The sequence below is a fragment of the Eupeodes corollae genome, chromosome 1 (assembly GCF_945859685.1).
Source record: "Eupeodes corollae chromosome 1, idEupCoro1.1, whole genome shotgun sequence".
NCBI lineage: Eukaryota > Metazoa > Arthropoda > Insecta > Diptera > Syrphidae > Eupeodes > Eupeodes corollae.
Window position 1 is genome coordinate 303,716,912 of NC_079147.1, and position 144,179 is coordinate 303,861,090.

Genomic DNA, 144,179 nt, shown 5'->3' on the forward strand with positions numbered 1-144,179 from the left:
TTTGTTGTGATCCTATCCTTCGCCAATACAAACGAATTGGATGGTTTGCCCACTCGAGAGCACGCCACGTATAATTGTCCGTGTGAAAAACATGAAGTACTCAAATGTAAGCCGGACACAGACATCTATTGCTTTGAGACTTATTGATAGTCATTGCAAATCCCAAATCTAATAACATATTCTCACCTCGGAATTTGCAATTTAGAATAATGGCTTTTTTAATTACTAAACGCGTCTCGTTGCATAACCGTGGTGGGTTCAAATTACAAAGCAAAATTACCGGATGTCCAACCTTCATTTGTAAATTATGCCTGGTAAATCGATTGAGTTCAAAAACTCGTTTTAATAATTAACAGCTTCGATAGCATCACAAACTGTATCAATAGATTTGTATGGCACCAAGTCTCCTGATAACAAATGTTGTATCTTGAGATTTAATTCGTTAACATCCTAATTTGTTGCTGCTAAAATTGTTCTTTTTGCCGGCCACTCATGATTTGTATATTGTCTGTGTACATTGAGAAATATCTGTACTTACTTTTCCGTCGCCTATATCTAACAGTTGTTTTGGGAATGTTTCAGCGGATGGATCTTGAAACATTTGAACAAGCATATTTACTTTGAGTTGTAAGTTCTCAACATAACGACACAGTGGGGATCATTTTAAGCACGCGTTTATCTCATCAGCGTACGTTGAAGAAGAAATAATGGAAAGAGTTTGTCTGAAATCACCTGAAAGAGTACCTGTTATTGTTTTTATATCTTTCAATGATCTCAAGCGAATGTTTGTGCATAGTGCATTCATCATAGATGATAATTTTACACTGTTTCATTCCTGTGGCCATGGATGATTGTTTTTTACATTGCACACCAAATATTTAGTGGCAGTTTAATTACTGAATGAGCTATTCTACCTGCATAGTTGCCGCAATACCAGAAGATGCAACAGCCAATGCGATACCATTATTTGATCGTATTTTAGCAAGAATTAGTGAAATAAGGAATGTTTTGTCAGTTTCACCTGGTGCATAACAATAAAAAAGAGTCCACCTTGTCCTGCCGAAACTGCGGGAATGATGTGGTCAAAAATGGTTCTTCGTGCTTCATTCATTAAAGATCGTCAATAGCAATCAATGCTTCATTGTACATAGCGTCACTGAATACTATCGTAAGATCGTTGCACCGTGTACGATGTTGATGCAATTAAACAATAGCACTTAAAGTCCGTTCACGCGATTCGATATTATTCGACAGTAGCCCAGACGAAAAATGCCGCACTATTTATCAAAATATCGAATCGTCTGAACCCACTGTCTACAAGTACATTCCACGATGAGCCGAATCAGTTTTTTTACCGTACGACCGAAAACGATTTGCAGAGACAAAAAAACGGTTCTATTGAGGGAGCCTTTGAGTTACGATAAAAGATTAAAGAGAAAATTGTACTCAAATCTATCTAGCATAATGGGAGCAAATAAGCTTGAGCGTCTCAAAAACGATGTTGAAAAATTGTATACATTGAAAAATGTAAGGACGGGGTCTAAAATTATAAAATATGTTCTTTTCGAATCATAATTTCTTTTTATTATTTCCTGATACTTTAATTAAATTAAAAACGACACGTTATATTTTTTTCAATCGGTGATAACTTTTTCATTGTTACCTCTAAGAAATATTTAAATAATATTTTCAGGGATAAGCCAAATCTGTCACGTACAGGCTTTCAAACAAAAATTTAAGTCCGAAAAACTTTAACAATTTTTCTGAGTATTTTTAGTAAGAGCACTGTCGATAAAATAGTTTTAAAATTACCGAATACAATAAAAACATAAGTTTTTCTGACATAAAATCAATATTAAAGTTAAGTAATCTTTTGTTTATTAACAATTTAAACTGATAAAAATTTTAAATTTTTTTAAGTTAATCCAAATTCTTTAAAAAGGCTATATTGTTTTAAAAAAAAAAAGGATCCTTTTTCTATGTTATGCATAAGCTGATAAATGTTGTTCAGCAGTTTTTAATTTATTAATTTGATGAAAATTGGTTCATAATGCTTTATGATCAGAATGTTTTACCAAAATAATGGTTCTATTCGTTAGAGGTCTTGGGTTCAATCCCCGCCTGTGCCATCTAAAGTTTGTTTTCACGGGCACTGCCTCTTGCGAGGAATAGGCCCTAGTTCTCTACGGACTGCTGCCCCACCCAATTTTAATAATGATTACATTCCACAGTGGTTCCAGTTGTATGGAGAGGCGGTCATAGATTGATAGAATCTGAACCACTGCACCGATTTCAATGAAATTTTCAGGGTCGGTAAACTATTGCATAAGAAATCATCAGGCAAAATATCCGCCCACTAACACGCCCACTTATTCAAATCTTCAAATAATAAAAACTCGTGTAGGTAGGAAAATCATATTATTTTTTTTTATAAACGTCGGGGTATAACTCATCTCTTTAAATTGCTTCAAATGAAAAAAAAATATAAATATATAACGGTAGAATCTACAGGAAAGTGATATACCATTTTTGAAAACCTAAAGTCTGTCTTTTTATATTGTTTTCAAATCAATGTTTTTTTTGTTATCAAAAGTTTTTGAAAAAAAAAATATTTCTATTCTAATTTTCTCTTTCTTGTTTTTGAACGAGTTACTTGCTTCCAATATATTTTAAACCGCTTGCACAGTAAAAAAAATCCGATTTTGCAAGTGATCAATTTGAATGTTTTCAGCGTCCGGTAAGGACAACGTCAAGGCCTCATACACCTTACGATTCATCTCAGCCTCATTTTTAATAATTTTCAAAGACAGCCACATATCCAGAACCCCCAGTTTAAAAGAACACTTCAGACAAGCACCTTTCAAACAAAAAAAAAATATGAAATATGCTGCAGTTAGAAGGAGAATGCAGAGTCAATCGCAGCACATCGCAGCTAGACGCAGCTAGATGTTGTTGTTTTTGGAACTACATATATATACGAATATTTTGGTATATGATTCATGCATGACTTTTCATGACTTTGTTATTAAAAGTCTCGTTGAACTGGGGAAAAAGACACAAAAACAAATTTTGGGCTTTCTTTGTGGGAATTTTCTCCTGGTATGAAATAATCAAAATAATAAAACATACTTTATAAACATAGCACATACCTTCAGTTTGAATATCCATTACTAACAAATATTCAAAAAAAAACTATTCTTAACAATATAGGACTTTAAAGCTTATTGCAAAAAGAGCACTTGCTATGACAACGATATTTGTCTAGTATGTCCCACTTCGGAAGCACAGAATGAAAAGTTCTGTTTGTGGATTTGATTTTTTTTTGTGTAATCAGGTGGCATGGCTATTTGTAAATACTATAGGGAAATATGAGTTAATAATAACAACATCAAACTTTTACCCTATGACCTACTACGGTCCCACTGTGCATTCGAGCGACCAGGCTGCGTCCAATATTCGGTCGACGAAAGCGTCTAGCAGGTTGGAAAATTCGGTTAACCAAGCATCGGTTTTGTGCCATCCTCCTTAGAGATATCGTACAGTGCGCACTAAAGAAGCTAACCTCTTATCTTTATAATAAAGCATAATTCTTGGCCATAGAATTACATTATAAGTGTTTTATTTCTTCTTGGAATAAAAACATTTTTAAAAAATACCCTTTACTAAACAACATTATTTGAATGTAACTAATTTTGTATACATTTACAAAAACTTTACACAAAAGAAAAACAAGTGTCGATATATCAGTATACAATAGATTTTTCTTACTTTTTTAACTAAACTGAGCCAAATTTGATATAGGTATATAGAATTTTGAAATTTGTATTAGTTCAAATTTATGATGGATATGATTGTGAGGTTGTATGAGAGTATTTGCCTTGTTGGCAAACTGTTGAACCGATTTTTAACAACAAGACAGCTTTGTAGTTGTATTCTTCCAAAGACTAAAATAGTATTTTTCTTAAAAATTCAATTAAAATAGAAAAGAAAATATTAAAAATATTGCCTATAATTTGGACCAATTTTAATCAATCTTTTCGATTTAAATTTTCCAAAAGCATACATGATAGAATAAACATTCCAAAAGAACTTTAATCATAACAAATACGCTAAAACTTTTTGACTTGAACTTACTTTTTGAATAATTTAGAAAAGTTTGTATGCTTCGAACGAACTTCAACTAAAACCTTTATTTTCAAAGTATCTCTTGGCCAACAAATCAATAAGAAAAACATGATTCGAATTTGATTTGGTTTGATTTGATTTGACAAATTGAAAATCAATTTTGTCAACACACACAACACCAATACAAGAAATATTAAACATACACACATGAAAGATTATTAACTCCAATTGCCATAAACTTTGATGCACATTCTCGCTAAAAATAAAAAACTACATTTTCCTAGAATTTAATTTTTATTAAGTGTGTATTGTTAGCCAAAGCCACACACAAAACACATTTAAGTACATATGAAAAAAAGTTAAGGTATGTGTACATTAGGGTGGGTTAAAATTCTTTATTTTTAATTTGCAATTCTTAATTTAAACGAAAAATTTTAAATTAAAAAAAAAAAAAACAGATTTTAGCTTTGCTAAACTTTTTTTTAAATCAGATTTTATATTACAAACTTTTTAGTTATTATTTATTTGGTTTAGATTTTAAACCCATGCACTAAAATACTATTGGCTAAGTGGGACCTGATTTTATGGCAAAACGGCTCACGTGTTTCGAAAACTGCAACGAGTGTTTTTTTTATAGAAGTGTAGAATTTTAAGTTGGCAACACTAATTAAACTAGCTGCCATTTTGTCAGTTGTCAAGTAATTTTTTTAAAATTTGGTTTGTCATTTTAGCTAGTGAATATTTATTTCCGAAATACGATGGGCTTCAGTTTTGGGTGAATGGATACGTCAATAAGGAAAGGATTAAGGAAAATAGTCAAATGTATGTTGTAACACCATTATGGCTGAATCACAAGCACGCTTCAGCTTCGGCTTCGTCTGCGCTACGGTGGGCCTGCTTCGAGGTTGCTTTGAATGACATTTCTATTATTTCATCCCTCCAAAGAGCAAATAATAATTTGTTTGTTGACATTTGTTTGCAGCTGTTGAGCTGTCAGACAAACCAAATGTTCAGATACTAGAGATTCCGTTTGGAGACACGTTACGTACATTACGTTCTCTTCCTTACGATTGTCAAACGAAACGTGAGGTCTTAGCTCCATTGTGATATCATGCATTGAATTCCAATGGATGAACTCGTAAACGTCAGGTGAAGCCAAAGCTAAAGCGTGTTTGTGATTCAGCCATTACATCCACAAAAACTGACTACTAAGTCTGTTTAAAACTTCTTTAAAGACCAGAACGTTACATGATTACTGATAAAATTGATTACTTAAATTTTAGTAAACTTTGTAAGGATTTTGTTATACTCAATAAATTTCTATACACATCTTATATTTTAAATATCGAGTGTAGTATCAAAACAAATTGCAAATCGTTTTGGTCGTTGATTAACTTAAAAAGAAAGTCTGTTGGAATCCCTTATTCTATGTTGTTAAGGGGATGAAGTCTTCGGACATAAATGCAACATTCAAATTGTTTGCTGACTTTTTCCAATATCTTGGTTCAATCCAATTAAGTAATTTTATCTGCGATAAACTCACTAAATTTAAACGGTAATTCCAGTCAATATAGCATACACAATGTTGAGATTAACTTTATTGCCCATTACGCATTATCTTCAATACATATTTTTCAAAAGGGCAGCTTCTTAAATGAGTGGAAAATTTCGTACCTTGTGCCCATTCATAAGTCGTGTGTTAAAAAATAGTATTGAAAACTATAGAGATATTTGTTAACTCTCTGCAATTCCCAAGTCATTTGAAAGCTTAGTGAAAAACAAACTTGATTTTCTTACGCTTGAGTTTTTGGCTGCAGAATAGCACAAGTAGATCTACTTTGAAAAATTTAACTTATTTCACATCATATGTCACAAATACCATGAAAGAAAGGATCTCAAATCGTTGCCGTTTGTACGGATTTCAGTAAGGCTTTGATTCAGTGAACCTCCTAACACTAATAAAAAGGTTGAAATATTTGAGTTTCGGTCAGAAATGCTTCTTTGGTTATCTTCATATCTTAATGATAGAATTCAACAAGTTCAGATAAATAATATATGCTCTAAGGAAATTTTATGTCCGTCAGGTGTTCCCCAAGGAAGCCATGTTGGTCTACTCCTTTTCATTATTTGTATTGATGATATTATTTCAGTGATTAATTACTTCGATTGTCTGATGTATCCAGATTAACACAAACTGCTTTTTAAAGTAAAAGTTGTTAAGACTGTCAGAAAGTTCAATCCGACTTCTATAGTTTTTAATATTGGTGTCAATATTTAAGCTCAATATTAAAAAAATGTAATGTGATCTTTTTCAAGGAAAACTAATTGCTTATTATTACAACTGAATCTAAACCTATTAATCGAGTATCAAGGATTAACAATTTAGGCGTAATACTTGACTCTGCCCTTTCTTTTAAATTTCATTTCGATTACTTGATTTCTAAAACTAATTCCTTGATAGGATGCATTAAGCGAAATGCTAAGGATTTAAGAGTTCCATACGTTCATTTATCATTATATAAATATCTCTTGCTAGATCGATTCTTGAACATGCAGGTGTTATTTGGAGCCCCGACTATAAAGATCAGTCCGACCGATTTAAAAGACAGTTCACTGAATACGCATTCCAACAAATGCGTTGGATCTTTTGTCCAGAATATAAGGCTAGGTGCCAATTACTTGGCGTAAGATCCCTGGAATGCCGTCGAAAAGTTCATAGCTCATTAGAAATTCACTCTAGTATAACACAAAGGGTCCATCACTTCTTGTACTAATTCTTAAGTTCTTACTAGAATACATATTTCAAAGAGCACATAATACTAGATACGGCTCTAATGAGAGTTTATCCAGGTCCATTGCTTATTTAGTTGAAGTGTCGTTAAGTATTAATTTTGTATGTCTTCCCCGTGAAAAATTCAAACAAGAAATCTTATATTTATTACAATTGTAACTTTTTAGTTGTTAGCTGTAAAAATTCAGCTATAACTAAAAATAAGTAAGTACAAAATAACAGCGAGGAATTTATCTTACACGTCTTACCAGTAATAATATTCATTTAAGTAGTTATTTATTTGTTATCTAATTGTTTTTATTATAACAATATTACAAACAAAATATGAGATATAGGGCATTAACACTTAAGCTATAAACTTTAAAATTATACGTTATCATTTGTCTCAAAAGTACAGACTATTTACGTAAGATAAGTTCAAAATTTCTTTAGACAATTTTTTTTAATATTTGTTTTATTAAAAAAAATTGTAGGCCAAGGATGGCTTCCTTGTGGAACACCAAAACAAAAACTTCGTAGTTTTACGAATTTTTGTCTATAGATAAGATAAAGTTCAACCATTTAAAAATCATTCCATAAATACCAAAATACTTTAATTTTGAGATTAAATTTTTGTAACATATTTGGCCCATTAGCTGATACTGTTCTTAAATGTGTGTCGCAACCAAGTACATTTTAGATTTTAGGTGCAACGTAATTTATTTTGGGTGTCAGAAAATATTTTAGAACGCATCCAACTTCGTTTCATTACAAAATGCCAAAAGACGTCAATGCTTACCTCTGTACATACATGACTCTTCAAAACCCTAATAAAATGTGAAATAGCTTCATGGGCAAGAGCTGAATATATGCAACATGAAAGGGACAATAAATGTGTTAGAAAAATAAAATATTATAGAATGTAATTAAAAAAAAGACTCAATAAAATTAAATAAAACCAAATGACTTTCCAAAACGGGAAATTGAATGTGATTTTTTGATTTGTGGAAAGAATACAAAATAGTTTTCAAATATTTATTAACGATATGGTGGACAAAACAGAGGAAATAAGGTGCCAGTTATAAACGGTGATTTTTTAAGAGCTTGAGAACTTTTAAAAAAAAAAAAACGCATAAAATTCGCAAAATCTCATCGATTCTTTATTTGAAACGTAAGATTGGTCCATGACATTTACTTTTTGAAGATAATTTCATTTAAATGTTGACCCCGGTTGCGTCTTAGGTGGTCCATTCGGAAAGTCCAATTTTGGGTAACTTTTTCGAGCATTTCGGCCGGAATAGCCCGAATTTCTTCGGAAATGTTGTCTTCCGAAGCTAGAATAGTTGCTGGCTTATTTGTGTAGACTTTAGACTTGACGTAGCCCCACAAAAAATAGTCTAAAGGCGTCAAATCGCATGATCTTGGTGGCCAACTTACCGGTCCATTCCTTGAGATGAATTGTTCTCCGAAGTTTTCCTTCAAAATGGCCATAGAATCGCGAGCTGTGTGGCATGTAGCGCCATCTTGTTGAAACCAGATGTCAACCAAGTTCAGTTCTTCCATTTTTGGCAACAAAAAGTTTGTTAGCATTGAACAATAGCGATCGCCATTCACCGTAACGTTGCGTCCAACAGCATCTTTGAAAAAATACGGTCCAATGATTCCACCAGCGTACAAACCACACTAAACAGTGCATTTTTCGGGATGCATGGGCAGTTCTTGAACGGCTTCTGGTTGCTCTTCACTCCAAATGCGGCAATTTTGCATGGGCAGTTCTTGAACGGCTTCTGGTTGCTCTTCACTCCAAATGCGGCAATTTTGCTTATTTACGTAGCCATTGAACCAGAAATGAGCCTCATCGCTGAACAAAATTTGTCGATAAAAAAGCGGATTTTCTGCCAACTGATTTTGGTAATAAAATTCAATGATTTGCAAGCGTTGCTCGTTAGTAAGTCTATTCATGATGAAATGTCAAAGCATACTGAGCATCTTTCTCTTTGACACCATGTCTGAAATCCCGCATGATCTGTCAAATACTAATGCATGAAAATCCTAACCTCAAAAAAATCACCCTTTAGCTATCATTGGTTTTCATCATTGAAAACAAACATTTGAATTTTTTTGACAGGTCGTTTATAGCTATTTATTAAAAATGTCTGTCATTGAAAAAACTTTTCTGATTGAAAAGTTTATTGACAGAAACCTGTCATTGAAATTGTGTGAAACAAGAACACAAATCAGTGGAACGAATCGTTTCACTTTTGAACATAAAAGTTCAGGAAAATGAAATTTCGTCCGAAAAATAGAAAAATACATTTTCACAAAATTCTTTGTGTGATTTCCGATTGATCAGTATATAATTTTCATTTCTAATCAAAGGGAAACACCGTCAAATATTGATTCAAAAATGTTTCCGGATCGATTTCAATTATAGCTATAACTGGCTCCTAACCCAGATTTTACATCAAATGAAAATCGGATGATTTTAGAATGTGCAGACAAGTTGCTTCAACTCTAAAATTACGGACCAATTTTTGCAGCTATCTGCAAGATTCAATACGAGACCCAAAAAGATGAAGCTTTTCAAAAACAATACTGAAACTATTGATTTTTGTTGCAAGAATATTGTATCACACCTGTTATATAGCCGTTATCGATTTGTCATATTTTTGGTTAGGCGAAGTCTTTTGTAAAAGGCTAGTTGATCGAAGCCAAAAAAAATTGTTATTTCTTAACGTAAATTTGACGAAAAGCTTTAACTTTGATCAATTCGAGAAACTCAACATATATCAAGTCCAAATTCATTTTTTTTAGTTTTACTTTAATGTCATTCAAAAATAAGATTTGTGATAAAAATTTATTGAAATGTCATCAAAGTACATAACCTTATGAATTTCATAAGTGCAACTTAATGACTTTTGTTCTACTATTTGTTCCCCATAAAATAAGTTCCACTTATGACGAACTTTAAGTTCCGTGCAAACGATTAAGTAGGACATACACAGTTACTTATGTGCATATGGAGAACTTAAATAGTTATGACTAGTATCAGCAAACGGACCTCAATCAATTTAATTTTGTGTCTCTATTTATACAAATATGACCCACCCTGATGTGTACATCGTAGTACATGCAATTATTGTGCAGTGAAATATGGAATTGTTTCTTCCTAGCACGCCTCTGGCTTACTACCAAAAGAAAAAAGCTGTCATCATTTTATCGTCCCGCGTCCGTCCTTGTCATCGTCGTCTATGTCATTATGTTTGGGGAGCGTTCAAACTCCGCTGAAAAAAAATAATAGTGACAGAAAGTGCGCCACCGACCACAATTTATACAATAACAGAACAAGAGGCGACATCCAGTTCCAGCAGAGATCCGTCAGGATACCCCACGATGACGACGAAGTCCGACACCGACACCGACTCCAACGACAAATGTAATGTTTTAATTTTTGTTTCTTTTTTATTCCCTCTCATTTTCAGTATTCTTTTAAATTTTTCACTTCAACTTCATCATTCCCTTTTCCAATTCCATTTCCATTACCATTTCTACCTGTGAGCTCAGGAGGACAGAATTTGCCATCATCATCGACTGACAGGTGGATTCGTACCGAACTGACCAGGTGCTCAGGTGAGTTAATGGCGGTGGACCGTGCGGCAAGCGGAGTGACTCGTGCGGTGGACCGTGTAGTCACACCGTCACCTTTTTTCCATTCTTCCATTTCTTTTGTTCATTTTACGTTATGGAGGTGGAAATGGTATTACATTTTTTTCCTCTTTGCTCTTTGGTAGAACCGTCCGCGTTGTGTCGTCGTCGTCCGTCTTCGGTATCGTCGTCGTTGTCGTAGCAGCAGGAACCAGGAAGGAAGGGGACATTTTACTTTGGTAGAATCAACCAGCGGCCGCGGATATTTACCCTCTGCTGATGGTGCTCTCCCTTCCGCCGAGCCCCGCTGCGAGCTCGGAGTAATGGAGCTACGCTGTTGATGGTACCTTTCCGTCAGTCAACCACTCTTTAGGGGAAGGTTACACTATACGGACTACAAATTTACCCATGTGTGGCGGCAGAAGTCATTGTATTGGTGGTAATGGTAGCAGGAATCGAACAATACAACGGTTATTTGTTTTTGCTTTTTTTAAGGGCTTGGTTGGTGGAATATATTTTGGCCGTTTGGTTGGTTGGCTAAAGGCTGATGTTGGGAAATAATATTGGTGGAAGAGGAAGTGGCACGGTTCGGTTTGTTGGTGGAAGAAGAAAAAAGGACTCACCGCGCGACGACGTTGTGTAGTTCAGCAAATAATTTTTAGTTAGTCATTCGTAGTCAAGGATACAGTGCGTGTCGCCGTAGTAACCTCGAGGATAACAACAAACTAATTCCTGTTCTTTTGTTTTTTTCTGTTTTATTTTTGTACTCAGATTGGTTATATCCTTGGTTATATAGTGTCTTAAAAAGTAAAGTGTTTATTCTAGCAACGAGAAGCTTACTGATTACAACCAAAGGACGAAAAACCAAACCACTTACTTGCTCATAACTCTCAAACTGAGTGCAGAAATCTAAATATACAGTTTTCTATTATTCATGGTGTTATTTCATTTGCTTTACCTTTGTTGTTGTTATAGTCCTTGTTGTTGTTAGTGTTGGTGGTGCATTTAAGTTTGTGAATATCCTTTGACGATAGTAGTGTGATATCATCAAGCACTATAACTATGCTCCCAAAGGAGAAAACACCGTCCGAATCAGAGTGAAATACTTTTGATTTTAGTTATCGACGTGAGCTTAAAGGATTAACATGGGTCTTCCATAAGGACGAAACACAAAAAAGACACGCAAAATATAAAATATTACACACTATTTAAACAAGGTGTTAATATAAGAAATAGCTATGATCTTGTTGATGGGATCAACCTCTCACATCAGTAAAAGGTTTTGAAGTGAATTTCTCAATTCAAGAGCAACTTTGTCCAAGTTTAAGTTCGAATATTAATCGGAGTTCTTTTTTTTAAATTTATAATTCAAAAAATAAAACACCGAAACGAAAAAGGAGCTGTTTTTTGAAAATTATTTCTGCTTCTATAAAAAAAGGTAAGTTTTGATAAAGAATTAGCTTTATCTTGATTTAAAAAATAAAACAAGACTTACTTTGAGCCTTTGGTGAACCTTGGCACTGGGAGAATTCACAGTTGTATATTTTTTGAAATTCTGTGGATCTTTTTGTGCCAAAGCTTAACGAAGGAAACATAGAATCTCCATATTTGTCTTATTCGAATTTTTAGTTAATAAATTAAGCTTGATTTTTTGACTTATTTCACGATACCACTTTGGAAATATTCAAGCTTACGTTCTCATTCTATGTTTTTGGGATGTTTAATTTTCTTTAGCCGTGTAAACCCACACGTCGTGTAAGCCCACGGCAGATTTTGAAATACTTATTTTTATTTTACAGATTATTTCTTAGATTAAAATTCTGTACAATCTGCCTCTTACCAAAGACTAATAAGGGAAGACTCACCGAAAGTGTTGTCTCACGGTCTTATTAAATCATTTTTGAATCGTTAGTCTCATTGTTTTCATAGATAGATTACAAATTTCTGAATCGTTAGTCTCATCGTTTTATTATAAAGCAGTTAGGGACCAGTAATAGCTATCATTGATACCGATCCTGAAAAATTTTTGAATCGACGTTTGACGGTGTTTCCCTTTGATTAGAAATACAAATTATATACCGCTCGATCGGAAATCACACAAAGGATTTTTTTAAGAAAAAAAAGTTTAGGTGCAAATTTATTTTCTCTTAAAATTCATTTTCATGAACAGCTGATACTTTCGTTCAGCTGATTTGTCTTCTAGTTTCACACAATTCCAATGACAAATTTCTGTCAGTAAACATTTGTCGGTGGTTTTCAATCATGAAATTATTTTCATTGACAGAAATTTTTAATGATAGCTATAAACGACCTGCCAAAAAAATACCAATGTTTGTTTTCAATGATGAAATTTTGAACAAATTTTTTTACTGATCGATTCAAAATCATTCAAACTTATTTTTCTTTCAGAAAAATAAAGTTTAATTGGATCATAACATTTTTTTCCCAAAAAAATAATTTTGTATTTTTCTGACTGAAATTAATTGATTCTATTTTATCAAATAATGAAATGAATCGTTCCACTAATCTTTGTTTCAATTTTAAACAATTCCAAAGACAAATTTGTGACAGATGACACTAATGATCGCTATAAACGAGCTGTCAAAAAATAAGATTTCTATCTTTTTGGGGAGTTGGAACTTAATACGATTTGCAGAACTCTTTCATTCTTTCACGAATTGTTCTGAATTGAATAAATGCCCTTGTCGAACATATAATTTCTGAATCGTTAGTGTCATCGTTTTCTTAGAACGCAGTTATAGCTATCATTGAAATGCATCCGATAAAATGTATACATTTTCTTTTTGATTAAAAACACAAAAACGATTCGAAATCACTCAAAGAATTGGATCATTATTTTTTTTACCAAAAATTAATTTTCTATTTTTCTGGCGGAAATTTATTGTTTCTATTTTATCAAATAATGAAATGAATCGTTCCCCTAATCTTTGTTTCAATTTTAAACAATTTCAAAGACAGATTTGTGACAGATGACACTAAGGATCACTTTAAACGAGCTGTCAAAAAAAAAAATTCTATCTTTTTGGGGAATTGGAACTTAATACGATTTTCGGAACTCTTTCATTCTTTCACGGAATTCTTCTGAATTGAATAAACTACCCTTGGCAAACAAGCCTTGAACTTGTATAAACATTAAAGGCATGAACTTGCTTAAAAAATTAAAAAATTTCAAAACATAGAAATAAAACTTGGAATTGATAAACTATACATTTGATACAAAAATAAGGACTAATTTTATTTTAAAAGTTGTAGTTTTCGAGCGCATATTTAATGTCAAAATGTATGCCTCTAAGAGTTTTTAAGTTTTTTCAACAGATCTTTAGTCAGTATTTTATTGATTTTGTATGTTTTCAGTTATTTACATGAAATATGTTCTTGAAAACAGCATTTAATTCAGTGGTTCGATGTGTGATTGGATATTGTAAGCTTTGCAACCAGCCTTGATTGGTTGAAAAACAGTTTAATTTTATAGATCAGAGGTTTCACCTTACTAAACCACTAATAAAATATTAAATCACCAAGTTTACACCTTCCGTGAAAAACCAAAGCCAATTTCAAAATACTTCTTTGTAAAAGTTACCAAAAAAACCAAACAGAACAATATCTACTTTAAAAGATTAAATTATTCTGTATTCAAATATTCTCTAAATTTTTCCATTATATCAGGTTTTAAAATATGGCTCATTAAAAATTTTAAAACAGCCAAAACCGGTGTTTTTTAAACTAAGATAAAACAAATCTTTCTCTTTACAATACCATTTAAATCATTTTTGTAAATCAATTATGTAAAGTTTCTGAAAATTCTTATTAGTTTTGAGAGTTTAAGAAAAACATGTTAAGCAGTAACTTTTAGTGCTGATTTAGAATCGATAGCAATTATCTGCTTAAATTAAAAAAACTACCGATTATAACATTACTTTTAACTATCTAAACATACATTTCAAAAATTTGCGGTGATAAGCTTTTTTTCACGACGGTTTCTTTAAAAAAATAAAAATAAATTTCAAATTTTGTGGCCTTTTTTTACCAAAAACCTTTCCAGTATTTCTCTTCTATGTAATGGCGTTTTTCTTTTTTAGTTCAGTGCAGAGCTCTAACTGTCAAAAAAATAATTGTGTTTCTTTTTTAGCTCTGTTCGTTCAGAGCTTGAAATTCGTGTTTCTATTTTAGTTCTGAACATGTTTATTCAGAGCGCGCTCTGTGAGATCAGAATAAAATAACAGAGTAAACGGAGTAAAATGCTGAACACAAACAATTTGATATTTGAAAGCCGGGAAATAAAAGAAATTAAAAAAAATCATCGTCGAAACTATAAAAATGGCGGAAGAGGATAGTCAATTTAGTGCAGAAGGAAAGATAATTTAGCAAAACAATAATTGCATATAACATTTTTATGAATCAAATGGACCAACGCTATGACTGTTTTTTAATTAATTTGATAAAAGCAAATTTTGAACGCCTTCAAACAGACGACTCTACTCAGAACTCTACTCTGAAGGCCCAACTATAATAGACTTAACCGAAAGTAAGCAAATGTCAAAACCGAACGAAAAGTTATGAAAAGTTATCGTCAAAACAAAAAGTAACCATAATGGATTCAAGTAACTTAAGTAAATTTGACATTTGCTTAAGCTCGAGCCATTTATTGGATCCTTCCATTAAGCTGGCTTAAGCTCGGTTAAGTCAATTATAGTTGGGCCTTGAGACAGGTGAAAGCTCACAACTTAAGTAGATTTTTCGAAAATATTATCAAAAACTATAAATATTTTAACTGAATATTGAAGAAAGGAAAGAAAGAAAGGGATATTTAGATTTGGAAAATCATCACGAATTGTATTGAAAAAAGCTACTTCCTGATAATTTCAAAAAGTCTTATATATGTGTTCTTGTTTTTGTTGAATTTTAAAAAGAAATAACTTAAAAACCTGACGGAATAGAGTGATGGAGTTGGATTCGAATTATGAATCCACAAAAACTGAGAGGTGCAATTTGATTCGTAGTTAATTAACATAATCAACTTAAAGCCCTCAAATGAACAAATCTTTATGAAAACAGTTAATTCAAATATTTTAAGGTTCACAACTTTGAAAGTTCAAAGATTTAAGTCGTACCTACCAACATAGTATTCTGTTTAGCAAAAAAAGGAAGTAGTGATATAAAAATGTCACTCATACGTGGCATAAACCCGATTAACCTTTCATAAAACTTTCTGGGGGTAGGTGCCTCCTACTAATTTGTTTATGACAAATATAAAATATTTTCAGTGCACTTGTACTTGAGTTAATAATTTTTATATGAATTCCAAATTGTTCAACCCCTCTTGGTCTCCTCATACACTTACCATATTTCTTAACGATGTATTTATGTACATGTGTACATATATATGTATATGTAAGTAATTAATCTTTTATTAAAAATCTCGCCCCGACTTGTCGTTCAATCACGGTTCATTCCCCCACCCCTCCTCACCCTTTCTCTTTCACTTCCCCCAAAAAACACCGTCAAACAAACAAACAAACAAACAAACATACAAAACAAATTTATATTCAACAGCAAATTAACTCCCCATTTGAATGGAATAATCAGTACAAAAAAGAAAGGTCCTTCGAAAATGTTTTGGGGCATTACCCCGCAACCATTTATTTTATTTCTCTTTTTTGTTGTACCTAAGTAATTTAATGTATGCAAGTAGCAAGTCGGCTTGGCTTTGAGTTCGGAATGTTGTGGCAATCCTGGCTGCCTAGCTGCCTAGCTGCTGATGATGATGATGAAAGTGATTGTGTACGAGTGTTTGAAAAAGGAAAAAAAGGACTCACATCGCAGAATGCGGTGCTGCAGATAGGACAACTGCGATAAGAGTGTAATAAAAAATTGCACTTCTATGTGCAGGATTCGAAGGGAATACAATATTTCGTATCCCATTTTGAATCTATGAGGAGGGAAAAAACACTACACCCGCCATCCACTGCCGTCATTGTAGGTTTTGCGGGTATATGGCCACTTGCCATGCAACAAACAGGATATAGACAAAATAAAGGATAGCATGCCGATTCGAGGTGAGAGAGAGGGTGAAGTTTTTTACGGACAGTTACCGCATCAGGAAATTCTCGAAATTAAAGGTTGGGTTTGGCCGCGGTGTTTTCAACTTGATTGTGGGCGTTAGGACTGTTCGTCGAGGCAAAGAACTACACCAGTAAAGGGTGTATCATTATAGTTTGCCCTTTTTCCTATAACGTTTTCCTCTTTTTTTTAACTTATTTTGGTTTTTCATGTAGGTCGGTCTTTAAATGCAATTTATAAAATTTCACCACAAAACATCATCAAAAACGAATATACCAACATTTATGACTATGCTCGGTGTTCGTCCTGAAAGGAAAGGCGGCAGAAGACGGTCGCTAGGTATGAGTGACGACACATACTGATGTTATAGGGTACCAGGACATAACCCAGCACCAAAGGAAAGAAGGTGTTTTCCTTTCGTTTTGATACAAATGGCTTGACGTACGTTTTTGTTATGGCGCATATTGTGCACATAGGTGGACGGAATCGGTGGGAAGAAGCGATACCATGCAAAGTTAAAGTTTTATTTAGATCAGAAAATGACGTGAATTGTAAACAATAGAAACAAAAACTGAAACAGAAGCAGAAAACAGATTTGATTAAGTGGGTAGATAGGTTTTAGATTACATTTTGAATTGGAGTTGTACATAAATTGCCTACGTAAAGACTTTATAATACAGTATAGCTCGCTGCAGGAAAAAAAGGTGATTGATCGATACGCTCTAGGGCTGTTCGTTTAGTTTTGAAGTTGGACTTATGTTTCGTTGGGTAAAGTAAATGATTTTCTAGTTTGATTTTGTATGATTATTGACAATTATGAAAGGAAAAGGTTGTTAAACATAAGGGGACTGAGGTTTTGAAGAGTTTTTGATTACTTACCTTATATGAAAAATATGCACAGACTTGGCAGATATCTTTATTTATTTATTGGTTCATTTAGGCCATAATTAGTCCTATAAAGAGGAGGATAAATTAATACATTTATGTTGCGAAAAACTCGTGATGGAACATGCAATGGAATAAGTGAAAGCAAAATCACAAGAATTTATTCTGTTATCAATAATATCCTTAATAAAAAAAACACTTTGGACTTGTCTCCGACATTTAAGCGGTTTTATTGCAATAAGAGCGCACCTTGATTTGTAATCTAGTAAAGGCCCAACCCAGTTAAGTATTCGAAGTGCATAACGGGTGAATTTTTTCTGAACTCTTTCTATTCTCAAAATATTATTTTCATAATAAGGAGAACAGACGACACAACATTATTCTAAAACAGATAGAACAATAGACATAAATAAGGTCTTCAAATTATAGGGATCCTCCTTTGTAGTTCCGCTTCATGAAACCTAAAAGTGAATTACCTTTAGATACATTGTAAAGACCTAAGTCAATCTTTGAATCAAAAATCACCCCAAAATCATTTTCTTCAATTACCCTTAGAATACTAACATCATAGAATTTATATTCAAAGTCAATAAGGGATGAAGACTTTGATACACTAAAAATTAAGAAAATTGTTTATATCCAGCTGCATTAATAAGCAATCTTCAAGTGAAGATGTTGCTGTGAAAACTTTCACATCATCGGCGTGCATCAAGCAGTTACAAAATTTAAAAACAGAAGATCAATCATTTATAAAGATTATAAAAAGAAGTGGACCAAAATGACTGCCTTGTGGAAGACCCGACACAATCATCTATTTTAAAAGCTTGTTTTCTATCAGAAAGGTATGAATCTAACCACTGCAAAAATGAGCCATTTAATCCTAACATCTTAAGGTTTTGTAGGAGAAGACCATGATGTACGCTGTCAAAGACTTTAACAAAATCAGTATACAGGACATCAACTTGTCTACCCTTTTCAACATAATAATAACAATAATTTCCAAATAGACTTAAATTAGTACACGTTGATCTACCCTTTACAAAACCATGTTGATTTTGCGACAAGAAATTCTTGACAGCAAAATAAAGTCTTTGGGTGACCAGTTTTTGAAAAAGTTTGGGAATAACTGAAAGTTTTGATATTTGTCTATAGTTCTTCACTAAGTGCTTAAGACCACTCTTATAAATGAGATCTATATAAGATATTTTTCATTCATTAAGAAAAACACAAGTTTTTAAAGATTTATTAAAAATAAGGGTTAAAACACTACAAAGTGAATACGAACATTTTGACAAAAGAATAGAAGAAATCATATCAAAGACAGGTTTTTTTAATCTTTTTTTGAGGAAAAGATGAACAATTTCTTTTAGAGTTCAGAAATATCAAAAAAGATTTCGAGTTATGTTTTATATTTGATTGATGAAGCTTAAACGACTTTTTCTTAGCTAAGGTAGGAACAAATCGTTCAATGCCTTCATCAACAAAACTTTTTAAACTTGTAAACATATCATCTAGAGATTTGCCTTCCAATAAATCCTTCCAGTTGAAAGTATTTTAAAAATTATTTAATTTCGTGAACTCTGCCTTTGCAAATTTTTTTTTATTTTTCGAGAGGAGCAGAAGCATAATTGTAATTTTCAAAAGAGAGAGAAATAGCCTTATGATGAATAGAGTTATTTAAAAGAGGAAAATCAGAAATTTTTAAGGAATACTTTAAATCATTGTTAATAAAAACTAAATCCAATATTCTATTTAAACTGTTCTTAACATTATTAATTTGAAACAGACCCATAGAAGAAAATGAATCAACTACTAACATCTGACATCTCTTTTTTGGACAAGAAAGACCACTATTCGAGATAATTAATGGCTACTTGTCATAATAAATAAGACAACTTTTTTTTACAAATTATTACTTTGATGGTATTTAAAATTTGGGTTCTCAAGACATTATGACATTTTACAATATCTCAACATTTAATGTATTGAATGGAGTCTTAATGCACCCATTTACTCGATGTGCTACGTTATATTACGTTAAAAAAAAAAAAAAGCGCCCTGTTATTCGAAACAGTACGAGGCGTATTGATTTAAAAAAAAAAAGGGTTTAACGCGTGATTTTAATTAACAGGGCAATTAGAGTTAGTAAAACGGATAAAGGCTTCCCATTAATAAAAACAAAATGGTTGTGGTAAAATGACACACCTAAAAATTCTGTCATTTAAAGTTTTGTATATGGACATCAATCAATCATCAATATTCACCTCTTAAATCTCAAGTTAGGTCAGCATTAAGTGGATTAACTAAAGCTTATTACAATTTAATTTTGCATAAAGTTGAAGGCTGGTTATCCAATAATTCCAAATGCTTTAAAACTCTATTAATATTTAGGGTTTTTCAATAAGGGAGGGTAGATTTCGTGGCATTTGCTGTGTGGCACGTAGCACCGTCCTCCTGGAACCACATGTCGTTTAGGTCCATAAGAAATAATTTTCCATCGTTATGTAGCACTCGCTATTAACGGTGACCGCCTCACTAACTTCGTTTTCAAAAAATTACGGACTAATTACGCCGCCGCACCTGGCCCAAAGTCCACACCAGACGGTAACTTTTTGAGAATGCATTATCAACTGGTGAACCTCGCGTCTTCCCATATACGGCAATTTTGTTTGTTAACAAAGCCATTCATCCAAAAATGCACCAAAAATTGGGGTCCTCTTGCAAACGATTTGAAGCCCAGTCAGCGAACAAACCGCGTTATCTATGTTCATAAGCTTTGAGCTCCTGGGTCAATAAGATCTTGTACGGGTGTAGGCCCAAGTCCGTAAAATTCGCCAAGTTGAAGTTGAAGGGCGATGTTCTCGACTGATCTTACGTTTCTTGATCGAACGGGTGTTGGCTGATTGTTTACTGAACCGGTCGCCACCAAACTTTAAAATGATTTTAAAGTTTTATCATTTGAACGTGCTGTTTAATCCTGCAACTTTTAATGATGGTTTGGCATAAACGGCTGAATAATGAACAAAAGATTTGACAGATGTCAAAGATGGGCGCTACAGGACACCAAACTCTACCATCGCCAAAAAAACATTATTAATTTTTACTTTTTCGCTTATATTTTTAAATTCAAAGCAATTTTGACACATCGAATGGTTATTTCTTTGATTAGACGTCACCTAAGTGTACTGGACAAGAAGATCTTCCATTCCAATATTAGCAGATTGTTCACAAATTAAATTAACCAATTTTCTATTGACCATGTAAGCGCTCAATTTTATTTGTCAAAGGTGACAAAAAACAATTGGCAGCCAATATTCAGCAAAATTTCTATCAAAAAATTAAACGACTTTTTGCAATAGTTTGAACTCGTCTTAACATGCAATTCAAAAAAATCACATGCTTTTCAATTGGCAGAAGGTTTTTAAGTAAAAAAAAACAACAAACGTTTAAGAGATTTTAAAAGAATTTAAAAATAAGGAGACTCTGCTTGTAAAATAACAAGAAAGACGTTATACACAAAAAAAAAAGCTGACAAGGACTGGGCACATGAACACACTTTACAATTTATCTAGAAGATCGAGACCAGACGATACTACCTAATTAAACGGTCTAACCAGGCGTTGTTGACGCCATTTATTGAGCAATCCAACGAATGTAAAGCCAAATGGTCAAACATCCGTAAAAATTTCAATTTGTACCTTGACAAAATGCTACAGAAAATCCGGCCAGGGGACGAACGACAGTGTCTCAATTTCCTGGAATTTCTTTAAGCCGATGTTGTGTTCAGAAAAAAACTAATTGCTTTCCAAGGATTACGAATGTTAAGTTTTCTAAAGTCTTTCAATCGTGTAAACACACAATTTTTAATTGTTGGCAATTGTCAGTCAATGTGCAACGAAAAATTGTTTTAATATTTAAATAAAATCTTATAACATAATTGAATGCTATCGGAAGACTTTTGACAGTTCAGCCAATATTGGAAGAATTTACAATCGTGTATTCTTAGCTTTAGGATCAATTTTATTTTAATAATGACATCTTGCACAGAGCTTCCTACTTCACTATTTGACGACATTCGCTATCGAAAGACTTTTGACAGTAAAGTCAATATTGGCAGAACTTCCAATAGTGTATACTTTGCTTTAAGAGTAATTTTGTTTTATTAATGACATCTTGCACATGTTTTACACTTCGCTATTTGACGTTTATTAAATTGACTGTAGGGGTATAAGTGTAACGAAGGAATAGATCATAGACCAAATATACATTTTTTTTCCAAGAGTTTGACATGGCAAGTGGATTAATAAATCTGGTAAACTTAAAACAGCCTTTCGCACACAGAAGGTGTTTCAATACCGTGTTTCACGAAAGAAAAATCTTGAAAGTAAATAAAAAAGAAAACAACACAATTAATGTTTGCTTAAAGGGCCGGTTTAAGCTATCAGTAAAATCCATCAGTAAAATTTGAAACAGGAAGAATCTGAAATGTTTTACTGATGAACGTTTATAGCAATCAGTAAATTTACGTCATTAAATTAAATGTCACTTTGAGGCTTGGCGACTCAGACAATTTTTTGACTGTTGCTTTCATAAGTAAAATTTGTAATGATGAATGATCGGAACAGTCAAAATTGGAACACCAACACTAAAACTATATGAAATTTTGTTTGGTTTTTGGCAGTCAGGTGCTCAGTAAAATTAAATCTCATTGTTTCTTTTTGAAGAAAAATACTTGAATATAGGATTCATCTTATTGCATTAATCTTTTGTTAGAAAAACATCTGTAATATGTTCAAAAACTAAAAACAAAAATTTACTGATGGATTTTACTGATAGCTATAACCGGCCCTACCTGTCGAAAAATTATTAAGCGGAAGCATAAGTACATGTATCAGCAAAATTCAATGACGTTGAACTAGGAAAATTAAACATCATTCTCAGACAAACTGTCACAAATTTTTTTATACTTCCCCTACATAATTTTTGTTTGGTCTGTTTGTAGTGCAAGAACTGTCAAATTGTTTAATAACCTTTCTTAAACCCCTTTCACACGAGAACCCGAATTTTCACAAATCTATACTGTAATTCTTCCAATTATTAATAAATTCTCTTTCAATTCACAACTAGATCAGATTTTAGCATTTTTTCCTAAAAAAGGAAGAATGAATTTAGGTAAAATGGAACCTTACGAAAAGAAATAATAAAAATTGTCAGAACAGATTCTACGACTTTGTTCGCTTTAGACCTTTTTAGGCTATTCATATTGATAATAAAAAAGAGTAAGTCGGACAGGAATGTTTTAGTTTTTAAAAAATGTGTGGAAACGAGATAAAATGTCAAGATGACTCACCTACTCAACTCCCAAGTGTCCAATGATAAACGTCTGTCAAAGTTTTAATTTTCGAAATCATTTTTATTTATTTATATTAATTTAAATTAATTCTTTTTTGGGAATATTCCCCATTTTTTTTAATCATCAGATTTTTTAAACGGGTTTATTTTTAAGTAGAAAATACGTTTTTAGTCATCATTCTCTTGAAGTTCCATATTTATAATTATTAACTTACATTTGTGCATTTTTAATGAACGAAAGCATAAACATTTCTGTCCATTGAAAAGTACTAAAATTTGCATTTTTACCAAGAAAACATTATGGTATCTTCGCATTAACAACTTATGTACTTTTTTTAATGACAGTTCACTATAATTTTTAATTGAAGTGGCGCCTGCACCTGAAATACATTCTAACATGCACCTATTATTCTTTTGCCTGCCTATGTATATGAAAAATTCAATGAATGTCTAATTCTATTTTTAGATGGCGCCACACAATTCAACTTTAATTGACGAGAACTTAGGCGGATTTCCGTCTTCGCTAGATTTACGCCATTATAGTCCGATTTTACGACCTGAAACTGACTTAACTAGACATAACAGAGCCATTTCAATCCACGGTTCAATTAGTACTTTGGTAAGTCATATTTAGTTTAAACTGTATTTTCTGAACATTAAAAATTCTAAGCAATATAATTTACAATTTTTGTTTCTGTCTTTATGTCGAAAACAGGAGCAAGGAAATAAGGAAATACCCATTTGGGTTGAGAACAAACCCCGTTATGTTGCCGGTGTTACCAGTCGAACAACCTGCAATGATATTATCAAAGCTTTGATTGATGATGAAGTTAAAAATGGAAACTATGCCTACAACAATCGTCGAGGTAAGAAATTATTACCCTGTTTTACATAAAAGCAAGTTTATTTACAAGAACAACAAAAATTGTATATTTTGCCTTTCTCTCTCTCTCTTTTGTTTATCACCTGCCAGCAGATGGCGTTGTTGAATCGCGTGACTACAGTGATTATGTTATAACTGAATGTTGGCGTGGTGTTGAGCGTAGCTACGAAGGCAACATGACTATTTTGCCAGTTTGGAAAGCATGGAGCCGTGTACACAATGAGGTAATATAATTTTTGATCCTAAAACTCCTTCCTGCATGAATCCTCGTAAGGTAGAGCTCCGTGTTTTTTTATTTTTCCTGCTGTTTGATTGCATAAGAATTATAATAACAATGACGAGGTGATGTCGTACACTATATATACCGTTGTGTGTTGTATTTAAAAAAAAAACTATGGCGTTGGTTTTTTTGATTCGCGTGTGGCGCCGCTAAGTCCGCTTGAACTATGGAGTAAATCATTTTTTTTTCTTCATTTTTAGTTGGGTGCGGGTTCAGGGACTTTATTTCCGCTTTTTCTAGATTAGTCATCGATCGATTAATTTGTTTTTTTTTCTTGTTTGAAGTTAGTTTTTTAGGCCATTATTTGATGGTAAATTTATTCCATTAGCACTTTCAACTGTAATCATATGGAAATTTAAGGTAAAGCTCTTTTATTTAAGTCAAAACGAAGGTAGAAACTACAATATTTGAATAAATCGGGAATGTTCATTGTCCATTTTTAATTGTCAAGCAAGACTAAAATACACCTTAGTGCGTTGGGAGAATTGCAGGATAGTTTAAGTGCTATTAAATAGAGTGTTTTTGTTGATTGTTGATTATATTGGGAATATGTGTTTGGTACATAATTTATTTACATATTGTAATTATGTAATTTTTGATAAGGTACTATACAAACTTTTTTAATTTTTTATTATTTAAACAAGTCATTAGGATACTTAAGTTGATTACTTTTTCCTAAGAACTTGACAGGTGGGGTTTTATTTAAGAATTATGAACAGTTGGAGCAAAAATTCATTTAAGCAACAAATTATTTTATACTTTAAATATGTTTTGCTTTTAAAATGTAGATTACGGTTTATTTTGGGAAAGGCTAAGAAAGTGACAGGTATTTTACTTATTTGACACTGACAGTTAAAAAAAAAGCAAAGCAAATGCGCAGGTTCAGACAACATAAGGGAATAGAAATTAAGGTAAGTTTCTAACAGCCAGCTCCTAAAAAATGTCCTTCCAATTCTGCTTATGTCAAGGTGACAGATAATCACTATTTTTCAGCTGAACTTTGTTACTCTGAGATTTATTTATTTTCTGCATAATACTATTTGATGTTTTATGTTAAAATACAAAATACATATTTTGTAGACATTTATGTTCTTGGTAGTTTTGGTACGACTAAATTAATGTAGAGTAGTGCAGGAAAGTTTCGAGTTTGAATTTTGTGACACTTAAAATACTATTTAGTTGCCTTGATTAAAATGTACGTTCAAAGAACCCTGTTGGCTGCAAATGAAGTCCTCTATGTTATCTGAACCTGTCCAATGTAATGTTAAGTTTTCTTGCATTGTATTTAATAACTACACTTGCTAACAGTCACAAAAAAAAATAACCTTACCAACTTAACTAATAATCCAGTAGTAGACCTGTCATTGGCATAAACGTCAAACTTAACAACGTATGAATGTAAAGGAATTTTCTTAGAGGTAATGAAAAATTTTAAATGTATGTAATTAAACAATTAAATTAACTTAATTCGTAAGATAAAACTTCTGGCATTATAATTTAGATATAATTTCTTGTATAGCGGGAAAATAGTCGAGTTCACAGGTCCATTACATGAAACTATGCGGCTGCCAAACGTTTACTTTAATAAATCAATTATGACACGAGCTGTGTGACATCTGACATCTTGCGCTTTCTTATTATTATCACTCCAAATGTGCAGGTTTTGTTTATGAAGCTTCCATTCAAAAAAAAAGAGAGATTCAGTGCTAAAAAAGCAGAACCATGATTTTTCGAAATAGTTTAGGCCGAAACAATACCGTCAGTTAAAAAAGTCTTGCCAGCTTTAAGTTATATACATACATACCTTTAACGTTCGGCACATTATACTAAATAGTGTAGGTCATTAAAGGTTGACATTGGCATTTGACGTCACAAACCTGTATTCCACTTGATATTAAAAATAAAGTCATATGTACCTTAAAGGGACATTTTTCCATCATTTAAGAGTGAGTCGCCTCAAAAATGTCGAATGTCAATGTCAAACGAAAGACTTATCTAAATTAATTATTAAAAATAAAGCCATATGTACCTTAAAGAGACATTTTTCCATCATTTAAGAGTGAGTCGCCTCAAAAATGTCGAATGTCAATGTCAAACGAAAGACTTATAGCAAGATATTTGACAGGCAATGAAATGCCGTCATATGTCAAACAATATCAAAATAAGGTGTATTTAAAAATAGCAATTAATTTACTCTAAAATATTTATGTACATTTATACATACTATTTCTATATATTATATAAACATACCATTGCAATTATAAAACAATTCCAGAAAGTCAATCGATTTAACAAATCAATTTGTTTTAATTGCAGATTCGTTTATCACTCAAACGACAATCTGAAGTTGCAACACTCTCCGATAAAAAGGTAAAAATAAAAACTTTCTCTGCATGTAAAACAAACATTAACCAACAGTTAATTTATTATCTGTCTGTAAATTCTAGACAATATCTCGAAGAGCTCTGACGTCAATCCGAAAATACATCAATAAGCTTTTGAAATTATTAACACGAAAGAAAAAGCCTTCCGATAAAAATACTAAACCAAGGACAAGTAGTAACGACAATAAATCGACCAAAAACTGTCATGACGACGATGACAACAAGAATGAAAGTCAAGTTGATGAATTGATTTTCGTGATACTCCCGGATAAGCAATACAATAATCAGACAATAACAAAAACTAACGAGGAGCGCCGATTAAAAGAAAAACTCTATCAACTCTCAGAACAGCCAAAGAAAAAACGCCGCAATAGCGCCAGTAGTAGTTCTTCCAAACGTCAACGTACCCCAATGAAAATCGGAAAACAAATTGATCATCATAATCGTAGACGCCGAGATATGCCAATTCGAAGTTTACTTCGAAATCAAATAGCACAAAAAACTTCCGAAGTCGATCAGCTGTTTAGCATTGAATCACATTTGATGAAAGAACTGTCAAATAAATGTCGTCAGTTTAGACAACAAAACGAAATGTATACGAAGGAAGATCATCAATTGGAGATTTCGATTGGACAAATTCAAAATAGTATTGAGCAATATGCTGAGGAGATCTTAAAAACCGAAAGAGAACTCTTAGAGATTAAAAATGAAATAAAACATGACATATCGATAATAAATAATTTGAAAAGAATGACATTTGAAAAGCAGAAGGATGTGGTGGTGAATAGAAGAACTCCTAGTACTTGGAATGCGCCAAAAATCAAGGATGTTCCTGAAAATTTGAATGATAAAAATATGCAATTTGTAGATAATATTTATGAATTTTGCGATAATAATGAGAGTATGTTAGTTTAGACTAAAGTTAAAATGTCTCCGTTTAGTTGGAGAATATATTTTTATATTAATTTATTTCTTAAGTTTGCCAAAGTTTCCGAAACCTTTTAATAAAGGATGTACATTTAACATATCCATTTTTATATATTTTATACAAACTGTTAATCTTAATAAATATTCATATACATATTTACCTTTTTAAAGAAGTATTTTATTTATTTTATTTCACCAGATTAATTTTTGACATCATTTCAATTTAAATGCAAATCGAAGCTTAGCAGATAAATAAAGTTAAGAACTTTAAACGGGCCCTACGGTTTTAATTAATTTGCGAAAAACTAAAATTTTGCTAATACAATTTAATATCCATTGAATACGCCTACTTTGAATAACTCAGTAATAGCCTTTTGACACCAAACCCAAACCCGTCTTTTCGACAAAAAGTTTTCGAAAACCCGAAAATCTTTCGCACCGAACATTTACACGTTTTCATTTCACATTTAAATTATTTTAACACCGGCTGTCAAATTTTGTATTGATGAGAAGACGTAACACTAGCTCGTCTAAAAAAAGAATTTCAACTAAAGTAGAAGCTAATTGGGTAGAAAATATATCATAGAATCAACAACAAACAAAACTGTTACAATAAACATTAATTTTATTTATAACATTTTCTTCTTCTTTCACAACAAATTCAATCCAAAATACTGACTATTGGCTTCTGTTGGCCAAATGTGCCTTCAAAATCGCCATATATTGTGGCTGTCCGAGCAACTTATAGGTGGGGTTGAGAAGATTCTGAACGGTTTCGTGTAGGTCCTTATGGCCGGAGCAGAAAAGGTTAATTCCTAGGTTCAGATTCGTACCAAAATCACACTTATTCAGAGCGATCACTGAAGCTTTTATGATGGGCTGCAATTTCTCTGTGACTATCTCTTTGGATTCTTCATTTGAGGACTCGCCTGGCTTGTCCACAGGGCTGAGGATCTTCATGATGTTGGCATCGCATCAGGGGGGATAGCCCACTGTTGTGGTTTTATTTACTGGAACAATGATTCCCACATTGTAGAATGTTTTGGCGCGATTTTTCCTAGCCCGCTGCGACATAGCCTCCACCAGAGATCTTCTTTCATACTTATTATCATCCACAAATGAACTTATCGCCTTTCTGACATCTCCCAAGCCCTTGTAATTGAACGGAGTTACCGGAGTCTTTTTCCAGGTAGAAAGAACTACCGACGAAAAAGGTAAATCAACAAAAAAGTAAACAACAGATTAAACCTTGTGTCAAATGTGACATTTGAGGAGGTCATGGCAAAACATAATATGCCCAGTCAAAAAAACACTGGATTGCGGATGAGATTGCGGAAGAAAAGTTGGATTGAATTTTACTTTTGTGGAGCCTCAGGGTATGGCGAAAGCGTTGAGCGACGAGTTCGAAGACGCATCCCTTGGAAACGTTATTACGAGCAAGTCTTCCCCGTCCTTGGGGTTGTCACGCCAGTAGCCATAGTGTTTCTCGCTCAACAAAGATCGTTTGAAACTCTGGAGGATCTTAAAAGAACCGCCAGTGCCGCAAATAGTCACCGTGGATTTATTCTCTACGTTTATTTGTTGCCACCCAGCTCCCCCAAAGTTTCCTTTTTGTTCTCTTCCATATCCTGTAAACACAAAAAAAGCAAAAACTCCTATTTTTAAGGACATTGTATAAATAATATAACTTACTTATTTCAAAATGAAATATTTGTTTTGAAGGCAGCCATCGGTGCTGAATGTTTCGAAAGGTTTCTTCGTATAGTTCAACTTTGAATTGCTACTAGTTTTCGAGAGGTTTTATATAAAACTTGTGGTTTACCAAAAATGTGTGGGAAAACTTGAGTTTTTGATGTAGGTTTTTGGCCAAAACCGATAATTTCGCGAAAACCAGGTTTTGGACTTGGTGTGAGAAGCCTATAAAATGCATTTTTAGTTAAAATTAACTTTTAACTAGTTAACCAGTTTATTCAGTGCGTCAAGTTTTTACCAAAACTGACATGTATGTTTTGTTCAATGGCACTCGTCTGTATTGTTATAGCTTTATATTTACTATACATAACATAATGTACATACATACACATGTATTCTTTACTCTTAAGTACATTAATATTGAATAAAGTTAGTTGAATCCTAGCATCGAAACGAGATAGTCGCTTTTAATTGATTATTATACATGGTGGCAGCGGTAACGCGAAAAAAAAAATTAAATTAAAGCAGTTTGTAAAAAAAAAAAAAATTTTTTTTTTCGATTGAAATCAAATTAGAACTTTAAAATGCCGGGAGGACACGAAAACGCCACGAATGTGCCTATATTTAATACTGCAGTGAATGTAAGCAGCTTCACAGTGCAAGCACCTGACCAGTTCACTTTCAACCCAGAAGATTGGCCAAAGTGGAAGCGCCGTTTTGAGCGATTTCGAACCGCATCAGGCTTATTGAATAAACCAAGCAATGAACAGGTAAACACGCTGGTATACCTAATGGGTCCCCAAGGAGACGACGTCTTCCTTTCCCTAAGCCTGGAAGCTGAAAAGAGGGAAGTCTACGAAGACGTAATGGATGCCTTCGAGAATCATTTTATTATAAAGCGAAACGTCATCTATGAACGCGCGAAATTCAACTCAAGAAATCAGATGGAATGTGAGAAAATCGAAGACTTCATAACGGACCTTTATACATTATCTGCTTATTGTGAGTATAGTTCCCTTCGCGATGAAATGATTCGCGATCGTCTTGTTGTTGGTGTTCGTGACAAACGATTGTCAGAAAAATTACAGTTGGAATCGCACCTCACCCTTGAACATGCAATACGTATTGTTAGGCAAAGCGATGCTGTACATAGGCAACAACAAGAACTTTTCTCAAATACAACAACCACAAGCAACAGCAGCATACATAGCGTCCACACAAATAACCAGAGCAAAGCAGAATCGAAACATACCAGCAACAGGAAAAATCAAACACCAACTTATTCTTCTCAAAGTAAACGAAATTTCAAACAAAATAAAACATGCAGAAGTTGTGGTGGTAACAGCAGACATAACCGATCACAATGCCCCGCCTACGGCAAACAATGTTCATCATGTAAAAAGTGGAATCACTTTGCAAGAGTGTGTAAGGCAAATAAAAGTCCCGTAAATGCAGTAAATACTTTTTTAGGAAACGTCACAGAAAATAAATCATCTGAAAAGCAGTGGCATGTAAATGTGTATATTAATAAAATACCAGTAAAATTTTTAGTTGACACCGGAGCACCAGTTACGATCATCCCATCTTCTCTTTTTAATTTAAAGTTAAAAATGATGAAGATAGGTCAAGCAGATCGTGTCCTTACTGGTCCTACAGGAAATTTACTTAAAATTTCGGGAAAATTTGATTGTGAATTAGAGCACAACAGCATGCACATTGCAACAAGTATATATGTTGTAGACCATGTGCAAACTCCCCTTTTGAGTTTAAAGGATGGCGAAGCATTAAAAATAATCTCTCGGGTAAATCAACTTTTAAGAAATAAAGGCGATAAAGAGGTAAGTGAAGTTGACATGCAAAAAGAATTTCCAGAACTCTTTAGAGGCCTAGGGTGTTTACCTGGTGATTACGCCATCGAGCTAAAGAAAGATTCTACACCATACGCAGTTCATTCTGCGCGAAGAGTACCAATTCCTCTGATGGACAAGTTAAAACAAAAATTAGACGAGATGTTACGAGAACAAGTTATAAAAGCAGTGGAAAAACCAACTGAGTGGTGCGCACCAGTTGTAATCGTGAGCAAGCCTAGCGGAGACATTCGTATATGTGTGGATCTAACCAAATTAAATGCATGTGTTAAAAGGGAATGGCATCCAATCCCGGTGCCAGAACATTCCTTAGCGCAACTAGCAAATGCCAAATATTTTTCAAAACTCGATGCTAATTCTGGATTTTGGCAAATAAAATTAGCACCAAAAAGTCAATTACTTACCACATTTCTGACCCCTTTTGGTCGTTTCTGTTTTCAGAGCTTACCATTTGGAATCACATCTGCACCAAAGCACTTCCAGCGAAAAATACAAAACATTTTACAAAATCTACCTGGAGTCATATGTCACATGGATGATATATTGGTCTATGCAGCAACAATGGAAGACCACGATGTCAGACTCAGAAACATTCTTAAGCGCCTGAAAGCAGCAGGTATCACGCTCAACAAAGACAAATGTTCAATCGGCCAAACAAGTGTGGTATTTGTCGGACACCAAATCGATCAGCAAGGCATAAAACCAGAAGCATGCAAGATTGAAGCCATCCAGCAATTCCAACGACCATCAAATGTGGCAGAACTAAGACGATTTCTTGGACTCGTTAACTATCTAGGTAAATTCGTTCCAAATTTATCAGAATTATTACATCCACTTAATGAGCTTTTACGCAGCAATTCAGTTTTTCAATGGGATTCTGTTCAGAGTGCCACATTTGAAAAGGTCAAGCAGCTTTTGACATCTCATCCAACCCTCATACCGTTCAACCCGAAACATCGAATAATCGTTTCGGCTGATGCATCCTCGTTCGGCATAGGTGCAGTTTTGCAACAGGATGGAGGACAAGGCAAGTTGAGGCCAGTCGCATACGCTTCACGTACTCTCTCTGACAACGAACGAAGATATGCTCAGATCGAGAAAGAGGCGTTGGCTCTCACATGGGCGTGTGAAAGATTTAGAGACTACCTGGTAGGGATGCAGTTTGAAGTGGAGATTGACCACAAACCACTGGTATCGATCTACACAAACAAAAATCTCAACGATTTGACGCCCAGATTGCAAAGAATGAGAATGAGAGCCATGCAGTTCTGTTTTCAAATTAGATACATACCAGGCAAACAACTCATTGCAGCGGACGCACTTTCCCGCCAACCGCTTAATAAATTGGATACAACGGACCTAGAAGCAGATCTAGGTGTGTACGTTGTTGAAATCCTATCCGATATTCCTGCTACAGACTACAAAATTCAACAGATTCAAGAGGCACAAGAAAAAGACGAAACCTTGAAAATCGTTTCTCAATACCTTCTCAAAGGCTGGCCAAAAAGACAGTCAGAGTGTCACAAAGTGCAAGAATTCTGGAATGATCGGTTTAGCTTTTCAATTAACGACGGTTTACTCATGCATGGAACACGTATAGTTATCCCACAGTGTATGCGCAACGACATGTTAGAGCGGATACACATCGGACATCTGGGAATTGTGAAATGCAGGGCTAGAGCCAGAATGTCAGTTTGGTGGCCAAAATGTTCTAAAGATATAGAATGCTATATCTCAAAATGTCATATCTGTATAAAAGATAAAATCCCAAGGCATGAACCACTGATGCCATCAGTAGTTCCAGAGCGCCCTTGGCAAATTATTGCAAGTGATTTATTTTCATTGGGTTCTAATCAATTTTTACTTGTTGCAGATATGTACTCGAGGTATCCAGAGCTGGCCCGTCTAGAAGATCTATCATCACGATGCGTCATCAATCATCTTAAATCAATCTTCGCAAGACACGGCATTCCAGAAGTTTTCCGAAGCGACAATGGTCCACAGTACGCTTCAAGTGAATTTCGTCGTTTCACACAAGAATGGAATTTTAAACACATAACATCAAGTCCCCGGTACCCGCAGTCAAACGGATTCATAGAATCGATGGTGAAGACGATAAAGGCACAAGTGAAACACCAGAAAGACCCCTATATTGCTCTTATGGAATACAGAGCATCTCCATTAACAGACGGATCATCTCCAGCACAACTTCTGATGGGAAGGCGAATAAAAACACTTTTGCCAATCGCCCAGAAACAACTTTTACCTGAAGGAAAAAGCAACGAAAATCATAAGTTGGCTGAGCAGAGTTGCAAAGATAAACAGGCGATGTATTTCAACAAACGACATGGTGTTATTTCAAGGCCAAACTTCCAAACAGGAGATGTAGTGTGGGTGCGCGATATGAAGATTTGGGGAAGGATCATAGGGTGTGGCCCCACTCCAAGATCATATGTTATCCAGACAGCAAACGGCACTCTCAGAAGAAATTCTTTTCATTTGAATAACACAAAAGAAACAGATGTTCCATATGAAGCAGATGAAGATGTTAGCTCATCAAACTCAACAACAACAACAACAGCTCCAGAGAAAGGCGATGACGACAACATGCCGCAATTACAAGTTGAAGCTACGGATGAAGCACCACTGAACATAGAGGTACCCACTTCATCTACTTTACCTACTTTGCCAACTTCAAACAATAATTCTTATAGAACCAGAAGTGGTAGAGAAGTTCATAAGCCAAAAAGATATTTAAATTAAAATGATATTTTGAATCCAAGTTAATTTTGAGATTTTTCTAATTAGTTTAAAACAAATAGTATGTATGTATTAATTTCCTATTTAACTTAAAAAGAGGGATGTATTGTAATAGCTTTATATTTACTATACATAACATAATGTACATACATACACATGTATTCTTTACTCTTAAGTACATTAATATTGAATAAAGTTAGTTGAATCCTAGCATCGAAACGAGATAGTCGCTTTTAATTGATTATTATACATCGTCAATCTAAATTGGCTGACCAAGCTTAATCCATAGCATGGATTTTAAACTGTAGATTGGAATATAAAAAATTGATTTAAAGGCTTAGGTATTTTAGTAACTAATAATCCTGGATTTGCGATAGTTCACTGTGGATCGGCCAGTTGAAATAATTGAACCATTGATTTGGAGGTTAAAGCTATCATTGGTTTTCATCATTAGCTGCGTTTGAAAAAGATTCGGTTTGGTTATTTTATAACTTTAGACTAGAGCTTACTGGCTTCATACGGAAACTCTTAGTTAAACAGGACAGATGATGTTTTAAAAGTAAAAAAACATTAGGGATAAAGAGAAATCTATTTGAATGTTTGATGTCTTAGATTAACATCGTCTTATTCACTCATGATCATGATATTATAAAATGTTTACTTTTCTCTTATAGGCATTTCACACCAAACCCAAAACAGGCTATTATGAGAAATACATTGAATCTAAAATCAAAAAAAAATACCTTCAATTGAAGGTTCACGTTCTGACGCTACTCGTAGGTGCCTTGGACCTATTTGTCATTATATTTATGGCGACATTAATGGTTTTTCGCATTCTCTAATATGTTTGACAAATGAGGTTTGGTTGAGGTGAATTTGAAAAATTCATAAAATGGATAGTCAAATGATGGGTATCAACATTTTTATATTTTACTGGTTTGTGAAACATATTTAACAAAATGAATCCAAGCGTGTCAAATTTCAATCAAATTTATTTTTAAATGAAGATTTCAATCAACATATGTACATACATACATAAATATAAAAAATGCAAATCTCTTGTTTTTAGGTCGCAAGAAGCATTTTTTTAATTAAACTGAGGACATCCATTGTTATAAAGTTTGACAAAACACAAAAATCAAGTTCAAAAAGTTTCTGCATATCTCCACAAAACCTACATATGGAAGGGCTAGTAGCGTTAAAAAACAGATGACATCAACGTGAAGTTAAAAGTGAATTAAATAAAGTAGATGGCGCAACAGTCCGTTGAGAACTTGAACCTAGTGACTTACAACTCTCAAACATTCATGTACGCGAGTACTGTTATCAGGGATGGAGGGGACCTACAGTTTTAAGTCTAATCCAAACGTCTAATTTGATGAAGCAGTTTTGATGACACGAATTACTCTTGGAGGATTTTTCTCTGAAAAAAAAACTGGATAATATGCATTTTTCAGTGCATTATTGAAGAGTGTGGTGTAAATGTCAAACAGTCCAACGCACTAACCATCACGTTCCTGGCAGTTAACAAAGTAAGAAAAAAAGGACTATTTTGATGAACAAACATTTATATTTTAAGAACATTTTTGAAATGAAATACTCATCAAACCATGTCTGTCAAACATATTTGGGGGTTTGGAAGCCCCTATTGGAAATTTCTGTCTACAAACAATATTTGAAGGTTAGAAAATAGGATGCAAGTAAACTTAAGGCTCTGAAATGATCTTCCAACCCAACTTCGTTCAACGCATTAAAATTTTAAAAAAGATTATCAGATTTCTAAATGTGCTTAACTAATAGCATCAGTTCAGTAGATTAAACTAGTTTCGATTTTATTTTAAGTTAATGTTCAGCGATATATGTAAACATCTTTAGCGTTTGTGCTGAATAAATTCCAGACACAAGGTTTACTTTAAAACTTATAATTTATTTCTCTTTAAATTCTAATATAATGAAATTAGTTTTGGTTAAAAAAACAGCGTTGCACGAGGCAGTCTAGACGAGATCAGAAATAAGAGTAAAAAAGTATCTCAAGGTGCAGCTGCGTCTAGAACGTTACTTCGGTTCTTTTTGTATCTTTCTTTTCTACGATCGCTGCGCCATCTGTCGAAGACTGGAAATTTGCAAAAGGTCGTCAATGGTCGCCACATAACTCCCCCTCTAGTACCGAAGGGACGATTTAATTAGTTGTCAAATTTAACTCGATGTTGAACATCTGTTTTGATTTGTAGATTTTTTTCATTTTTCTTTAAAATTGACCGAATCTTTGTTGTGGAAAGCTGGTTTAATTGGATTTGACTCGGTGTTTGATGATCATCGCTTGATGTTGGAAGACTTGGTTCTCGGGCTGTGCTGTTTCCGAGTGAGATGTATGCTGGTTTTAGACGTTATGTTGATACATTTAAAATCCGTCCATCTGCGTTTATTGTAAAAAGACGATCGTTAATTCTTTTTATTACAGGATGAGGACCAGAGTATGGTTGTTCCAATGGCTTTTTAACGCAATCGCGTCGAAGAAAAACATGTGAAGATTTGTACAGGTCAGGTGAAACGAACAATTTTGTGTTGGTGGCATGATTTGATGTCGTAGATGCACGAAACTTGCGCATGACCTCTCGATGTTTTTGAACGAATATCTGTGGGTCAGAAAAAGTGTCTTGGTTAACAAAGAACTCACCAGGTATGGTTAGACTCGTTCCATAGAGCATTTCGGCTGCGGACGCTTTAATGTCTTCTTTGTAGGTTGTTCGAAGTCCCATTAATACTGTTGGAAGTGCGTCTACCCAATTTGTCGTTTCGTGGCACATCAGAGCGGTCTTCAAAGAGCGATGCCATCGTTCCACTAGTCCGTTTGAAGCAGGGTGATAAGGTGAAGTTCTTACCCTCGTGGTGCCAATCAACTTCATGAGCACCTTGGTCGGTCGTGATTTTGATTGGTGAGCCGAATCGGGAAACCCAATGGTTGTAAAATGCAGATGCGACTGTTTCTGCACTCATCTCTTGTAGAGGTATAGCTTCCGACCATCTGCTGAAACGGTCAATCATTGTCAGACAATATCTGTTTCCTTTGCAATGCGGGAGGACAATTAGGTCGATGTGTACATGTTGAAAACGTTGGTCTGGAACATTGATTGGTTCCGGTGATTGTTTTGTGTGTCGATTGATTTTTGAACGTTGACATTGAACACAAGTATGAGACCATTCCAGGGCGTCTTTTCTGATGTTTGGCCAAATGAATTTCTCCCTGAGTAGGCGACTGGTAGACCTTCCGCTGGGATGAGACAAATTGTGTATCGCTTCAAAGGCTTGTCGACGTAGAGACGATGGTATATATGGTCGAATCAGGTTGTCCGAAATGTCGCAATAAATTTTGATGCCAGGTTCTAAGGTTAATTTGGTCATTTTGAGGGAAGTGTTTCCTGGCCTTAGAAATTCTTGTAGTTCAGGATCCAGCAGTTGCGACAGATGTAATACACGTTGATCGAACTGTGATGGCATTGTTAAAGCGTAAACTCTTGACAGCGCGTCTGCCACGGTGTTGTCTTTGCCGGGAAGATAAATTATGTCTGTTGTGAACTGCGATATAAAGTCCAATTGTGTCAATCGGTGTTGGGGAGCTTTGTCGGAGCTCTGCTGAAAGGCATAGATCAGTGGCTTGTGATCCGTTTGCACCACGAAGCGACGACCATCCAGTATGTGTCTGAAGAAACGTATGGCAAGGTAAATAGCAAGAAGTTCCCGATCATAAGTGCTGTATCGAGCCTGGGACTTTGAAAGTTTGCACGAAAAGAATCCGATTGGTTTGTTATATGTCGAGTCTGTTTGTTCCAACTTGGCGCCGACTGCGGTGTCTGAGGCATCAGTTGTCAGAACCAGTGATGAATCTTGATTGAGGTGCGTCAGTAAAGTTGTTTGTTTGATGCTGTTCTTGCACTCTTGAAAAGCCTTTTCAGCCAGAGGATTCCATGGAACCGGTCGTTTGTCGTTCCGTTTCGAATCCTTGATGAGTCCATTCAATGGTGCTTGCATGTGAGCACAACTCGGAATATAGCGACGGTAATAGTTGACTATTCCTAGGAAACGACGTAGTTCGTTTATAGTGACTGGCTTTGGATAGTTTGATATAGCGTTGACCCTGTCTTCTGGTGGTCTGCAACCAACTTTATTTATAGTGTGTCCAAGATATGTTACCTCAGATTTCGCAAATTGGCATTTAGAGACGTTGATTACAAGACCGTACTGTTGAAGACGTTGAAGGACTTGAAGAACATGCTGTTTGTGTTCTTCTTCTGAATTGGAGGCAATCAGGATGTCATCGATGTAGCAGAAAACGAAATCCAGATTGCGAAGAACTATATCCATAAACCGTTGGAAAGTTTGAGTAGCGTTCTTAAGGCCGAATGGCATGACCAAAAACTCAAACAATCCGAAGGGGGTTGTGATCGCAGTCTTCTCAATGTCTTCAGGTGCCATCGGAATCTGATAATACGCTTTATCCATGTCCAAGATTGAGAAACAAGATTTGTTATATAAGTTTTCGGTGAAATCCATAATGTGTGGTATCGGGTATCTATCGGGTTGTGTTTGAGCATTCAACCGTCGATAGTCACCACAACATCTCCAACCACCAGTTTTTTTCTCAACGAGATGAATTGGACTAGCTCATGGGCTGCTGGATACGCGACAATATCCCTTTTTGACGAAATTTTCGATGTCTGCTTTGGCTTGTTTAAGCTTTTGCCCGGTGAGACGTCTTGGACGTTCTGCGTTTGGCTGGCCTGTAGTTATTATGCGGTGTTGCGTCTAGTGGGCTTCGTTTTAGAACAGTTGCTGTTGGCAAGTACAAATTGTTTCACCAGGCTAATGTGTTCCAGTAGGTCTGCTCCAATGATTGCTGTTTTAACGTCTGCGATGATGAACGGCCATGTTATAGCCCTCCGAAGCCCGATGTTGAGCGTGAGGGTTTTGCTGCCGTAGGTGTGAATTGGGGTGTTGTTAGCCGCAAGAAGAATAAGATCTCCTCTCTGCTTTGGGCAATCATTGGAACGAGGTAGGACGCATATCGTTGAGCCAGAATCGAGTAAGAATTTTTGATGAGTCTCCTTGTCGAAGATAAAAAGGCGGCTTTCTTTGTTGTGTTGAGAACTGTTGTCAACCGCCTTGGATGAGAACAAGCTGGTTAGTTTTTTGTGGAAAAATTGCATGGGTTGTCACATCTTCTTGCTTCCTTTCCATACTTCCTGTGGAAAAAACAAACTGCATCTTTTGATGAAACCCTTCTTACCTTTGAAACGGATCTGTTTCTGGACTGCGTTCGAGATCTGTTTTGACCGACTTTGAGACTTTGCACGAGTGTTGTAAGGCTGGACAGTGCAGATTCTACCTCTATCAGGCGTTGATCGAGGGAATTGTTGTTTCGACATTCATTTACCTCTGCAGCGAAAACGAGATTTGGTGCTGTTGACATGTTGTCTATAATTTTGTCTGCTATCTCAGATAAAGCAGTGAGGCCAATGTCCAGACTTCCAGAAAGAATTCCCCTAACATGGTTCGGCATTCTTGACATCCAAATTGTAGAGAGCATATCATCGGGAACATTTTCTCCCGCAAGTCTTCTCATCTCTCTCAACAAACTTGAAGGACGCTTGTCGCCGAGTTCGAGTGATGTCATAAGCTTATTCAATTGTCGCTCCTTGGACTCAGTAAACCTCCCTATTAATTGTTTTTTGAAGGTAGGATATTTGTCAGTGACTGGTGGTGTTTGCACCAAATCCGAAACCTCATTTAGGATTTCAGGATCCAAGGCAGCGATTATGGCATTGAATTTGCTGTTGTCGGAAGAGATTCTGTTGTTGTGAAACTGCGCCTCAATTTGTACAAACAACAAGGCTGGATTTATTTTCCAGAATGGTGGAATCCTGAGGTTCTTCAAGGCTGCAACTTCGGCTAGCGTTGATGCTTGCACAATAGTGTCGCTGGTGTTTGCAGCTGTACCTGCTGGTGGGTCCATGTTGGTTGTCGTATCTTGTGCTGGGTAATTTCAACGAAATCACGTCGGGGTCACCACTTTAGTGTTTGTGCTAAATAAATTCCAGACACAAGGTTTACTTTAAAACTTATAATTTATTTCTCTTAAAATTCTAATATAATGAAATTAGTTTTGGTTAAAAAAACAGCGTTGCACGAGGCAGTCTAGACGAGATCAGAAATAAGAGTAAAAAAGTATCTCAAGGTGCAGCTGCGTCTAGAACGTTACTTCGGTTCTTTTTGTATCTTTCTTTTCTACGATCGCTGCGCCATCTGTCGAAGACTGGAAATTTGCAAAAGGTCGTCAATGGTCGCCACACATCCTATTTCACTTGTGTTGAACGTTCCCATATTTGGATGCGTTCAACATAACTGTTGGTCATATGAAATTCCTCAAGTCTTTTCATCAATTTAGCCATGCTTTTCATCTTGTAGATTTGTTTCTAGGTCTCAACAAGCATTTTCTTAAATAAACTGGGGACATATATGTAATAAAGTTTGGCAAAATACAAAAATAAAATTCCAAAAGTTTCTCCATATCTCCGCTAAAGCTATGGAAGGGCTCGTAGCGTTAAGGAATAGATGCCATCAAAGTGAAGTTGGCTACTAGCTAACTGAATTTCAATTATGACGTTTCATGAATATGATTTCCGTGTGTAGGTTCTATTCAACGAGTTTAGCTTGTTTATGCCTCTTTGGTTTATAGCACGCATTTTAAGAAGTTCATAGCTTTACGTAGGCTATATTACTTACTTACTTAAAACAAATCACCAAGGCTACATATCTAAGGCTTTTTAACCATATCTCAGTTAATGACTCGGACCACTACCCCGTTGTAGCCAAGGTAGCACTTCGGGTTTCCAGGCCGAAGGCAAATCAAATTGTTTTCCGACCGAGTTAGAAATAACCTCTTTAGATGTTATCTACCACCAACACAATGTATCTAAAACCAGTGGCAACATTGCCAAGATGCAATCAGCGAAGCCGCCTCTGACGTCCTGGGTTTTAAGAAACCACTAACAAGGAACTCCTGGTTTGATGAGGAATGTGTGGAACCGCAGTCAATGCTGAGAATATGGAAGGACCACTTCTGCAGACTGTATAACTGCGACGATGAACCGAATTCCGCTGTCAAGCAGGGTAATCCATTCAACATAGACGGCAAAAGCCAACAATCCCGTCCTCCTGATTGAGACGAAGTAAAGATTGCCATATCTAAGGTGAAGTCTAATAAAGCCGCTGGAGCGGATGGTTTGAATAGCCGAGCTCTTTAAAGTAGCTGGGGATAAGTTGGTTAGGAGCATGCACCAACTTATATGAAAGATATGGTCGAAAGAAAGCATGCCCGATGAATGGAACCTCAGTATTGATTGCCCGATTATGAAAAAAGGAGACCCTCTAAACTGCACCAACTATAGAGGAATCAGTCTACTTAATATCGCCTATAAAATCGTCTCTGCAGTAATATGTGAACGTCTAAAGCCCATGAAAGTCCACAGTTGATCAAATATTCACATTACGGCAGATTCTGGACAAAAACTCAAAAACACCAAATCGATACACATAATCTTTTCTTCGATTTCAAGGCCGCACATGACAGCATCTACAGGGACGAGCTGTATAGAGCCATGTCTAGTTTTGGTATCTCTGCCAAACTTGTCCGGTTGTGCAGGATTACCATAGAGAATTCACGCTGCTCCCTACTGGTTGGAAACAACTCAACAGAACCTTTCGATATAAAAAAAGGGTTTTAGACAAGGTGATGCGCTGTCATGCGATTTTTTTAACATCGTACTTGAAATAAAAGTGCAGAGCTCACACGGCAAGGCAATAACTTTCAAAAGTCTGTCCAATTTATTTTTATTTATTTATTTATTTTATTTTGAACGCTTAGTAACTGTAAGATACAATATCTTATAAGGTAGTAACAAGCTTATGAATGAGAATGACAATGTAATTATTATAATTAAATGACATTTCAATTATTTATATTATGATTATTATTATAATATGAAAAGTTCTATACGGTCTATGTAAGTATGTAATATAATTTTAAATTGAAAAGTAATTTATTAAGTCCTTTTTAAGTCCTTTTTAAGTCTTGTTGTGTTTTGATTTTCTTTAATAAAGCGTGGAAGGGAGTTCCAGAGGCGAACTGAATTTACAAAAAATTGACGCTCAGAAGTTAAGCATATATAGCGAGGGTGAACTAGTTGACGAGTCCTGTTAGAGGTGGGGAAACATATTCTGTCAAAACAATATTGTGGTTGTTGTGTGTGCAATATATCGGAGAGGAGGATTAAACAACGAAGTTTTACATAATTTTCCAAGAGCATATTTAATAACAGGGAAGAATAATTAGATATTCTGTCATATCTACGTAAACCAAAAGCATAGCGAACGATATTATTAAAAGCAGTATTAAGTTTGCGTTTACTATCATATCTACAGTTGCAATATAACTCACATCCATAAATCAAAATAGGTATAAGCAAGGTCTTTGCTAGCAGTATTCGTGTTTTTACTGGCGTAAAATACTGGGTTACCCAAAGTGTACGTAGAGCAGCATACATTTTGCCGACAAGTCCGTTTATGTGATCGTCCCAAGTCAAATATCGATTAAATGTAACGCCAAGGTTCTTTGCAGTCTGTACGTATTCGATTGGACCATTACTTAACATAATTTGAGGAAAGTAAACAAGATCTAAGTTCTTTCTTGAGATAACTAAGCATTTAGATTTCTTCGGATTCAAAAAAAGACCATTTAAATGGGACCAATTTAAAATTTTCTCAAGGTCCTCATTGACATTGGAGACTCCATTGTCAATAAGTCCGAGAGGGCAGCTTAGATATAGTTGGACGTCATCGGCATACAAGTGGCAGGAACTATTATCGATCAAAGATGGTAGTTCATTTACATACATTGAGAATAGTAAAGGACCCAGTATCGATCCTTGGGGAACGCCAGATAACGTTGGTAGAAAATTGGACAAACTGTCACCAGCTTGGACTGCTTGCTTTCTATTGTTTAAATATGAATATATGAGCTTTGTGGCGCCTGTTGAGAAATTAAACTGCTGCATAAGCTTGTTACAAAGTATGACATGATTAACTGTGTCAAATGCCTTAGAGAAATCAAGTAAAACCAAAAAAGTTACATCATCCTTATCCAACGATTGCCTTATGTCTTCAGTTACGTTCAAAAGCGCAGTTATACAACTGTGCTTTTTGCTGAAACCAGATTGTTGCGAGGTAAGCATGGAGTTAGTCGTAAGAAAAGCGTTGATTTGTTTCTGCAAAATTTTCTCAAAAACTTTAGATAAATAAGAAAGAATTGAAATAGGTCTGAATTCGGTTCCTTTAGCATTTTTAGGAAGTGGTAAGATTTTTGCCACCTTCCAAATGTCAGGATAAACTCCAGACATTAAAATGGAGTTAAATGTAAACGTGATGTAGGGCAGCAAAAATGGCAGAATCATTTTTATAAATTTTGGATCAATTCCGTCCAGAACAATAGCATTAGACTTGATTGAAAGTAAGCTTTCTACAACATCAGTAGAATCTACTGCTCGAAAACCGAAACCAGGATGATCTGAGTCTTCCGCAGACGAGACACCCCCAGAAGTGATTGGCAAAGGCGAAAGTGACGGTCGTGAGGCAAATGCTTCGTTAAGTGTGTTTACATCAAGACCTACAGCAGTCGCATTTCTCAACTTTCCAATGCCAACGTTTCGCAAGTTTCTCCATAGTTGTCGCCCATTCAGTGAAACATTTAAATGCTTAGAGAAAATTTGAGATTTAGCTGTACGAATTTCTGCAATAACTCTGTTCCGAAGAGAACAAAATGCGAGTCGTAACTCGGGCAATCGATACCGCTTCCAATTATTAAATGCATGATCCCGTTTTTGCATTAACGATCTTATATTATTTGTAAACCAGGGCTTATCATTTTGTTTCAAAATTTTTGTTTTCAAGGGAACATGAGTGTCGTAGAGAAGATTTATCTTGTTCGTTAAGAATTGAACTTGTTCATTGGAAGAAGGCATGTACAAAATGTTATCCCAATTGATGGCTCTTGTATCTTCCTCCAAGTGCAGAACATTAATATTCTTAAAATCACGATATGAAATCTGTTTGACGGCATATATAAGATTAAACTTTATTGTCAAAAATATTAAGTCATGCCTTGAAAAAGCCGGTGCGGAAAGTTGATCATACAAAACCACATCCCTAATCTCACTAACCAAAAATAAGTCAAGCAGTGTCGCGCCCCCGTCAAAGAAGTGAGTCGGAGTCACAGTATTAACTGGGCTAAGATTGAGTGCACGCATGTTATGAATTAAAATGTTTGGGCTTAGTAGATTGCAATTAAAATCTCCACATAAAACTATATTTGGAAAGCCCAGAGAGATTTCTTCTAAAAGTTCAGAAAATTGTGAAAGTTCTATATGCTTATTTGGCCTATAAATTGCTCCTAAAAGTAGATTGCTTTCGCTTCCAAAAACCTCAACGAATAAATATTCAATAGGACTACCTCTCTCAGAAGAAAACTTTAGTTTAGATTTTATAGAAGATTTTATATATATTGCCACACCACCACCAACACGATCTGCTCTATTGTTCCTAAAAATGCGGTAGCCCCCAACAAAACACAACTTGTCACCAATATCATCTCTTAACCATGTTTCAGTAACACAAATAACATCTACATCTGAATTAATAAAAATGTCACGAAACTCGTCAATTTTCGGTAACAAACTTTGAGCATTTATATGACAAACCCTAAGACCACATTTCTGCTTACTCAGGACCCTAACCATAGAATGCAAATTACTTGAGTTATTCATTATACACTGTTGTGGATGCCTTCCATTAACCGCATCCTCAATCCTAAGGTAGTAAAATAAAAAAAGAATACTTAAATAAGAAACAAATAAATTTCATACTTACCCAAAAGTTGTTGACTCGTTGGATGTTGTTTATTTTGTTATGTAGCTGTCACTTGCCTCATTGTTGCTCTCCATGGAAACTCTCCATAACTCAGTGGAAAGAAATTCCATGGAAAAGCAATGGGTGCGTTCCGGAAGAGATCTGGGTTTGGTGTATTGTCGTTTAAGTTGGTTGAATTGTTAAGTTGCATGTGAATGAAACTTTGTTTTATGTCCGTGTTTAGTTTTCAGTATTGACGGTTGATGCATGTCATTGCAGTGGTTAGGTGGTTCGTATTCATACGTTTTGTGGTTACTTGGTTATTATGTGTATGGTTTTTTTTTAAATGTTCTGGTTTCATGTGGTTCTGTGTTACAGGTCTCTCCGATTTCGACCGTGGAACACACCCTTAGTCTTGGGACACTGATACCCCTATTCTGTTGGAAGTGTTCTAATACCTAAGTGGTTTCCCACTATTTGGGTGTGATGATGTTGGTTGGGGGTATATGTATGGATAGGTGGATCGGATGATGTGTTCCTGTTAGAGATAGAATACATCATCGGAATATTTTTTTTGCCGGTGTGGGTGGGATGATAATTTCAGCACTCCCTCATTTGGCCATCTACCACACAGTGGATTAAAAAAAAGAGTGATAGTGGTAAAATTAAATTCAAATATCCGAAAAAAGAAACAGTTGGACCAGCAAAGTTAGTTTTTTTATTTGATTTGATTTAAAAGGCGAATGTTAAAAATTAATTCTTTATAGGAAAGAAAAGATATTTAAGAAAGTGAAATAAGTGGAATGTTAATTGGTGCCAACAATTTTGGAAAAACAAAAGAACCCAGCAAACAACAAGTAAAGGTGGTGAGTCTGTTAATTTAGCGAAGAATAGGAATTTACTTAGGATAATTTTTTTTTATAATAGTTTGATTCCCGGCGGCCCGAATTAAATTATGGAGAGCGGGGCCGCCGCCCAAAAAAAAAAAAAAAAACAAAATTTTTGAAATTCAATAAAATTCAAAAACAGAAAAAATTTGAAATTAAATAAAATTCAAAAAAAAAATTTAGAATACAAAGTTGAAATTAAATAAAATTTAAAAACTGAAAAAAAACGAATGAAGGAGAATTGGAAATTAAAGGAAATTTAAATCAAAAAAACTTGAAAGAAAAGGAAATTTATACGGGAACCAAATTGAGAAGAAAACAAAACAATCAATTTATAAATTTGGCCCACAACATAGACGTACATCTCCATATCATATATTTCAAAGTACCTAACCGGTGGATCTTTTTGTGTTTGTGATTGTCCTATATTTAAGTTTTTTTTGAAATTCAACAAATTAAATCGTTAATTAATTCATCGGCGTGGATGTTATTTTTTTTTTTTGTTTAATTCCATAACTTTTTTTGTATCTTTTTTTATTGTGAGGTGTGAAAAAAAAGGTTGGTGTTATTTTCGTGTTCGGTCCCATAATTTTTTTGTTGTATAGGGTCCTAAAAGATACCTCCACAGAGCTCTTTAGGGGTAAGGAATTAGGGCGCCGATAATTGTATCCGCTTAACAAAAAAGAAAATACCACAAAGGGTTCTTCTACGTAAAGGTAGAAACAAATAAAGACTTAGGACTACCAACCTGACTTTTTTGTTACCAGTTCTTTTTCTTGTTTTTTTTTTATGTTAATTTTTTTGTTAATTTATTTTATTTATAAATCTGATGATTAAGCTGTCAATTAAATAAAATTAAACTTCGGACAGAAACGCCGGAAATAGCAAAAAAAAGTTTTTTTATGTTTCGCCCAAGCGAAACGATGAGAGCTTAAGTTCTTTTTTTCAGGGGTGTCGAGGGTAGCGGAGTGGGCATGGACCTAAGATGACCTGAAGCCGATCATCGACCACAATTTTGGGGGTATCCAACACTGGCCGCGGATACCTAAAGGTAGGGTGGGTAATGGCCTCACTGCACTAACATCCGCAGTGCCCTGATGTGCCAATAGTCCGTCCGTTTATGTTTCCTTCCTTTTCCTCATTCCTTGGCCTGATATATGTTTTTGTCTGCAGGCGAGGTTGAGTTTCGGGGGCAAGATCCCCCCCCGTCCGACGAGCTGACGCCGTGCACCGCAAGCAGGCCGCGTCCCCCGGATCTCAACAATCCCACCTAACCTATTCCAAATCTTCCTATCTCTTTTTCCTACCTCATCCTTATCCTACCCTTCCACTTCACCCACCTCCACACCTCCTCTTGCCTCGCAACAAAATGGCGCCCAACGTTTTTAAAGGGTGTTCCAATCGCAACAAAATGGCGCCCAACGTAATTAAAGGGTGTTCCAACCAGTTGGAACATTTTTTTTGGCGAATTAGTTTATGTTGTACTTGTTTCAGTTTTTTTTTATGTTGTATTGTCCTAACCAAACTTGCTGTGGATTTTTAAACCTCGTATGTCTGCGTCAGGAAGGCCACAGGCGTACCTAGTCGTATCGCGACGAGTGTTTGAAAATTCACAGTGACTGCGGTTAATGAATGTAATGTTTTTTCTGAAATTACTGAAGTTTGTGCAAAGGGCGTATGTCTGCACCAGGAAGGCCACAGGCGAACCTAGGTGTATCGCGACGTTCCTTTGCGAAAGCTTGAGTAAGGTCAGTCAGTGCATTTTTTGTGTTTTGTCTTTTACCAATTCCCATCCTAACTTTTTTTTTCTTTTCTTTCTTTCTAATTTTTCAATTTTCTTTTCCTAGTTTCGTCATTTTCTACTTGGACGATTGATTGTGCGAGACGTGTAGTCCGACATCATCGTCCAAAATTTTTGTAAGTTTTATCCTGCCGTTTCATGTCTTCTAGCAAAGTCCCTTGAGACTGTCTAGGATCGCGGGAACGGTAGGGGAAAACTTAGTCATGTAAATTGTTTGTGTTTCTAGTAGATTTCCTATCCCATTATGGTCACATCAGGGGAAGTTTATTCTGTCCGTCTGATGTCTTTTTTTTGCAGCGATGTCGTCAGTAAGGTCGTACCACAGATAATAAATTTATACAGATGTCTCATCCCAGCATGAAAAAATGAAACATTTTTTTCTCTTAACAGACAAGCCTTAACAGACAAGAGCTTTTAAAAATAAAGCTGAGAAAGCTCTTTTTGCCTTGCTATTTTTTTTCGTTTTAGAAACTTTTCTCTTCTCATTTGTTATTTTGTTTGCCAACGAATAAAAAAACAAAGTTTAGTCCGTTGCAAACAAATGTATTTCTTTTTTTTATGCGCGTTTTGATGCGTAAAAGAAGAAAGGGGTGATAATGTTGGATCTTTTTTTTGTTTATTTTTTTGTGAATGTCGATTGTTTAGGTGTGTGGGCAAGTGAATGTGCAGATGATTTGGTTTCTGTGTTTTACGTTCGTACGATCGTATGATCGTACCTTCGCGACGTTTTTCTCGTCGTCCATAGCTCAAAATCAGAAGAGATATCGACTTCAAATAAATTTTGATATACAGATAAAAATATATTTTTTGAAAAAAATCCAATTAAAGGTTTTTTATAAATAAAAAAAAACTAAACAATGTTACCTCGAAAATTTTACGAATACAAAATTATTTTATCTCCAAACCAATTTTGTGCAACGAAAAATAAAGTTTTTAACATCTGGTAAAATTTTGAGAAAAATCTAATTGACATTTTTTTTTTATAAAAAATAAAAACCTGAGAAAACACTACTCAAAGTTTTTAAAAATTGAATTTCGACTCAAATATCTTTTCAAAACTTTTAGATATTTGCTTTAAACTACTTTTTAATTTAAAAAAATATTGTTGTCAACATTCAGTAAAATTTTGAGAAAAATCGAATTGACAGTTTTTCTTACAAAAAATAAAAAATTAAAAAACAACTCAATAAAAGTTGGTAAAATTGATTTTCGACTCAAATATCTTTTCAAAAATTTGAGATCATGGTTTCCAACCAATTTTAATTTATAAGAAATATTGTTTTCAACATTCTGAAAATTTTTTAGAGAAATCAAATTGACAGTTTTTTTTACAAAAAATAAAAACCTAAACAAGAAAATTAATAAAATTTGGTAAAATTTGATTTTTGACTCAATACAATTTTGAGAAAAATAGAACTGAAAGTTTAAAAAAAATGTTAAAACCTAACAAAAAAACAATTTTAAAACTTCGTAAAAATTTACTTTCGACTCAAATAGCTTTTCAAAATTAAAAATATTGTCTTCAACTCTTTCTTATTTCACAGAAAATATTGTTTTTGATAATTAGCAGTTTTTTTTATTTAAATCTAACAGTCAGTAAAAAAAATCTGCAAGAAATAGTATGCAGATTTGGTAAAAATGGTGTTCGTTTCTTGATATCTCTCAAATTAATTTCATTCATCCAATTTGTAAAAATTTAAGATATGCTACTAAAATTGACAAAAATTTGTTTTTGACTAAAAATCTATTTAACAAAACTAGATTTTCAAACTAAACTATTTCCTTATATTAAATATTGTTGGTTATTTTAAAATTTGTAAAAATAAATAAACTAACGGTATGGGAAGTAATCAGTGTGGGCCGCATCCAAGCCTTTTTTTAATATCTGACAGACAATAATGGTAGATTATAAGGTTGGGTTGCATCACAGTCTGATTCAAGAATCTCAAGACTAAGATACTTGAAAAAAAAAACTTTGAAAAAACTGGACGAAAAGCAAAACAATTGAAATGCACGATTGGATCGCACGAACCTGCTCATTTATCCAAAGAGTCTGTTTAAATATAAAAAGTAATGAATTTGTTGATCATTAAATATTATTAAGAAAGTATAATGGCTTGTGCAGAAAAAAAAATCGGTTCATTAGTTCTAGAGAAAACTTAAAAACGAAATAACGGTTCTTTTCTGGAGAAATACAAAAATATGACAAATCAAAAATCTAAAATAAACATATTACAGAAAATTAGTCGACTTAAAAAGAGTAAAAAAAGGCTTTGGTCTGATGAAAAGAATTCTCTCGAAAGAGAAATCGATTTAATGGAAGGTACAAATCAAAACACCAAGACTTTTGCGAAACTTATTTTATCGCAAACGTTCGTCCTGCAGTTTCAACTTTCTCAGAGATCAACCAGGATTACACTTGCCCCATCCATCTTCCTTATATAGACGTTACAATATATAATACCTATACAATTTAATTGAAGTCTCTAGCGTTATTGGTTCGTGAGATATTTAGGGTTAACCAAAATGTTCGCCTTTTGTTTTAACTGCTTTTGTAAAAAAAAAAACCACCCACTCAATTGCATCTTTCTACAGTATTATCTGTATAACAAAATTTGCAGTCGATATCTCTTCTGGTTCTTGAGCTATGGACAGCAAAAAAAAGTCGCGAACTTACGAACGTAGGTACACACGCACAGACATTTTCCCAAAATGCTTTTATTTCCACTATATGGACCTTAAAACGTCGAGAAATGTCAACATTTTCAATTCGACAAATCGGACCCATTACAATAATCAAAAAGGAACACGTTTTTTTTATACAGTTATGTCAAGGAAACATACAAATCAGACAATACAAATCTACAGGAAGACCCTTATTCGAAAACAGTACATATTTTATTTTTTGCTATACAAAATCTACTTGTCCATTTTGAATAAAAAAAATAAGATCAGTTCTTTTTAAACTAGAAAACAAATATTATTTTAATTGTTGACACATTATGTACAATGAGGTACATACATGTACATTGGACATATGTAGGTACCTCATCATCCAATTGACACCAGTCAACAACACTTCATTACGTTTAAAAACATATAAAACAGAAAAATTTATTGGTGGAGATTTTACAAAATTGAAGAAAAAGAAGAATTTATAAAAAAAATCCACATGAATGCACGCAACTAGCATTTACATTATAAGAACTCGAGCTATAAAGACAACCTTGTCCTAGCTTTGTTTCTATTTCCAAAGACAACTGTAAATATTTTTTTTCTCGTCGTCAACAAGCGATCAACTCTCCTGCACCTATTTTCAACGCATCACCACCAGCCACACCACACCACAAAAAATCAAAATACAACAGTTTTGTTTTCATTTGTGAAGAATGATCTTGGTGTATTATGTGTAACTGTGCATTAGGATTATGAGAGGAAAAGAACGTACAAAAAGATTTCAGATTTTTCTTTGCCTTAGTTTTCATTCATAGGAGAGAAGACGAGCAACATAGCTTTCGGGTATTCATTTAGTGAATGTGTTGAACTTTTTGAAAAAGCTCTTTTTTTGGTTGATTTCAGTTTCATATATCATTTCTCGCCATAAGGGTGAGACATCTGTATATTTATTATCTGTGGTCGTACCATGTCGCTCATAAGCTACCTAAAGCACCCCGTATGTTTATGGAAACCTGAAATTAACTTTTCGTTAGTGAGTAACAAAATCGTTTACATAAATCCTTTTGTTTCAATTACTAACTTTATTACATACATATTTTTCTTTGATTTATTTTTTTTGTACATTTTTCAAAGTTATTCTGATATTTTTTTGATTTGATTTTTCGTTAATTTTGTTTGAGTGTTATTTATTACAAAATTAGTGAAATTTTACATTTTTCTTAATTTTTTTTTTGTTTTCTTAGTTTGTTAGGTTTGTTTTCGATAATTTTTCTTATACATAAAGTTAATTTGTTTTCATTATAGAAGACGAATTTAATCTTAGTAAGACAATCAAATTTAAAGATAACTGTACAAAGTTTTCTAAAATAGTTTTTTTTTAGAATTACATTTGTTAAGAGGTTATCTATCGTTTTTCGTTTTTCATTTTTCATTTTTCATTTTTCTATTCTTATTATTATTTTTTCTTATCGATTCTTAGTATTTTTCGTGAGTAATTTAATTAACAAGTTATTTTTTGAGTTTCTTATTTATTTACAGTTATATAGTTATAGTTTTTTTGTAAGTTTAGGTACAGTTTTGATAAATTAGTTATTTAGTTACAATATTTTTCTTAAAATTTTTCGTTTACATTATTTATTTACTAGTTTTCGTTATTTATTAAACTTTTTGTTATTTATATATCTTTTTGTTACAATATTAGGTTTTGTTTAGTTCAAGTTTACAGTTTTTTTTCTTATTTATTTATTTTTTCTATACAGTTTTCGATAAGTTTACATTTCGTTTTTTTTTGTTTGATTAATTTATTTTTCTTAATTTAGTTTTTTCAATTTATCTTTTTCATTTTTTTTTCTTATTCTAGTTTCTATAAATTTACATTTTTTTTCATCGTTACATTATTTATTTATTTTTTTTTTTGACATTTTTGCTTTCGTAAGGTTAGTTGTATAAATTTAGGTTGCAAATACCAATAGGTGTGTTTCTAAAAAGATTAATTTTTTTGTATTAGTGAAGAAATTCAGTTTCTTAGATAAAGTACTTACTTTTTTTTGCAAACTCACCACTTTTGTTTTGTTGTTTCCGTTTTTCTATATTCTTTGTTGATTGTTGAACAGATAAACGATGGCTTATTCCAGTAAAGAAGAGGAGGAGCGCATAAACCGCCTTATAAGGAATGCTGAAATAAATCAACCAAGATTAACCAGGTCGGCAAGTCAAGGGTTAGACCATACCTCTAGACAGCAGATGATGTATTCTCCTCTTATTTCTGATAGGCAAATCCGAGCTGAATCCAACCAACCAGCTAGGGCTAGTATTCCTCTAGGTCGCGATGAAACCTATAGCACAGTCGATTCAGTTTCTCCTCCCCCGTTTAGTCAACTTACTGGGATGAGAGAGGAGAATGTACACGATAGAGAGAGTATCGGGTCGATGAACGATACTGTGCGACCAGCGACAGGTTTTGTGCCTGATACTAGTAATAGGCCAGTATCAGTCCAGGCAGTTGGCTCAGGTAGTTCTAGGGACATTTTGGAGAGCCTAGCTCAAAGACCAACTCCTGTAATAAAAGCAAAAGATAAAAGATTACTACCAGAAGACATAAAAGCTTATATTAACTTGGCAATGGTAGAGGGTTTGTCTACTACCCGCCAAGTTATGCAAAGGGAAATGACCAATACCTTGAAAAGTGAGATCCAAAATCAACTTGGTGAATTCCTTAGGAATTTGAATATAGGGCCAAACAATCAATCTTCTACCAATCAGATGCCTAGACCCGTGCCGGCGACCCAGCCACCAGTGCAGCAGTATCCTCCAAGTGATCCAGGTGGAAGCGCTTTTGTACCGGTTAATCAACCGAGTCGCCGAATACATGACCCGACGAGAAGACCTCAAGATAGGGGTAATCTTCCCGCTGGGTATGAGGAAATCACGTCAGATCCGTATGTCAACTCTTATCCTATGAGAACTCCTAACCCATACGGCTACCAACCGGAGTACTATGGTCCAACTCAGCATCCGAGACCCCAGGGTCCAATAAGATTGGATAGATGGGGCTTGAAGTTCGATGGCCAACCAACGACTATGACCGCTGAGGATTTTGTTCTTCGGGTTGAGATCCAGCGGAACAAGCATAGATGTTCCTGGGGCGAAGTGTTAAGAGATTTTCATTTACTTCTCTCAGGAAATGCTACCGAGTGGTACTGGCAGTTTCAGCGGACAAATTACCGTCATGACTGGCCAGCTTTGAAGGATGCCTTGCTGCGTCAGTATAGGAATACTCGCTCGGACTTCGAGATAATCCGAGACATCATGGATCGTAAGCAGCATTCCTGGGAGAGTAGTGAAGATTTCTTCATGGCCATAAACCGGATGAAATTCCAGTTAAGGGTCCCAATACCGGATGTAGAGATGGTGCGAATTCTGAAAAGAAATCTAAATGAAAGAATAGGGAAATTAGTTTACCCACAGGCCATCTTTACCTTTACTGCATGCAAGGATGCGGAAGTGGCATTTCCCAGGAAGGAATTGCCAAAAACCTTTGCCAAACCACCAGGCAAATATCCGGTCAATGAACTGGAATTGGAAGAGGAGTACCAACCGACGAATGAACAGCTTGCCGCTTATCAGTTTGGTACGGCTCGACCAAAAATTTCGCCTCGCAAATACGCGGACCCTACAAAATTAGAATGTTGGAACTGCAGAGTGCAGGGCCATACTTACTTTGATTGTGAGTCTGATGTGCGAAACGTGTTTTGCTACAAGTGTGGTCAAGAAGGTGTAATAACTCCACGTTGCCCACGATGCAATCAGGGAAACCGGTTTCGGGACGCGAAGGGTACGGGGGAATCGCGTGCCAATCCAAATCAGAACCCCCAATAGATTTTAAAAATTCCACCTCCGCTGATGGAGTGATGGAAACCCCTCTCTTGCAAGAGGGTGAGATAAAAATACAAATTTTAAAGCGAAAAGAAAAAGGAGAAATTATAAAAGATGTAACTGAAAGAAATTTATACAAAATTAAACCGCTACATGTCCGTCTTCAGGAAAACGAGGAAGCTCGGGCAAGAATTTTCAACAGTGCAATAAGCACACCTTCCAAAAATGTTTTAAAGGCAAGGGCGAGATACAAGGCCCGTAAAGAAACTTCGAAGAAGATATCTTCCACTATTGTAAATTTAAAATCCGACCCTCGGCCTTATGCAAAAATAAAAATAGGTTCGAGAGAGTTTTTAGGCTTACTAGACAGCGGTGCTAGTGTAAGCATATTAGGGAAAAATTGCGAACAATTGATTGAACAACTTGGTTGTCCTATTACACCTTTCAGTTCAGGAGTTAGGACCGCTGACGGAAAAAGACAATCAATTGTGGGCAAAATTTCCATTAGAGTCACGTATAAGGATAAAGAAGAGATGTTGACCTTCTTCCTCGTTCCCAACTTGGACCAGGAGATCTATCTTGGAGTTGACTTTTGGAGAGTGTTTCAGTTAGCTCCGGGAATTATAAGTAGTATCTCGGTTGACGAACAATCAGATTCTCTAAATGCTCACCAGTTAACCTCGGATCAACAGGCCAGACTGGATGCTGTCAAAGATCAATTTATAAGTTTCGAGCGCGATGGTCTTGGAAAGACTACCATGATGGAGCATGTCATCGATACAGGAGATGCCCTCCCTGTGAAACAGCGTCACTACCCTGTCTCTCCAGCGATACAAACACTGTTGTACGATGAGTTGGATCGGATGCTGAAGCTCGGTGTGATTGAGGAGAGTGAAAGCCCGTGGTGTTCGCCAGTGGTACTCTTACGGAAACCCGGCAAAAACCGACTCTGTTTGGATTCCCGTAAGGTGAACGCACTGACGAAGAAAAATGCGAACCCTCTTCCTCACATTGAAGGACTCACCAGCCGATTTCCCGTCGCGATTTACATGAGTAGCATCGATCTCAAAGAGGCCTTTTGGCAAATTCCGCTGGAGAAACAGAGTAGAGAAAAGACTGCCTTTGCGGTACCGGGAAGACCCTTGTACCAGTTCACTGTGATGCCGTTTGGGTTGTGCAATGCAGCTCAACGTTTGAGCCAGTTGATGGACAAGGTGATTCCTGCACGACTTAGGGAGCGCGTTTTTGTGTACCTCGATGACTTGCTTATCATGGCACCGGATTTTGATACCCATATCAGCCTGCTAAGCGAAGTAGCCGAATGCTTACGTAAAGCCAATCTCACCATCAACATGGAGAAATCAAGGTTTTGCTTCAAAGAGTTAAAATACTTGGGCTTCATAGTTGGTGGTGGGAAATTTAAAACGGATCCGGCGAAAGTAGAGGCGATCGTGGATTTCCCGATCCCGAAAACCCCTAGGCAGATCCGTAGGCTACTTGGAATGGCAGGCTGGTATCGGAAGTTCATAAAGGACTTTTCAACTTTGACTGCTCCTTTGACTGACCTGTTGAAGAAGAGAAGCGAGAAGTTCTTCATGACGGATGAAGCGCTGATGGCATTCGAGAACCTGAAGAAAGCATTGATCTCAGCGCCGGTTCTTTCGCGCCCGGAGTTCACAAAAAGATTTTACATCCAATGTGATGCTTCTGACGCCGGGATCGGTGCTGTACTGGTTCAGTTGGACGAGGAAGGAGAGGAGGTACCGATTGCGTTTTTCTCTCAAAAATTTAATAAAAGTCAGAGAAACTACAGTGTCACCGAGAAGGAGTGTATGGCCGCGGTGATGGCTGTGAAGAAGTTCAGGCCGTATGTCGAGGGAATGGACTTTACAATCATAACGGACCATTCCAGCCTTAAATGGCTGATGAGCATGAAGGACCTTAGTGGCAAGCTTGCCAGGTGGAGTCTTTCTTTACAGTCCTATACCTTCGACATACAGCACCGTAAAGGAAGTCAACACGTAGTACCGGATACTCTTTCTCGGGTACATGTGGATTCTCTGACTATCGAGGACGTTGCCCCGTTGATTGACTTGAAGTCAGCGGAATTCCTTTCTGATGAATATTTAGACCTCATCGAGACGGTTTACAACAATAAAGACGAGCTTCCCGACTTAAAATACGAAGACGGATATGTCTATAAAAAAGTTTTTAAAAAATTAGGCGAAGAAGAAATGTGGGAACATTCTTGGCTCCTTTGGGTACCATCAGGTTTAACCGAGGAAATTATAAAGAAGGTTCATGATCCTCCTAAATCCGCTCACGGCGGCATAGCAAAAACCCTAGCTAAACTTAGAAATTATTTCTACTGGCCTAATATGACCGTGCATGTTCGTGAATACGTCTCTAATTGTAGTGTGTGTAAACAAAGTAAAGCGTCGAATCAAGTATCTCGTCCTCCTATTGTTACGTCATATTGTAGTAATCGTCCGTTTGAAAAAATATACATTGACTTTTTAGGACCATACCCGAGGTCAAAATTAGGAAATGTATACGTGTTTGTTGTCTTAGATCATTTGTCCAAATTTGTGTTGTTGAAAGCGTTACGAAAAGCAAGTACTTCAAGCGTCATTAAATTTTTAAAAGAAGACGTTTTCAATATGTTTGGAGTACCCAATATCATCCATTCCGACAATGGAAAACAATTTGTATCCAAAGAATTCGAATCGATGATAACTAAATACGGCATAAGGCATTTTAAAACCGCTCACTATGCACCGCAATCGAACGCGTCGGAGAGGGTGAACCGCTCCTTGTTGGCTGCTATTCGATCGTACCTAAAAGACGATCAAAGGTATTGGGATACGCACCTTAGCGACATCGCGTGTGCGTTAAGAAGCGCGGTTCATAGCTCTACCGGCGTGTCACCTTATTATGCATTATTCGGCACTAACATGATGACGCACGGTAGCAGTTATGAACTTGCCAAGAAGTTGCATGCGCTGGACGATAGCGAGCTGTTAACTCTTCCCCGACATGGTCGATTGCAGTGCATACGAAATCAAATTCGCGAAAACATAATTAAAGTCAACGATAAATCCTCAAAAATTTATAATGTCCGTACTAAAAACGTTCAATTTTCACCCGGACAAGAGGTGTATCGGAAAAATTTTGTGATGAGCGATTCGTCGAAAGGTTTATCAGCGAAACTCTCACCCAAGTATGTTAAATGCCGCGTAGTTAAACGAATAGGAAATCAAATGTATGAGTTAGAAAACTTAATCGGAAAAAGACTTGGAATATATCACGCCAAAGATTTAAAACAATGAGCAGAATGCTTCAAAAACACGTTCGTTTGTTTTAAATACAAGCCGTAATTATCATTGTTGCTAATTCGTATCGTTTCTGTTTGTTATTTGTTAATGTATTAAATTATCCGTGAGTATAACTTATTATATTTATTTAGCAACAGTAACAAAAACCAAAAGTACCTGGAACTGTTTAATAAACACGGATATTTTAAGTATATATGTATTTATTATATTCATTGCATGCCTTATGTTCTAAATGTTACTTAATGTTAAATGTTTTTATTTATTTATTTATTAATATATTAACTTATTTTATTAAACATCTGTGATAAAATGGTTCAACCATCCCATCTGTGATATTTTTACTTATTTTATTAATTTTACTAAGACTAATAGCTTTTAAATTTTTCTTTATCTGTGATAAAATGGTTCAACCATCCCATCTGTGATATTTTTACTTACTTTATTAATTTTACTTAGGCTAATAGCTTTTAAAATTTCCTTCTTCTGTGATAAAATGGTTTAACCATCCCATCTGTGATAATTTTACTAACATTATTAATCCTACTAAGACTGATAGCTTTAAATTTTCTTCATCTGTGATATTTATATTTTCTTTTTTATTTTAGCTTAAGTAACTTATCTTTTAAAACTTGTGATACTAAATTTACTACCTTTTCTAACTTAAATACTATCCGCAATGATTGAAAACTACGATCTGTGATATTTACAAAATCCCTAAATTATTTATTTATTCATTTATTTATATAGTTATTTAGTTATTAATATATACTTTTTTAATCGTATCTATAACTTAACTACTTAAAATAAAGTTATATAAAAAAAAAATATTCCTATCACTTACCAATAACTAATTAAATGGTGTAGGGTCACTTAAACGTTGGAGGTATTAGCGGTGGCGGATAGAGATGGTTGATTCGCTGCATAGCAGGATTCCTGAAGAACAGAATACATTCAAATTAGTAGGTACTCCCAATTAAATATAGATAGTTTTTTTTGTATACACTTTAGGCTTAATAGAGGACATAGGTACTAGCTCGGTTTTTCTCGCAAATCTCTGACGAGCACCTCCGATCCACATATCTAGAAGTGTACCTCCCAGCATCCTTAACTTTGGTACACCGGACGCTCCAGCAGATAGGGGTTTCAACAAAATCCTGAAAAAGGAATGCTTATTGTTAAATGTGTAGATAGTTATGTATATATGTGTAATTTCAGGTGTCTAGTTGAATAATTACTAATTATAAATAAAAAGTAATTCGCTTTGCCTTTGACTAACGTTGAGGTAGGTCGGCCACCTACGCTGGTTATTGTTAGGGTCATTGACCTTCTAACTATAGAAAGAAAAAACAAAATGGAAGCCGACTTAATTTTATAAAATTAATACTAACCTCTACTTAATGGTAGTACAAAAGTTTGCCCGGCCTAAATCGTGGGTTTTTCCCCACAATTATCAAAAAACTCCCTTAATCTAGGAAAGAAAAATCAAGCAAATAAAATCCAATAAAACTAATTGTGTATTTCAAACACTCACCCATCTCAGCATCCCTTGTACCTCCAGTTCCTCGCCATCATCCGAATCCCATTCCATTTCCCAGGCATCCAGAATCCTTGTTTTTTGCTTTTTATTGAGAGTATATCTCAATAAACAGCAAATTTTGTTGTGGATGCCTTCCATTAACCGCATCCTCAATCCTAAGGTAGTAAAATAAAAAAAGAATACTTAAATAAGAAACAAATAAATTTCATACTTACCCAAAAGTTGTTGACTCGTTGGATGTTGTTTATTTTGTTATGTAGCTGTCACTTGCCTCATTGTTGCTCTCCATGGAAACTCTCCATAACTCAGTGGAAAGAAATTCCATGGAAAAGCAATGGGTGCGTTCCGGAAGAGATCTGGGTTTGGTGTATTGTCGTTTAAGTTGGTTGAATTGTTAAGTTGCATGTGAATGAAACTTTGTTTTATGTCCGTGTTTAGTTTTCAGTATTGACGGTTGATGCATGTCATTGCAGTGGTTAGGTGGTTCGTATTCATACGTTTTGTGGTTACTTGGTTATTATGTGTATGGTTTTTTTTTAAATGTTCTGGTTTCATGTGGTTCTGTGTTACAGGTCTCTCCGATTTCGACCGTGGAACACACCCTTAGTCTTGGGACACTGATACCCCTATTCTGTTGGAAGTGTTCTAATACCTAAGTGGTTTCCCACTATTTGGGTGTGATGATGTTGGTTGGGGGTATATGTATGGATAGGTGGATCGGATGATGTGTTCCTGTTAGAGATAGAATACATCATCGGAATATTTTTTTTGCCGGTGTGGGTGGGATGATAATTTCAGCACTCCCTCATTTGGCCATCTACCACACAGTGGATTAAAAAAAAGAGTGATAGTGGTAAAATTAAATTCAAATATCCGAAAAAAGAAACAGTTGGACCAGCAAAGTTAGTTTTTTTATTTGATTTGATTTAAAAGGCGAATGTTAAAAATTAATTCTTTATAGGAAAGAAAAGATATTTAAGAAAGTGAAATAAGTGGAATGTTAATTGGTGCCAACAATTTTGGAAAAACAAAAGAACCCAGCAAACAACAAGTAAAGGTGGTGAGTCTGTTAATTTAGCGAAGAATAGGAATTTACTTAGGATAATTTTTTTTTATAATAGTTTGATTCCCGGCGGCCCGAATTAAATTATGGAGAGCGGGGCCGCCGCCCAAAAAAAAAAAAAAAAACAAAATTTTTGAAATTCAATAAAATTCAAAAACAGAAAAAATTTGAAATTAAATAAAATTCAAAAAAAAAATTTAGAATACAAAGTTGAAATTAAATAAAATTTAAAAACTGAAAAAAAACGAATGAAGGAGAATTGGAAATTAAAGGAAATTTAAATCAAAAAAACTTGAAAGAAAAGGAAATTTATACGGGAACCAAATTGAGAAGAAAACAAAACAATCAATTTATAAATTTGGCCCACAACATAGACGTACATCTCCATATCATATATTTCAAAGTACCTAACCGGTGGATCTTTTTGTGTTTGTGATTGTCCTATATTTAAGTTTTTTTTGAAATTCAACAAATTAAATCGTTAATTAATTCATCGGCGTGGATGTTATTTTTTTTTTTGTTTAATTCCATAACTTTTTTTGTATCTTTTTTTATTGTGAGGTGTGAAAAAAAAGGTTGGTGTTATTTTCGTGTTCGGTCCCATAATTTTTTTGTTGTATAGGGTCCTAAAAGATACCTCCACAGAGCTCTTTAGGGGTAAGGAATTAGGGCGCCGATAATTGTATCCGCTTAACAAAAAAGAAAATACCACAAAGGGTTCTTCTACGTAAAGGTAGAAACAAATAAAGACTTAGGACTACCAACCTGACTTTTTTGTTACCAGTTCTTTTTCTTGTTTTTTTTTATGTTAATTTTTTTGTTAATTTATTTTATTTATAAATCTGATGATTAAGCTGTCAATTAAATAAAATTAAACTTCGGACAGAAACGCCGGAAATAGCAAAAAAAAGTTTTTTTATGTTTCGCCCAAGCGAAACGATGAGAGCTTAAGTTCTTTTTTTCAGGGGTGTCGAGGGTAGCGGAGTGGGCATGGACCTAAGATGACCTGAAGCCGATCATCGACCACAATTTTGGGGGTATCCAACACTGGCCGCGGATACCTAAAGGTAGGGTGGGTAATGGCCTCACTGCACTAACATCCGCAGTGCCCTGATGTGCCAATAGTCCGTCCGTTTATGTTTCCTTCCTTTTCCTCATTCCTTGGCCTGATATATGTTTTTGTCTGCAGGCGAGGTTGAGTTTCGGGGGCAAGATCCCCCCCCGTCCGACGAGCTGACGCCGTGCACCGCAAGCAGGCCGCGTCCCCCGGATCTCAACAATCCCACCTAACCTATTCCAAATCTTCCTATCTCTTTTTCCTACCTCATCCTTATCCTACCCTTCCACTTCACCCACCTCCACACCTCCTCTTGCCTCGCAACAACACAACAAAACTGTAAAAAAGAAAATTCAAATAAATAGACCGACAAAAGTTTATGAAGAAAATTTGAAATTAAATCAAAATAAGAAATATTATTATAAATTTAAAAAGCAAAGTGTTTTAATAATAAGGAAATTCAACATAGACAATTCAAAATAAAGGAAAATAATATAAAAATTTAAATAACAATGTTCGAAAATAGTTTGGTTTGTTAAAGCTGCAATCATGTTTGGAGGCTGGCAATGCTATTCAATTCACCAATGTTCTCAACCTTGGCTGGTGCATCATTTGAGTGACGTTTAATATATACCAATCCACGCATTGTAAACACGGAGAAAAGTTGTTTTTGTTTCTTAAGATGTAGTGCGGCATGGAGAATGTTATTATTTTTTTTGTCAGACATTCGCGTAAGTACACAGTCGTTTCAGAATCTAGTCCGAAATTACTCAAATTTAATTGCTTTTTATGTTGCTTTCGGTAACGTGCAATAGATGTCAAAATAAAGTTTCTATCGTATGCGGACTGAAATTTTAGAATTATCGAAGAGTTGACGTTTTGTGAAGTGCGTATTCGAAACGAGTTAATTAATTTTGGTGGTAGAATATTTAAGTCGTGGCATAAGTGATTGATATACGTTTTGATGTTTTCATTTTCTAAATATGGTATTCCGAAAAGAACAGCATCACACGAAACGTTTTTATTATCAATATTTTCTTGCGTTAATTTTATTTGGGCTAGTTCACTACTCAAAGATGATAGCTCGGAAAGCTTGTTTGTTAGATCAATGTTTGTGTTTGAAAGTCTTGTGTTTATTTCTTTGAGTTCATTTTTAAGCAAACTTATGTCATTATCCGCCGCGGTCTGTTGTTTTTCGAGTTGCGCGATTTTAGTGTTTATTAAATCAATAGATTTTTGAAGCTCATCAAATTTATGGTCAATTTTTTGCGTGAGGTCTTGGTGATTTTCTTCAATATTATTTGAGAGTTGTGAAATAATTAACTCACTTTGTTTTTTCATATTTTGGTTCATTTTGTTAAATAAGCTTTTATCGTCCACGGCCATTTTTTTACTCAGTTGGTAAGGAGAATCAATTGATGTTCGAGGTGAGTTTTTAATGTTTTGATCATCAATTGTGGAATTCGTTCTATCCCGTTTTTGCCTGGACATGTATGCACGGTAAGATTTAAATTAAAACACTCAATGTTCGGTATGATAAATCAAACAAAGAAATACAAAAATAACAAAGTTTTAACTTTCAATGATCTTCACAATATATTGGTTTACTTGTTTAATTCTATCCAATTTGATCACTTTTTATATTTTTTCGGGTCTTATTGTTCAGAAAACTTCATTGGCATAAAAATGGCACACAACTTAAAAAAGAAACTTGCGTAAATTTAACTCGAAATTGATTAAAATTGCTAGCCGAGGGAGAGACACGTCTAATCCAAAGTTCGATTCATTACCAACTTCCAATAACTAGCATATGCTGATGACATTGACATAATCGGAAGAACTCAGCGTGATGTCAATGGGGCTTTTGTAAGTATTGAGGCAGAGGTGGAAAAAATGGGTTTAACGGTTAATGAGGGCAAAACAAAGTACATGATGTCGTCAAGAAAGGACTTAAAATACCGACGTCTTGGTCAGAATGTCACCATCGACTGACGTAAGTTTGGGGTATTCAAGGACCTTGTCTACCTAGGCTCCGCTGTAAACGCAGAAAACAACACTATCGCTGAGATCAAACGAAGAATAACTCTTGCTAACCGCTGTTTCTTTGGACTAAGAAAGCAATTGAGTGGCAAAGTCCTCTCGAAGGACCTAAGTGTCGCTATATAAGACCACGTCCTGCTATACCGTGCAGAAGGATGGACTATGCTAAAAGCGGACGAAAGCACCTTGGGTCGTTTCGAGAGAAAAGTTCATCGTGTGATCTACGGTCCAGGGTGCATCGAAGGGGACTTGAGGAGAAGATGGAAGGACGAGCTGTATGGGTTGTACAGCGATGTACATAGACTTAACCAAAAGGGTAAAAGCATTACGACTAAGATGGCTGGGTCAAGTAGAGCGCATGGAAACACATGCTCCGAACCGGAAAGTCTTCGAATCCACACCCACAGAACAGCGGAGGAAGACCGCGAAACAGGTGGCGCTCACAAGTGGAAAGTGGCCTCACACAATTTTTAGCCCAAAACTGGAGACATCCAGCTAGGGACCGAGCTAGATGGAGAAGTTTTTTGGGTGAGCCCACTGTAGCGCCACCTTAAGTAAGTAAGTAAGTTAATGATTTGGCTTTTTTTAATTCGTAATAGTTTAGTTTTTCATAAAACTTTTACAAATTCAACTGTCTTACATAAATCATAAAGAAACACTTTAAAAAAGGCAAAAATGTTTGAATTAATTTTTTTTAATGTAACAAATTTGTCCGTCCTCTAAACAAGGTTATAACATTAAGCTGATATTAAAGAAATAAAAAAATATAATTCTGAAATTAAGTATTTATAAAATTTGAGCAGATAAATCGAAGGAAGAAATCAGCACCACAAATTAACTCCGAAACGTATTTTTTTGAAAACTTTATGAAAGCACTAAATTTAAGTTTTTTATTTATTTAATTATTAAGAACTTTGTTTTGTTTTACTTTAAAATAGAAAACTCAGTCAATGGTTGTGTAATCATTTTTTGAAAGACATATTTTAAAAACCTGATGGAAATAATATGTAATTCAAGATTCGCATGCACAACAGCTTAATCCTTCCAAAAAGAAGGTTTTCTTCGTACGAAAGAAAAACAAACCATTGTAGGACTAAAACAAGAGACAAGATCTTTTAAAATTAACACAACGAACAAACCTAAACATAACTCAATTGAAGCATTCCAGGTATGTCAGTGAGTAAATGAGTAATACTTAAACAAAAACAAAGCTTATATAGGTAGTGAGTTTTAAAACTATAAAGGTGTAGGCCAACTGAGATCTCAAAACATTATATTGAAGTTCCCTCTTCAGTTACCAACTTATTTTTACCGAAAATCACCCAAAAACGAGAACCCAAATTCTTGCAACAATTTCCAACATCTCTCAAATAAATAACATCCCTGTTGTTTTGCCTATGGAAACAAATTTTCCAAACACTTCCTAATGTGTTCCGTTTCATCACCAAATCGTCCGTCACATGTCAGTTTACTGTATTCTTCGAACAGTATTTCTCCATCTCTCTCCAACACCCACAATCATCGTATCATCCGAAAAAAAAAGAAGAACAAAATTGATTGCGAATGCGAATTCAATCTTCTTCTCGACTCGAGTAGAAAGCAAAACTAAAATTCTTCACTAAATTTCCCCCCAACACAAATTTTTAAACAAAAAACCTGTCCGCAGGTTTTGGAAAATCATTCCAAGAGTTCAATAATTTCGGATATATCAGCCAAACAAAACATCTTGTTTCTTTATTTCCTTCTCTAATAAATCATTAGGTAAGTTCGACAAATTTCGTATTTCTTCCTCCATCATAATTTTCATCGATGAAAAATTGAAGAAAAAAAAAACGCAAACTTGACAATTTTTTCACTTTTTGAAATTCAATACGAATACGAGTTTTGCCCCTCTCATAACTTTGTGGTTAGCGATTCGGTTGGAAAAACCTCATAACCATAACATTTTAATCTTCTTCACATTCTCGTTTTTAGATTAGATACAAAGAAAGGAAAATGGCACGAGGACATCAGAAAATCCAATCCCAAGCTAAGGCAGCTGAGAAGCAGGCCAAAATGAAGAAGCAACAAGGACACAGTGCAACTGACCAGAAAAAGGCTGCACAAAAGGCCCTCGTCCACGTTTGTGCTGTTTGTAAGGTAAGTCTTTATAACATCATCATCATCTTTTTTCTTTCTAATGACGCGGAAAACATTACAACTTTTACAATTTTACATTTTGTTGCCTCTTCTAATGACGAAGAAGTCTGACTAATGCCTCTGTAAAATGTTCATTTATTAATTTGTAATTAAAAAAAACACATGGTTTAGAGACTTTAGAGAGAAAAGTGTGTGTTTGCCTTGAGAATGTGACGACTGAGAGTGGTTATGGTTAGGTTTTCTTTGTGGGAAAGGCTGAATTTTTGTTAGATTTCTGATGTTGGAGGGGTGGGAAGTAGTTATAGAAAGGTAGTGATGAGTTTCTGTCTATTTTCCATTCGATTTGTTGGGGTTTTTTCATTCTTCACGAGCGACAGTTGACCTATAAAAAGAATAAAACTTTTTTTAGTCGTGTCATGACACATGACCTTTCGAGTAGTTTTGTAAGTGGAGTAAAAAAAAGCCTTCAAAAATGTAGATTTTATTATTTTCTACACAAGCGTCAAGTATTCTTTGTTAAACTTTTCCCCTTTTTTCATATAATAGAAGATTACTAGTTGAGTGTACTCTTCGTCATACATTTGGCTACGTTGCATTTAAATAACAGACTCTAAAGGCTTTTGAAAAATAAGAGTCAACAACAATAACAACTCAATTGAGAAGCTCTTCTTCTTGTTTATTGTGAAATATTAAATACAAATCAATTGCTGTCAGCCTTTTATTCATTTTCCTCGATATATGGGTCAACCGTAATAAAAATAAAGTTGAAGGCCTTTGCAATATTATATTGAAGTTTCTCAAAGAGAATCATCATAATTCATTGCGTTTAGTTCAACAAGACGACCAACAATCGACAACGCTCTAAATTTTTTGCGTGGAAAGATTTGAAGAAACTTAAGAATAACTTTTTGATTTAAGTTAATTGAAAAGTTAGCTTGTATGGCAAAAACAATTTCGAAAGAATTCTTAGGATATTTGATGAAGTTTTTATTCAAGTCGGGGAAGATTATTTAAGTATAGTCTTTGCAGCACAAATGTTTGAGTTTGAGAACTTAAATTAATTTTATAGGACATTGTTGGAGTGGATTTCTTATAATTATAATCTATTTGATCATTTTATGGCACATTTTTTTTTCAAAACAATTTGCGGCTCTTCTACGAGTTACATAGCCCATGCAGTTTACCAAATACGTTCATAGAGGAAAATCTCTTACGATTTTGAATTACGAATTGATTTGATGATATGGTTTTTCGGAATTCATAAGTTTCCGATTACGATGGCATTCGTAATATTCCTGATTGTTTGAGAGTTTTTAATTATCATGAACGAAGGCGTCAGTTAACAGGACCACCTCTTGATTTAAAGTTGTCATCAAGTTGATTTTGAAATAAATTGGTGGTTAAGTGTTCTGTTTCAGAAAATTTTGCTTAATAAAATTTCCATTAATCCAGACAAAAGCTTCATCACTAAACACCGTAAAATGGAAGATTTTTTTAACACAATTTGTAACCGTTGTTCTTCCTCAACAGTAATGTCGACACTTTTTTCATGATCAAACCATAGACAACAAACATCGAAACTTTTTACGTAAAAAAACTTCCTTTTATGAACACCCATGTTGTATCCAAATATTAAATGTGCTCCAAAAGAAACTAACATGAAACTGAAGATAAGTTTCAAAAAAGGTTTTTTTTTAGATCCAACATTTTTTTTTATTTGTGATTTTTGCATGCCCAACAGCTGCCTCCTGACTCAATCATTATAGGTAGAAATCAGAGTTTTGAAATAACGAAAGTAACTGTCTGTCAGTCTGTTACTCAATCACGCCTAAACTACTAAACCAATTTGCAAGAAATTTGGTATGGAGATATTTTGATACCTGAGAAAGGACATAGGCTACTTTGAATCCCGGGAAAATGACGCATTCTCATGGAAAAGTTCAGGTGACCGATCGCTTTTACGCTTAAACTACTGAACAGATTTAAATGAAATTTGGTAATTAGATAGTTTGAGACTTAAAAAAGGACATGAGTTACTTTTGACCTCATCGGCTCGATTATGTTAGCCATAAATTCTGTTAAATTGTCTGTAGCACAGATTATTTAAAATGTAATGTCTATCCAAACCTGCATATAAATATGGGCTATAGGGATTAATTGTGTGAGACGGCAATTTTAGCTCCAACTAATGAGATAGTTAACCAGATAAACAAACAAATTATGTCCGACGTGAAATGAGATATCGCCGAATAACTCTCAGTTGACAAAGTTATGGACACGGAGCAAGTTATATCATACCCCATAGAGAAGAATTATCAAGGGTGTCTTCTCATAAGTTGAGATTGAAGGTTGGTGTTCCAGTCCTGTTAATTAGAAATCTTGACGCACCAAAGTTATGTAATAATACACGGCTACAGATTACTCACATAGAACGAAATATTATAAAAGCTTTAATCTTGACTGGAATAGCAAAAGGAAAAAAGGTTTAATTCCCCGCATTCCAATAGTTGAAAAGAGTGCAGTTTACTCTGTAAGCAGTATTTGCAATAACAATAATTAAAGCTCTGTGGCAAACGCTGAGTGTTGCAGGTGTAAATTTGGAAAAAAAAACTATTTTTTCCGATGGATAATTATATGTATGTTCTGGCCAACGAAAGGAAAAAAAATCGTCGTTTATAAAAATGTATTGCAGTAACCAATCTTTTTTTTTAAAATGTAATAACCTATGACAATCACACTTAGTATGGCTTCATTCCATCTCGGCACAATTCAAACATACGTTGTAGTGCGCCGGCCGTTTTGATACCAAAAACTCTTTTGACCTTTGATTGAAAGGGATAGATTGATAGAGAAGCTTCATAGCGATTATGTTAGAGCCATTTTGTCGCATTGAGAAAAAAGATTAGGTCTCTAATCTTTGTCTCAGATAGCTCATCAAGTTCTTGAAAGAATGCTTTACGAAAGCATTTCATTCTGGTGTTTGCCAAAGCAGGACATTTGCAGAGGAAATGGATTATGGTTTCACTTTCTCTTTGGTCACTACAGCTACGGCAAAAGGTGTTGGAAGAGATACCCAACTTCTCTGCATGAACTACTATAGGCCAATGTCCAGTACAAACCGCAACAATCCTATGTCTTGCCTTGGCCTGCATAGAAGATCGTTTGTACGGGTTTTGTTATAGGTGGGCGATATCTTCCTATATCTTCCTATAATGCAGTTGGGTAAATTGCTCCACCTTCGGTTTGATTCAGTTTGGTAGATAGAAAAGATTTTACCCTCCATAGCACGAAGAGGAATGTTAACCATTTCCGCAAGTGAGCTATAAAGGGCCGATCCTTGCCTGGCTTAATATTCAGGTTTGCAAGCTCATCGCGTTGCTGGACCAATTTAGAAGAGGATATGGCCGAGTTAATGGCTTTGACAGCTGTCTGACTGTCTGTAAAGATAGCCACATTTCGGTTTTGGTTTGGGTTTTGTTAAGTATCTTACATGCCTCCCTTATTGCCAGCAGTTCAGCCTGAAAAACGCTAGCAAAGTCAGGAAGCCTAAAGGGTTTGGCTACATTTAGGGACTCAGAAAAGATCCCAGAACCAATTTCGCACTCCATCTTTGAGCTGCCAGTAAAGATGGTTGTGTCGAAACCTATCGACACGATGTCATCCTCCCAATCTTCTTTCGATGGTAAAATAACCTTAAAACCCTTACTAAGCTTTAAAGTAGGAGTGCAGTAGTCAGTGTCTACCGAGATAATATCTGAGCGAATCAATTTCGTAGTGTTGCTGTGACCATAAAGTTTTGACAACCAGCTATTTGATTCCTTCAGCCTAATAGCGCTGCAGGAAACTATGTATTTAATAAAAAGGTCGATTGGCGTCCGTTGGGCAAGTACGCATGTCCCCTGTGGTGCCCGCAAACTGTTCTCTGAACCTTCTTTAGCTTATCAATATTATAGGCTTTGCTAAGAGCAGGCCACCACACAATCGAACCATATGTTAAGATTGGGCGTACTACGGCTGTGTACGTCCATAAAATCATCTTCGACTGAAGTCCCCACTTTTTGCCGAAAGTTTTGCTGCAGGCGTAGAAGGCAACACAGGCCTTCTTAACCCGTACTTCAATATTTAGTTTCCAGTTTAGTTTAGGGTCGAGTATAACTCCCAAATATTTTGCACTGGAAGAACATGATAGGATTTGACCGTTGAGTCGAGGTAGCGTGAAGGGCGGTACTTTAGTTTTGGTGGTAAAGAGCAAAAGTTCAGTTTTACTTTGGGTAACTCCTAGTCCACAACTCGTGGCCCAGCTGCTAATTTTCTTCACAGCTGACTCCGTGATTTCACTAATCACAGAGGTGTACTTTCCTGACACCAATAGCACCAAATCATAGAGTACGTTTCATACTACTATCAAAAAAAAAACTAATGCGGAAGAAGTCGCGGGTAAAAGCTATTTTTTTATAAAAATGGAAACTAAACAATTGGCAGAACACTTGGCCTTCAACTGGACCAACATTTCAAAGTAAGCGTCATTGAGGTTTTGTTGTCGAGTAATAGCAACCATCCCCGCAAAAAAAGGCATGTGCCGAAGATATCGACGGATTATTTGACATTTCAAACGACACCACTGGATATTTTCTCAAGTTGTGGAGAAACGTTTCTCCATCTATAAAATAATTCTCATACTTCAAGTCTGATGCACTAACAGGTGTACTATATCAGTTTCTGGGAAGCATCTTAATACCTCAAAATAACTTACAAACCGTTATAAGCTAATAAAATGGACTGACCGCTATAGATTTTACCAACCCGCAGAAAATCGTTTTAGTTATATTTTCCCAGAAATATAAGATTCCAAATATGAACCCTCCCTTTATAAAAGGTATCTAATAAAAAACTTTTTTTAGGCTCAAAAAATGCAATACAAAAAAAGTAGGGTTAAGTCCGAAAAAGAAAATATTTTTTTTATGACTTAAAGTTGTTTCCTCGCCCTTATATTTAAAACATGTTCTATTGAGACCGCTACCTAACTGCAAAAAAAAACTAGAGGGAAATTCGTGATGCGGTAATGGAAAGTCGCCCGGTTACCGAATTCATTGTATTTTTTTGAGTTTTTATTTTCATTTTGTAACAACACTAAACTACAACGAAACTTTTTTGCTTCAAATTGCTTAGTTTTCAATGGAAATTAATAGCAGACGCTACCTACTTAGATATCGTGCAAACGCTATCGTTTTGACGATATCACTTTCACGATTATCGTCTTACGTGAAGTGAGACTATCGTCGAAACGATATCGTCTAGCGATTATCGTTTTACGGAATGACCCCCCTGTTTTCAATGTTCAGATGGGAGACCAAAAGTTAAAGCATCTTTGTATTCTTCCACCAATTCTTCTAAGGCACAAATTTGTATTATCGTTTCCTCCAAAGCACTAAATTTATACTCCTTGTTAGGGAATCCACCGGTTGCTTGTTTTGTCTTTTTTTTCAGACATTTTTTCCTTACGTACTTTTTTTTATCAAACCATACCTTAAATTATTTTTTTTTTTTAAGAAAAACAAATCATGGTTATCAACTTATCACCCACTTTTTTCCATTCAGAAATAGATTTTGTTGGTGGGCCCAAACTCTGCTTTCAATTCCGACAGCTAAATACGGGAAAATATTCAGAGAGAAAAACACAAGATTTTCCCATGAAAAAAAGTTGCCGATAGGTATTTTTCCATAGAATTTTTTTTTCATGGGAACAAATCGATGGGAAAAGAAGTTCTAGATAACCCAAATAAGCTGCGTTCTCTGCTATTAGTCTCAGAACTTCATCTCAATGCATGAATAACAGCATTGGCTTCTCCGTAATTCTTAGTTATTTAATATCAGTTTCAAAGCATACAGACTAGATCCCCCAACTAGAGTTCGATAGAAATTTCGAGGCATTTCTGGAAGACAAGTCAATACACTTCTATACAGAAGGATAAGAAACTTATGTTGAGGTTGGTAGAACGTGCACAAAACAAAACAATTAAAATTAAGGATCTCATTCCTCCGAAATCGCCTCTACAAGCACTATAACATTCAAACTGGATGCAGGGCAATTGGCTTTCCAGGGGGGTCATTCCGTAAAACGATTATCGTCAGACGATATCGTTTCGACGATAGTCTCACTTCACGTAAGACGATAATCGTCAAAGTGATATCGTCAAAACGATATCGTTTGAACGATAGCTAAGTAGGTATCGTCTGCTATTTATTTCCATTGACAACTAAGCAAATTGAAGCAAAAAAGGTTCGGTGTATAAATATACAAAAATATACAATGAATTCTATTACGCATTTTTTTATATACAAGCATTAGTAATCTTTCTTAATTATTGTTATTTAAATAAAACAATTGAAGTGTTGGAATTGCAAAAGAGGACTTTATAATGATATTATAAACAATAAATTTGCAAGACAGTTGTCGTTCTACATACATAATGTGTATACATTCAATATTAAAATTTGTTGTAACTATTGAAACTTTGGGGCGTAGGAACATTCGTATATTCGACAGGCTACGATTTTTGTATCGGTTTTTTTCACAAAGCACTAATCCAAATTAGTTTTGGAAACAAATAAATATTTTTAAAGCCAAGTTATGTTCCCTCTGGATAAAATAAAGCCTTCGCTTCCATCCCTTGGACCAAATTGAATTTATTACTGCAGCTGATTTACAAAAATATTAGGCATTGGACAAACATTTTGATATTATTGTTTTATCTTCGGCAGCAACAAATTATAAAACAAAAAGTGACAATAAAAATAAACATCACAAAATAAGTGGCATGTTTATTAACAATACATTTTTTTCAAATTTTCAAAATTTTTCATAGAGAAAAACCAAGTTTAATAACATTTTCAAGCTATTGAACAAGCATTATCTTTCGTTGAGTTCATTTTGACATTTCAGTCATAGTATAATATACTCAACGAACTTATACTGAAAACGATTGAACGAGACGATAGTGATAAAGTTACGTGAAGCAAATTATTGACGATATCGTTAATGATAATCGTTTTGACGATTATCGTTTCGGAAATTACGGAATGACTCCCCAGGAAATAGCGCAGCACTACCCATACTAACATATTTGGCTAATGCTGGCATACCAATCGGTACCTGCGAGCTTTTGCTAAAACAAGCCCCGCGCTATACAGAAAACCAACATCAGGTGGAATAACATCACCACGTGTCAAGCCACAAAAAATATTCGGCCTACCCTAGATTAAAAACGCTTGGTGCTTGTTATCTCTAAGCACATTGCATTTAAGCTCGATAATTGGTGTCATAATCGGGCACTGCCTTATATGAAAGCTCTCCACTTTTGCAGATGCTGTATGGACGAGGAAGAGAAAAAAACAGGTCTTTATCTCCTCTGTACTAGCCCTGCTCCAGCTTAGAAAAGTAAGTCCTATGTATCTAGGAGAATTCTATTATAACTATCTAAACGAAAGCAAACATACTAACATAGTTAGTCTTTCACGTTTCATAAATAACTCCAATTGACAGCTTAAAAGAAGGCCTCAAATGTATGTGTTTTAAAAATTGGTCAACAGCTGACCTAAGTGTGTCGTAGTCCCTAACGGACAGCCAATTCAACCTATCCTAACCTCAAACTGGTTAGCAAAATGAATGTTTCTTTCCTGCTATACGAACCAAAAAAATACCTTTTCAAAGGATTAAGTTGTTTTAAATTTAATTCTAGCTTTATAATATTTCTATCGTAACATGTTCTTAAAATATGCCTCTTACTTTTAAGACATAACACAGTTAGCTATGAGTGTTATTTTTTACATCATGTGGTGATGGCTTTGAAAAATACGATTTTTTAGTTCATTTTTAGAGCTGATTTTTAATCCAAACTTGTTCACATTTTAAAAATACCCGTATTCAAAGTTATGTTCTTTTGTTTCTTATTTTTTTAATATTTCAAATCTTGATGTAGTGTTTATACAACTTTTTTGCCTTTTTAGCAAAAAAAGTTCAGATTTTTAGTTCAGATTTTTCTGAGATAGGTGGAATCTAACAACTTATGAAGATTTTTCTAAACATTTACCAAATACTTTAATTATGTAACAAAGATGGAAAACCAAAACAACAATTTTATTGAAAAGAAAAACTACTTCATAAATTTAAATAGCCTCAAAAAGCTTTTCGCATAATATTTTAATAATTTATTAAATTTAACTTTCAGTCACAAATGCCTGATCCCAAAACGTACAAGCAACATTTTGAAAACAAACATCCCAAAAATGAAATGCCTGCCGATCTGAAGGATGTCGTCTAAAAAAACATAAACAAAAACCTAAGGACAACGAGAAAACAAATCCTTCTGTCTTAAAAAAAAAAAAAACTATTTAATTTTCTAATTATTCTTTTTTTGTATTAAATAATTTTTATTTTTGTTTTATAAAGAGAAAAGAAAAATGCAACAAATATCCTGATTTATATATACAAATGAAAACAATAAGAAGGAAAAAGAAAAAAACAAAACAAAACATAAAAAAGAATCGTATATATCTAGTAAATTTAAGGGAAGAATAACAAAAACAAAACAAAACAAAAAACCAGCTAAAAAGAAGAAGGAAGATGATATTATTGATATAAAAATTGGTGTTTCTTTTCTTCGACAAAAAAAAATAAATAAAGAAATTAATTAAATATTAACGAAATGATGGCGTGTGTGACGGATGTGTGTGTACATTGAAGACTCAACAGCAGCATTTCTGACTATTAATATGTAAAAACAACAACAAAACAAAAAAAATAAACGACTGCTTTTGCTTTTTGCAAGAGTGATGGAAAAAAAGAAAACAAAACAAAAAAATGTAACTCACTTGTGAATTTTTAATTTGTATTTAAATAAAAATATTAAAACAAAACAAATTATGTAGCTATTGCTTAAGAAATGGTTTTTGAAATCAAATCAATCTGAACTAGTTAACAGTTTTGTGTTAGAATTTTTCATACAGATGTGTGAAATATGGCTTTGGGCCTAGATAGCTGGACAGACTTGGGCGTGATGGAAAGATAGGTGCAGACACTTAACCAGTTGGTGTTTGGTTTTGTTTGAGTAAAAAGGAATAAGCGTGTGAAAAGGTACAAGAAGCATTGAAAGTGAATTTGGTTGTCTCATTTGTATTCTTAAGGTAAATTTACCTTAATTTGTGTTGATTTTGATGACCCAATAAATATTTGTGTTTAACAAGTATTTACTAATTGTTATTAATAAAAATGATAAACTTTTGCATTTGGACTAATATAGTACTTACAATGTAAGCTAAAATAATAAGAGTGAATATATTCACAAATTCGCTGGCCCGGATAGTATCCCCGCAATTGTTCTTAAGTGCTTCTCTTCAACGATGCCAAAACCACTGCGTAAACTTTTCCATTTGTCCTACCTTATAGGTCTCTTTCCGAGTAGATAAAAAACAGCGTTTAACCAGCCTGTCTCTAAAAGAGGTGATCCTCCGGCGTCTTTTCTTTCCAAGGTCAAATGAAACAATGATCAATTTTTAGCTTAAGTTATATCTTGAAGATGTTCTAATGGTAGACATATGCATTCAAGAGGACACAAGCGTCGACAGGTTTTTCTCAAAACCCACCTCTGTATCAACTCCTACTCTCACCTCTCCGCGGTGAACGGTGAACGCGGTGCCTAGTACCTCAACTGTAGATTGGGTTCCAGCTCCAGTGGAAAGCTGTTAGGGGCAGCAAACGAGAGAGGAGGGAGAGGTGTTTCCACTAAGGCACCTCTCCTTATCCAGGCGGCAGTGGACGAATTCTCGAGATAGAATCAACGGTGGCGTCTACAGTTCCAGTAAGGTTGAACTACTTAGTGAACACCTTATAGAGCTTCTTCGACGTATTCGGAGCCCAGGCCTGTAAGGAGCGGTTTATCCGGCTCCCCTTCCTTGGAGTTATACTAAGGATCTGGCCCTCCAGGTTGGGGGTTGTGCCGTTGGGGTGACTTCCTGGCCACGTAAAAATACCTTAAGTTTCGAAGCACCAACAAGCCTCGGATATAGACGGATTCACTGTTGACAACCCACGCAAACGAAATAAGGACAACGAACTTCGGATATGTATGTACGTGGAATGTTAGGTCAGACTGCGATATCTACTACGGCGACTGCTACCGAGAACAAAGACAGCGTCTATTTGGGTGTGGATTTGTTGTTGGAACTAGGCTCAGGCAAAAAGTCTTGAGTTTCAACAGTATGAGCGAGCGCATCACGACAATCCGCATCAAGGCTAAATTCGCCAATATAAGTCTAATATGCGCGCATGCCCCAATAGAGGAGAAAGATGAGGACTCCAAAGACATATTCTTCGAGCTCTTGGACAAGACATACGAGCAGTGCCCTGGTTATGACATTAAAATTGTCTTAGGAGATTTGAATGCCAAGCTAGGAAGAGAAGACATCTTTGGTGGCATAATCGGGAGATACAGCCTGCACGACACTACCTCCGACAGCGGATTCAGGCTGGTCGATTTCACTGCGGGGCGACACGTTCTGGTAGCTAGTACGCAGTTAACGCATCTTAATATCCACAAGGGGACATGGAAATCTCCTGATCAATCAACCGTCAACCAGATTGACCACATTGCGATCGACGCACGACACTTCTCCAGTATACAGGATATCCGAACATTCCGAGAGGCTAACATTGACTCGGACCACTACCTCGTTGTAGCCAAGGTACGGTTACGGATATCCCGATCCAAGCCAAAACAAGGAAGTACTGTGAGAAGATTCGATGTTAGACGGCTACAATCGCAAGAGACTCCCATGTCCTTTTCCGATCGAGTCTCTAATAACCTCTTAAGGAGTTAATGCTTCCTGCATTAAGCATTGAAAACCAGTGGCAACATTGCCTTGCAGCCATCAGAGATGTCGCCTCTGAAGTGCTAGGTTTCACACGTTCACCACAGCGAAACCCCTGGTTTGACGACGAATGCCGGCAAGCGCACGCAGCGAAACAAGAGGCATACAAAACGCTGCACAAAAGGACTAGAGCTGCTCGCGAGCTCTACGAGCAGAAGAGGAGAGAGGAACACCGGCTTCTTAGACAGAAAAAAAGAGAGCATGAGAAGCACGCGATCGAGGAGATAGAGGGATGTCACAACAGGAATGAGGTTCGTAAATTTTACCAAAAGGTAACAAAAAACCCCAAGGGTACCAGCCACGAACCGAAGCCTGTAAAGACGATCAAGGGAACATCGTAGTAGAACCACAGTCTATACTGAGAATATGGAAAGATCACTTCTCCAAATTATATAACGGCGATGACGAACCAAATTCCGCTGTAAGGGAGATAAAACCACTCAACCTAGGCGACGCAGATAAACAATTCCGCCTACCCGACCTTGACGAAGTGAAGATAGCTATATCTAAACTTAAGTCAAACAAAGCTGCTGGAGCTGACGGCATCACCGCCGAACTATTCAAAGCAGCAGGCGAAGACTTGATAGGGAGCATGCACCAACTCATCTGCAAAATATGGTCGGAAGAAAGCATGCCCGATGAGTGGAATCTCAGCATAGTGTGCCCGATACATAAGAAAGGAGACCCTCTAAACTGCGCCAACTACAGAGGCATCAGTCTCCTTAACATTGCGTATAAGATCCTCTCTGCCGTATTATGTGAACGTCTGAAGCCATTCGTCAACAACCTGATTGGTCCTTATCAGTGTGGCTTCAGACCAGGAAAGTCCACTATCGACCAAATATTCACACTACGGCAGATCTTGGAAAAAACTCAGGAGCTTCAAATCGATACCCACCATATCTTCATCGATTTTAAAGGCGCGTATGACAGGCCTTAAATATATCTTATATATCGCAGTCTTTTAGTTTGCGTTTGCCCGGTCAATATCTGCCTTGTAGCAGTTTAGGGCTTCCGTTGATGAACTATCATCAAATAATGAATATACCAAAAATTGAACTTTTGGGAGACATTTGAGAAAAAAGTCGTGAACTTAGCGTTTTTTTTTGCTATAAAAAATATCGACATTTTTGGAATTTTTGCTTGTCGATAGTTCATTCCATGCGTTTGCATGTGCTGAATCCAATCCATCAAATTTCAAGTAATTCGGTCAATCCGTTTTTAAGATACTATGGAGGAAAGTTTGAAAAACACAGTTTTGAGAAAAATCCTCTTAACTATTAACATATCAACTTACCTTTCAATCGGCGATGCCTGGTCCATAGAGCATTCCTTCCTCTTCTTCTTGAAACTCTTTCAAAGCAGATTGTTCAGCTCTTGAATCAATTCTAGCTTGCTTTACGGCATCGCTTACTCGACGTTCAGAACGAGAGATTCACTTTTCATCACGTTTCTCAACATATGTAAGTATGGGCTTCGCGGCCTATGGGGCATCCCATAACCGACATTACTTTCAAATTACCTTCAAACCCTCCATTAAAGATTTCCTGAATAAGTTTATCAGTAGGTTTACCTGGTCCTTTTCCACCGATTCCTTTATTTGTTTTCTCTTTTTTAACGACCCGATATCGTATCTTTAAAACGACTTCGAATTTTGAAAAATCCCTTTACTACCGTATTCTAGACATATTAAACTAGCAATTTATGAAAATAAATCGATTTTTTGAACCCATCATATGGGATGACCCACTTAACAACGTATTTATGTATTTTGGACAATATTGAAGAAAGAGCTCTCTAAATAAATTTGAAGTTGTTTTTCGTATGCTGACCCTAGAGTTAGGATTTGAAATATGATTATGGAAATGCATCTTCAAATATTAAAAAATATGATTTTTTCATATGCGAAGATTATATGCCATAAGTGTTGACATTCTAGCTTGACAAATGTCGTGATAAGGTAGTTTTTACAGTTTTGCAATGGCCTTCACAATCCACTGATCTAAAGCCAATTAAAAATTTGTGGTAATTTCTTATAGGGTTTTCCATTGGTAAAATAAATCAAATTTATTTCTTATCTAGAGCTGTCAAACCACACATTTCTCCTGTTTTTGCATTCCTTGGTGTAAAATAAATTGATTTATTTTTGATTTAAGATCAAATCTGCAGATCTGAGTTTTTTGGCAAATTCACCTATCTGTCCTAATACTAATACAATTTTAAAATATTTAAAATTTGTATGGAAATTTGCTCTAATACAATAACAAAACAATTTTGACGGACATCTGAGTTTACCCAAGGAAAACCGCATAACGAAAAGTGATCCTGCTAACAAATCTACAAATTCGCTATGCAAAACCTCTCAAAACAAGCTTATAATTTATTAATTCAATGCCAATAAGACTGGAGCAGTTCTTAAAAACTGCGGCTGAGCAACGGAGTACTGAAGTGAAATTTAAAAAATATTAAACTCGCTTCTGTTTTTCGAAAACTAATTTAATAGTAGTATGAACAAAGCACCTACCCGTGGCTTGATGGTAAGTGCGTAGTACTGTCATGCAAGAAGTATTGGGTACAATCCCTGCCTGTGCCCCCTTAAAGTTTTGTCATCCAAGAGTAATTCTTGTCTTTCGGATTCGGTACTTACTCAGGTCCTCAGACCTGCTAAGCCCTTAAGGGACCTCATTTAATATACGGTTTGGCACGAAGGTTTGCAGCTTTCTTGTTATGGCTGAAGTAACCTTCCAAGTGCTAAACTCATAAAGTCACTCAAAATCTCAATGTGTTTTTATTTATTGATATATTATTTTGTTTTTCCATTTTTATAACACAAAAATCACTCCCGACGATAACTAATTTCTGTCGAGTGAAAATGTTTGTTTCAAACGTTAATTTGAAGTTTGTGTGCTGCCGAATCTGACAAAATGCAAGATTGTATCGACTAAACTCGGTTGTATCAAGTTACGTGCTGGCACCCCAGTCTTAGCTTTGTCCTTAAGCTGATTGAGTTATTCCTCCAAATTTTCCACAGCATACCGAAGTCCGCTTTTGTGTTACCGATGCGGCAGATGACGTCTTTTTCGGTTCCGCCTTCGATGGAGACGATACTTCCAAGGTACTGAAAGCTCTCCCCTTTTGCCACCGGTTGAGAGAAAATATTTATTTGAGAGGATGGGCGGGTTCCGAGGCTGATCATTTTTGTTTTGCCGGAAGTAATTTTCACCCCCACACCTTAGCTTCTCTTTCCACACTTGTTGTCATTTGATGGAGATCCATTAAATCGTCCGCGTATTCCAAGTGCCTTAAATAGGATGTCAAAGTTCATTGCATCCCTCCGCTACCTGACAGAGCTAAGCGCAGTACATCGCTTATCACCAACAAAAACAACATTGGCGATGGAATACAGCCCTGTCTGACTCCGCTTTGGATTTCAAAATCATCTGACAACATACCATCGGCAGAATGTGACACTTGATCCATCACATGCTGCTTTAATATTAGCAATTAGTTTTTCTGGGATACCTCTCCTCCGCAAAGCTAACCAGATATCCTCCCTGTTAACGCTATCAATGTCCTTCTCGAAGTCGATGACCTGCAGGTGTAGTGGTGATCCATATTCAACGCTCTGTTCAATAATGATCCGCAGGGTGTTAATATGATCAATACAGGAGAATCCTTGTTTGGCATCGAGTGTGGCCTCAAGGTGTTCTCTGATGCGTTTCACTATGAATTTTGCTACTATTTTGGCAACGGCAGGTAGAACGCAAATTCCTCTCCATTTTTCGCACTTTGTAAGATTTCCTTTTTTGGTACCTTAACGATAATTTCCTTCTTCCACTTATGGGGGAAGCTTTAGGTGGTCCAGGCATCACTTAGTTCCTCATACAAGCTATAAACTGGATGGAGATGGAAGTGATAGAAACCGTAAAGGAATTAAAGGCATATTTATCAATATTAAAATTTTTCCCAGCCTAAAATCGTAGTTGAAAGAATTTTCCTTATTGTTTAGTTTGGGGTTACTTTGTCTCCGGTGTTCTCTTTGCACCTCACACTTGCAACCTGTAGTGAAAATCTCTTCACTGAAAAGTCAAATATCACCTCCAGAGCCTTGTTGCCTTATTACGACAAACGTAATAAGGCTGGTTCTACCTTAAATAATGTTTCCTTGGATATCAGTCATCTATCCGATGAGAATTTTCAAAATACTTTCGATAAGAATTTGTACTGATTGTAGTATGATTTTAATCGCACTAAACCAACCGTTAATCAGGGCCAATGTGTAAAAAGAACTTCTTCCTTCTTAATTTATAATTCACTTTAGGGGAAGTTAATGGTTTTTCTGTCATAACTAGGCTTGGCTTTACATCTAATCCGAACATTTAAGCCGGTCTCCATATTTCACTAACATTGCAATATATCATTATTGAAAGTGGCCATGGTAGTGTTGATGACTACTGGAATACCTCTTGTATATAAAATGCGCAAGGTTGGACCTAGGACACTCTCTTGTGGTACATTTTTCTAACGTTCCGAGTAATTTTGGTCCTACCATACTCTGAAGACTCGTTTCGTAACTTGGGATTTCAGTATTTTGTAATATTTGCCGTTAAAGATCCCTATTCGGTTTTACTCAAGTCTCAAGTACCAATCTATTGTGGCTGCTACTGAAAAAGAAAAAATGTGGTTAGAAAAACTATTTATAAACCAGATATTCCATTCCTCGTCCTTCATTTGATACTTTGTTTTTGTGTGGGGTTATGCCGTCGTTTCGTCCATCGTTCAAAAAAAACTTAAGACTAGAGAAGACGAAAAAAAAATGCTACTTAGCTTTGGCCTCGGAATTTCTCCCAATCCCCAAGTTAGAGTTATGGGTATTATGTTTCCTTCCTTCCTTCTGTAGGTTCCTTGTTTTTGTTTGATGTTTTGGTCCGCACTCGTGCTTGTTTTTATACTTTTTTTGTTAATTTAAATTAAGATAATTACCCAGAGGCACTTGCGCACAGAACAAAAATCGAAATATAATAAACAAACTATCTGACGTCTGTCATAGCTGGTTCATAAGTTAGCGAGGGCCCAAACCCAAACTAGTTTAACTAATGCTAACTGATAGAGGTAGTAACTGGCTCTATCGTAATACACAACCGACGTCGGGTAGAAGCCGTTGAAACAGCTAACGGTAATTAATTTACATAAGATGGAATTGAATATGTATGGGATGAGGTGATGGATTAGGTATAGGATGAGGCGATGTACACTCTGTCCGTACAGTAGTGCCTCAGGTGACTGTAACCAACCAAAGTAGGAAGAGTGGGTGGCAATCAGTTCGGAGGCATCGCCGAGTAAAGACGGCCGAGTAAAAATTACGTAAAGCAATTTCAAAAAAAAAAAGAAGTCGTGTTCACAGAAAGTAATTACAAAAAAAAAGGAAGTTAAATTTAAATTTCATTGTTAAATATTATTGAGAGATTGGTTAGTGAAGTTTAAACTGCGCGGGTGAGTTTGCTTGATATTAAAGCAGATAAGTTTTTAGTGTTTTTTTTGTACAAAAAGGTGGATCACTTAAGAAAAGCAAGGAAATCTTTTTCAACCGTGGGACATACCCGGCAAGAATAGCGGAAGAATTCTCTATCCGGAAAAAAAGGCCTGTGAAGTTACTTTTTCCGTGGAACGTCCACTAGCACAGTCAGAAAAAAGAAGTTACAAAAAAAAAGTAATATAGAAAAAAATAGTTTTCAAGAGCCAGAGGATCCGGCTATATGTATGTATATAGCTCCGTCCAGAGGACGCAGCTATATACATACATACATCCATGCCTTCGCTACGTACTCGACGATACGAGGATTTATTGCCCTAAATCTCTTTTCTTTTGCTTTTTTTTGTTTCAAATTATTATTTCATTTCTTCTTATATATAGTTTTATTAAATTTCATTTAATTTCTATTATTTAATTTCTATAAACATATATTTAGTTATTTATTCGATTTTTTTCTTACCTTTTTGTTTTTTCCTTGTTACATTTATTTAAATATTGTTTGGTTCTTTTTTTCAAATTTATGAAAATTTGCGTTAGTGTTTTTTTGTAATTTCTAAGTTTCATTGTGATATTGAAATTTCAGCGATTTTGTTTTTTTTTTTTTGTTTATTTCGATCAGGGAAGGAGTCGCCAGTGCGAAGAGAGGTTCCTCTTACGTCCCTCGCGACGCAATATTTTGCATCCCCCCTATTTTGTCCAGCCGCAACGAGCTCTTTGTAGGTAGGGAATTAGGGTCCGATTAGGGATAACAATAAAAAAAAAACTAATAGTAAACGCTTCAGATACGGGACGCTGGAGAAGCAAAGATTCGCCGCGTGGCTCCGGCGATTAAAGCTCCCGTTGTTGTTTTTTGTTGTTGTGTGGAACCTAAGAAGAAATTTCCCTAAGTGTTTTGTTCTTTACTTCTTTGGTCTTTGTGTTGCACGTAATAGCCGTAATAAGGAATTCCTAGATTCAGCTAATAAAATAGTTAAGAGTCTTTGTACATACGATGCTATGAATCAAGTGTGTTTTTTTTTGGTTGGGATTCAAATTTAAAAATGGAATAGGAAGTTATTTCCAGGGGGTGCGGTGTGGGTGACTTAATTTTAGGTTTGGCGGAAATGTAGTTCCACGGTAGTGAACTTTCCTGGGTCCGCTTTTGGGTAATCCGAAAACCAGTCCGAGTGGATTCCAGGAAGGGTTGGTAAAGGCCGTGAAGTCATCAGCGGCCGCCGAGAAAAGTGAACGAAGTGGTGGTAGTGCACAATTAACTTAAAATATCCGGCATGATTTGTTTTTGTAAAGAGGTGAGTTCCGTTTACGGTAGCAAGACCCCCCTAACATCAGACGAGCTCAGCTGTGCACCGCAAGCATGCTGCAGCTACCGTAACGGACATTCCTTCCTCCTCCCCAATCCCTATCCTAGTTCCCATCCCAAAGTTACCTTCTTCGACCGACCCTATTCTACCCATACCTATCCCATTTGCTTAACGACAATTGGCCCCCAACCCCGTTAGGAGATAACTCCCAAAGTCATTAGAGGGTGTCTTACCTCCAGACAAATGGTACCCTACTCCTATACCAATGCCTCCCGATACCTTTTCTCCTTCCTATCTCCTTTTCCTCTTTCTTCCTCCCCACCTCATTATAAATCCTTATCAAAATTTAAACAACATTTAAGTGCCTTTTCCTTATCCGTAATCAGATGTACTTGGTCTATCGAGGAATGTTTATTTTGAAAGCAAAACTGATGGCTTTAAGTCAGTCTATATTTTCTATTATTTTGCTGAACTTTTTCGGTACCAATTTTTCACATATACGATGTTATTCTGTTTTTGAAACTGCATCAATTTTCCAATGATGAGGCATGATTTTGGGAGGCTATTGAAAACATTATTCTTTCAAAATCACATGGTTATTACTTCCTTGAGCGTGATAAATAGATTTTCACATTCGGTAAATGTTCAGGGAAAAGATCAGTTTTTTGTTTCGGGTATCTGATCTATTTCCAATGTTGAGACGATCTTGTGTCTGGAGCATTACTTAGAACCATCCTTCGTCATAATTTTCAGGAATGTACTCACTACTCAGCGATTTTTAAACTTACAGGTTCTTTTTTTGTTCGTTTTTAAGACGTTAAGAATCTGCCTTTAAGTGAGAAAAATGTATGTATTTACAATTTTCTTTACAATTTACCTTGAAAATCTTTAATTCAAAAGTTCATGCGTGAATCTTAAAATTATTGTTTTGTCTTGATTTTCAGCAAAGAAAAAGACTAGTTTAAAAAATGCATTATTCGATTTTCTTTACTAATTTAACTAACAACTTTTTATTAAGTATCACGTATTTAAAAACTCCAAATGTTCGAGGCTGGGAAAGTCAGCGAGTATTATAAGGCCGGGCCCGTTTTCTTTCAAATGAACAATCTCTTCATGGTAACCAAACCAATAAATGACTATCCCAGGACCAAACCTAGAAAGAATATCATCAATTTTAAAATACTCTCCTTTACTCCATTAGGAGTTCCTCATATTATTTTATTTCTAACCTGTTGCTATAACTAGAAAGCTGTGAGTACAGGTACCTTCGATGGGTTTTGGCATCGCCAAAAAGCGCCTTACTCTCTATCCAATTCACAACACAGCCTTTGTACAAGCAAGGAAGCACCAGTTTAAGATCGGGGGTCTTATCGAACCCCGTCCGTCGGAGGTCGTTCTCATCGAAGAATGCCATCTTCGCATCCGTGGCCATTTTTTTCAGCTGAATACAAGAATCCAAAGGAATTTGAGCTTTAGAAAATATTGTGTCAAAGAAATGTCCTACCTTAACTTCATATTCCTCCCCAAGGCACCTTCTTCGTATATCAACAACAGGTCCCTCTTGATTATCACTCAACGTACATTGTCTAACATTTCCCGCCAATTTTTCGTCCTCGATTAAATTCGGTTTCTTCATTAACTCGGCTATATCACTCTTCTGGAAGTCTTTGTACCTTTCTTGTAAAATTATTCGACAAAGTATCACGGGCGACATTCGTTCCGAACAGGCTATATCGATGAGTATGTTATTATTAAAACTATGTGCTGATTTGTCTTCAAATCTGAAAGAGAATCCACAGAAAATCATTAGTTTCTTTGGCTAAATGAACGAATGATTAATCTTGCTCGTGGGTTGCTTACATTCTAAGGAGCCTTACGGCATTTGCTTGATAATTACTAAAATGAATTTTTGTGCGTAGTCCCATCTCGGTGACTAGGATACTTTTGAGGGTTTGTCGATGGATCTCGGGGAATCTTTGTTCCATTTCCAATTCACAGTCGATAGCGAGTCCTCGGTAATTATGAATGAAATCTAGAATTGTACTATATTGCTCATGGTTTAGGATTGTTTTCTTTGCTGTGTCAGTCATTGTTTTAGCATTTTATTTAACAAAGTTTAGTTATTTTGTTAATTTTGTTTTCGTTTTTATTTTGGGTTTAGGTTTACTTGAGGAATTTTTAAAGTTATGCGTTTACAAAGGAGAATTTTTTTGTTACAAGAAATCAGCTGTTGAATGTCAATTTTTGATAATGTAGTAGATTTTCGCAATTAGGGTATGATTCCCTATTAGTGGGAGAAATTACAAAATAATAGTGTACTTGGCAAAATTGAGCTCGGCTACATTAAACAGATTTTTCGATAAGAAGCAAAGTGAGATACAAAAATAAGGCAAACGCTTGTGCAGTTGTGAAGAAAATGAATTTTTGGCAGCACAACACCGAGAATTTGAAAAATGTGCATTTTGCGTTAAAAGCAGCAAAAATGCTACACGTAAATCACTTTACCCAAACTCGCATGTAGGGTGTTCAGACGATGTGCGGAATCTGTTCCAAAAGCAGCACATTTGTCTAAAAAAAAAGTCAAGTATCAATGGGTTTGATTGAAGAATATTAAGAACATAAGCCGCCAACAATTTGGTATTAGGCAATAATGGATGCGCAGTGATCTTCGAATATTGACAGATTTTTGTCAAATAGTTTTAATCAATTTTCTATCAACCATGTAAACACCCAGTTTTATCTGTCAAAAGTGATAGACATACAAAATTAAAGTCAATCGTCGGCAAAACGACTTTTTGGAATCGTTCGTACTCGTCTAAACACCTAATTTCTTCTATTTTCAAACAATTGGGTGATTGTCTATTAATTGGATATTTGATAATGTTCTTCCCAAACAACATCATCCAATTTCAAATTGTAAGAAACTTTTTAATCATGGTCAACCCTGTAGATAGACAATCATTAAGTGAAAGATACAAAATTACCAGGTGATTTTATACTAACAAACTGTAATATTTGGATAAAATCAATAAACGGACAATTTCCACTTGATAGAAAATTGGAAAGTGTCAACTTATTGGATGCTATTGGAAGACTTTTGACAGATCGGCCAACATTGAAAAATCTTGCAATCTTGTATACTAAGCTTCAAACGAATATACGACCAATCATTCCCGCTTCGGACCGACTAATATTGACTCTTCGTTTCTTGGCTATGAAAACAAAATGTCATTCCAGTGAACATAATCTCTACTGATATGCAAATTTGCTTTGTCATGTTTTTGTATCACCACAAATGCTGGCACAAGTACGCAAACTGTCAAAAAAATATAAGAAGATCTTCATACGATATGCCAAAAAGCCGTAGCACCCGTTACATGATGGTTAGGCGTTGGACTGTCATGCCAGAGGTCTTGGGTTCGATGCCTGCCTATGTCAACTATAGTTTTATTCACAAATTCTAAAAGAGCTATTCTTGTCATGAAAAGTGCCTTCTCAAATTAGCTGTTCCGATTCGGCTTAAAACTGTAGGTCTCCTCCATCCCTGACAATAGTACTCATACACAGGCTCAAAAGCTCTCAGCATGCTTATCTTAAGGGCAAATCTACGGAGACTGCCCTCCATGAGGTAGTGCGTGCTGTAGAACAAACAATCCATTACTAAGAATTTACTCTTGCCACCTTCCTAGACATAGAAGGTGCTTTTAATAACGTCTTTACCGAATCCATAGAAGAATCGCTCGTTAAGTTCGGTGTAGAAGACTTCATTTTAATTTTTTTCCATTTTTTTTGCAAAATAAGCTAAACTGGAAACTAAATATTGAAGTACGGGTTAAGAAAGCCTGTGTTGCCTTCATTCCAGTGAACATAATCTCTACTGATATGCAAATTTGCTTTGTCATGTTTTTGTATCACCACAAATGCTGGCACAAGTACGCAAACTGTCAAAAAAATATAAGAAGATCTTCATACGATATGCCAAAAAGCCGTAGCACCCGTTACATGATGGTTAGGCGTTGGACTGTCATGCCAGAGGTCTTGGGTTCGATGCCTGCCTATGTCAACTATAGTTTTATTCACAAATTCTAAAAGAGCTATTCTTGTCATGAAAAGTGCCTTCTCAAATTAGCTGTTCCGATTCGGCTTAAAACTGTAGGTCTCCTCCATCCCTGACAATAGTACTCATACACAGGAGTGTATTGTATTGGAAAGTGGGTAGGCGAGGTCACGAATCCGTGAAGGATTTCAGACCAATAAGCTTAACATCTGTTGTGCTTAAAACCTTGGATCGCATTCTTGATTACCATAATAGAGAAATCCTAGTTGGACGACCTCTCAAAAGCTCTCAGCATGCTTATCTTAAGGGCAAATCTACGGAGACTGCCCTCCATGAGGTAGTGCGTGCTGTAGAACAAACAATCCATTACTAAGAATTTACTCTTGCCACCTTCCTAGACATAGAAGGTGCTTTTAATAACGTCTTTACCGAATCCATAGAAGAATCGCTCGTTAAGTTCGGTGTAGAAGACTTCATTTTAATTTTTTTCCAGTGCAAAATAAGCTAAACTGGAAACTAAATATTGAAGTACGGGTTAAGAAAGCCTGTGTTGCCTTCTACGCCTGCAGCAAAACTTTCGGCAAAAAGTTGGGACTTCAGTCGAAGATGATTTTATAGACGTACACAGCCGTAGTACGTCCAATCTTAACATATAGTTCGATTGTGTGGTGGCCTGCTCTTAGCAAAGCCTATATTATTGATAAGCTTGCGTGGCCACAGGGGCCATGCGTACTTGCCCAACGGACGCTTTAAACGTTATTTTGGATCTTCTACCAATCAACCTTTTTATTAAATATATAGTTTCCTGTAGCGCTGTTAGGCAGAAGGAATCAAACAGCTGGTTGTCAAAACCTTATGGTCACAGCAACACAACGAAATTGATTCCCTCAGGTCAAGTGTCTCGGTAGACACTGACTACTGCACTCCTACTTTGAGCCTTTTGTATTTTGTAAAACCCCATATTATTTTGTATGTCAATATTATACGAATTTCCCAATTTCGTCGATGAGACTAACTCCAAGGAACGTTTTATAATCAATAATTGAATAATACAAAATTTAAGAAGCTATAACTTCCTCAATTTGGGTGAAAATTTGTATGGATAACTTTAAATAAGAGTGTTTGCTCAACAAAAAAAGAAATTCATGACGATTACACACTTCCGGATAGATCCGGAGTATTTTTTGACACTTTTACTTTAGTAGAACTATTAAAAGCGAGATTTAATTTCCTCCTTATTCCGCCTTTTTATCAGATTCTATAGTTAATGGTTAATGAGATTATTGAACGCTAACATCTTAATGTAAAAAACTGTTCTAGTATCGTTAGAAAAACAGAATATTCTTAATGAATTTTTGCACAATAAATAAATAAAAAAGGTTAAAAGGTTTTGGTAAGACTGTCTAGTCTAGCTAATTGTTTCTCAAGTGCTATGAAGGAGAACAACAGTTTTAATACCCAAACGATTTATTTGTGAGAGCATCTTACATTACAAGAATTAATTTTCTATTCTCAGAGTTTTGACACAAAAATAAGAAAGTTTGTTTATATTTCTCAGAGTTATTTTAAAAAAAAAAACCTATGCCAAGTGTATTACATATTGAAAAATTGTGTGTGAATTTTCAATTTGATTACATTTTGACACTAAAGTGGGTTAATATTTTTCCTGAGCAATAAAATGTCGCTAAGGACTGCGCCGACATTAACTATATTATTTTTAAAATAAATTCAATTAATACAAATTTTACATTATTTACATAACCCGAACAGAGCTAAAATTGACCGTGTATGGGGAAACTGAGGTGGCTTGGTTTTGCTATGTCAAAGCATTTAGATTTTTAGCAAGTCAAAAATCAATGAACCTGATCAAATAAACCAAGGCTTGGCTCTAGCATAAGTGAGAAATAGAGCGATCCAAGTAGTTCTGTCAGATTTCAAAATTTCAGTTTGCCATCTAACAAGAAGGAAACGAATCTTTATATCTTTTAAATTCCTCTGTTCTGATGTCAACTTAAAAACAGAAAATATTGAATACAGAAAGCATTTTTAGTCATGTGTTTCTAAATACAAATTTCGCATTTAAGAATTTGGAAAGAGTCCAATTATATTGCAAAGAGACATTGTATCGATTATAAGAACACTGGCATAGACCTTTGCATTCACTTTGTCACCTAAAAAGAAAGCATTTAAATTTAATAGCCCCTCTATTTGCGTTATAGTTCGATTTACTAAATATATTGCACAATGTCACTGTAGTCTCATACTTGTACGACTTAAACTAAAATTTGACTGACTAAGAGATAATATTGACCCATTAATAATGTCAACTATAAAACAAAACTATAAAAATAATTCCTTGGATTGGTGAGTGTTGAAAGGTTTATTAAAGCAAGCCTTTGAGAGTAAGAGGGAATGTTTGTTCATGCGACCATGGAAGAAAACGAAGGAAAAAATGCATTAATCTTCTCTGAATTACTTCAAGTCTTGTTGTATGAACTGAGTAGAAAGGTGACCACACATCACAATTTTATTTAGGAATTGGTCTCACAAATGAAACAACAAGCAGCTTAAAAACGTAAGGGTGACGGAAATCGCGACCAAATCTCTTTACGAATTCTACGATCCTATTAACTTTCTTAATTATATGGTTTAAATGCTCATTAAAAGTTAACTTAGGATCAAGAATAACACCTTAATCAGAAAACACTGTGACTTTACTTAGGTAAATGGCAGGTATCAAACGTGCAATTAAAATCAAGGAAAACTTTTTTCTTGTAAAACTCATGGTTTACACTGGTCAACATTCAAAACGAGATAATTTTTACTGTACAATTCCCAAATTTTACCAAATTTTCTTGCAAAAGTAATTAGTCAGAAGCTGATCTTAAACTTTTGAAAAGCTTAATGTCATCAGCATTAATAACGCCGAACAAATTTCTTATGATCGAAAACAAGTCATTTATAAATAAAATAGACAAAATTGAGCCTAAATGGCTTCTTTGAGAGTCGTCCAAATTTACAAAAAATTGATATGAATACTCCTTACGAAATACAATGCTGTAGATTCTATTTTTTTAAAGATGAGTTCCAATTTAAGAAGTTGTTGTTAAAAACTTGATTGTTTATTTTTGAAATGTATTGTGACACAACTTGTCAAAGCCTTTACTAAAATCACTAAATACTTAATCGATTTATCTAGGTTTTTCAAAAACATCTTAATAAAAGGATGTGAAGTTAAGTAAATAAGTAACTGTAGGTCTCTTCTTCACAAAACCATTCAGATTATCACATTTACTTGAAGTACATTATAAGGAAAGCACATTACATACAATAGAGACACGAACATATTCGATATCACACATAATTAACTTCATTTTTAGGATGAGGAAAATTTACGTCAGAAGAGGAGTAAGAACTGTTTATCATTTGTAACAGTGAAAGCTTCTTTGAAGAAGTTTGCAAACATGTTTGCGTTAACCTTAGGTTCATGACTAGTTGTCCAATATTGGTAAAAAGGATTCTGACTTGTAACATGGTTGTTCGGTCTATTCACAAATTCAAGAATTATGTCACCAACGGCTCGGAACGATGACAAATGCAGTACATGGAAAACAGAATCGGGGACACGAATGCACAACTTTTTCAACGTTTTTAATGGATGTGGTTCACAATTTTTCTGACAAATAACGAAGGCATTTGTTCAAGAGGCAAGTTTAGACAAAAATAAAACAACTCTAGGTCCAGATAAAATAGGAGTTGACCCATTAATTTGATAATTACCATTATTTGTACATTTCGGAGCGACATATGGCGGAAGTTGTATTGATGATGATTGCACAACTGTGGTAAATCAGAAACAATCGAAAGAGATGTCGGCGATAATGGAGACAAAAATACGACGGGTAAAGATGTTGTTGCGTTTCCGTTAAAGCTAAAATTAACAATGAGTCATATGCAAAAATATAGGTTCAAGCTCTTTACTCACTTTTCTGAGAACATTCTAATACTGGTATGCAAAAAAAATACAGGGACCGAGAATGAGGATTTTTCTGCGTTTAGAAGAAGATCCTGGATTTCAAAGGGGTGTTGTCATTAGTGTCAATCTATCAACGATATCTTCGGTTGCACAGGAAATAAATAAATAAATAAATTGGGTGGCGCAACAGTCCATTGAGAACCACGGCCTAGTGACTTACAACTCTCAACCATTCCTGTGTGTCAGGAATGGAAGGGACCCACAATTTTAGGCCGAATCCGAACGGCTAGTTTGAGAAAGCTCTTTTTCATGACAAGAATTACTCTTGAAGGATTTGTCAATTCCTCGCAAGAGGCAGTACCCGCGAAAATTATTTGCATGACAGTCCAACGCACTAACCATCATGCCACGGGTACTACAACCGCAAAGGATACTACTCAATAAATGCACAGGCTACGTGCAACGCGTATCAAAAATGATTTTATGATTTTAAGCATAGCATCTCTTTTTCTTGCTTTAAAACTGGTAACTGCGACTTCTCCAGTAAAACTTTATTTAGTTTCAGTTACTAGAAATTCACATAGATGGTCAGTATTATTGTTTATAATTTCACTTTCATTTTCGCTTTGAGAAGACATTTTTCCTTCTTGACTCGCCAAAGAGCTTTGTGATCATTCTCATTTCACTGAGTGGAAACTGTAGAGAGTGTACTCGTTTTTTGCATATGAATCAGAGTCCGTTTAAGTTCGTAAGGTCTGACTCTGAGAACTTTCTCATACCCAATCAATAAATATAAATATGGTGGCTTTCTTCAATATTTGGTTAACATCGGAATTTTCGTCATTTCTTTTTTAAGACGGTGCTTCATTGCTTCCTTTCAAATTTGGAATTCAAATTTTTGTGTTTCCATTATAAAATTGTGGAGGTGCAGTTTTTTATCAACTTTGTCAGTGAAATATAATAATTGTTTTTTTTGATTTTCTAACTGTTTAATGTTTTGCAGAACAATATTATTATTAGCAAACGGGTTGCATTCGCCGAAGAAACAGTAAAATGATCTTTGTTCATTAAAAAGCTACTAAACGGAGCGTCAATACATTGAACATGAAAAATTATTTCTGTTCAAGAAACACTGTGGGGAAACGTTTCCTGCATAACTGCAAACTGTGATCACAATATTTTAAATTTCAAGAAAACGTAGTTTTTAAAAATAAATTACTTCAGCTGCAAAGACAGGCCTAAAAATAGAAATATACCACTTCCACAATCATATTGTGATATAAACTTTTTCATGCAACTTATGTTTTATGTAACCTACCCCTCAATAATCAACCACAAATTGTACTAGATCGAATGCAAAAACAAAATTCAAAAAAATCAGTCGTCGTGTGTCATCCGCAAAGAGAGAGTACTATTTTATTTAGTTTTAAGATAAAAAGTAAAATGAAAACTTGTCAACAGTTTTTTATTTTTTAAATTTTACGTTTTCTCCTGTAAAATAGTTTCGAAATAGTTGTTTTTTGATTTTAAGGTGAACTTAAATATCTAAATTGCATAATATCTTTATTTATAAATTCGAAAACTCCATAAATTCGCATGAAAATTCTAAATTAAAACAGATGTTCGTTCGTTCTTTTTATCGAAAAAGTGAAGAAAAGAAAAAAGAAGCAAAAACCAAAAACCAAAAAACCAACTAATAAAAAGCCTTAGGGCTTTTTATGTTTTTTCTTTTTACCATTTATTTATAACAAATTCCGTAAATTATTCATGATCTGTTTTGTTTTCGGTTTACATTTTGTTTCTAGTGCCGTTTTAGAAATTTAAGTAACTAACAAACAAAATATCCAACCATGGACATCCTGGATATTGATGAGGCCCTAAAGGACGATTCCTTTATGTAAGTTTTACTACTCCTGCATTGACTCATGACAAGTAGTGAAGAAAACTTTTCTCAATTTTTCTAAATTTCCAAATGGAAAATTTAATACACAACAGATTTCTCGAGGACAAAACCCACGATGATGTCTCGAATATTTTGCAACAATGGAGAAATAACAATTGCTCGAATAGTCATAGTTCGTCGGCGGAACAAGGTAAGTGTTTGGGGATTAGAGATGTTTAGTTAATAGAAGTGGAGGAAGTGCTAGAGCTTGCTTTTTTACTTTTTGCTATAGCCTGGCCTGCTATTCTGCCAAACCTACGCCTAGTTGCGTGAGGTTGGTTTTATTTTGTTTGCTAATTCCGATTTCTTTCTTGAATTGAGTGTGTAACCCCCCTCTGGCTCCTCCTGCACCCTTACCCTACATCCTAAAGCATTTTGTATGAAAACGCAAAAAGAATAATTAATTTGTTGTTTTTGTGTGTAGTTGATTTGTCATGTGTGATGTGTGATGAGAATGTTTATCCTGTCCTGCCCTCGAGTAGTGTGGAGAGTGTGTTTTTCTGTCGTTTATGTCTTGTCTATATCTAATCACACTTCTTTTGCTTTGCTTTTAAAATATTTTTCTTCCTTCTACTTTTTAGCATTCAAACTGAATACAAGAACATTCACACGACCCAAGAGGAAAACAGCTCAAAACTTGGAAACTCTGTTTGTAAGTAGGAACTTTTATTTTTATTTTTATTTTTTTTTGTTGTTGCTTTTTTTAGTAGATTAATGTGGGAAATGAAGGGGAAACTGGTTTGTATTAGCAAAGCAAACCACTACCGCTCTAGATAAGGTCAGTGCCGCCACATTCGTCTCGTGTTGTGTAAGAAGACAATCATGTTTATGGTGTGGCTTTAATGCTTTTGGGAATAGGTACAAATTAATTACTCAGTACTGACGGGGCCGGAATAAGAATTAAAGAGCGCCTCGAGCTAGGGGTAAAATGTTTACAATCATTCATCTGACTTTGCTTAATATGTGACATCGATTAAATGCAAGTCTAATGTGAAGGTCATAAGATTTGGCAACTTGAAATGTGCTGATGTCTCAAGTTCCAGAAAGATTTTGGCAAAAAAGTGCCAATTGTGTGACTTCGCTTAAATGTAAATATAAATCAAAGGTGAAGGTCACTAAATTTAGCAACTTGAAAGACGCTGATGTCGAATTTAAAAGAAGAACATCGCTATGAGTCTTAATAGTAGTAAAAGTCTCGATTTGGGCTTTTACTACTATTAAGACTCATAGCGATGAAAAAGACCCAACGTGTTCTTCTTTTAAATTCAACATCAGCGTCTTTCAAGTTGTTAAATCTTGTGACATTCACCTTAGACTTATATTTGCATTTAAGCGAAGTCACACAATTCTTTAGTTTTTCGTACCCTTATAACGCCTAATTTGTTTATGACACGATAAGGTCTTATTTGAGAGCTATAGAACTTTAAAACAGAATAAAACTAAGATTACTTTATTAAACTGACATGACTGCCATGGCTAGCTTGGACGTAGTCTAATCTTGAGGTCTACTTTTCGATGATTTTGTAGATGTATTATAGGTAATAACAGAGCGTAAAATCGTGTTAAATCACCAAAGATCTTGTAGGCCAACAAAATATTGTCAACCATCCTGTTTGTGACACGAAAGGTAGTCTTTTAGTATCAATGGAAGGAGATGGAAGGAGCACTTCTGAACATTGTTGAACGATGACCAGATTGCAAATGCAAACGCGAATGCAAATCATCAACTGCCGGACATACGTAGACCTACCAGAGGCATTAATATTGACCCCCAAGACATGCACGGAAATAAGAACGCCGATACACCTTTTAAAGATCGAGAAAGCAGCTGGGCTGGATGGCATATCTGCCGAATTCCTCAAAGTGGACCCCCACTTGTCTGCCGTGTCTTGTTGCCACTTGTTAAGTCTGTTTGGGAAAAGGAAACCTTTCCCAGGGAATGGAAGGACGGGGTGATCGTCAAGCTACCAAAAAAAGGTGATCATAAGAATTGCAATAACTGGCGTGGGATCACCATTCTGTCCGAATTTCCAAAGTTAATGGCAACCATCATTCTCGAGAGGATAAAATCTAAGATCGATTCTACGCTCAAGAGGCATCAAGCGGGATGCGCAGTGGTCGATCATATGTCGACCACATTAACACCTTGCGAATTATTCTTGAACAATCATCGGAGTACCAATCTCCGCTTTACCTCATGATCGTCGATTTTGAAATGGCCTTCGATCGCGTTAGTTGTGATGTTATCTTGAGATCGCTTGTTGCTAGAGGCATTCCTAATAAAATTGTTGCTATAGTAAAAGAGTCTTACAACAACGCAAGGTGTTTCGTTTTGCACAATGGACAGCTTTCCGATGCATTTGAAGTGCGACAGGGAGTAAGACAGGGTGTTGTATTGTCACCGATTCTGTTTTTACTTGCTATTGATGATGTTATGACTGCTACGGTGGGTGAACACGAGAGACTGGGTATCCAATGGCGCCTGAAGGAAACATTAAGCCATTTGGACTATGCTGACGACATATGCTTAATGGCAAACAGAAATAGAGACCTCAGCCAAATGTGCCTCTCTCTTCAACAAAATGGGGAGGTGGCTGGCTTAAGGATTAATTCCAGTAAGATTTAGTTAATGCACACAAGCCGAAACCAACAACAACAGGTTATTGTGAGTCAAGTGGCAGTAGAAGAGGTCACCCAGTTCAACTATCTGGGAAGCTATTTGGCACTCGATGGTGGAACGGACCTGGATGTCACCGATAGAATAAATAAAGCCCGTAGTGCACTCGGAATTTTTTCATAAGTGTGCAACTTTAGGAAAATAGCGCTCCGTACGAAGTTAAAGTTGTTTGAGTCCAACCGCTGTTTGTCAACCGCTGTCTACTTAACATCCTGAACATCCGGTGGCCACAAACCATATCTAACGATGAACTATGGTTTAGGACTGAGCAAACAAAAGTGGATGTTGACATCGTGCAGAGACAGTGGCGCTGGATTCGCCGTATGACAACATAGCAAAGTAGTGCTTTCAATGGAATCCTAAAGATAGAAGGCGGCCTGGAAGACCAAGAGAAACATGGAGATCATCTGTCATGAAGGAAGCTTGGTCCCAAAACTTGGAGACGTGGTCCCAGCTGAGGTATCGTGCTAGGAATAGAGAGAGATGGAAGGAACTGGTTGCCGCCCTATGCTCTAGGAGGAGTTAAAGTGCTGCTACTAGCAGCCGGAAACGAAAAAGAAGTGTTTAATCGTTTCGGGTTATTTGCGCGGCTTAGTCTTCTGACTTCACAAAGAACAAAAATAGACGATCAAAACGGCAAAATAGTGCGATCTAGAAGGTCAAATAACGTAAAATCGTTTTCTTTAAAAAAAAAAATCAAAGGTGGCACAATCTATGTAGGTGACATGTTGCGCCATCTGCCCTCCTGTCGAAACCGCAGCTCCTGCAGATCAAGGATGAACCATAAAGTCAGTTATCGTGGTTTTGTAGCGGTCACCAATGCCTGCAACGTTCTGCCCAGCATCTTATTTTAAAAGAGTATGGACCAATTATTTCTCTAACCCGCAAAGCACACCAAACTGAAAGTTCTTGTAGATTTAACGGCACTTTGTTTATTGTGTCCATTCAATCATCATTGCTAAACATGAACCATGATTTTAAAATAAACTTGCACAGATTAGAAGCGTTGTCAGTCCTCAGTGTTTATGTTTAAATGTCGAATTTAACTAGAAATAAACCACTTGACAGCTGACAAATAACTTGTTTAAATAGTTCAACTTGATATTACTTTAAAAAAAACACCCGTTTTAAATTAAATAGATGGGACTTCGACACTAGCCTTTTCATTGCTTCCTTCCGCATTTCTTTGAGCCTTACATTGCTTAAAGATCCGGCCCCTTTGCGTGTAATGAGATTAATTATTTCTTTTTGGTGGTGGGGCTCTTTGTGAAGCTACATACTTCTTTGCTCTGCATGATTTCTGACCATTTTCCTGTCTGGAGTTTAATGAACTTATGCTGCTAATTTTGGATGCAAAATACCATCAATCCTTTCATTGTGTTTTTTGTTCCCACACACATACAGCTGTTACTGCTGCTGTTGCTGCTGGTAGACGACACCTGATCTTCAGTCTTTGTAAAGTAAAAACGATCGACAGAATGAATGAATGAAGAAAGCCATTGCATAGGCAACGGCAACAGAATCGACAACGGCAACGACGACAATGGATGTTGCGTTTTTATTGGGGTCAATTTGAGGTGGGACTTCCATTGCCTGCCTGTATGTCTGCCCATTGTCTTGGGCACACAAAATTCTGTTGTTATAACGTTTCATTGTACGTTTAATGCATATATAGACATAAATTCCAAAGAAGGTTTTTTTTTTTTAATTTTCGTGTCAGGTGAATGGATTTAATGAATAACTGAGCTTCTCTCTCATCGTCGTTGTTGCTCCTCGACTTGCTTCATCGAGCATCGAATCGTGATATAGAAGACTTGATGTCAATTACAGACAACAACGAAATAATAGATGCTCGTTGATTTAACTCAAGGCTAGACACAAAACGGTCCGTAGTTTGTCTCATATTCTCATATAATAAAAGTGCCAAAACGAGAAGCTTTATTTGATTTTTAAGTGGAATAATTTTTGTTGAATAAGAAAGTGAATCAATAGAGAAAAATCTATGTGTATTTAAATGGAAAGGTCAAAAGAATTATTGAGTGCGTTTTTTGATGTTTTACGCTCGGGACCGTGTTTATGGAAATCTGCGGTAAAAACTAAAAATATTGCTTCTTGTTTTTTTTTATGTTTTCACTTGACCTTGATTTGTCGGTTGTTGCTTCTAATTTATTGCACACAACAATGTGTTTAAAGAAAGAGGTTTTAATCTTATATTAGCACTATTTTTTGTTAATGTAGAGAAAATAAAAACGAAAAATCTTGCGTGTTCCTAAGATTTATTATGTTTGCATTTTAATCTAGAAAGAAGCAGTTCTAGATTTAAGAAAATAGAAATGAAGCTTCAAACAAAAGTAATTGAGTGATGCCATCGAAATAATTTATGCCTAACCGAACAGTGGGGTTTTTTTGTTCTTTTTAACACCAAAAGTTTTACGGATCTTTATTTTGTTTGGCTTTATTGTGCCTTATTATGATCTAACACCGTGTTGGGAAAAAGGGGTTTGAGTGTCTGCACTTTACTTACTTACTTACTAAGGTCCTCAGACCTGTTAAGTCCGTTGGAAACCCTTAAGAGACAAAGGGCTTCTACTACGCTTACGCGCCATGGTGTACGGTTTGCAAAGATGTGTTTTAGCTCCCTCCTACTTTTGCCTAGAGACGCTGATTCCGCCTCGACTGTCCTGCGCCATGTGCTTCTCTGTCGTCCAGCTCTTCTTCCTTCTTGTGCGAGTGGGTTCCAATGCGTTGCTTGGCCTGCAATGCAGTCGTTACCTTTTCGAAGCGTATATCCATTCCATTGCCACTTCGCCCACGTATTATAGTCTATAGGTTCCTGGCCTGTCCTTCTATGAAGGACCTCATTTGATATACAGTTTGGCAAGAAAATCCTTAGAATGTTACGAAGACATCTATTCACGAAAGTTTGCAGCTTCCTTATAATGGCTGAAGTAACCTTCCAAGTGCTGCACCCATAAAGAAGTAAAGTACAGATTCGACATTTGTGCGAAACAGTCGTAGCTTTGTTCTTAAGCTGTTAAGAGTTATTCCTCCAAATTTTCGACAACACACCGAACGCCGAGGCGTAATTTTGGTTTCCATAGCGGGATAGGATTCAGTAACGAAGAGTGCTAATCTCCGTTAAAGAAGAAATCATTTCCCGGGGCCACCATGAGGAGGTAAAGGAAGAACTTCAACATGGCAAGAAAGTTGCATTGCTGGCCTAAGCCAAGTTTTAGGCAATCACCAAATATCTGCAATGCTGCAGACATGGAATGAGTGAAAAATATTGAGCCTGGCAAAGCAATTAACATTTTTGCAGTAGGGCTAAAAAAAAATCTCTCTACTTTACGCCAGGTCCGAAATTGGACTCAAGAGTGAACTGCCACCAACTGGATTTTGTTTGTGAATGACTAGTTTTCGCTGACCAAATGTTGTCAATGTTTAGTTAGTTAAGTTTTAGAAACAAATAGTTAGTTAATGGCTTGAGGATTGTCTTGGTTCGGTTATTTTGTTAATTCTCGAAATTTAAGTAGAAATGAGCTTCATAACTTAATGCAGTTCTTCAGATGAAGAGCCCTATGACTTTGCGAAAATGTTTAGTTTTTTTGAAAGTACATTTTTGGGAGAGTTTCAACACGGTTTGATATTCTACGAGATTGTTTATGCTGCTAAGAACCACCTTCACACCTCAAAGTACTTGCATTTTTGTAAGAGCCATAAATGTTAGACTTGTTTTTGCGTACTCGGCATTTTATTCTTGTTGAAAATAACAGAGCAGAGAATTTGTATTAATTAATGTGTAAAAAACGGTATTAAGTGCTCAAAAACTCTTGAAATGTTGACAGTGGCGTACGGGGAACCAACTCTGAGCAAACAAAAATGTTTATAAGTGGTATAAGAACTTCGCTTCAGACGTCCCACCACGTCAAACACCGATGCAAATGTTCAGAAAGTGAAAGAAATTGTATTGAAAGATCGTCGAATCACGATTAGAGAAGTAGCAGATAATCTGAATTCAAAGTATGGCTCATGACAATCAATTTTAAGGGATGTTTTGTGTATGGCACATGTGTCAGCGGAATTCGTTCCAAAATTGCTTAATTTAGATCAGAAGCAGCACCACCTGAACATTGCCCAAGACATGTTGAACGATGTCAATGATGATCCGAATCTGCTCAAAAGGGTTATAACTGGTGACGAATCATGAGTATATAGTTATGACGTCGAAGCCAAAGCCCAATCATTTAAATGGAAGAGTCCAGGAGAGCCAAGACCGAAAAAGGCACGCAAAGTTCGTTCACGTGTGAAGGTTTTGCTAACATTTTTCTTTGATTACCATGGCGTTGTACATCAAGAATTTCTACCACAAGGGCGTACGGTAAACAAGGAGTATTAGCTTGCGTTTGTGTAAATTAATTAAAAAAAAACGGCTGAAAATGTTGAAAGAAAATTCATGGATTTTGCACCATGACAATGTACCTGCGCACAACGTGTTATTAGTGAGTTGTTTTTTGGCCAAAAACAGTACTTCCATCATGCCTCAGCCACCGTATTCACCATACTTGGCCCCCTGCAACTTTGTCCTCTTCCTGAAACTGAAAAGGCCCATGAAAGGACGAAGATTCGTCACGATTGAGGAAATTAAGGCTGCATCGCTGAAGGAGCTCAAGACAATACCCAAAAGTTCATTTCAGAAGTGTTTTGACGATTGGAAAAACCGCTGGCACAAGTGCATTGTATCAGAGGAGAATTATTTTGAAGGAGATAACATAATTTTGGATATATAAATGAATATTTTTTTTATAAAAATCGGACTTATTAATTTTTCTTGCAGGATGTAGGGCCCTAAATTCTTCTCCAACTTTCTGAAAATATCCTTTAACTCTCTCACGGATATTATATGCCTCTGGATATATCTTGTGTCTTCCTCTACTTATTACAACATTTTTAAAAATTACTGCTCACTAATCCTTGGATGTTGAAGTGTTGAAACTGTTTATGATTGTAGTTCCCAAGTAGCAGTTTGACCTGAGCAGGGAGTTAATTCCAAAGTTTAATCTCTTGGCCTTCTCTACTGATTTAATCTTGTTTTTGATCAGTATTTCTCCAATACCACACTAAGGTCCCGGTACGTTAATGTCGCCTTGGCTGGGTTGCAATATCTTTTGATATGGTTCGATGGTTCTAGATCCAAAGAGCCCTGAACCCGCACTTGTTACTCAGAAGAACCACAAAATGTTATTTGTTTTGAAAGTGTTGTTCACATTTCCACCTACTCACTTTTACTTTCCTTAGAATTTAAGTCCGTTTTAAAATTTTGGAATTTAGTAGGTTTATTTTTGACTGACTTTCCCTATTAACCTTCCCCCCACCCCCCTTTCACTTCCTGGTAAACCTCAATATGGTGGATTCAGCTGAATTTCAACTATCAAAATATGAACTCACAAAACCTTAATTTATCCGCAATTGAAGATTTTTCGTAAGTAATTTAAAGCTGCCCCGAAGAAAAACTGACGAGTACCAAAAAAGATCTTCGGTCCAAATTTTACTTCCAATTACTTACTTACTTAATCCTGTGTGAACTAGGGCCTCACACAACGAACTTCTCCATCTATCTCGGTCCCTAACTAGATATCTCCAGTTTCACTTTCCACTTGTGCGCACCACCTGATACGCGGTCTTCCTCTACTGTGCTGTCCTGTGGGTGTAGATTCGAAGACTTTCCGGGACGGAGCATTGATTTCCATGCGGACTACGTGACTCAGCCATCTCAGTAGTTGAACTTTTATCGTTCTGGCTAAGCCTACGTCGCTGTACAGCCCGTTCAGATCGTCGTTCCATTTTCTCCTCCACTCCCCTTCGATGCATACGGGACCGTAGATCACACCAAGAACTTTTCTCTCGAACCGACCCAAGGTGCTTTCATCCGTTTTTGTCATAGTCTATGCTTCTGTACCGTATAGCAGGACGGGGATGATAAGGGTCTTATACAGCGACAGTTTGGTCCTTACATTCAATTGCTTTCTTAGCTTAAAGAAACAGCGGTTAGCAAGACTTATTCTTCGTTTGATCTCAACGCTGGTGTTGTTTTCTGCGTTTACAGTGGAGCCTAGGTAGACGAAGTCTTTGACTACCTCAAAGCTACGTCTGTCGATGGTGACGGTTTGACCAAAACGTGGGTTTTGTATGTCCTTTCTTTGTTTTGCCCTCATTAACCGTTAAACCCATTTTTGCCACCTCTGCCTTAATAATCACAAAAGCCCCATTGACACCACGCTGAGTTCTTCTGATTATGTCAATGTCATCAGCATATGCCAGTAATTGGACAGACTTTTGAAAGATAGTGCCTCTAGTGTTGACGTGTGAGCTCTGCACTATCCTTTCAAGTACGACGTTAAAAAATTAGCATGACAGCAATTTTTTCACATGGAAAGGTTTTGTTAAGTTGTTTCCAACCTTCATGGAGCAGTGTGAATTCTCCATGGTCATCCTGCACAAACAGACGAGCTTGGCAGCGATGCCAAAACTAGACATGGCTCTATACAGCTCATCCCTGTAGATGCTGTTATATGCGGCCTTGAAATCGATGAAAAGATGGTGGGTGTCGATTTCGTGTTCTTGGGTTTTTCCAGGATGAGCCGTAATGTGAATATTTGATTTGAATATCAGGTTATTGACGATGGGCTTTAGACGTTCACATATTACGGCAGAGAAGATTTTATAGGCGATGTTAAGTAGACTGATTCCTCTATAGTTGGTGCAGTTTAGAGGGTCTCCTTTTTTCAGGATCGGGCAAACAATACTGAGGTTCCATTCACCGGGCATTCATATCTTACAGATAAGATGGTGCATGCTCCAAACCAACTTATCTCTAGCCGCTTTAAAGAGCTCGGCATCAAAGCGAGCTCTTAAATAATTTAACCAAAGTGGTAACCGAGATGATAAGATAAAAGCTTGCAATATTGATTAAGAGTCGATATCTAATAAGAAAATTAATCGCAGATAACAAGTATTGGTCGTTATGTCGTTAAATAATAAATTCACACTTGAATTCAATGTCATCTCTTAAAATATTAATTTATTTTTGTATTCTTTAAATATTCATCGCAAAACTTGTTCCTTGATGCAATATTCAAAATTCTCTAAACATAAAACTAAATTTATTATTTTTACTTTGATTGCAAATTGTTTACCTCAGAAAAAAAAATATATTAAATTAAACTGCGCATGAAATTGGCAACACTCTGTCTCTCGACCGTTTACTTATTCGAAAATATCAAACAATTTATTAATAGAGCCGTCAGTCTTTCACGAGATCTGAATGTATCGGAAGTTATAACGTAGCTAATTGTTTAACATCATAAATTCAAAGACAAATAAACAAAAATAAATTATTACATATTATTTTTGCTTGTCCTACAAATTTTGTATTTTCCAATTGTTTTGAGTTTGAGAGGAGTGTCACACGATTAAAATAAAGCAAAAATAATTATATTATATTATCAGACAAGACGAGAAATAATAATGAATCACTTTGTGAGTAGACTTTTTAGCTATTGACATTGTGACGTAGTTAGCCACTTGATTCTTCACCAGATGTTACTTAAAAAGCAACAAAATAAACATATTTAAGAATTTGATCGTTGTTCGAAGGCTTTACAAAAATTGAATAAAGTCCAAAGTAGCAGATTTGTTATGTAACATCTAACCAAATATTTAAACAAATTCCAAAAATATTGTTTCGAAAAATGTCAATCAATTAAATTTTTTCTCTTTCAGAATCCTCTAACGCAGTCACAAAATGCCACCCAAAGTCAACCAAATTCACAGCTACCGCAGCAGCAGCAACCACAAACGCCTCTGAATGTGAATCTCGAAATTGGTGGTCTAGTGACGAATATGCAAAAGAGCTTCCTGCAAGATACCTCACCTCCCTCGTCGATATGTTCCTCCATGGACGTGTCACTGTATGGCATGAACAGCAGTCTGATAACGTCCAGTGACTTTTTGTCAAATAATTTGCTTCAATCAATCCAAGGCGATGTCCCGATGTCGGGTTTGTTCTTCGATGGTGAGAAGACTGCCGAACAAATTGGCGGCTACACTCTCAACGATATGATCCGCGATCGAAAAGCCCTCGAGTCGCTGTCTCTGTCGGCCGAGGGGACTCTGATAAAAGACTCGAATATTGCTCAAATAGATGATATTTCATTGATAAATAGTAAAACGACTTCAGCCTGCAGCACAATGAATAATTCGGTGGATAGTACGGGTGGTGCTGGTTCGGATACGTTTTCCAGTCGAACGTGCAATATTGCTGAGAGAGAGAGGGAGCAGCAGCGAGAACGAGAGAAGGAGCAACAGGAGAGCTTGCCAGAGAAATCATTCGACCAGAAGTTGATTTTCAACGAGACATTTCCCAGTGGGAAAGAGCAAATTGTTCCGAATGGCGATGATGACTACATCGGGGACACCACATTCAATTTGGTGGACAGCAGTATTGTGACGACGACTACGGTGCAGCCAGTTGTGGGGTCGGCGGAGATGAAAGCCTTCATTGACCTGCAAAATGAGACATTTCAGAAGCCAATTATGGAAGAGACTGTGTGCTTGAAGCGTTTCAGCATTGCCGATGGCGTGAACACCACTTTCGACTGCAGTGAGCAAAATCTCCTATGTGAAACTCCCGAGAACAATCTGAAGAACGGGAAGCACTATGAACAGTCGACTCCCCATCAGAATTCATCGTTCACCTCGATGCGGCAAAAGCCATCTTTTACGCCCTCCATCGAGGTGAATATTTCTCCCATTGTAGGCTACTCAACGACGCCGAACAGAACCTTAAATGAGACTTACGAGAAGCCGGTTAGCATTGCCACGAACATCCTCAAGGAGCGAATACAGAATGAAACGTTCTCTGAGCCACAAGCGTTGCTGCCACCACGGTTGCCGTGCAACGATGATGTCAATAATGCCATTGAAACCATGGAACTGTTGGAGAACATCAATCCAAATGAGACGTTCAACAAGTGTATTCCGTTTAGCAAGAGCATTCCTGGCGGAACACCAGCAGTAGACACGGCGGACGAGGAGGCGTTCAATAATCTGCTGGACAACTTGGGCAAGCTCGAACTGAATGAGGAGCAGATAAAAATGCAAAAATCCCTAGAAACCATTAAGAAGAGATTCAGCACTGCTCTGGATAAATCAGAGGCTAAGGAGACATCGCAAATTTGTAGCCCCGAAACACCACTCAGCTTTTCGATGAACAGCAGTGGAATCGGTGATCGTTTGCTTAGTCGTCGGAGTCGCCTCTACGACGGTGTCAACATTGCCCAACCACAGAAAAATTCACCAAGTGGTTCGGTAAATTCGAATTCATTTGTAAAAGAGACTGAAGGAGGAATAGAATCAGAAGAAACTCATAAAAAGACTGACGAACAGCACTGCACCGAACAATTGTCAAATAATCCAAATGCACCCCCTCAAGATGATAAAGTACCACGCAATAGTAGTAAATTGGAGAAACGGGATCGCGATCGATTCCGAACTATACGAATATTCAAACGTACTGAAAACGGAACTAGTGAACTGAATGTGCCTTGTATTGATGGAGACAATGAACACTTGCCCTCGACAGAGGAAGAAGATGAAACCCCACAAACAGCGGTGTCAGCGACGACGACGGCAGCGGATAGAGCTCCAATGGAGAGAATCTCACGAAGAGATATTACTCCACCGGTGGCTTATAACAACAATAACAACAACAAGACGGAAACAGAAAGCAATAACTACGCGACATTTAAGAAACCCAAAGCAAAAATGTCCCGCTACGGTGGTGGAGGTTTTGGTATGAACGGCGATCAGCTGAATAGGCCTGTGATTGCCCCTCCTCCACCAGCAGCAACGGCGATAGAGAAACCAACAGAGCAACAAAGATCTCTGTCACGACCTCGATACATAAGTGGTCTTCAGAAATTCAGTGCAAGTAGTAAGGCAATCTCAGCGGGAGACCTTGAGAAGGCGACAGAGCAACAGAACTCAAAGTGTAATGGGGACGTTTTTAATAAGACTCAGCCTGCGTCGGGCGGCGCTGAGTTAAAGAGTCCCATGGGCATCAAATCTAAATCATTTCATAATTTATCAAGTAATTTTGGTTATGCAAAAAATCCTGCTCCTGCGGTAATGGCAGCGCCAGCAGCAGCTGGAGTAAGGAAATCTACAACGGCGGGGAGTGTTTTAACTGATAAACAGGTTTTTATTTATTTTAAAACTGTTTAAATTTTTTGTGTTAAATTGAAATGGTTTTGGCTTTTTTCAGGGCAAGTTTAATAACACAACGAAAACGACGATACGAATGAATGCTGTTCCGGGATCAAATCTGAAGCAACCGGTTTCTAAAAATGAGGTGAGTCAAACAAATTTAAATAACTAAAACATCTTTAAAAAAAATTTAATTAATGGATTTTTCTCTATCTCAAAGAAATCTGATGATTCAGTATTCAAAACACCAAGTCTAGTGTCTGGCTTACGCGCACCGTCAGCCAAACGAACTGGACTCTTACGCCCATCATCGGGCTATTATAGTTTTGGTGTGGTAAAGGGTGAAGCCGCGACGACGAACGCTGCGGATACAGACGCTGGGAGACATTCACCAACCGATGTAAGTTCTTTATTTAAAAACATAAAAATAAAATAAACACGTTCTAGTCTACTGGAGAAACTTTCATGGTCAGGAAACTTTTCGTATGTGACTTTATGAAATACCGCACTGCAATCTATTCAACGTAAAAGTTGTACAAACCTCATTTTTAAATAAGTTTGGTGTAATCGATAACCTTGATCAGTGTGAAATTGAAAAGATCCAAAGAAACTTAAGCAAGAAAAAAAATGATAAAAAAAGAGAAAATAACAGCCGTCCTCGGGCCTGCAAAAATAAGGAAGGATGTACCATAGTGAACACGCTCTTGACGGTAAAAATCTGGAGAGTCCATTTTAACCAACTGCTTAAGGGTGATAAAGTCCAAGTTCCCGCGAATGAGCGGTCTTTACTAATCCCTCTGGTCCTGATGATCTTTGTATCCACCGACTTAAATGAGATCAAGACAGTTTTCACCAGGCTGAAGACAATCAAAGCTGCTGACCAACTTGTACTTAAAATTTAGTCGGAAGAAAGTATTTCTGACGAATATTACTTCAAGAAATTTAAAGACGAACTATATGGTATTAGGCCTGGAAAATCTACCACAGATCAAATCTTCACTTTACGTCGAATCCTGCAGAAAATCCACGAAAGACAGTCTCAACTACGACGAACTATATAGGGCCATGTTGGCTTTCGGAGTCCCTTAAAAAATGCATTTTGTCATTAATAAGTACAAAACAAAGTATATTATGTGACCCGTTAACGATTTGGAGGCTATTCCACAATCTAGGATTTTCAGAGGAATCCAACTATGCATGCCTTAGCTCACCAGACTAAAGGGTGAAACTCTAAGTGGTTCTCGCATCCACAAGCCTCAACAACCACTGGAGCCAATATCGGATATCATTAGAAATGAAGCCAAGAAAAAAGAATACTTGGTACGGTGATGAATGTTAAGTAGGCTGAGAGTAATGCCAGAAATCCAGCAACATCAACGATCTTCCAAAACAGGCAAGGAACTGTCATCTGGTTATATAAAGCAGCATTATGTAGAAATACCAATTACTAAAAAACAAAGAAGCCTAAGACCAGTCAACGAAGACCCTAGCGGACAGTATTGAAAAGGTAAATAAGTCATTCAACAAATGGGTCGCCGACTCGGATGACCAACCTGCGGAATTCTCAAGGGACATGAACGAGATGAACTGTCCTGGTATGCCTACAAAGCTATGATCGAGTGTGAATTAAGACGAGAATCCAATTATTCACATTAAGACAAATCCTAAAAAAGACCAACGATCGTTTCATAAGTCGCCAAGCGTCTAATGACCATCCGCATCAAGGCTAAATTCTCCAAAATTAACCTGATATGCGCGCACGCCCCCACAGAAAGGAAGGATGACAACACCAAAGACATGTTCTTCGAACTCTTACACAAAACATATGAGCAGTATCCTAGCTACGATATTAAAATTGTTCTAGGCGATTTAAATGCTAAGCTAGGAATGGAAGACAACTTTAGTAGAATAATCGGGAAAAACAGACAATACTTCCGAGAAAGGATTCAGGCTCATAGATTTTGCTACGGGGCGAAATGTCATGGTAGCCAGTACGCGTTTTCCACACCTCAACATCCACAAAGGAACTTGGAGTTCTCCAGATCAATCTACCGTCAACCAGATTGACCATAATGCGATCGACGCCAGACACGCTTCCAGCATCATGAATGTCCGAACTTTCTGAGGAGCTAACATCGACTCGGACCACTACCTCGTTATAGCCGAGGTAGACCACTACCTCGTTGTAGCCGAGGTAGCACTTCGCGTTTCCAGACCTAAGGCAAAACAGGGAGATGCTGGGAGAAGGTACAACGTCGAACGGCTACAATCGCAAGAGATCGCCAAATCCTTCTCCGACCGAGTTACAAGTAACCTCTCTCGTAGTTCTGTGCCGCCAACAAAGTATAAGTCGCCTCTGACGTTATGGGTTTCAAGAAACCCCCAACAAGGATCCCTTGTTTTTTGTGAGAAATGTCGGCAGGCAAATGCCGCCAAACAACAGGCACGATGCATAAAAGGACGAGAGCTGTTCATGAGCTTTATGAGCAGAAGAGGCGAGAGGAACACTGACTTCTCAGAAGGAAAAAGAGACAGTATGAGAAGCGTGCGGTCTTAGATGTTGAGAGGTGTAAAAGCAGGAATGAATGAATGAACCGAATTGAGCTGTCAGGCAGGATGATCCATTCAACATAGACGTGGAAAGCCAACAATCCCGTCCTCCCGATTTCCATATCTAAGCTAAAGTCTAGCAAAGCAGTTGCAGCGGAAGGCTTAAATGCCGAGCTCTTTGAAGCAGTCGATCAAATATTCACATTACGGCAGATCCGGAAAAAACCCAAGAACACCAAATCGACACCCACCATCTTTTCATCGATTTCAAGGCCGCATATGACGGCATCTGCAGGGGCGAGCTGTATAGAGCAAGAATCCCTGCCTAACTCGTCCGTTTTGGCAGAATTACCATGGAGAATTCACGCTGCTCCATAAAGTTTTGGGAACAACATAACAGAACCTTTCGATGTCGAAAAAGATTTTAGACAAAGCGATTCTCTGTCATTCGATTTGTATAACATCGTACTCTCTTGGAACCAAAGTGTCGCTATATAAGACCCTCATCACCCGTTACCTGATATACGGTGCAGAAGCATGGACTATGACAAAAGTGATTGAAATAACCTTGGGTCGGTTCGAGAGAAAAGTTCTTCTTGTGATCTATGGTCCCGTGTGCATCGAAGGGGAGTGGAGGAGAAGATGGAATGACGAGCTGTACAGCGACGCGAACGTAGACTTAGCCAAAAGGGAAAAATTCGACGATTAAGATGGCTGGTCCAAGTAGAGCACATGGAAACCAATGCTCCGGCCTGGAAAATCGTCGAATCCACACCCACAGAACAGCGCAGTAGACCAGAAGAATCAGATTAGGTTTTTGTGTTGATTAATCTTCAAAAGCCTTAAGACCTTAGTTTATGCCTTATTCCAAGGTCTAAGAGAAATCAACAAGCCTAGATTTTATTCAAAACTTCAATATTCTTCAATATTTTTAGATGTTCTAAAGCGACACACACGTTTTCGATACTTTACGATACATCACTAACTTGTTCCAATAGGTCTAATTTTCCACCAGCATAACTTTTTTCGGCCGTGAAGGTATTTCACAACAACGACCCAAAAGTGTTTTAGTTTAAAATTTTTTTAATCAAATTCAAACAGTTTAATTAAGCCTAAAAAGTCGAAATGACAACTATTAACATATAAACCTCTAATTTGAAAACCTTTTCTCTTTCCGATTAAAAAATTAATAAAATCGATTTTTTTATTTTTGCCCTCTCTCTCTTTCAGAGTATGTCTTCAGCAAGCTCCCGCGGCAGTTCGAATGGCAAACTCTTTCCAAACGGAAGTTCAACACAGACCCATGAGCCTTCCTCAATGCCACCATCTACTCCACTTTCGTCACTCCAACAGCCAGCAGCGACAACCAAATCAACTGGCATCCCCAAACCCTCCGGTCTGCGACCACCTTCCAGCATAAAAAGAAGTGGCCTTCCGCGACCGTCGAGTATTGTTAGACGATAGTAATAGTTTTGGGGATAGAAATATATTTAAATAAAACAAAAAACTCCTTTGAGGATCTATTCAAATATTTATTTAAGAATGAACAAAAACAAATGTTGTTTCAATATTTAAACAAAAGAATATTTTTTTGTAAACAAAATAGAACGTTCTTACATAAAAACAAACAAACTACAACCTAAAAAGAAAAAAACTGAAGTTTTGTGTAAAAAATTAAAAATGTATTAATTTTTGTATTCTTTTTTTTATAAACAAAAAGAGAATCACGCCTTAAATGATGGTTTTGTCTTTAATTTTTCATTCCAAAAGAATCATTACTGCAAACACCTATCATATGCATACAAAAAACAACAATAACTAGTCTCTTCTTCTGCTATTGGTTAGGTTCCAATTGTTTTTGATTCTTCTTTGAATTTTATAAAACATTCAAAGCGCGAGTTGAATAATTCGAACACCAACAGATGGCAGAATGAGACTGGGACTTGAACAGAAGAAAAACAACAACATAACTATGGTTACTACTATTATATATCATTATCATTAGTGCTAATATATTAAAAAGAAAAACAACTTTATTTGCTCATTAATTGTTTCTGGTTAAAACAAAAAAAAACTGAAGACTTATAAAAGAGAAACGACAAAGTTATATGCTTTTATTTATGTTTTTAAGAATACTAAAAATACTCTACACAATTTCCGTTCATTGTTTGTTGACTTTTAATGAAATAACTTTTCTTTTTTTTATCTATGACCGGATAACATTTGTGTTACGTCAATTCGATAAGAAAGGGAAGATCTAAAGCACCATTTTTCATCCATTTATCGTTACTTATTCTTCTTACATTTATATCCTCCCATGAATCAAATGAAAATTTCAATATTTTTTCCAAATCGATTTTGTGGAGAGGTTATTTTATTTTTTGTTTTGTTTTAACTTTTTTGTTTTCATTTGTTTCTAACTTTAGATTTAGTCGCATTAATTGGCATTTTGTTTTAAATTTTTCGGTTTTTTGTTTTGAATTGATTTATTTCTGATCGTTTTTCGATATCTCTTCAGTAAATTAAAAAAGAAAAATAAGAAAAATCAAAACTGCTACCTGCCGCTTATGAGATTTTCTCCATCTTCAAGAATTTATATACATTATATATTAACAAACATATATTTTAGAAAATTTTATTTATAAGTGAAATATTATTATGTATATGTAATTAATTATTATTATTATAATTATATTAAATGAAAAATTATTAAAATAGAAATCTGTTTAACTATCTTCCTATCACCCCCTCACCCATAACAACAAAATAAGTTTAGTGCGAAAAAGTATTTTTGTTTTGTTTTCTTTATACATACTTTTAACTTCTTTATTATACTCTTTGATTTGTATTATTAATTATTATTCTTATTATTATTATTATTGTCATCCAAAATGAACAAAAAAAACAAACGAAAAATGCTTTGAGATACATTATACATAATTACATATACCCTTTACATATATATTAAAATAAAATATTGAATTTCATTTCAATACCCTTTTTAGTTTGAAAGAAAAATTAACTTGTTTTTCAATTTATTTGTGAGTCAATGCTTATTTTTTTTTTTAAATTCATGCTCAGTTGAAGAAAGTACAGAGTGAAATAGGAATTACATATTTTTGTACTAAAATTACGAATGCTAAAAGTAAGTATTTATAATTAATGGTGAAACTATAGCTAAGTCGAATGAAACCTACAATTAAGGTAGTAGTCCTGAAGGTAGGTGCCACAAAGAAAACTTAGCACCGCAATTGTTGACTGATAAGATTGTGACTAAATTATTATTATAAATAAGAAACTGTTAAGAAACCGAGTCATTTGGATATTACAGTGGTGGCTTAAATTAGTCATAATTTTCTTATTTTATTTATTTATTTAATTAATCTACGAGCTACAGGCTCAACAGGTGCAAAAAAGAATAAATACATACAGTTATAAAATAAAAACGGCAGTGCTGGTCACATTTTATTAGATTGTCAATTATTTTAAAAACGGAAATTCTTACAAAAAATATTAACATGTTTATTGCATCTAACGGTCTTTCGTTTTCATATTAGAGACTTTAAGCTTGAAGTTATACTCTACTTTTTCCTGTGAACACCCATTATTTCAAACTCTCTGGATATAGAGTGTTCATAAAAATAGCAGTGCTTTTGATTTTATAAGTACAAAATGTTCAAAATTAATTTCTTTTTTATTTTTCGGTAAGTAAATATTTTACTATATAAAGTTTTAAGGTTAACATACTAACATATAAAAAATTAAAAAAATATTGGCTCAAAAATAAACAATGGGACGGTCAAGACACTGCACCGAAGAAATTTGAAAACTTATTTGAAAACTGCGTTTAGAGGGAAAAACCTACCAAAATATTCAAGACATCCTAGGCTGCTCAGCAAAAATGGTCAATAACGTCTTAAAATGGCAAAATAAACCGAAAACGCGATTCCCCAAAAAGGATGGCTACTGAAAGAACTGACAGAAAAATTGTTCAGTTAGCAAAACAGAACCCTTCCATAGGCTCTAGGAAAATAAGAAATGGACTTCAACTGTCTGTTAGCGCTGTCACAATACGAATTTAATAAGATAAGTTAACAGCCCGAAGTCCACGCAAGGTACCATTCTTGACGAAAAGGCATGTGGCAAAGAGAATAGAGTTTGTAGTGCATAGAGATTCGTCAAAAGAGAAATGAAGGAATGCTCTATGAAGCGATGAAAGCAAAGTCGACCTTTTTGGATCCAAGGGTATCGTCGAAAATATGTGAGAAGACCATAAAATGCAACATACTACCCACGGTACACTAAAAACAGTGAAGCATGGTGGAGGAAAAATGATGATATGGGCTTTCTTTTCATATTACCGGGTCGGGCCTATTTATCCCACGGGAGTATAAGGGATGCAACGGAGTATATGAAAACTCGCGAGGAGGTTATATTACAAAATAAAGAGAAAATGCCCTTGGTTTGGGCATGACTATGACCTAAATCATATGTCAAAAAAGTCAATATCATGGTTTGCGCAGAAGAAGTAATCCATTATGGAGTGGCCCGCTCAATCCCGCGAACTTAAACCCATCGCAATTTTATGGGGGGATGTTAAGAACGCAGGTCATGAAGCAAAACCCTAGAATTCGAAATAATTGTGGGAAGCAGTGCGGGATTCGTGGAACGCGATACCAGTCGAGATGTGTCAGGTTTTAGTGGACTCGATTCCACGTAGATGCGAAACATCATGAAAAACAACGGTTATGCGATAAAGTACTAATTGTAAGCTAAAATTATTTATATTCTTTCATAGAACTTATTACAGTTTTTCTTACTTTTTACGTAATAGATCTAGTACTTTGTCATGCACTGCTATTTTTATGAACACAACTGTAAGTATATACAAAAAATTAATAATTTAAAAATCTTAATTAATTTCTTAAAAACAAATAATACAAATCATTTTTGAATTTGTTTTTAGGCCATGCTATGTTAATATAATTACCACATTGAACTCCCTAAATGATCTTGCAACTGGTTCATTCATTCCATAATTTTTCCTATGTTTAGGTTGGTATCTTTTTCTCAGTGGTCTAATCGGGACTTAAATACAAATTAACGATAGAAGATTAGGACACTTTATATGGTAACATAAAATATCTCGCACAAATACTATGAATAGTTCTTCGAGATTTGAGAGACTTCAGACCCAGAAGATTACGTCGCGCTTAAGAGGGTGGTCAAAAATTGCAGTGCATTTTACAAAACACATATTTTGTGAAACGATTCTGAACTTTCTCAATTCTTTTCGAAAACGTTGGTTGATAATGATTCCACATGACATCAGCATACTCAAGTGATGATCTAACTAATGAGTTATAGAAAGATGTAAGTGTATAAGGATTCAAAAAGTCAGTTGAGTTTCTTTTAATGAAACCAATCATAGAGTTGGCTTTACCAACAATAGCATCCATGTGCGGAACAAATGTAGTATAGTAGTAATTTAGCAGTAGTAATATTGACCAGATTGGCATTGATTTAAATAAAATGTTAAGTCTATGATTTATATTTATATTATTTAAATTTATACGGATGGATTAGAAGTCACCCTTGATTATGCGTTTTCTGTAGTGAAGTGCGCTTACGGTGTAGTTGTACAATAGGTCCCAGCCTTGTTCTCCGTTTAATATATCGATGGCAGCAACGTCATTTAGAGAATATGAACCGAAAACTAGTTTATGTTAGTTAGCGTAAATATTTGGTCGATTGTAGAATAATTCTTCCTGAAGCCCGCTTGAAATTCATGAATGATTTTCTCCTTATCTACCCATTAAATAAGTCTGTATTTAAAAAAGATATTCCTCTATAGTTTGTCGGGTTATTACAATCACCTTTCTTGTGCAGTGGAAATATTATTTATTTCAAAATACTCCCTGGTATATCAGCATTTTCAAAAATGCGATTGAATTCAGATGCAAGCGCTGAAAGGAATTCACTTGTACAATTCTTATAAAATTCAAATGAAATGCGGTCGTCTCCTGGGGCTTTGTTATTTTTAGAGTTAAGGATAACATTTTGAATCCCATCGGTGAATCTAGGAATTCATCAACAATCCAGGGAGCTGCATATTGAAATGGCTGGGAGATTTGTGTTGTGTTGAGCAAGTTTTAAAGTGATCTTTAAGTTGTTCCGCTTGCAAGCTTAGTGCGATATTGTTTTTTCTACCAATGACATGCTTAACATCTTTCCAAAACTCTGCTGGGCATTTTGCTTTGTTTAAAAGGGCAATATTTTCCTCGTTAAACGCTTGCTTTTTTAAAAAGGCATACGTTCTTGAAATGCTTATTTGCTTCTGCATAAAACGTATTGGTGTTGTTCTTTCTAACAAGTTTTCGTGCAAGTAAAAGGTAACTTCAAGAGAAATGTGGTCAGAATATGTCTTTGTTTGTTTATAAAATAGAAATCTATGACAGAACATGCTGTCCCACGTAGAAATGTGAACTCCCCACGCGAATCTCACTCACACCTTCCATTAACTACTCGGCAATCAAATGCACCCATTAATTCCAGAATCGCACCACCTTTGGTATCATAGACCTCGTCCTTAGAGTCGCGTTCCGTATTTAACAAGGATGTAATCAGTTCACTGACAAAGTTGTTTTGCGACATGCCTATCCTTCCATTACAATCGCCGATAAGTACAAAATTCACCGAATCTAATGCGTTCAGTAGCGCGTTTATTTTGTTGTAGTCATGAGCCCAGTGATTGCAGTTTTAAAACAAATGTAAACTTGGAATCAAAGGAGGCACTCAAATTTTTTACTGTAGCAGTTTTCAAGAGAATACGCAAACTCAGTTGTGAATTTTACTAGAGACAGAGATAGCGAAGCATTTCTTGACATTAAATTTAAGACAATTAACCAAACACCAGTTTGATAAATGATCTAGGTCTATTTATGATCTAAAGCAAAAATAAATGAAATTCACTTTTAAAAATAATTTAAGATCATCAGCATATATGAGACATTGGCTGAACTCGATAAAAATTCAAAATAAAACTGTGTCAAGATGACTACCCTGAGGAACTCCTGAGGTACCTACATTTATGGGATTTCGAGGTTACTTTTTGTACCCTAAACCCATGTTGGGCATCACTTACCTGTTCTTTTACTAAAAAATCCAGTTTGGTCTTTACTAAACTTTCGAACAATTTAGAAATTGTAGACTGCTTACAAATGTCTCTGTAATTTTCAACATGAACTATGAACTTAAAGTAGATGTTGCGAAGTAAAGTTCTGAATTTGAAATTCATAACAATTGAAAAACTAACTGGTTGCCTTGGTCAAAATTTACGTTCAAGGAATGAAGTTGACTTAACCCTCATATTGCCTGAATCTGTCCAATATTAGAAGATCTTCCAACCGTGTATACTTATAGGGTTTTCCATTGTTAAATCCAGATTTCATTGAAAAAATTGATTTTTTTCGTGGCGTAAAAAACACAATTGGAATTTTTTTTTTGGTTGTCATTTTATTTGTAAGCTTCGTATATAGTGCGCGATATATACATAGCTGTGAAATTTTCAGCTAAACAAAAATCTAGATTTAAAGATCAATTTATTTTTCCCCGTGGAATGCACAAAGAGGGGAGATTTGGGTTTTTGACATATCTAGATCAGAAATAAATTGATTTATTTTACACATGGAAACCTCCATTAGCTTAACTTCAGCCTAATTCTTCTAAACAATTACCTTAGTAAAAATCTGGGAGTGACATTCTTTAAAAAAAAAAACACTGACGAGCGTTTCCGCTTTTACGAATAATTTGCTTTAGGAAATTAAAAAAATGAAAAACTAAACCCGAATTTTTGAAATTGAATTGCTGCAAGAATTTGAAAAAATTGCCTTGGTCTAAATTTGACTTTAAAAAATGTAGCTGACTACATATGAAGTCCCCTACGTCGCCCTCTAAACCTACCCGTTGTAATTGTCCTATAACATTACTTTCAACTATTTGATTTCCCAAACAAACTTCAAAAGTAAAATATTGATATTGCATCCTTTCATTTCATTTAAAATTCAAAATGCCTATGATAGACTTTCACAGAATGCAAACATTTTATTTCCTTATATTCGAATAGTGTTAAAAGTAGGTTTACTTAACCAATTACCCAGCATAATCAAGCTTCCTTTTCGAGCTTAAATACAAAACTAAAAACCTACTTTTTCTTTTCTACCATTTCATATAATTATTTTTATGTCATTTGATCAAAAATATGTTCAAAGCTCTTTTTAATTCCTGGAAATTCCAAAAGCAAGAAATCCAATAAAATATTACATCATAACATAGCAACAAAAACAACAACTTGCACATCTTCATAGAAATAACAAGTTGTACAATCTTGAATTGCTTTAAACCGATAACGAGACAAACGATGAAAAGACTTTGGAAAAACTTCATGGGGAAAAACATTTTACCACGTCAGTTAGTTAATTTAAATTGTGTCACGTCTCAAGAAAACGAGATTATGTTTAGTTTTGCAAACACGTAACTCTACTCACCTTACATTCGTACTTGATATAATTATTATAGCAACAAAAAGCATAAACAAGCCGTGAATGATGATAACAACAACAACAGCTAAACATTCGAATGATGTTACAATAATTATTGTTAATTACAACAAATTTATACAAAGATGTTTTAATTAAGAACAATAATTTTTGTATAGTTTTTTTGTTTTATTTTGTAAACAAAATTTATATTTGAAAATGGAAAAACAATTTATTTATACACGGTGAGGTATTGAATACCTGATTATTTTGTTCTCACGACTAAATTAATCATAATCATAATAATAGATTGATGTACACTTTATTTTATTTATTAAAAATAGAATAATCAAAAAATACGAATAATGTATAGGGATAAGATTGAAAAGTGTGGGGGGGGGGGGGGGGGGAGGCTGGTATCAAAAGGAATCTAAATATTATTTTGTTTTACTGTTAGGCGGTAATTGGATTGAATCTCTTTTAATTTCGCTGCGTTAAGATTGTTATTCGAATGTCGTTTGATTTAGACTTTAGACCTTAGGCTGCTGTTGAGCTGGAATTTGTTGGGGTTGTGGTTGTGGTTGAGCTTGTGGCTGTTGTTGTTGTTGAGGCTGTGGTTGTTGTTGTTGTTGAGGCTGTTGCTGCTGCTGTTGAATGGGAACTTGCTGCTGTTGAACAGGAACTTGCTGCTGTTGAACGGGAAGTTGCTGCTGTTGAACGGGAACAGCTTGCTGTTGAATTGGCACCGCCTGTTGTTGGACTGGCACAGCCTGTTGCACTGGAACAGCTTGCTGTTGAGGAGGAAGTTGATTGGGATGTGGTTGTTGTTGCTGTTGTTGCATTTGAGGAGCCTGTTGCTGAACTGGCACTTGTTGCTGCTGCTGTTGAACCGGAATCTGCTGCTGTTGTTGCTGAGGATGTTGCTGATATTGCTGCTGGGTCTGCTGGAATTGTTGGTACTGCTGCTGTTGCTGTTGTTGGTATTGCTGTTGCTGCTGTTGCACCTGTTGGTATACTTGGTTTGGATGCACCTGCACTGGCTGTCCGGCTTGTTGGAATTGCTGCTGTGGGTGCTGCACAGCTTCAGGGTGGTATTGCTGAGGTTGTTGCATCTGGTAATGCATTTGTTGTTGCTGTTGCTGTCCCTGTGCTTGTGGATTGCCTTGGAATCCATGATTCGGATTGGGATAGTATCCATTGGGCATATTTGGATGAGGAGGGAGCTGATGAAAAAGATAAAATGAAAAACGCACTGCTAGCTTAATCAACCAAAAAAACTCACCAATCCCTGGGCTACCATACGCTGAACCTCCTCTTGACGACGGCGTTCGAATTCCAGATATTCCTCGTGGGTATATTGAGGCTCGTTATCGACGGTCTCCCAGCCCGGATCACGGTTGAATTCCTCTCTCTTGGTCTGTTCCATGAACTCCTGGAAGCTGATCAAACCATCACGGTTTGTGTCAGTCTCCTTAAAGACATGCTCTCGCATGCGTTCCATTTCTTCGGCCCGTTCACGCATATCATCTTCAGGAATTCCTGATTGGTAGACTTTGTCTAGTTCCTTGATGAACAACGCCTTCACTTCGGTTTCGTCCCAAACTCCATTGCTGTCAACATCTACAAAAAGTAAAAACCCACTTAGTAAGAAGTTCAACCCCACCACAGCTCCATCTTCAACGTACCGTGTAACATAAAGAATGTTCTTGGATTGAAGTCCTCCTTGTCGAGATGGTCTTGCTTCTCCCAAACCTCCTCTAGTTGAGCCTTGTTTCCAGGATGATGGACTTTTTCGTGTTCATTGTGACGCTCTTTGTTTCTCTTAGCTTCCTCTTCGAATTTCTTCTTTGATTCCTCGTCCATTTCCTTGAGTGTGGCTTGTTTCTCAAATTCCTTCTGCATCTCGTATTCCTTAAACTCTTCGCGCCGCTTCTTATCAGCCTCAGCCAGATCCTCGGTCGCCTTCATAACCAATCTCCTCAAATCCTCGATCTCGAAGGTCAACTCATTGCCGTGGTCGATGTGCTGGGGAATCTTCATGTGATCCCTGTCAATTTCATTGGTCAGCTCAAACTGTTTGTTGGCCAAAGAACGCAATCTCTCGATTTCTCGTCTTTTGATTTCGTCCAATTTAGAGCGTACGTGGTGATTAACGTAGTCTAACTCCTGGGCGATTTTACCATTCTAGAAGAAGAAAGAAAAAAGGCGTAAGCTCAAACTTGGGTATCTATTTCTCGATGGCCTTGAACTTACTCTGATGTCAGCCTCAGCAACTGTGTCAATTTTCTTTCTGAACTCAGGGTCAGTCTCGAGAACTTCGACAACCTCCTTCAAGTATCTCTCATATTCCAAAACAGACTTTAATAAAGTAAACAGGAAATGAAATAAGTTTTTTTTCGAGCTACGCAATCTGTTTCTCATCTTTGAAAGGCTTTTAACTTACCTTGAGATCTGCACCTGTTGGCTGATCTTTCGGCGGTTCTGGTGCGACTTCCTCTTTCTTATTCCTAGTCACTGGAAGCGCTGTAGCCAGCGCAAGAAGAGTGATTGCCACTAGCAAAATGGATTTTGCCATTTTCTATCTTTGTGCGTTGTGCTTTGCAATTATTGCAACTGGTTAATGTGCAACAATTTGATGTAACTGAAAATGAATGACTGATTGAGAACTGAGTACTGACTGAGGACAATCAATGGAAATATGTTAAAAATAAAAAGCAAAAAGACGATTAATTGAAGAGGGGATTTTTCTCACGTACGGCAACTGACGTGTCCAGTATTCAGGTGGTTTTTGTGTTTTCTTTTGAGATTTTGAGATTTTGGCACTTCTTTCTGTTTCTGCTGGCTGCTGGGAAAAACAGAGAGAAAACAACTATTTACACACAACTTGTCGAAAATGTGGATGTTGTTTTTTATTTTTGCAAAAGTGATGCCAAAACTATGTTAAAAAATGTGGATTGTAAGATGTTGTAATTATGTGTTCGTAGATGGAACAATTTTAAAAATACAGTACCTTGCCATACTATTGGGCCCAGCGAAGAAAGCATTTTTTTTTAAATTTTCTGCATTGTTTTTGTCTAAAAGCCTAGAAACTAAAACAATAGAGAGATGTGACCCACACTGATAAACTACTGTTGGAGCACTTTAAAATATTTATGGTGTTATTCTATTTCTTAACGATACCGGCTCAGCGGAGATATGGAGAAACGTTTGAATTTGATTTTTGTATTTTGTTTATTTCTATTTGAAAAAAAATCACAGATGGGGTTTTTGCCAAACCTACAAGAGGGCAAGCACAGCTAAAGAGGTAAAATTACTTTTATGTCGATGAGGAGGTTACAAATAATCAAATTTAGAGTGCACTCTAAAATGTGGAAATATTACAGGTACAATTAGTTTGATTTCAACCATAAACGGTTTATTGTTAAGAGTCGACTTAAATATTTAGGTCATAGCACGTATCGCTTATTAATAAGAGTTCATAGCATATAGGCTTATTTCACACACATTTTAACGTCAACATTGAATTTAAGGTCCTGAGTAAATTTCTAATTCTCTTTTATTAAAAAACGGAAACGCGGACATGGCTAAATAATAAGATGTTGTGTTTCATTACAAAATTTAATTAACAACCTTAAGCAGTTTTTTAACAGTATTTGTTATTCGATCTTAGGTGTTTACGTTCCGAAAGGAGAACCAAGCTTTTATCAAACCTATATATTCGAAGGAATTTTCTTTGGGGACTTCAAACAGCACTTTTCTACACAAAGTTGAGACTCAAGATATTTCAAAATCTTCGTCTCTTGATAACACTTGCAATTTAAATTCTAATTAGCTTTTCGGCCTGAAGTCAGTTAAAAATTAGTATATTGGCGTTTTGCCTCGGTATATTTCATTAGTTAACGATTGAGAAAACCTTTTAAATTTACAACTTTTGTTTGCTTTGAGTTCATTTTATATACATTTTTTGGCAAGACTCAATGTGAACCGTATGAAACCAGATTAAAATTTTCAATTATATAAACTGGAAAAGGGTTTGCCGGGCCGGGTTGTTTTTTTTTTGAATAATTATAGTTTTTTAATACATGGTTGAATTTCAAGAAACTTAAAAATTGAATTCAGCTTTTTGTATTTGTTGGTGAACAAAAAGATACAAAATGTAAGTTGAAGTTGGATTTAAGGATGTTCTCTTTATAATAGACGATGAAGAACCTATTTGCCTTCAAAATTGACTTATTTTGTTTTCGTTTTGTAGATGACCTATTTGCTAGGTCTTACCTTCAGTCTAGTGTCCAGCATTCTGAAGTCGAAGAACCTTATCCTGTTCCAGAGGTAGAACAAAATATAGGTATTATACATACAGATTAAGATTATCTCTCATTTATTAAATTGTTACGCACCTATCAATTTATCATCGTCCGACGAATCTGTTGAATTATCCATTAAATGTTTTATCTTGCAACAATTTTGACTTCGAAGCTTAAATGTTTTTTTGCTTTTTGTGAACAGTTGAAAGTTGTTTTTATTTTTTGACAGCTATCTCAATACAGCTATCCAACTTGTTCAACAAATTATCTAAAAATCCACCTATCCAATATACCCTATCCAAACCGAGATTGAACGCAGCCAATGAAATTTGACAGTTTATAGCCAAAAAACGTTAATTTTGAAAGGTCGATAGCAGAAATGGTTTTTCGACAAAAGAGAGTTTTCGATTAACGAAAAGTATCATCTTATTTATGTCGTCTAAAGTTGGAAATAAACCACAATTCAATAACTAAAGGAATATGCCTTTAAGTCACTTGCAACAACTTTACTTCATTGCTAGGAATGGAGCTCAGTATCACGGTGTTGCATCTATGAACGAAATAAGCAAATCAAGCTTACTTGATCGAGTGTTGAATATTATTATTGATGAATTTTTCTCTAACACTATTTCCTGGGCATACAATTATTCAGACACAGCTCTCGAGGAGGATTTCTTCATGTACCCCTGGATGTGTTGACGATACCATGATTTGTATTGATTGGCCAATTTTCAAAAGCATATTTGATATTAATTAATTAATAAACATAATCTAAAATTTACTTTGCAACTTTTAAAAATACGGATTAATTGCAAAGTTGGATCTTGAATTGTTGAATCACTTTTACCTTTCACTTTTCCAATAAAGTCTGAAAAATTTAAAAGTGAAAAGTATTTTTATAAAAATATTTTGAAGGTTTTATCAATGTTTGTTTATAAATCTTTCGATGTGTTTGTTTGATAAAAAGTTTTTCGTTTAATTTTAAAGTTCAAATCAACTTGATATGACGTCGCAATGTATAGTATAAAATTAAATACATATGTTTAAAGTCGATATTTAATCGGGTTCTTAAAATGTAGCCGAAAAAAAAGGTGTCCCGAAGGTTCGTACACACGATTGATTGTTTAAGATTCTAGGTACATTAAAATATCGACTATTTCAATTTGATAAATTGACTTCCACAGTTAAAACGTTAAGCTTACCGTTAAGTAAAATCTTTACAGAATAAAACTTAAATTACAAATAGAAAAACATCTTGAAAAGGTCTATACTAACAAATTTATGAAGCATTTTCAACACTTTCATGACAGACCTTTTAAGCATAAATTTAACTCGATCAAACATTATTAACTTTTCATACTTTTTGGAACGTGAGTTATGGATAAAGATAATCAGTATTTTCTCTAACACTTAACCCATCTCTAATATTTGATTATTCCGTGTCGTAATCAAATGAGCATTCATAACCGCTACTGTACTTCAAGTTCCAGTTGAAATGTGTGGAACAAAGAGCTGTCAACTTTTTTTTGACAACCAACCAACGTGGATTGTGGAGTCTAGTGGAATTTGGTCTCAAAACTTCTTGTTGGAAGGAACACGTCAAAATTTTGTCGTCATAGATTTTATTCGTGTAATATTTTTTTCTGTGCAAATAAAAGTGAATTTTTAATTTGTTTTATTTTACATCCATCTAATAAGTTTCATAAAATAAATTAATAAAAATTCCACACAAGCAATGACATCCTCAGGGCCAACAAAGCAGGAAATTGAATCAGTTTTCGGACGACTTCGTTCCCAGGCTGCGAACAAAGTGAGTTGTCATAAATTCAATTAAAATAAAATCGAAAGTAATTTTTGTTCTTTTTGCATAAATAATTAATTGCTAGTCCTGCTTTGATTGTGGAGCCAAAGCGCCCACTTGGTCATCGGTCACCTATGGGATTTTCATTTGCATCGATTGTTCAGCAGTCCATCGCAACCTTGGCGTACATTTGACGTTCGTTCGCTCCACAAATCTCGACACGAACTGGACGTGGCTGCAGTTGCGTCAGATGCAATTGGGTGGCAATGCCAATGCCTCCCAATTCTTCAGACAGCACAATTGCAACACCACAGACGCCCAACAGAAATACAATTCACGGGCGGCCCAGTTGTATCGGGATAAGTTGCAAAAGTTGGCCCAGAATGCCATGAAACAGCATGGAACAAAGGTGAGTTAGTTGAGGGAGTTTTAAATGACGTGTGTTGTTTTCTTTGTTGTTTTTTTTGTTTTTTGTTTCTGTTCTGTTAACACGAATCTTGCATGATGGGTTTTTTCAGTTGCACTTGGAACAGGAAAAGGCAGAGAATGAGGTAACTAAGAACGAAGAAGAGGACTTCTTCACGCTCTGCGAAGAGAATAGTTTTGAAACAACCACGCTGAATCAGAAAAACAATAATAGCAACGATCAAATGTCTAAGGTGAGTCCATAACAAGGAGTGGATGAGTTAATACTAATGTCATGAGATAAATAATTCGGAATTTACATATGAAACCCTCTTCTCTCCTCTTCACAGATTGATATAACCCCGAAGCCAGCAGCATTAACAAATGTGGGAGAACCCAGTGTTGACCTACTGAATTCTTGTTTGACCAATAATGGTCCAGCGCCAGCAATCGGCGCTCGTAAAATCCAACCCAAGAAAACTGGAGTGAGTTTAATTGTTCTAAAATATGTCTGAGGCTCTAACTAAATGGGAACTATTTTTATTTTAAGATTGGAGCACGTAAAGGAGGCCTTGGTGCAACAAAAGTGAAGACCAACTTTGCCGAAATCGAACAAAGAGCCAATTTGGCAAATCAGTTCAAAGAACCAGTGCCTGAGAAGAAACTCACTGTGGAGGAGGAGATAGAATCATGCGCCAATGTTCGATTAGCTTATCAGGATCTGTCGCTAAAACAGTCGAAGGAGGAAGCCAAGATGAAGACCACTGATCCACTAAAGGCAAAGCAAATGGAAAGACTCGGAATGGGATTCAATTTAAGGGGGTAAATCACATTTGAGCAAGAACAAAATACCCAAAAAGATTCACTTCACATTACATTTCTATTTCAGTTCGGATGTTTCTCACTCCGCTCTCAGTGACATGGAAACGATTTCTCAGACTGCTGCTCCGAAATCATCATCATCATCGTCTGGCAGCAAGTCGGCATTCGATCGTGAGGTCAACAGTGATTCCTTCGACTCGTTGTTGGGCTATCCCCCATCGATGTACAAAACTTCAAAGCAGGACAAAGAACTCGAGATGATGGGCTTCGAATCGATCGAGCCCATAGATTCACACCATTCCAATATCACATCAATGTTTGCTAGCCAATCGGCGAACAACAGCAGCACGACAAATAAGCCACTCTCATCGTCGGGCAATGACAAATCGGCAGCTCCAGTACGTAAGCCTTTCGGCTCTGCCAAGATGACAGCAGCAGCGTCAGTTGATTCGAACGACGAACGAGCTCAAAAGAAATTTGGAAGTGCCAAGGGCATTTCGTCGGACCAATTCTTCGGAAACGAACAGAGTTCCAGTGAGGTTTCGTCAAATTTGTCCCGCTTCCAGGGATCCAATAGCATTTCTTCGTCTGATTATTTTAATGATGGCTCCTCATCGACGACATCCAACCGATCTTCCAGGAGAGGTACCCAACAACATTAACATTTTCTAGTCCTCTTCCTTCTCTCTCTATATATATATATATCTCTCACACACAAACCCCTTCTCTTAAACGTAAATTTGAATCTCAATTTCTATGAATTCTCAACTCCATTCCAGGCTATACCACAGCCGCTAACTTCAATGCGCCCGATATGGACGACGTTAAAGAGAGTGTACGACAAGGAGTAACCAAGGTTGCCGGTCGTTTGAGTAACTTAGCCAATGATGTTATGTCGTCGTTACAGGACAAATACGGATACTGATACTTTTCTAATTTCCTCCGAATTCATTTTCCAATTTGTTACTAGATTTCTTTTTTTTTTAATCTGTTTTGGTTTTAAATTAAATAATTGAATTTTTTAAAATACGAATCGAAATGAGAGCAAGACACCACATTTATTAAACAAACAAAAATATTATTATAAATATATATATATAAAACAAAGTAGTAAACAAATATTTAATATTGCATATAGACCAACAAAAATTATCAAAAACAAAAAAAAGTTATAACGGAAAAAGAAATAAGAAACAAGAAACAAGAAACAAGAAGAAAACCAGAACAACTGATAGCGGGTGATTTTAAATTAGTTAAATATTCATTAAAAGATGTTGTTTTTTCATTGTTTTTGCTCTGTGTAAGCTTTTCGTCAGTTTGTTTTGCCACAATAGAAAGTCATTGAATCTTTATAAACATAACTATTTTCTTTTTTCTTTCTAAAAATAAAAGAATTATGTATACAAAATTCCAAAAAATAATAAAAAAAATAAATAAAGCTTAGCGCATTCAATTATAAATTATATTATTTTTTATTATTAAGAAATTTTGAAATTGTTTGTTCTTTTTTTTTTGTTAAAAAGAGATAACTGATTGTGGAGGATGCACTCTTTAAAGCCAACTACGATAGTCTCAACGGTGGCTTCAGGAACTTTAACTGGTCATTATCCTTCCGCGTTATTGACTAAGACTCCAGTGCAGATATGATTACAAAATTAATTTTTTATGGAATGAGACATTATTTTGTCCTGAATATTGTAAAATCTATGAAATCCCAAATTACTCATGGTTTGATTCAAAAGCCTTAAAAAAGTTATCGAAATCAAAGATGTAAATTTCCGTAATTATAAAGCTTAATGCACTGGGGAGAACTGGAATGAGTAACGTTCGCGAAGATGCTACAATTTTCTGGTTATTTGTAAAAAATGTACATAACTGCGTGTCATAATCGATTCCTAAGCTGGTCTTTAAGTTAAGTTAAGTTATTCATTCATTTATTTACATTTTAATATAAAAAATAGAATACAAATTATGAATTTAAGGGCTATGGTTAAGCCGTGAGCCTGGTTGACAAGTTTATAAATGTTTATTTTAAAATTTAATTAAATTTTCAATAATCAACAAAAAAAGAACTAAAGTTTCAAACGTATTCTGATATTAATAACATCCTATACTGTATTTAAGTAATTGCTTAGGGGTTTGCAGTCACACTCGCTTAGAAGTTGAATAGTTTGCTGCATAGTTAATGATTGTTTTCCAAAGGAACTCTTCCTTTCCGTTTTGAATATTGGGCATATGCTTATGATATGAAAGCAATCTTCTTTCGATTTAAGGTTGCAAAGCGTACAGAAATGATTAAAGCTTCCATTATAAGGGTTACCATTTTAGGAAAGGAGCTCGCACCTTGCATTGAATATGACGGATATTTCATCATAGCTAAGTGAGTCGTGAAAGTAGTTTTTCTTGTTTAGATTAAAATTAAGGTGACTGTATAAAATTCTACTTTCAGAATTCCGAACCTTAACGATGAAGGCATCTCGAATAGAGTCTTCGTTTTTCTGAATAATGCGGTAGAGTTGGTCTTTCAAATTACGTTGGTTGCTCACATCAATATGTAAGGTTTCCCCACAAGCGTTGCCAATCGATTGCCATCTTTTATACTACTAGTATGTACACTTATTCCTCAACTCATACAAAAGTAGTTTTTTGAAAGCCTTGATTCCTCATAATGACAGCATACCTTTATTATGAAGTTAGCCTGTGACTTGAGTGTATTTGTCAAGAGTTTTGGTAATCCGCTTTCTTTTTTGGGAAAACACAATTTTCCATGATAATTTAAGCAAGCTTTGAGAGCTATTGGCTTTTTCGGTTAGGTGTTTGTTGAAATTTAAAGCCGGATTTAGTTTAATTCCCAAATATTTGACCTCTTTAGCTGTTTCTAAAAAATGACCATTATAATTCCATTGCCTTTCATTGTGTTTATTTTAACTTCCAAATATTTGACCTCTTTAGCTGTTTGTAGAAAATGACCATCATAAGCCCATTGCTTTTGATTGTGAACTCTTGGATATCGTGCAAACACCATCATTTTTGACTTCTCTATAATAATTGGTAGTCCTCATCTTTTGCAGTAACACGATAAGCGATTAATCATTAAATGCATATGTTCTGGTGATTCAGAGAGTATGACAAGGTCATCTGCATATAACAACAAATTAATGGTAGTATTTGCAATTCTTACTCCTCCGGGAAGATTATCTACTACGTCGTTTATAAACAGAGAAAACAACAATGCCCTGAGGAAACAACCTTGTTTCACGCCAGTATTTGTCTCAAACCATTCTGAATAGGATGTGCCAACCCAAACTGCTGCATTTGTGTTATTGTACATTTCTTTTATTACTCTAATGAAGTTGGAAGATATGCCAAGTTGTGAGAGCTTATAGAAGAGCGCATTTCTGTTAACCAGGTAGAAGGCAGCTTTAAAGTCAACAAAAAACGAGTAAACTTTTTTGTTCCTTTCATGAAACACTTTGACATTGGATGACAGAGTAAATATCATATCAATGGTTGAATAATATTTTCTGAAGCCAGCTTGAAGATCAGATAGAATATTTTTCCGTTCGACACATTTTTCGAGTATCTCACAGCCACAGAATATTTTCGCTATTATATTCATAAAAGAAATTCCTCTGTAATTTTCCACAACGTCAAAAGGTCCTTTTAAAAAGAAGAGGGGATTTCAGCTGTGAAGAAAACTTTGTTGAACAGAATTTGAAGATTGTTAAAGAATGTAGGTGTAGCATTTTTAATAAACTCATATGGAATCCTGTCTTCACCTGTAGCTTTTCCATTCTTCGCATTTAGGATCACAGCTTGTATTTCCTAAATTGATATATCAGCGTCTAATGTATCATCAAAAGTTAATGGTTCAGCGTAGGAAAACATGAAATTAGAATTATTGGAAAGAAGGAGCCTGAAGAAAGCTGAGAGATCTTCAGCAGATACGCCTACGCCTATTTTATATTTCATCCCATTGATCTCCCTCGCGGTTTTTCAGATATCCTTTGAGTTTCTTGTTTGACCCAATGCTTTTGCTTGTAGATTTTCAAATTTCTTTTGAAGACAAAGGTTTTTGTAACGTGTTAGAAGTTCGCATGGCTCGCAGAAGAGCAAAAGATTTTATGCGTGCTTTCCTTATCGAACCACTTTTGTTTATGAGAAGTGTTCTGACTTATTGTTTTGTTTGATGTTGAACTTTGGCGTTTTTCTTTTCCATCCTTAGCTTCAGAAATATCTTGAGAAACTAAAGCTTTTAAATGAATTGCAGCACTGCTTTCGTAACAATTCATGGTCTAATTCATCGAACAGTAGAACAAATCTGCATCATTTTGGAAAAAGAAATATTTATTCACTTGATATTTCAAAGGCAATCTGGCAATTTGCTTTCTTTTCGAAAAGAATACAAGCTGTTTGAAATATTTTGAAATATTTCTACGCTCTCAACGGCCAACTGACTACTCTTAGTACGTTGGTGCTTATCTTCACTTCAACGATCTATGCAATTTTTTCTAACTAGAATATTTACATAAAACATATCTACAACGATCCCAAATCTTGCTTTTTGTTCATTAATCACAAAAGAAGGTCAGATGGGTACACATACTCATAGTATTTCAATAATGAAACCTTCAATGATAATATAACAATAGATAGTTACATTGCATTATATTTTAAAAATTCATTCTCAAGAGATTATTTAACAAAAGATTGGAACTATTTTCAGTATTTACCGAATTTTTCGTTGGTTCATTTCTTACCCCATTGCATCTCCCCATCAGCCATTGAAAACAAATTTACGCAACCCTTATGGTTTTCCTGCCATTTTCCTAAACAAATATTACTCTTCCCTTTCAACTCCTCTATCTAAAATATATAATTTATCCTATTTATCTTTTGCCGCAAGGAACATTTGCTAAAAATTCACAAGAATGGACCAAAAGGGGAGGTGATAAACTATCGACCAATTGCTTAACTTTCTCGTATCCAAAAAGTGTTTGAAAAAAAAACAAAAAAGATCTACCACTACAAACGTTGTGAAGTTTGTTTCATTCACTCTTAGAGCCTTAGAAAACAGGAAAGAAGTTGATATGGTCTCCAATGACTTCAGCAAAGCGTTTGACAAAATTTATCATAGACATATAGTCTTCAAACTCTCCTCCTAATGTTTCGAACCTCTGAATTACTTCTTACCTTGAATATATTGACTGAAATTATGTTCGATTTATACCCACTCGTTCCAATTTAGGCACTTCAAGTGTTCCCCAAGGTAGTCATTTAGGCCCTCTACTCTATTCCTTACAATTGATGGCAATTACATGGTCATTAAACATTGTCAAATATCTCTTTACGAATTTTTTTTTTAAACCATTGCAACTCATAAAGACATATTCCCCGACAACATAAAATAATTAATTAAGTCCCAAAATTTGAAATTTCAATGCAAATTGACTTTTATCAAACTCGATTTTCATTCTCTTCCAAAACTTTTATTTCTCTTGATAAACTTGAAACTGTATTTTTGTGAACTAGGGCCCAATATTTGGTGACGAATTTTTCCAGTTAAGTGGAAACAATTCTCCCCTCTCATGATTTGGTTCCTTTTCTCTTATTGGCCCTTGAAGGACATTTATCAGCTATAAGTTTCTAAATTGGCGCAGGTAGATTTTGGAGCGGGTAGATTTTGGCGCCCCGTAACGGTCATTTTGCTTTGATGGCATCTGTATAATCTTTTGTTTATTATTCAGTTGTGTATGCCAAATCTTCATGGCAAGTTACACGATTGAACAGCACGTTCAAACTTTATTATGAGTCGAATCTTTAACGTTTGGTGGCCAAATTTGAGACGACCGGTTCAGAAACAATCAGTCAACACCCGTACGTTAAAGGAACGCAATATCGGTGTGGATTTTGGGTCTTCGGCGTAACTGGTTCGTACTTTTTTGAAAACGACGTTAGTGAGGCTGTCACCGTGAACAGCGAGAGCTACATAACGATGGTACCTAATTTCTTATTGCCCAAAATTGAACCATATGGACCTAGACGACATGTGGTTCCAGAAGGACGGTGCACACAGCAAACACCACGACATCTACACACAACATCTGCCAGCCCTTATTGAAAAACCCTATCCAAGAGCCTCAAAGGTTTAAAAAGATTATTGAGTTTAGAATTTAAAAGTTATTTATTTCTCAATGGCTCAACTTAAGATGAATGTAACTTATAGTCTAAGATACGTAGAAGGAATATCTGTACCATCATATGAATTTGGTAAGTGGCGTAATGGTTAGTGCATAGGGCTGTCTTGGGTGGCAGAGGTCTTCGGTTCAGTCCCTGAGTGTGTCAGTCTTTTTTACGGGTACTGCTTCTTTCGAAGAATTGACAAATCCTCCAAGACGTATTCTTGTCATGAAAAGTGCTTTCTCAAACAACCCGTTCGGATTCGGTATACAAACTGTAGGTCTGCTTCAACCTTGGAATGATTTGAATGTCTGCACATTGCAAGCATTCCACAATCGTGTAGTGCAGCTAAAGAAAGAATCTCTGTACGTCCGAAATTGGGCTCAAGGGTAAACTGATGGCCATTCCTAGCAGTACGGGTATTACGGTTGAATTGTTTAAGGGGAGGATTGCAACTGGCTATTTCAATCAAGCATTGTTTATACAAATTACGATAAACATAGACAGGCATGAGACCTTGCGGCGGCGGTGTTGAAGAAGAACACATATTTCGGTAAGAAAACGATCTCCAATCATTTTAAGAGTTCTCAAATACGTTATTGGAGCACCAGCCCAAATATAAGAGAAGTACTCAAGTTATGGACGAATAAAACCTTTGTAAATTATAGCCAGATCAGAAGCGGTAAAACCTTCTTGCATCGTCGGAGAAAATCTAAACACTTAGCAGCATTTTTGGCGATGTCAAATATGTTATCACTCCACAACAAGTGGCTTGTGATGCACATACCTAGGAGTATGAGTGCATTTTAAAATTCAATTACTCTCATTTGTTATTTACAAAAGTCGGGTATGTAATAAAAGACATTATGATGAACAAAACTATGGTTGCCTACTAATATCCTGGTTTCCTGTTTTGAAGAGATGGATCTGCCAAGTAAATATAGCCTCATCTTTTATTAAATTGATTTCGGTGTCAAAAACGGGTAATCTAATTATATTTCGAACAATATAGGTTGCTTAACCACAATTTGTCCCAACCCGGGTAGCCTGCATTTGATATGTTAATTCTTAAATATAAGGGTCAACTACTTACCTTCCGTTATATAGTGGGTTTTGGTGTCATATACAAGGGTATTTAATTCTCTTTCCAACTGGTTGCATAGTGAAAGTTTGCAAAACCCATCGTTTTCTAAAATCAGATATCACTTTTTAAAACACAAAAAAAAGTAAGGCTTTGTGAGGCTATCTTAATTCATGAAATAGTTTTGTTTTCAATAAAATCCGTAGTGGTTTTCAAAATCTATATGCCCTATTTTCAATATTCATTTTAAATATTTAAAATATTTCATTACAATTTTAAAATCTTCATAATCTGTTAGATTTCACCTAAAACGAATGTTGAAAGAAAAAGACAAGGCAAGTGAAACCGACGTCTGAAGAACGTTATCACATCATATTTTAAAATGTATTGAAAATTTCTGAAAATTTTGTTCAAAATGGGTGTTTTTAAAATTTGAGCAGACAGTTAAAATCGAAGGAAAGATTCGGAACCAGTACTAAAAATGAACCCCAAAACCTTTTTATCAAAAAACCATGAAAGAATTAATTTCAATAATCCTTAAAATTTAATATGGAGTCAAAAGATAAAAGAGAATTTCGAGAAACTAAGCAAGGTACTATCATACAATGATTTAGACTATAACTAGAAGACAAGTAATTAGGAGTATAGAGTTCAAAACTGTGCTTTTCCCATACTCTGGAAAACACCGTTTTTGGTTGTTTTTAACATTTTTAAAGAGTCATATTTTAAAAAAGTGATGTGATAGATAAATTATGAGCTGAAATTCGTATTTAGGAGACAACCCAATTTGAAAAAAAAAGTTTTTCCGACCAATGTAATAATTTATAATGCGCTCCTAAATTTTGACACTTATTCTAATTCTCTTACCTCTGTTGGTTATATTTTTCTTAAATAAAATCATTTATTTGTAAATTTCTTTTTCAAATTTATTATTCCATTCGCATTTAATATTTTTTCTTAAAATTACTACGATTGCCTATGTTCCACTTTCGATGCATCAATACAAATTATAAATCTCTAATGACGACGACGACTGGGGGCACTCTTTAGCCTAACATCCTCTGGATTACCAAAAGCAACAGCTTGACTCTTGGCTGAACCATTTGAACCGGTGCTATAGCTATTTGAAATAGCAACGGCTCCACCACTGGCACCACCAAAATCTACAGAGAAAAAGCTTCCAGCTGGAGCTGGTGCTGATTCGGGAGCTCTTGCAGCTGGACCACGACGAGAATTGTTTGGCACATAATTGCTTTCATCATCACTGGCCTCGTTATCTTCGTCGTTTTCAACTTCATCTTCAAGTTCTACAGCGGCTGATGCAGGTTCTGGGGCTGGAGCGTCAGCAGCTGGTTCTGGGCTGGCTTCTGGAACCGCATCATTTTGTGGTGCAGCTTCGTCTTGAAGTGGGATTTCTTCTTCAGCAACTGGAGCTATAACTTCATCGTTGGCAACTTGTGGAACTTCATCGTTTTGTGGGTATTCATCAGGGTAGGCTTCAGCTACCGATTGTGCTGCATTGGCTCCAGTGTTATCAAGGACTGAATCTGATGGAGCGGCTTGTTGTTCTGCACTTCTGTCATCTGAAATTTCAACATATGAATAAATAAAATAAAAATACCTTCGAATTGAATACCTTTAACATAAGTTCCTGTGGCAACGGTGTCCCCAGCAACGAATGCAGCTGCGGCATTTGTCAAGCGTCCACTAGTCCTCGACACAGATGGCTGCTGGACATACTGCATGTACATCAATCGTTGTGGTGAAGCACGGGATTGTAAGTAGTAGTCTGTGGTAGGAGAAGTAAAATAATACAATTGCAATCGATCCTTTGTGATCCTTTTGTAAAATTCTTACTAGCAGGCAAAGCCATCGAAGAAACGACGAAGCTTGCAAACAACAAAGTGGCAATTGTAACGAACTGCATGACTATATCCTTTTGTGTATATAATGGGCAACAAATGTTTAAATAAAATTAAAAAAGTATCCAAATGGTTGACCACTTGTTGGTTTTTGCAACTTAGTTTTTTTCTTTTCTTAAACTTGCTATATCAGAGCTAAACTTGACTTCTTTGTTAAGTTTCCACGGAACAAGTGATAGCAAACTTGGGGCGAACATTAGATTTTATAAGAATCTGGCCCAACTGCTGGTGCGCCCCACCAAAAAGGCTATTTAACATTCAGAGAACGTTCTCTTTGCTCACCAGAATGGACAATAAAATCATTTCGAAGAGCAGGGTAAATTTAAATATACATATATACGAGTACATACAATTTTAAGGCGATATTAGTCATTATAAAGTCTATGGCATGTCCCAATTCATTGAGTTTGGTATTGTTGGGAGAGACTGGAAAAAAGTGTTTAAAATTTGAAGTGTTGGTTGTTAGATGGGTATACTCGTATTTATAAGTTGCACCCAAATCGAGATTTATGTTTAAATGAACTATAAAAGATGCAGATTATTTGAGAGAGAGGACGTCACTATGCAACACAAATTTGGGTTTTCCTTATAAGGGTTTAAAGAATAAAGATGCAAAACCTTCTGATGACTCCTTTATAACTCAGGAGTAATAAATAATGGATTGGGTAAAAAAAATAGTTGTTCATATTTAGATTTTTTTTCATGAATAAAGTTGATAGCGAGATTTATTGCAAGGCCAGGCATTTTTTCAGTGTTAAAAACATAGAAAATTAAAGGTCTTCTAGTTATAATAATATTTGTAGTATTAAAATATTTTGGTTCTGCATAGAGAATTCAAAACGTTCTACTTTAAAGTTTTCTTTTTTTAGAGGATCGCTTTACTTTTATATTTTTTCCTTAAAAGTGTCTTAAATCCTTCTTGGCCTAATTTTTGTAATACCAATTTATATAATATTTAATGATTTATTTAAATTAGGTTCCAAATTTTTAGAAACATAGCGGAATTTTCAAAAGAAGGAATGAATTGAAAAAAAAAGGTTTGCACGACAGCTCTTTTGTTTAAATTAAAAATTAATACATTTAAGCTATAAAAAGTATGACTGAGGCAAACATAAAAAGGGTTTACACTAGAATAACAACCACCTCAAACTTGAAAGCCTTTATGCCGACTTTTGTTCCTCATAAATCACTTTGGAGCAGGTAATAAAAATGTCAAACCGAACAATCAATTACATTGAATATAATTTGGTTGGTGCGTATTTTTATTATCCTATTATAGAGCGATTTAATTTTTGTATTCTTGGTTTTGGTATCATTTGGGTAAGAAAAAAGAAGTGACGATTGTTTTAAAATAAATTTGAATTAATTGAAAAGCCGTTTTCTTCTACAAGGTAACACACGCACAGACAAGAAGGACATTAAATCCGCTAATCAGTTCTCCAAAATAAAAAAAATTACCGAAACGATGTGCAAAAAAAAAAACATTTAATAAAAAACGTGATTTGAAACATGTGTTTTGTATCTCGTTAACGTAAAATTCAAATTTCACATTTTATGATCTAATTTGAAAGTCATGATGCAATAATCTCTTATATCAAAATAAGTTAGATCAGTTAAGTGATTTTGTTTATTTTTTTTCACCCCTTGCTGATTTGTTTAAGAATTTGTCACGTAGGACATTTTACGATAAGAGGACATTTTATAGGTTTGTTGTTTCTGTTTGAAAATTGCAAAACAACTTGTAAGATATACCAATAATCTGTCAGAGGAAAATTATAACCAAAACAAGACTATTAAACCATATGATTTAGAGTATTTAAAATTTGATAAAGTGGTTTGGTTAAGTGTCATTTAAAAAATATTCCAAGGAAGATTGATGATTATTTCTGTTCATCAAAATTTGATAAAACAATAAAGTCTTGCTTAAAAGTTTGTCTATATGTACTCGTATCAATTTTTACCAAATTTGTGTACTATTTTTTGTAGATTTTTATTTGATGAAAAAACGGACTGTTGGATTTTTATATAAAAATTACTGATTATTGAAAACAATATTTTTTGTGAAATAAAATAAGTTTGAAGCCAATATTAGTAATTTTTGAGTCGAAAATCAATTTTTACCAACTTTTATAATTTTTTTTTGAAGGTTTTTATTTTTTGTAAGAAAACTGTCAAATCGATTTTTCTCAACATCTTTCAGAATGCTTAAAACAATATTTCTTATATGATAAAATAAGTTTGAAGTCTAACTTTCAAGTTTTTGAAAAGATATTTGAATCCATATTCAATTTTTACCAACTTTTGTTAATTTTTGTTCGGTTTTTAATTTTTTTTATAAAAAAACTGTCAATTCGATTTTGTTCAAAATTTTACTGAATGTTGACAACAATATTTTTTGAAAGATAAAAGTAAATTAAAGCCAATATCTCAAAGTTTTGAAAAGATATTTGAGTCGAAAATCAATTTTTACCAACTTTTATTAATTTTTTTTTAGGTTTTTATTTTTTGTAAAAAAAACTGTCAATTCGATTTTTCTCAAAATTTTATCAGATTCCAAAAACATTATTCTCCGTTGCTCAATATTGTTTTGGAGATGAAAGCATATGATAGTCGTTAAATTTAGGAGGTGACAAATTTTTTTTTCAGTTTTTTTGATTTAGAAAAAAAACCGTTAGATAGATTTTTTTCAAAAAATATATTTCTTTGAGATCACGCTACAGTTTATTATATAAAATTTAATTCAAGTCTTTAGCGTAAGATATTTAGGGTTAACCAAAATTTTCACCTTTTTTTTAAACTGCTATGGCAAAAAAACCACCCACGCAATTTTCTTGAGAGCCCTTTCTGCATCTTTCTGCCTTATTATCTGTATAACAAAATTTATTTGAAGTCGATATCTTTTCAGGTTCTTGAGCTATGGACGACGAAAAAAGAGTCGCGAACGTACGGACGTACTGACGTACGGACGTACGGACGTACGAACGTACGTACAACACGCACTCACAGACATCTTTCTAAAAATCTTTCATTTCGACTCTAGGGACCTTGAAACGTCGAGAAATGTCAAAATTTTCAATTTTACAAATCGGACCCATTACAATAACTTCCTATGGGAAGTTAACTAGAATGCACGCTACATAATTCAGATGAATTAAAAATATTATTCCAAGAAAAAGACAAAATATAATCAACCAAACCGTCATAATTAGCTTTTCTTAAATCATATGAAATATTTTGATCGTTAGTTACTTTCTTTATATGTCGATGGAAATGAATATTTCCATCAATAGCTATATTATGAATTGAATTTGCAATAACTGGGAAATTACACTTATCGATACTAATATGAAAATCATTATTATCAACAATAATCAAATCAAGAATTCGATTAAGAATATTATATTATATTGACCAAAAAGTCTATGATTGTACATTCTATTTCAGTTGAAATATTAAAGGGAATTAAACACTTGTCTTCGGAATCAAACGTCCATTCAACATTACTAAGGTTAAAATCTCCTATAATTAATACAACAAATAATTGTGAAAAAAGATTTTATAAAATTGATTTTGAGTTATTTAAATGAATATTATAAAAATCTAAGTTACTCTTTGGAGTACAATAAGTTGATCAAGGTCTTAAATAGTGGAGTTTGATTCTAATTCAACTAGCCTACATGTCAAAGTGGCACGGACGGCAATCAGAACTATACCACCTCTTTCAATACCTGTCTTTAAATAACATCTGTCTTTTCTAAAAACAGTATAATTATTTAGAAAACATTCAGTTGTTAAGTGCTTATCAGATAATCAAGTTTCTGATAAAATTATAATGTCATACGTTAAAGAGGAGAAAGCAAGAAATATATTATCTAATCTAGTTCTTAGACCACCAACATTTTGGTAATAATAAGATAAAATACATATCAATACTTTTACTTAGCGTTTTTTTAATTTATATAAAAGCAATTTTGAAAGAAACAAGAAACTTTAAGTTAGCGTTGTCAAATTTAGGAAAAAACCTATTCATATGCCAGTTATTATTTTTTATAATATTTTGTAAATAAAACTTTTTTCATTGAAAATAAAATGGTTCCACATTTTTAATAAGTTATTAAGTAACTTTCGAAACAGTTTGATTGTTTTTTGTTCCGTGTTTTGTATCTGCAGGACTACTCAAGTAATGTTGCTCAAAATTGTCATGCTATAAAAATGACTGCATTTAAAAATGTTATCTATTTTTTTAAATGTAGTACCCGTAGCGTGATGGTTAGTGCATTGGACTGTCATGCTGCAAGGGGTGTTGGGTTCAATCCCAGCCTATACCACCTTAATTTAATAAAAAAAGGTTTCTCTTGCGAGAAATTGACAAATTCTTCAAGAGTAATTCTTTTCGTGAAAAGTGCTTTCTCAAATTAGCCGTTCGGATTCGGCACATAAACTATAATTCCCTTCCCTCTCTGACAACATTTCTCGCACACAGGAATGGTTGAGAGTTGTAATTCACTAGACCCTGGTTCTTCATGGACTGTTGTGCCACCTAATTTATTTATTTTATTTATCCTTTTTTAAATAAAAACAATTAATTTTCTCTAATTTGATATTTGTGATTTTTGTACAAGTTCTTATAAAATACGTTTTTAAAAGTTCAAAAGTGTTTCATTTGAAATACCAATATGTTTTTTGAAATATTTTTAAGCAATTTAAAAAATATATACTAGCTGACCCGATAAACGTTGCTTTGTCATATAAATAATTTCTAGAGAATATTTTGCAAGCAATAAATAACATATTGTAAGTGTATACATAACTGGGAGGGATATAGAGCACTATTAACGGTGGCAAAGTATTACAATAACAAATCCCTAAACAATTTTTTTAATTTATTAAAATTAATTCTTTAAAATAATAAAAAATATGAAAATACTACAAAAAAAAACAATATCAATCCCTTATACAATAGAGTGTACAATATTTTTTGTGATCCCATCTTTCTCCAATAGAAACAAACTGGATGGTTTGCCCACTCGAAAGAACGCCACGTGTAGTTGTCCTTGTGAAAAGCAATGAGTTCTAAAATCTAAGTCGCAGACAGACATCGTTTCGCCTTGAGACTTATTGATAGCATTTACACTGAACTGGCACATCTGTGGGTATAATAGGGATTCGCGGTAATAATATATTTTCACCTCGGAATTTGCCATTTATTATTATGGCTTCAATAACATTTTTCATTAATTTTTTAATTACTAATCGTGTGCCGTTGCACAACCGTGGTGAGCTCAAATTACGAAGCAAAATTACCGGAGATACAACCTTCAGTTGTAAATTATGCGGTGACATGCTCGGTAAATCCAATTATTTCAAAAACTTAGTTGTAAATTTTACAGCTTCGGTTAAATCAGAAACTGTATCAATAGATTTGTATGACACTAAGTCTCCTGGTAATAAATGTTGTATCTTGAGATTTAATACGTTGACATCCACATTTTTTTCTGCTAAAATTGCCCTTTCTGCCAGCCACTCAGGATTTGTATATTGTCTGAGTACATCGGGAAATATCTGGTCACTGAGAGCATCTTATGCATCAATAATCTTGCAGAAATCGACCGCTTCATTGTAGTTTTCCGTCGCTTATATCTGACAGTTGTTTTGAGAAAGTTTCAGCGAATGGATATTGAAGCATTTGAACACGCATATTTACTTTCAGTTTGTGCTTTTTCAACAATACGCCGCAGTGGCGATAATTTTAAGCACGCGTTGATCTCATCAGCAGCGTACGTTGAACGCGGAATAACGGGATGTGTTTGTCTGAAATCACCTGAAAGGAGTAACAGAGTGCCGCCAAATAGACTGGCGTTGTTTTTTATATCTTCCAATGTCCTGTTTAACGCCTCAAGAAAATTTTTGTGTACCATAGTGCATTCATCCCAGATGATAATCTTACACTGTTTCAGGACTGCGGCCAAAGATGATTTTTTTTATAATGCACAACGCGCCTGGGTTATTTTGAATATTTAGTGGCAATTTAAATACTGAATGAGCTCTCCTGCCTCCATCCAAAAAAGTTGCCGCAATCCCAGAAGATGCAACAGCCAATGCGATACCATTATTTGATCGTATTTTAGCAAGAATTAGCAAAATAAAAAATGTTTTGCAAGTTCCACCAAAATCAAAAAAAAAGAATCCACCTTGTCCTGCCGAACCTGCTAGCATGATGTCGTAAAATCGTTGTACAGCAGTGGCGAGGCGTGACTTATTTATAAAGTTAAGTCGGAGAAAAATGAAGGACTAGAAAAAATTTCAGAAATGTACTTGCTGAAAAAGATCTCAGAACTGAAGTAACACTTTTCGGAAGTCTTAAAAGCAATCTACTCGAATTAAAAATTTGAGGAAATGTGTCGCGTAACATGTCTAACATGGGTGCTTAATCTTCAAGGTGACGAAGGGATGGAGTTGTATGCAAAAACTTTAAGTTCATTCAATCGAATATTCCATGAAAAATATTTATTAAAGAAGGTATTTTTTTATACGGCATTTTTGCTACAAAAGAATCCTATTTCGATTTATTAAGAATGTTAATCTAAGAATACTAAATTAGTAAAAGATTTATATCTTGCATTACGTTGACCTATAATATTATCTTTAATTTGTGTACAAAAAACAGTTTATAGCGCGTTTTTGAATCCGTTTCAAGCAATACCCTTTTCAATGGCGGTTCTCCGCAACCGTTAGCGTTTGGACTTTTGAAATTGATTCAAATTTCTCTATGAAATCAGAGCCAAGCCAAGAAAAGATAAGACTCAAAACATTCAATTTCTCTCTTTGCGATTTCAACATCCGTTTGTTTATTTGGAATCAAATTGAAAAGAACACCAGAAATATTTGCTTTCTAATTTAATGGATAAGCTCAAAGGAGGGGTAGAGTGTCCTATTTCTATCACTTTTTTTTTCTTTAAGAAATGAAGTTTCTCAAAGTCATTATTTTCATCTAACAGAAAATCTCTCAAACAGCAATCTATTCCTATAAGAGCCGTTGTGACTTTCAAGTTACTAAAATTTAAACAAAATGCAACCACATTTCCCAAATCACTTCCAATTCAAATTTTGTTCACACTTTTATTTATACACTTGTGCCACTTAATTAAAATTACAGTACCTTTCTGCCAAAAATAATTCCACTACGCAATTTTGCTTAAGTGGCAACCCCTACTTCTTAAACTTCATCCGCCGAGAATGAAGGAAAATATGGAATAAGTCGATAGAAGACGGGTTACGTTTGGCTTGTTTTCTATACAGAATGGATGAATTTTTGTTTGCTCTATGAATAACAAGTGTAGTGCGTCAACGCACTGCTTTGCTTAGGCTCAACCTGACATGCGCATGCGCAATGCGTATTGCTCTATTTCCAACAATCTTGTTTGTTTTTGCACAAGCAAGTGAATTTTCAGATACATAGAAATTCATCGAAGGAAAGGCGGTGAACATCGGGTTATTTCTATGCTTAAGAAAGCGTTGGTTGAATAAAGAAGCACGCGCCTAGCGAGAAGTAAAAGAGGAAACGGGATAGAAAACAAATTTTGCTCTATTCAGGGAAAAAATAATAACCCGGCATACCTTCTTCAAAGGTTACATGTTGATTAAATTATTGTAAGTAATGTCGATGTCACAAGGGTTGCTGTTGTATGATTTGTTTATATACATGATGCATGAAGTTTTTCTTGTTGATATTGAGATTTACAAAAGGTAAGTCGATAGGAATCGACTTATATGGTGCCTTCGCCACTGTTGTACAGTGTACGATGTTGATGCAATTGAACCAAATCACTTAGGAATATAAAAAGTAGATAAAAACCTATTCTCAGACCTACCGAATATATATGCAAAATTTCATGGAAATTGGTTAAGCCGTCTCGGAGGAGAACTGCAACTAACACTGTGACAGGAGAATTTTATATATTAGATATAAGCTTATTTTTATTTGTGAGTTCTTTAAACAAAATTTGTTCCTCTCTCTTAAAGTGAACAGTTCCTTCTGATTAGGTTGTGCTGAATTTGAATTTGGGCTTACAATTTTTCTATCACACCAGATCTTTAAAATATACTTACTTTCTTAGGTCTTCAAACCTGTTAAGTCCGTTGGGAACCCCTCATAGGGCATAGGGCCTCTACTACGCCTACGCGACATCTTGTTTCAGCCCCCTACAACTCTTTCCTAGTGACATTTATTCCTGCGTCATGTGCTTCTCGGTCGTCCAGTTCTTCTTTCTTCTTGTGAGAGCGGATTCCACTGCATTGCTTCACCTGCAATGCAGCAGTTAACTTTTCGAAGCATATGTCCAATCCATTGCCACTTAAACTTTCGTATTATAGAGTCTATATGGTTCCTAACCTGTCCTTCTATGAAGGACCTCAATTGATTTATGGTTTGATCAGAAAATCCTTAGGATGTTACGAAGAAATCTATTCACGAAGGTTTGCAGCTTCCTATTGTAATGGCTGAAGTAACCTTCAAAGTGCTTCACCCGTAAAGAAGTACATATTCGACATTGGTGTGAAACAGTCGTAGCTTTGTCCTTAAGCTGATAGAGTTATTCCTCCAAATTTTAGACAGTATACCGAACGCCTCTTTTGCTTTGCCGATGCGGAAGATGACGTCTTGTTCGGTTCCGCCTTCGATGGAGACCAAACTTTATCGCCAAAAGTTCCGCCTGGAACACACTACAATGATTGGGAAGGCGGAATGAGAGACTTAATTTCAGTCGTTCAGAGTTCACACCTCCCTCCTTTTGTTTTTGATCCATCTGTATAGAAATGGATTGACTCATCTTCCAGGAATGTCTTATCCTTCCAAAAAGATCTGGGAGCTGGTGTAGTCTGTGTGCTCTGGAATTGATTCTAAATAACTAAGAATTACGGAGTGGCCAATGTTGTTGTTAGTCCACTGCGACGAAGCTTTAAGGCAAATATCAGAGCTTGCAGCTAAATATGTCAAGAGGTGTTAGGTAGAGTTAAGTGTCCAATGCCGCAGATGGATTTTATTTAACTTATCCCTGTTTATACCTTTCTATAAAGCACTCCACCATACTGCCACACCGTACGTTAAAATCGGTCTGATTACCGATGTGTATAGCCAATGCGTGATTCTGGGTTGTAAACCCCATTTATTACCAATAGCTTTTTTGCAAAAAAAGAGAGCTACAGTAGCTTTTTTGACACTTTCCTGTACGTTGCGTTTCCGATTTAGTTTTTATCTAAGACAAGACCCAGGTATTTAGCCTCGTCTGAGAATTTTAATTGAATTCCTTTAATATAAGGAGGGTTGACAAATGGAATTTTGTATCTCCTCGAAAATAAGACCAGATCGGTTTTGTGTGGGTTAACACCCAGTAAACACCGATCAGCCCAAAGTATTAGTCTGTCTAGGGCATTTTGTAAGAGTTCTTTTAAGGCGTTAAGATGCTTTCCTGACACTGCTATAGCAACGTCGTCCGCATAGGCTATCACTCTGAAGCCCTACGCGAGACTAGTTAAGATGTTATTCACCACGAGGTTCCAGAGGAGAGGTTATAGAACACTACCTTGCGGTGTCCCTCTACTAACGAATCGTCTCCTAGCAGAGTTGCCTTGTTTTGAGTTAATTATTCTGCTAGTAAGCAGACTACTATCCCGAACTATCTACATTTAGAGATGTTAGGCACCTTCGATTTCAAGGAAAGCAATCATATTGAACTCTTTATGATGGAGGGAATATTCGACGGTGTGTATTAAGGTGTGTAACGCTGTTTCCACCGATTTACCTTTACAATAGGCATGTTGAGACGAAGACAGAATTCTTGTATCAACACTTTCCATTAAATGGATATCAATCAATGTTTCCAAGGTCTTAAGAAGGAATGATGATAGACTTATAGATCGTAGATCTTAAGGATTGACTTGCGGGCATTTACCTGCTTTGGATATAAAAACAACTTTAACTTCTCTCTATGCCGAGGGAACATGGACCAAGTGAAGACAGCTGGTAAAAATTGCCTCAAGGATTGGTGCAATTATGTCAGATATCCGCAAAACTAACCAGATATACTTCTTGTTAACGCTATCAATGGCCTTTTCTAAGTCGATGAACACATTGATATGATCAATACAGGATGATCAAGCCCGGAATCCTGCTTGTTCCGCATCGAGTGTGGCCTCAAGGTGTTCTCTGATGCGTTCTAGTATGACTTTTGCTACTATTTTGGGAACAACAGGTAGAACGCAAATTCCTCTTCAGTTTTCGCACTTTGTAAGATTTCCTTTTTGGAACCTTGACGATAATTCCCTTGTTCCATTCATGGGAAAGCTTTCGGTGGTCCAGGCTTCTTTTAAGAGAGGATGAAGCAGTTCGCAGCACTTCATGATTTCAATTTTTTTCTATTACATTGACAAAATGTATTTAATATTTCCTTTTAAAAATAATGGGTTAAAAATCAAATGAAAGATGTTTTATTATTTTTGGATAAAATCGGTTTCTTTTATTTTCTCTTCTTTGTGCAGCTAAAAACACTGCTATTCGGTAATAAATTGAACTACAATTTCAAAATAAACATTAAAAAACTCATAAAAAGGACTCAAATATTCTTAATAAAAAAAAACTAAAACAAAAACTAAACAAAAATAAAACAAGAAATTAATGTTTGTCCTAATTGGGTGTTGAAAACGCACAAAGTCGTTGCATTTGCGTGATGTTCTTCTCTCTCTCTCGCTTTTTAAAACTTTAAAAAATGTCTCTAGTGCTTTTATTTTTTACCATACGATTTAATGACGACGTGCTGGATGGGCCTTGGCTCTAGCAGCTTCTGGACTTCCATAAGCGATGGCATGACTTGTGGCTGAACCACCCT

At 35.5% G+C, this 144,179-nt stretch overlaps 8 protein-coding genes and 3 long non-coding RNA genes across 23 annotated transcripts in view; 6 read left to right on the plus strand and 5 right to left on the minus strand.

Annotated features, from left to right (window-relative positions):
- The first annotated feature begins 10,196 nt into the window (after positions 1-10,196).
- LOC129942189 (ras association domain-containing protein 10) lies at positions 10,197-27,505 on the plus strand. Of its 4 annotated transcripts, none has more exons than XM_056051036.1 (9): positions 10,197-10,331; positions 10,460-10,525; positions 10,687-10,979; positions 11,036-11,978; positions 23,325-23,477; positions 23,574-23,724; positions 23,835-23,965; positions 26,338-26,391; positions 26,469-27,505. In XM_056051036.1, exons 5-9 carry the CDS (start codon positions 23,325-23,327, stop codon positions 27,318-27,320), a joined length of 1,341 nt encoding a protein of 446 aa, XP_055907011.1. In that variant the 5' UTR covers positions 10,197-10,331; positions 10,460-10,525; positions 10,687-10,979; positions 11,036-11,978; the 3' UTR covers positions 27,321-27,505. The 4 variants fall into 4 exon arrangements, with proteins under 4 accessions (XP_055907011.1, XP_055907008.1, XP_055907009.1 ...); XM_056051033.1 differs by having other exon boundaries at positions 10,199-10,331; positions 23,832-23,965; XM_056051034.1 differs by having other exon boundaries at positions 10,199-10,331; positions 10,687-11,978; positions 23,832-23,965.
- Positions 27,506-44,626: 17,121 nt separating this feature from the next.
- LOC129940810 (uncharacterized) lies at positions 44,627-45,988 on the plus strand. The gene is made up of 3 exons (XR_008780764.1): positions 44,627-45,316; positions 45,376-45,471; positions 45,536-45,988. It is a non-coding gene; the product is annotated as an uncharacterized LOC129940810 (long non-coding RNA).
- A 5,043-nt stretch (positions 45,989-51,031) lies between these two features.
- Positions 51,032-59,141, minus strand: LOC129942218 (uncharacterized). 6 transcript variants are annotated; one of them, XR_008780992.1, is made up of 9 exons: positions 58,936-59,084; positions 58,715-58,875; positions 58,572-58,651; positions 58,185-58,337; positions 58,025-58,116; positions 52,651-53,404; positions 52,204-52,529; positions 52,033-52,148; positions 51,032-51,953 (listed from the first exon to the last, which is right to left on the minus strand). It is a non-coding gene; the product is annotated as an uncharacterized LOC129942218 (long non-coding RNA). The 6 variants fall into 6 exon arrangements; XR_008780996.1 differs by lacking the exon at positions 52,651-53,404 and having other exon boundaries at positions 58,936-59,078; XR_008780993.1 differs by lacking the exons at positions 51,032-51,953; positions 52,033-52,148; positions 52,204-52,529; positions 52,651-53,404 and adding an exon at positions 53,464-53,645 and having other exon boundaries at positions 53,693-58,116; positions 58,936-59,141.
- Positions 59,142-59,336: 195 nt separating this feature from the next.
- On the plus strand, positions 59,337-61,156 carry LOC129942220 (uncharacterized). The gene is made up of 3 exons (XR_008780998.1): positions 59,337-59,622; positions 59,682-59,777; positions 59,842-61,156. It is a non-coding gene; the product is annotated as an uncharacterized LOC129942220 (long non-coding RNA).
- Positions 61,157-64,391: 3,235 nt separating this feature from the next.
- Positions 64,392-73,939, plus strand: LOC129942225 (zinc finger protein 706-like). 2 transcript variants are annotated; one of them, XM_056051081.1, is made up of 3 exons: positions 64,392-64,641; positions 64,860-65,019; positions 73,248-73,939. In XM_056051081.1, exons 2-3 carry the CDS (start codon positions 64,876-64,878, stop codon positions 73,338-73,340), a joined length of 237 nt encoding a protein of 78 aa, XP_055907056.1. In that variant the 5' UTR covers positions 64,392-64,641; positions 64,860-64,875; the 3' UTR covers positions 73,341-73,939. The 2 variants fall into 2 exon arrangements, with proteins under 2 accessions (XP_055907056.1, XP_055907055.1); XM_056051080.1 differs by having other exon boundaries at positions 64,399-64,641; positions 64,855-65,019.
- Positions 73,940-83,739: 9,800 nt separating this feature from the next.
- On the minus strand, positions 83,740-84,979 carry LOC129940109 (CDAN1-interacting nuclease 1). The gene is made up of 4 exons (XM_056048354.1): positions 84,640-84,979; positions 84,284-84,560; positions 84,009-84,220; positions 83,740-83,932 (listed from the first exon to the last, which is right to left on the minus strand). Exons 1-4 carry the CDS (start codon positions 84,867-84,869, stop codon positions 83,800-83,802), a joined length of 852 nt encoding a protein of 283 aa, XP_055904329.1. The 5' UTR covers positions 84,870-84,979; the 3' UTR covers positions 83,740-83,799.
- Positions 84,980-92,206: 7,227 nt separating this feature from the next.
- LOC129942230 (uncharacterized) lies at positions 92,207-109,984 on the plus strand. 3 transcript variants are annotated; one of them, XM_056051086.1, is made up of 8 exons: positions 92,207-92,343; positions 92,618-92,709; positions 92,808-92,905; positions 93,336-93,406; positions 103,211-105,685; positions 105,753-105,839; positions 105,915-106,094; positions 109,475-109,984. In XM_056051086.1, the coding sequence occupies exons 2-8, from the start codon at positions 92,663-92,665 to the stop codon at positions 109,706-109,708; spliced, it is 3,192 nt and encodes a 1,063-aa protein (XP_055907061.1). In that variant the 5' UTR covers positions 92,207-92,343; positions 92,618-92,662; the 3' UTR covers positions 109,709-109,984. The 3 variants fall into 3 exon arrangements, with proteins under 3 accessions (XP_055907061.1, XP_055907062.1, XP_055907063.1); XM_056051087.1 differs by lacking the exons at positions 92,207-92,343; positions 92,618-92,709; positions 92,808-92,905; positions 93,336-93,406 and adding an exon at positions 97,360-97,520; XM_056051088.1 differs by lacking the exons at positions 92,207-92,343; positions 92,618-92,709; positions 92,808-92,905; positions 93,336-93,406 and adding an exon at positions 102,735-102,967.
- Positions 109,985-117,087: 7,103 nt separating this feature from the next.
- LOC129942234 (nucleobindin-2) lies at positions 117,088-119,673 on the minus strand. Of its 2 annotated transcripts, XM_056051091.1 has the most exons (6): positions 119,538-119,673; positions 119,225-119,422; positions 119,035-119,139; positions 118,467-118,965; positions 118,064-118,401; positions 117,088-118,004 (listed from the first exon to the last, which is right to left on the minus strand). In XM_056051091.1, exons 2-6 carry the CDS (start codon positions 119,354-119,356, stop codon positions 117,312-117,314), a joined length of 1,767 nt encoding a protein of 588 aa, XP_055907066.1. In that variant the 5' UTR covers positions 119,357-119,422; positions 119,538-119,673; the 3' UTR covers positions 117,088-117,311. The 2 variants fall into 2 exon arrangements, with proteins under 2 accessions (XP_055907066.1, XP_055907065.1); XM_056051090.1 differs by lacking the exon at positions 119,538-119,673 and having other exon boundaries at positions 119,225-119,496.
- A 2,972-nt stretch (positions 119,674-122,645) lies between these two features.
- Positions 122,646-125,576, plus strand: LOC129942237 (ADP-ribosylation factor GTPase-activating protein 2). Its single transcript, XM_056051093.1, has 7 exons — positions 122,646-122,895; positions 122,972-123,295; positions 123,405-123,545; positions 123,642-123,776; positions 123,842-124,113; positions 124,181-124,758; positions 124,893-125,576. The coding sequence occupies exons 1-7, from the start codon at positions 122,821-122,823 to the stop codon at positions 125,036-125,038; spliced, it is 1,671 nt and encodes a 556-aa protein (XP_055907068.1). The 5' UTR covers positions 122,646-122,820; the 3' UTR covers positions 125,039-125,576.
- A 6,708-nt stretch (positions 125,577-132,284) lies between these two features.
- On the minus strand, positions 132,285-133,493 carry LOC129952073 (uncharacterized). Its single transcript, XM_056064504.1, has 3 exons — positions 133,232-133,493; positions 133,011-133,163; positions 132,285-132,957 (listed from the first exon to the last, which is right to left on the minus strand). The coding sequence occupies exons 1-3, from the start codon at positions 133,299-133,301 to the stop codon at positions 132,392-132,394; spliced, it is 789 nt and encodes a 262-aa protein (XP_055920479.1). The 5' UTR covers positions 133,302-133,493; the 3' UTR covers positions 132,285-132,391.
- Positions 133,494-143,779: 10,286 nt separating this feature from the next.
- LOC129939359 (uncharacterized) overlaps positions 143,780-144,179 on the minus strand; it is a 1,800-nt gene continuing 1,400 nt past the window's right edge. Inside the window, exon 3 of the mRNA XM_056047344.1 lies at positions 143,780-144,179. This exon is cut by the window's right edge and continues 837 nt beyond it. Coding sequence (XP_055903319.1) covers positions 144,094-144,179 — 86 coding nt within the window. The 3' untranslated portion in view covers positions 143,780-144,093.

Coding starts and splice junctions, on each gene's coding strand:
- LOC129952073 (XM_056064504.1), bottom strand. CDS start 133,301: ATGCAGTTCGTTACAATTGCCACTTTGTTGTTTGCAAGCTTCGTCGTT. Junction 133,164..133,231: donor TTCGATGGCTTTGCCTGCTA/GTAAGAATTTTA, acceptor CTCCTACCACAG/ACTACTACTTACAATCCCGT. Junction 132,958..133,010: donor CACAGGAACTTATGTTAAAG/GTATTCAATTCG, acceptor TTGAAATTTCAG/ATGACAGAAGTGCAGAACAA.
- LOC129940109 (XM_056048354.1), bottom strand. CDS start 84,869: ATGACTGACACAGCAAAGAAAACAATCCTAAACCATGAGCAATATAGT. Junction 84,221..84,283: donor GGGAGGAATATGAAGTTAAG/GTAGGACATTTC, acceptor TCTTGTATTCAG/CTGAAAAAAATGGCCACGGA. Junction 83,933..84,008: donor CTTTCTAGTTATAGCAACAG/GTTAGAAATAAA, acceptor TATTCTTTCTAG/GTTTGGTCCTGGGATAGTCA.
- LOC129942189 (XM_056051034.1), top strand. CDS start 23,325: ATGGCGCCACACAATTCAACTTTAATTGACGAGAACTTAGGCGGATTT. Junction 23,725..23,831: donor TGCCTACAACAATCGTCGAG/GTAAGAAATTAT, acceptor ATCACCTGCCAG/CAGATGGCGTTGTTGAATCG. Junction 23,966..26,337: donor GGAGCCGTGTACACAATGAG/GTAATATAATTT, acceptor TTTTAATTGCAG/ATTCGTTTATCACTCAAACG.
- LOC129942230 (XM_056051086.1), top strand. CDS start 92,663: ATGGACATCCTGGATATTGATGAGGCCCTAAAGGACGATTCCTTTAT. Junction 105,840..105,914: donor AACCGGTTTCTAAAAATGAG/GTGAGTCAAACA, acceptor TCTATCTCAAAG/AAATCTGATGATTCAGTATT. Junction 106,095..109,474: donor GGAGACATTCACCAACCGAT/GTAAGTTCTTTA, acceptor TCTCTCTTTCAG/AGTATGTCTTCAGCAAGCTC.
- LOC129942237 (XM_056051093.1), top strand. CDS start 122,821: ATGACATCCTCAGGGCCAACAAAGCAGGAAATTGAATCAGTTTTCGGA. Junction 124,114..124,180: donor ATGGGATTCAATTTAAGGGG/GTAAATCACATT, acceptor TTTCTATTTCAG/TTCGGATGTTTCTCACTCCG. Junction 124,759..124,892: donor CAACCGATCTTCCAGGAGAG/GTACCCAACAAC, acceptor ACTCCATTCCAG/GCTATACCACAGCCGCTAAC.
- LOC129942225 (XM_056051081.1), top strand. CDS start 64,876: ATGGCACGAGGACATCAGAAAATCCAATCCCAAGCTAAGGCAGCTGAG. Junction 65,020..73,247: donor ACGTTTGTGCTGTTTGTAAG/GTAAGTCTTTAT, acceptor TTTAACTTTCAG/TCACAAATGCCTGATCCCAA.
- LOC129942234 (XM_056051091.1), bottom strand. CDS start 119,356: ATGGCAAAATCCATTTTGCTAGTGGCAATCACTCTTCTTGCGCTGGCT. Junction 119,140..119,224: donor CAACAGGTGCAGATCTCAAG/GTAAGTTAAAAG, acceptor ACTTTATTAAAG/TCTGTTTTGGAATATGAGAG. Junction 118,005..118,063: donor GTATGGTAGCCCAGGGATTG/GTGAGTTTTTTT, acceptor CTTTTTCATCAG/CTCCCTCCTCATCCAAATAT.